General features: G+C 46.1%; 1 protein-coding gene across 1 annotated transcript; it reads left to right on the plus strand.

The window, feature by feature from the left end:
• Positions 1–3,542: 3,542 nt before the first annotated feature.
• On the plus strand, positions 3,543–108,641 carry IQSEC3 (IQ motif and Sec7 domain ArfGEF 3). Its single transcript, XM_082013945.1, has 14 exons — positions 3,543–5,275; positions 54,037–54,117; positions 72,538–72,826; positions 79,844–80,937; positions 85,571–85,732; positions 96,179–96,301; positions 96,933–97,099; positions 99,184–99,323; positions 100,166–100,291; positions 101,517–101,616; positions 103,685–103,846; positions 104,642–104,734; positions 105,390–105,433; positions 107,660–108,641. The coding sequence occupies exons 1-14, from the start codon at positions 4,782–4,784 to the stop codon at positions 108,095–108,097; spliced, it is 3,513 nt and encodes a 1,170-aa protein (XP_081870071.1). The 5' UTR covers positions 3,543–4,781; the 3' UTR covers positions 108,098–108,641.
• The last annotated feature ends 13,392 nt before the right edge of the window (positions 108,642–122,033 follow it).

Raw genomic sequence — 122,033 nt, forward strand, 5'->3', positions numbered from 1 at the left:
GGCCTCAAGTGAAAGAAGCCTCAGTGAAAGAAGCATTCAGGAGATGCAGATTTTTTTCCCATCCATGAATTATGCATGAGTACATTGTGATTGTCTTGATTCTATCCTCTATTTTGAAATTATTCATCTAATTCCTGCAGAATTTTTTTGTTCTGTAGGCTGTTTGCAAGCAGTTCTGAGAATCTCTACTCAGGCAGCTGCTAACTTCCAGGTGGGGCTGAAAACACACCTTTTTCCCTCAGAAATCAGAATGGAAGGTGGCAACACAAGACCATGATTCTTGCATCTCTTCCCTCCCACCTTTTACTCTAATACTGTCTTTTTTATATGATTTGTGTTATGCTTCCTTGTGCATACTTATTAAGAACTGGATGACAATGGATTTGGTGGGAAACACCAGCTGTGGGAATTTCACTCAAGATTCTGCCATGGTTTTGAGCGAGACAGGAAGAAGAGGAGAAAACATTAGGTTAATTAAGGTGGGTTGGCCAACATTAAATCTGCCTTTCCTTGAGTACTAAGGACTTCAGCTTGAACACCAATAATCTTTGTTGTATTCAGGTGTGCTTGTACATAATTCTCCTTCTCCTAGAAGAAAGACAATAGAAGTACATATCTTACAGAAGCATAAAAACCATTGCCATAAGCTCATAAGCTTATGATAATAAGACCATAAAATCGTAGCTGGGAACCTAAGCTAATATGCCCTGCATCTCCAGGGCTGGTAGCACTTTGGATACTGAATTACCAGGAGAAAATTGTTACCTTGCAAGGCCTGGGCACGGAAAGTGGAGGAGAATGGGGTAAAATGCAAGAAATGGGGAGAAGACTGCCTGGATTTCCTGTGAGGAGCCCCTGCCCAGGATAAGGAGATGGAGTGTAGCTGAGAGGAGGGAAATGCCTTGGATAGACTTTCAAATGGAAAAACACGGGAAGACTCTACCTGTCAAAAAGGCTTGAGTGATTTGTTTGCTTCCAGTTTCAGTGAGCTGTTGCAAATTAAAGTGGGATTAGGACCTCTCAGAAAATGTTACAAGAACACTCTGCAGTGAAATTTTGCTGCAGATGAAACACCAGAAGATGTTACTACCCTCCCTATGATGTATGCTTCTTAGTATGCCCGTATGTATGGATTCACTCCCCTCCAACAGAATTAAATAGCTAAATAAATATAAAATCAAATCATGTAGTATTACACCTTTCCATTTAAATCCTGGGGCTTGACTCATTTGCATTTTGTTTTGTTTTTATAATGCATGCTTATTTTAATTACTACTGCTGCACTTTATTTGTAATTGTCTGTGCAATGCCCAAGCACCTTGCTAAGTGGATAAGGGAAGCACTTTATTCCATAATAACATAATTAATCCATTATTATTCATTATTATTTTTTTCTGGAATGGACTGAAAAGAATCAGGACTTTGAAAAATACACCACTAACAAATTATCTATGGCAAGAAAAATTTTAACAGAATACATACTCTCCTAATCTTCACCATTGTCTCCCTCATCTTCACCATTGTTTCCCTCTAGATATCTTCTCTCCTGAAGAGAGAAGCAGCAGCATTTAATGACCTGAAGATTAGGCTAAATGCCAAAGATGTTTGAAATCAGAGATCTGTCACCCCAGCTTCCTGCATGGCCTTGGACAAGTCATTTAACCTCTCTGTATCCCTATTTCCCTATTTCCAATGGCTGCAGTGCTAACATTCACCTTCTATGCAACAGTAAATCTTACTTCACCTATATGCAGAGCTTTGCAAATGATGTATGGTAGGTATTGTGGCAGCATAATCAAAGGGACACAATGATGGCTGGATAAAAGAGGAGGTGTTTCCTAGCTATGCGGGATTCTTGCTTTCTGAGCAAAAGAAGACATTCAGTTTCTTCTGATATCCTTGCAGATTCCTCCCGAATGAATACCTCTTCTTCATTGAATTTTCTTATTATGGAGGATTATGCAACTGTATTACCTCTTGAAGTTTTATAAGGAGATCCTTGCATAGTCCTTCATGCTAGGCACAAAAGCATTCTGCTGCATTTTCCTTTGGCACATGCTCTCTGTAGAGACCTGGAAGGTCAGGGCTGGTCTTACCATTTTTGTCCACCAGTCACCACACCCACGACAGAAAATGGGTTTCTTTCTGATTCTCCTAGCCTGTTTGTTTTTAGCTTACCTATCCATGGCTGTTTAATTTATGATAAACATTTACTAGCAGAAAGTAGGCTAATGAGGCTGGTCAAGCAAATTAAAGGTGCAGAAAAAGTGAATGAATACATCAGCTCCACTCCACGTGGTAAAAGGCACATCTTCTGATAGGAATTCAAGCACAAGACAGAAGACTTCCAGGTTGTTTTTCCCCACCCCCAATCACCCAAACCAGGATGATTTTTTTCTTTTTAGTTAGAATTCCCTTAAGAATACATGCCACGACCTGGCTGACTATACCTGGATAGGCCCATACAGTGTCTATGACCCTTGTTTCTTCATCGCTTTTATCCACCTGAGCTGCAAAGGAACATGATGTCCACTGCAAAGACAGAACTCTGCACAGGGTTTGCCTTAAGAGTTAAAACAGCTTCCTCTATCCTGCAAGATAAACAATCTCTGCCTCAAGTCTCTTCCAACAAGGACAAGGGAGCTCTCTGCGTGTGTGTGTAAACGTACATATGCGAGCATACCCATAGCCACCCTCCTTGTTTCCCAGAATGTATTAATGCCAAAAGCTTGTTATTTCCATTGGTGTCCCTGGATTCTGTTCCTAGGAGGCAAGACTGAAACAATGCTGCTCAGTAGTGTCTCTGAAAGGGGACAGCATACCAGCATAGTTCCCCAAATGATCACTTCCACTCTTCCCCAAATATAGCTCAGGTGTTTTCACCTCCCCTATCTTTCTATGTGTGCCTTTTTTCACATTCCCTTATAACCATCTCCTCCCTTGCTAAATAATGCCAGTTCCTGCTCAGTCAATCCCCTGTCACGAGATATTAAAGACACACTAGGCAATGAGATGGAGGAAAGCCTCCCCTAAAACTCTCCAATAAAATCCTAAGCGTTGGTTATTTGAATGCTTTTACTTGTTAGAGTTCACTCCGGGGTCTTCCCCCAACACACAGGGGACAGATGGTAATGTTTCACCATCCACAAGGCCATCTCTCAGTGCTTGTGAGAGAACTGTGAACCGCAGTTCTTTTTTAGGAGAAGTCTGTGAACAGCTTCTAATCCTGGTGATCCTGTTTGCATCAGTTTACATTCCCAGGGCTATCTGTGAACCAAAAAGACTGGAAATACACCTTTCAGCTCATCTGAAACAGAGATTCTTCTTTACATTGCTCAGTTCCTTACTTCAGGAAACCCTTGCTGTGATGCAGGTTTTGCTAATTTGAAAAGGCAAAACAAGAGTAATTGTACACTCAAAATCACCTACTTAAACACAGGGGTTTTTTTCCTGTGGTCTTGCACCTTTTGTATGTTCAGTGGAATCTACTGACATGCTTGCCTAAAACCAGGTCTGACTGCTCATTACACCTCCTAGGTCTTCAGCACCCACAGTGATTGGAAAGGATGCCACTTTTTTACCCTTTACAGAAATCATCAAAATTGTTCATAGATCTATACAGGAGTTCCTGAAAGAAAGCTTATTACCCTTAGCCAGGTTACTTATTGACGAACGTAATAGAAAGCACACAGATAGTTTCTCAGACCCAAGGCTGTTAAGTTTGCACAATCTGTGGGTGAGGAATGGCAAGGGAAGGTATTTCTTGAACAATGAAGAGAACCTGCATGGAGTCTTAACAGTAAAGGTCCTGCCTGTCACTTCTCTGGTATTACATCCACAGCCCCGAGCAAAACTCCACAGTAAGTCCTACTTTTCTTCTCGAGAACCTAAAGGACACCAAAGACTCAAAGGAGTGACGAACTTGCAGGGAAGCAGCAGATTCCTGTAACACCCATTTTCCTCAGTAACTCCTTCCCCCGTGTTCAGATTTAGCCCTGCATTCTGCGTGCTACCAAGGGAAGCAAAAAACAGGACCGTTATCAGCAGCGCAGCCAAAACCAACAACAATTATTCAAGTAATTTGAAAAAAAGAAAAAAACCCCAAAAAACCAAGAAGAAATCACCGGGAGGGGGAGAGGGGTGGGGAGAAAAAAAGAATAGTAACACCTGGAAGCGCCACTCAGGGAGGGGCTGCGAAGGGCCCCGCGGAGGCGCAAGGCCGGGCTCCACAGGCGCTGCCCCGCTGCCGCCGCGGGCTCCCTTCAGCGCCGGCCGCTCCGCCGCGGAGCCAGGCGGCTCCACCCGGAGGTGGCCGGAGCGGCGCCCGCCGCCTGGCCGCGGGCGGAAGCCGGCGGCCGGGGGCACTGCCGCGCCAGCTTTCCTCTCAGAAACACCGGCCGGGCCCCGGGCCCCGGGCCCCGGGCCAGGACGCTCCGGCCCTCCGCCGCCGGCCCCCTCCCGCGCCTGCGCGGCCCGGCGGGGCGGGGAAGAGGGCGGGGTCTCTGCGGCGGATCCCGCCCCTCTCCCTTTCCCCGGCCTCGCCGTGCGTGGCGCGCGGGGGCAGGGGCAGGCGCGCGAGCTGCCTCGCCTCCCCTTCCCGCGTGCGCGCGCGCGCGTGCCTGCGTGCGCGTGTGTCTGCGTGCGCGCGTGTGTGTGTGCGCGCGTGAGTGTGTGTGCGTGTGTGTGCGCGCGTGGGGCGGTGAGGCGCCTCCCCGCAGCCCGCGCCGCTCTCGCCGGAGCGCCGGCGGCCGGGCAGGGCGGCCCGGGCCGGCAGCCGGGGCATGGAGAGCCTGCTGGAGAACCCGGTGCGCGCCGTCCTCTACCTGAAGGAGCTCACCGCCATCGTGCAGAACCAGCAGAGCCTCATCCACACCCAGCGCCAGCGCATCGACGAGCTGGAGCGGCGGCTGGACGAGCTCAGCACCGAGAACCGCAGCCTCCGCGGGCAGCAACCGGCCCCCGCCGAGCCGCCGGCGGCCCCCGCACCCGCCCAGGGCCTCCCGCCCGAGCAGCCCCCGCCGCCGCCGGGCCAGCCCGACCCGCTCCAGCACCACCAACAGCTCCCGGCGCAGCCGCCGCCGCAGCCGCCGGCGGGCAAGCAGGCAGCGGCGGGCCCCGGCGGCAGCGGCCGGGCTCCCGGCCACCAGCACCCCCCTCTGCAGCCCCACCAGCACCCCGCGGAGAAGGACGGCAGGGAGAAGGGCTGCTGCGCCGCTCTGCTCCAGCACAAGACCCCCCAGGCCATCGGCAAAGGCGTCCTGAGCCGGAGACCGGAGTAAGTGAGAAGGGGGAAGGGGGCGGGCAGGGGTGGCGGCGGGGGAGCAAGAGCCTAACGGGCTCGTTCCGGGCCCCGATCCAGGAGGGCACTGGGTTACACCCGCTGCAGCCTTGCACAGGGAGAGGCAGCGGGTGGGTGGGTGGGTGGGGAATCCCTCCCTCAATGCCTTCCCGGGGAGGGCAGGCAGAGTGCAAAGAGGAGCCAGAGTGCTGCTTCCAGGAGGCATTTGCCTCCTAGTTTGCCGCTTTCGTTTTTATGTGCAAGTGCCCCCGGCCCATTCCAGCCCACTCGGGGCGCGCACCCGCGGTGCTCACCCGCAGCATCGTGCCCTCGTTGTCTGTCATAAATAAGTAAGTCTTTGCCCAAAGACGAGCGCGGTTTAGCCCAGGCAGGGAGAAGCTTTGCGAAGGACAGCAGCATTGTGGCAGCTTCTGTTTGCCTTAAGTCGCTGGTACCTGTCAAAAAACCCCGTCATCCCTGGAATGAGCTGGGATTTTCCTGCCCTCATGCATGTGAGGGCTCTGGGGCATGCATTATATTGCACATGATGCACACATGTTCATAGAGATACAGATGCTGTACGTACGTTTGACATTTAGGATGCTTATTGCACTTGTGTGGGGGTTGTCTTTTTGTTGTTGTTGGGTTTTTTAGGTTTTTTTTTTTTTGGTGAGTGGCATCTGAAACTGATCCAGCTCTTCAAAAGGACAAAGTATTTTTTGCTGGTCTTTCCTCTTCAGTGAAAAAAGCATGACTACTAGTACTGAATACTGATAATGGTCTATGTGCATGCATATATAGTAAACAAGGATTAGCATTCCAGCACTATAGGTGGTGGAAGAGGCTGCTATTGAAAAGTCACATTTTCTTGGGTTGTGTATCGAAGTATATGCTCTCAGTTCACCAGCTGACAATTACAACTGCAGTCAGTATTGTAATTTCCTTTGTTTAGGCACTTTGAAAGCAGGGGAATGTTTTCTGGTTGACAGCCAGAGTTAGTGAAGTTAGGAAGAGAAGGAGCATAGTTTCAGATTTGACTTCTTTTATGTAAGAAAGAAGCTAATCTAAGTAGTAAAACTAGATCAGAATTTCTTTCCTAGAATGAACTCTATTGTTTTGGTTATAGTAATGTCAAAACAAATGAAGTACACAGCACACTGTATAGTCCAAAACCTCTTCCTTGTCTCTTTTGACACTTTAAATCAAAGGGACCGTTCTCCCTGTTTGTTTTGAATACACAAGCATAGCTACAACATGGAGCTGGATTTTCAGCTGGTGCAAGTAGAGTTACACCACTTCATAACAGCTAAGCATCTATCACGTGATTCTGTGAAAATCAGTGGAGAAATTACTATTGAAAGAAGCACTATTAAAGGGATACATACGGGCAAGTCACGCTTGAATCCCAAAAGGCAGATCCATACTTCTAAAATACTGCACTGTAAGACTCAGTTTTGCAATCACAACTTAAAGGAAGTGAGTGGGCTACTCAGAGTATGAATACAGGTAGTAAGCATTTGCAGGATCTGGCCCTTATTCATCATGCAATAGATGGAGTTTTAAAAAGACGTAGGGCCAGATGCTGAGCTCATGCCAATTAGTGTAAATCCAGAATAGCATAATTTAAGTCACTGAAGTCAAAACAGTCAGAAACCCATATAAAAATGCATAATCAACCTCATTATTTTTTCAATAGTGAATCCCTGCAGTGAAGGCACTGTTAGAAACATCGTATCGGCAAGGGCTTTCCTTTCTTCTGAACAGAGTTTCTAACATACGTCATTACACAGACTGAAGAATCGATTTCTATGCATAAGTCCAAATACCTCCTCCTTATCTGAGCTTTTTTTGCAGTGGGTTTTGACTGGTAGATTTTTTTCTTCATACCAAAATGCACAAAGAGAAGTGCATTAAGAACACAGCTGATTGCTGGTATATGATACGATAATCTTTATATTTCAGATGGATAGATAGATGGATGGATGGTTGTAGCCCTTTTGTGGGAAGTCAGGGCTGCTGCTGGGGATAACAGAGCAATCCCTGCAGCGCTCTTCACTCAGGAAGATTAAAATAGACTGCTTCTGTTTCCTTCTATAGCTTCAGCAAACCAAAATCTTTGTATAGAAAAGGAAATATGAGAGATGCAAAACAGTCTACATTTTTCACTCCTGCAGGTTCTTTCCCCCCCCCCCCCCCATTGATTGTATATAATGAGTTTCATCTGCTCCCATCTCTGACTGTTACAAGGAAGTCAAAGAGACTGCAAAATCTAACTTAAAGACAACTTGGATGGAGAGTGGGGGGAGAATCTTTCACCACCTATTCACAGCATTCCCGATATCCCTTCTGATCCAGCTGGACAATCTGAGAGTTGTATTTTTGCTTTTGTGTGACAGAAGGGGACATATACTTTAATACCTACACAGACTAGGTATCTGCACTCTCTTCCTTCCTCCCCACATATGAACATGTTTTTCCCTGTATTATAAACTCTGAAATTAAATGTTATATAATTTTTTTTCTCTTAGTCAAGAGCATAGAAACTGAGTGTTCACTACAGAAAATGGCCACTCTAAACAGAACAGAAGTGATCTTTCAGCATGTCAGGATGCGGTGGCTGAAAGCAAGGGTTAAAGCAGCACCCAGGCAGTGCCCGGCTGTCACTGCCCAGTGGTGGAATTTCTTTCCACTTCTCACGAAACAGGAGGTTCTGTCAGCATGTTTAAGTGCACTTGTGCTGGCCCTTCTCACCTCAGACACAGCCCAGGGATTTTGCTCATTGTGAGTCAGAATTGAGGTTTTTTGCAGCCTAACTCACCTCAAGCCCTGGATAGACAAGAAGACCTGAGCTTTTAGATATGTGTGACTATTTATGTCAACTGGGGCAGTCTTCTGTAAGGGGTTTGGAAGAAAAAACAACTGAAGCTTATCTATTACTTTAAGAAAAAAGTTCCGTCTTATTTTCGTTGTTTGCTTTTATCAGAAAACTGATAAGTTTTCTTTTTTAAAAATTGATAAGTTTTCCTTTTTTAAAGCCCCCTCTTTTTTTTTTAAACAAACAAAAAAAAAGTCTACATTTTAAAAGAGAACAAAAAACAAGGCCATCTCTAGAAAGGGAAGAATTTCTGAGTTATGCAGAGGCCCACTAATTGTTGCTGCATGTCATTGTGTAAGAAAGGTAGCACTGAGCTTACCTGTGAAAGACGAGGCAAGAAGAAAGATTTTCGCAGAGATTCTCGGCAAGAATTAGGCTGATTATTATTCCGCGGCATCTGTCTCTTTCTACCTTAGGAGTCTATTGCATAAGCACCTCACAGCTTTAAAAACAAAAAAATAAGGTCATTCGTCATGGAATGTTTTGCTTCAAAAATACAGGTTGCCAAATTAGCATAGCTTAGATCACCCTTACTAGGCAGCCTCTTGTCTTAAGGGACCATCCCAAGTATCGTCAAATCCTGCAAGTATAATTTTTCCTTCCATTCTTTATCAGAATACTACCTTCTTTGCCAATCCCCAGTACCCTTCACTTAGTATCGGGGAAATGCCACAGGGTTGAATCTAGAAGATTAAGTCTAAATGGCCCAAGTCCTGCTGTTTTTTATCAGTGAAACTCTCAGTAGGAGCTCTGCCTATGGAAGGGCTTCAGATTTTGAGCCCATGCATTAGCTGGAAAACTCACTTTGCGAAATGCAATTAGAATAACAGCTAATAATCTGTTATAGTTCCTTCCATCAAAAGACATAGGTGCGATTTACAAACATTCTGCATTAAAGTCTCCTTTTAACCGTGTCACCAACAGTGAAAACAAGGCATAGGACCAGTGTTTGTCTAGCATGACACAAAGAATCCAAGTACTGCCTTTAAATTACTAGCCTGTGTTTGCTCTACAAGATGTCTCCTCATGCAAAACAAACTCTTAGAACTCTTGGAAGAAATTTTCTAAAATCACATTTTCGCAGCGGTCTTAAAGCTCATTTGGATTTGCATTGGGCTGAAAACTATTTTATCTTATTTTATTTTGTATTGGTTTAGGATAGTAGTTTTTATCTTAGCAGAGAGGCAAGTTTTAAAAGACAATGTTAGAGTCACTTGTTTGCTGTTGTTGTCCAAGGCTGTTTGCTATATTTTTGTTTAATTTCAAAAGCTCAATTATGTAACTTTAAAATGAAGATATTGCATATGCAGAGGTGCTGTTTTCCATAATTTTTTTCTTTTTAACTATGCATTAATGTTCTATTCTATGGATTCTCTCCAGGGTAAAGGCATTAGACAAAATCCCACTGATTTCAATGGATACTAACAATAACTGTAAATATTATGGCTTACTATTAACATATTTTGCTATATTTGCGCATTGCACCAGCACAAAAAAAAAGGAAAAAAAAAAAAAAAAAAGATGACCAGAACAACTCTGAATGGCTTGTGTACCCCAGATACCCATTCCTTTCTCTTTGGGCGCACAAAGAATGCTACATTTCCCCTCTGCTTTCATTCTTTCAGATTCAGATTTCCTCCAGCCTATTTCAGGGTTTAACTCCCTTGAGCTTTCACACACCAGAAATAGTTGCATTGGTGCTGCCCTGGGTTCTGCAAATCCCTGCTAGCAATGTACCATTTCAGCATCAAAAGTTATTTGGAGTAGAGTGCTGTAAGCTGGTTTCAAATGATGGAGGTCTGCATTGGCATAGCTACACAGATGCTAAAGCCCTGCTTAGATGGTTTTGAAATAAAGACCATAATGAGAGGAAAAAAGAAAGTAGACTCTCTGTGACTACGTCCCATCTAAAGGTATATCCATGCTCGTCCCACTCACATTGGAGTCAGCCAAAGATGTTCTTTATGACATGAACACACCTGCCTTGTATCCACATCAGGGCAAGGGCATGTAAAATTCCAGGCAGAGGAATATGGGATTAATGATTCACAACAATATTTAAGAAATAACAGATAAGTGAAAGAAGGAAAAAGTCTCAGCTCAGGAATGGTTCAGCAGGAAGTTCTAGGTATAAAATTGCTGAGTAAATATGGCATGAGGAATTCCTCCCACAGGGACAGCACCTCAATATGATTTTGTATAACGTCCCGGCCAGAGCAACACAGTGTCAAGGCTGAAAATACTGTTGTGGGAAATCTCACTTGTGGGATGGGAGCCTCAGGAAGTAATAGCAAGGAAGGAATCTGTGTGAAATACTGCCTAGTGGTGCTTTGGACAGATACTACCTGTGTATCTGGAGTAACAAAGGCTCACACTGATCTTTCAACAAGAGAAGCCAAGGGCTGAAAGCAACAGCAAAAAAGGTGAATTTTTTAATGCTTAAATGAGGAGGGATGCATTATTTTGTTTTTGTGATAAGACGGTGGTATTTTTATGTCACTCAGCTATATGTTCTGTTGCAGCCAGGCTGCTCTTCTCTCGTGGCAAGGGTACCTTTCTTCCGTATGCTTTGTATTGACTCATTTGGTGTATACTTACCAGCCAGATCTTCTGCATTCCTCCTATTTTCCCTATAAATGAGTTGTTAGGTTGCTTGTTTTCTCCTTTCTTTCCTAGTTCAGCAGTGGTTTATTTCTCTTTTTCCGTTCTCAGTTATGAAACCTTTTGTTGTTTGTCCCTTAGGAAAACATTACAGAAAGCCAGAAATATTCCTTGGTTTAACAGATGGAAAATATTTCATTTGTTATAAAATTACCTGTAGCCTGTGATTGTTACTTGGTCCATGTTCCATGGAACCGTATAAGAAAAAATAAGGAAAAAAAGAGTCATTTATGAAGACAGAGCCTGAAATGTGACCATTTTCCCTTTCTTTTTCATACTTAAAAAAAACCCCTAGGTATACATTTTTTTTCCTCGAAGAGGTGTATCTTGAAACAAAGTAGTAATATTCTTGTATTCATCTATTCTGGAGTTTTTCATTTCATTTAGCTAAGGCTTAGATGAGAAAATGAGCGTCTGACTATTGGATTTGTTTTGCCCAATGCCTCTGTTTAAGATCTCTTAGTTAGAGCATTGGACTAACATTCTTAAGATCAAAGTTTAATTCCTCCTGGATGTATTTTTAACAGACTTGTGGTGCTGGACAGTCCCTTTCATCTCTGTGTATTTTAAGATCTGTAGCAAAGCTGTTGGAGATCTATTGTTACAGATAAAGGTGGGCAGATAGATCAGGAACAATCCTTTTTATAAATTTCATCATAGGAAGCAGCATAAAGCTCCTGTCATTACTTGCAATGTGCACTGCAAGGCAATACGTATATTTGCGCATAGAAGAGAGAATGTATTTGCATGAGCATTTGTCTACAGTAAGTGTCTAAGAGCAAAGTTGAAACAGCACCTAGTTTCTGTGCTTTTTGCATCCAGAAAAGCAAATCATCTGCTTGAGGAAATCAGTGTATCTTTACTGACGTCAATACAGCCATGACAATTTACATCACCTGAGGATCTGTAGCAGATTTTGCATATCTGTCCTCACACGCATATACACATATATCCATTAGCGTAAATGAGCGTTGACAATAGCAATGGATAGCAACTCATCACAGAAATAACAGTGAGCGATGAGAAAACCATTAAGCAACATTCTGATTCTTCGTATAACAGGTTTGTAATTTTTTCTTATGGTATTTTAATATAAGGTGGTAGGAGTTTTGTTGCTGCAGGGCTGTAAAGACGTATTTGCTCTGTTTGATAATGTTTTTTTTTTTTCTCTACCCTGTGCCTGTACCCTCAGTCTGCTTCTCACACAGGTATTATTTTTATTGCTTTTGCTAAGATTGTGCTCATTGATCAGCTGTTATTTTCATATGCTCTGAAGTTGCACTTTCTGAGGAGATAGAAGGGGATCAATATTTTCCATGACTAGTCACATCTAAGAGGGGACATTTTGGTGAAATTGAAGTGATTTTGAATAAGAAATTAAAAATGGCAAACTTTAACCTTCCTGCCTTCTTCTAGCAGAAAACAAGGGGGTCTGTGAGCTGCAGAGCTAATGAAGCTTGGCTTCCAGAAGATTTGTGTCACAGTTACGTTTTGTGATGTCTAACAAGGTGCCAGTTCCAATCTAACCTTCTCCTGGTGTTGAGGCTTTTATAACATCTCTCTCCAACATGGAGACTTCTGTGTGGACTAATGGCTTCAGTTCACTCGGCAGCCTTTCCCTCAGTGGAGAACTGAGAAAGTTCTCTCTGTTACACCCCGCCAGCTATTTTAATGGAACTCGTAAGAGGTTAGTGTCTCTGAGATCACTGTTACTCACTCATACTTGGTTGAAACTCACAGTGGGATCTGTAGTTACAAAGTAAGAACCAACACAGACACCCACACAGAGACACACAAGTATAGGAGGAAAAAGGAAAAGATTATACAAGAAATCATAGGTCACAGAAAACATATTTTGCTTAGGAACCCAGGCAATAAAGACCAAGTCCTAGATAATTTTTTTATTTAGCTCACCAGTACATCAAAATGGCTGAACAATCCACTCCAGATCTATGACCCTTTCTTAGAGCTGGTATTCTGTGTGTAATAGCCTCTTAAAAGTCTTGGGATATTAAAGTTATAAAGAATTGGGAAATTACTGTAGGAATTCTGGGGACACCTAGGTGGAGGTTTACCATTGGCAAATGGAGTCTGTTGCTCCTCCTGGCTTTGCATATGAAGTTGGTGGATCATCTTAATCCACCTGCCAACATTTGTGTGGGCATGGGCTGCTGCTGAGATGGTTACTACAAGAGAGGTTAATGTATATTTGCTGAAACACACTAAAGCATCTATGCCATTCTCAAAAGCAGTAGAAAATTGACACTTAAATAATTATAGATCTTAAGGACGCTTGGGATTTCCTTTAAGTTTTGTTGTACTTTGGATGTTTGTTCAAATTCTGACCTTTCTATTAAAATTCAGGACCTTGCTGTCAATCTGTTTGTGATGTCAATTTCCAGGCAGTCCTCCAAAGTAGTTCACACTATCCTGCTCCAGTGGGAAAATTGCTCTGACAGCACCTCCTTCAGTCTCAGCATCCAACATCTTGGTGTTGCTGTGCCTGGGTGGGCACTGCCTCCATGGAACATCCTTGGATCTGCCTCCCGGAGCAGTGTGGTTTTGGCCCTGAGGTTCTTAATGGACTTTATGTATGATAGCATTTTCCAGAAGAGAGGGTGACTCTCCATATTTATGATGATTACTGCCTTTCTACTTCAGTTATGGAACCAAGCTCAGACCTGTCTTCCCTTGCTTTTGCCCCTCTGTGAGGAATACTGTTTCTGCCTCCGTTGGGCTGTTACAGGAAAAGTTTCAGCTCTGCAGTCAGTTCAGAATTCTCACAAATGTCCTTGTCTTTCATTTGCTGGTTTTTAATTTGCAAATCCATTCCCAGTAGTACACCAGTAAATTGCCTGTGTCTGCCTAGGTACTTACATGGCCCCTTTCACCATAGTAACTGAGTATCTGGATTTGTCCTGCGGGCCCATGCTGATATCCATGCATACTGGACGACTAACTTTCATCTGAACTAGCAAGGAATCTGAGGAATCTCCTCCCTTTTCTCTGAGCATTCCCTGGTTCTCATGCCAAAGACCTCTCTTCAACCAGTTTTCTTCTATAATGTTTTGTGCCAATAAATCCATATCCAGTCAAGCTCCTGATGTAGATAAACTGCACGGCTCTGATCAGTAATTTGCACTATTTTACTGTCTAGGTAAGTCTAAGAGCCAGATTACATAATCACAGAATCACAGAATCATTAAGGTTGGAAAAGACCTTTAAGATCATCAAGTCCAACCATCAACCCAGCATCACCATGCCCACTAAACCACACCGACATGTTTTTTGAACACTTCCACTGATGGTGACTCCCACTTCCCTGGGCAGCCTGTTCCGATGTTTGACCACTCCCTCAGTAAAGAATTTTTTCCTAATACCCAATCTAAACCTCCCCTGGCGCAACTTGAGGCCATTTCCTCTTGTCCTATCACTAGTTACTTGGGAGAAGAGACCAACACCCGCCTCGCCACAACCCCCTTTCAGGTAATTGTAGAGAGCGATAAGGTCTCCCCTCAGCCTCCTCTTCTCCAGACTGAACAACCCCAGTTCCCTCAGCTGCTCCTCATAAGATTTGTGCTCCAGACTCCTCACCAGCTTCGCTGCCCTTCTCTGGACACACTTGAGCACCTCAACATCCTTCTTGTAGTGAGGAGCCCCAAACTGAACACAGTATTCGAGGTGCGGCCTCACCAGTGCTGAGTACAGGGGCACAATCACTTCCCTCCTCCTGCTGGCCACATTATTGCTGATACAGGCCAGGATTCTGTTGGCCTTCTTGGCCACCTGGGCACAGTGCTGGCTCATGTTCAGCCGGCTGTCAACCAGCACCCCCAGGTCCTTTTCTGCCAGGCAGCTCTCCAGCCACTCCTCCCCAAGCCTGTAGTGTTGCATGGGGTTGTTGTGACCCAAGTGCAGGTCCTGGCACTTGGCCTTGTTGCACCTCATACAATTGACCTTGGCCCATCAATCCATCCTGTCCAGATCCCTCCGCAGAGCCTTCCTGCTCTCGAGCAGATCAACACTCCTGCTCAACTTGGTGTCATCTGCAAACTTACTGAGGGAGCACTCAATGCTCTCATCCAGGTCATCATTACTTAACTAAGTAGCTTTAATTTTGAAGACATGTGAGATAACACTCATATATAACTTCTGATGTTATGGATCTTCTTGAACTGACTTCTGTCCCACCACTGGACCTAGTTAGCTATTAGCCTATTAGATTCTGTGCATACTTGCCATAGCAATTGTTTGGGATGGCACAGCCAACTGCTGTAATGTTTCCCCCAAGAATTCTTTATTACTCATTTGGGAAAATACTGATCTCCATGTTAGCTGCAGCAACATCCACTGCTGGTCCCTTGTTTCTGCTAAGAAAGGACTGTGTTTCTCATCTTTGTCAAGCTGAATACATAAATATTGTCTTCACTAGACATGCTCTGACTGGAACTATTATACCACCTTTATCACCTCATTTACTGCAGCTCTTACACAGCCAAGCAGATAGGGAATACCAGATTGTATCCTTGATGGATGAAAAGCATTGGCAATGAGTTTCAGTCTCAGACATTTAAAGGTATTTAGCCTCCCAAAGGTGGAAAAAAGAATCTACTCATTTTTAAGGGAGGGATCAGACTTCTGCCAAATTCCATTTGCTTTCAGCAAGTTATTTTACAGGTAAACAGAAGAAAGGAAATACTGGTGACAGGGGAAGAAGGGAAGAATAGGATGAGAGGCATCTACAGTGAGTTTCTACTCTCTGCTAAGGGCAACCTGCAGGCTGGTTTTAAGTCTGTATTAACCGACTCTTCAAATCCCAAGCCTGAAAGCGTGGTTAGAGCGTTGCCTCAGGACTACATCCCAGCGGTGTGCACATCTGCATGCTCTCCAAAGCCTCTGCAGCAGTCATAACATAGGGTGTACCATACTTCTGGATTCTGCAGAGGTTGTCTGTGCAGGGAGATACAAGCTAGTGGAAGAGTGGACAGCAGTGGGGAGGAGTTACAAGGGGAAGGAGAAAGGCTCCAGTGGAAACTTTAGAATGCAGGAGGGCCAGGAGCCCCATAACCTTATCCTGCAGAGCCTGTCAAGTTTTTGAATGCTTGGTTCATTTATGTATCTGACTGTAATGATGCTTCACTGTACCTGGGGGGAGGGAAGGAATGACAGGGGTTTATGTTCTATTTTTATGAATCTCCTTACTCAGGAGAAATTAATAATAAACAGTACACACTGAACATTATCCTTAACAGATACGACTGGTTAAAGCCACCTCCCAAGTAGGCAGCTCCTGGGCTTAAGGGGGGAGCCCACTGCTGTATGCCCGGAGTGTATGTGACTAGTTCTCATCGCTGTGGGATGGGAGGATTGCTAGATCTCATAAAGCAATGCAGTTCAACCTGGCTGGGCAATGTCTGTGAGTTCTCCAAGAAATACTCAGAGTGCTAGAAGAGGACAGTGGAGTATGTCCACAGATAGCAACCTTTTCAGGATGTCTCTGCCTGGCATTAGCACCTCTTTTTTCAGATTAGGTGTTGAGGACCTTGACCACCTGTGTCCCTTCACAGGATATATAGACACAGAGAGCAAAGGTGTTATTCCTGTTCACATGCTGGTGTAAATTTGTCATCATGTTCCACTCACTGTTTTGCTTAACTGACAATAGGCCCCAGTCTTCATTGTCTTCCTTCTTGTGAAGTTATTATCTTTTGTGTGACATGGGTTTGAGATACTAGCAAATCCTCACTGACCAATTTACATCCCACGACCTCAAGCACAAATGGTAATAGGACTTATGAAGCATAAGGAATCAGGGCCATTCTTCTGCTGCAGTTTTTTACAAGGTTTCATTGCAGGCTGCTATGGCCAACTCTCATATCTAACACCAGAAACAGCTGCATTTCGGAGATGAGCACATATACTCAGTAATGTTACGTTTTCTGAAGTGCTTTGAGAAGTAATGCACTTATTCACCGGTGGAATATTGCTAAGTGTATGTCCCTACCAATATTGAAACTGCAGCAGGTAACAAGTATTTAAGCTTTTCCTCTAGTACACCCCTAACCATGGCAGGATCTTGCTGCAGGTTGAATTATAGAAATACCATGCAAAAATAGGTGGTAATAACAACAACAACAATGATAACAATAACAACAATAATAATAATAATAATGTTTGTTCTGCATTACTCTTTAGCAATAGACCCTTCAGTGCTTACAAAGGTAGTCCTCATTTTACAGAAGGGGATGAAGACATGATAAATATTTTGCTTGAGTTCACCCAGCTAGTCAAAGCTGAAAGTAGAACCTGTGTCCCAGGGCTCTGATCTGTCAAGTAGGATACAGTGCCTCGGCAGAAGGAGACAAACAGGACAAGAAGTGTTAAATGTTACAAGGTCACTTCTATGGCATAAATAACATTGCTCTAAACCTTGAAATCTGATTCACTCCCTGGGCAGCTTGATATCAGGAAGAGTTTTGGCCAATTAATGTTCTATAAAATGACCAAAAATCCTTAACAGTCATTCATGATTGGTGTCAGTTATGTACACTAGAAAGAATGAGCAATGGAGGCTGGAGATAAAATTGAATATTGAATTTGAGGAGAAATTGAGAAATGGGGTTTCAGGTTGGCAGGGCTGTGAATGTGTATTGCATGCAACTCCAGCAAGGCTTACAAAAGCAGGTAGTCCAGCAAGAAAATGTGTCAGAGTAAAAAAGTGGTGTAAATGTGCCGGAGCAAAAAAGTGCAAGAAACCACACATGTATGCTGGAGCATGTTTTGTTTCTTGCAGCAATGAACCAGTTATGAGTTGCACAGAATGATGAAGGGAGAGGGTAGCAAGAGAAGGTAGGTTAAGAGTCTATAGTCTCTGCTGTTTCAGTCTGGTTTGATGGGGGAAAGCTCAGCAAGCACATGGAAGACACCAAAAATATTCCTCTTGTGGGAGCAAAAGGAAAAGCCTCCCACAGAGGTAGGCATTACACGTGAGCTAGGGAAGTGGAAAGTAATTATCACATTTGTGCATGTGAATAAGTTGACAGGGTACCTTCTCCAAAAGCCGCTGCCTAGCAAGACGCAGTTCCGTCTCCCCACAGCTATACTTTCCCTCCCCCTGTTCTCCTGTTAAACACAGAGCTGTACTGGGGTCTGCTGCCTCCATCCCCTCCTCCCCGACACAATCAAAGCAGTAACATGCAATCACCAAGTCATGCAGACAGTCTCAGTGTCTTGCTCAGTCAGATTTTTCCTGCCTCGCCCAAGGAGAACTCTTGCATGACTGATATGTGTGGCTTAATGGATTCTGGGCTGAGGTTTTCATTTCCAGTAATAAGAAGAGCGCTTGCATTCGCCCATTCCTCTTGTTTGTGGTGCAGGGCTTGATGGTAACAGGGTTTCATTATCTCAGCCTCATTAGCTCTTACCCAGGGACAGACATCACTTTGACAGGGATCCTCCATCCTGCCTGGTTTTTCATTCAGTATTGGGGCAGGCCCCAGTGTTTCACAAACCCGAAGGGTGCTCTCTGGCACACGCTCGTGCATGTATGAGAGGGGCCACACTCTGGGAATTCTTATTCAACTTAAATACATTTCCCACAGCCAAGGGGTGCATTCAGTATAGACCCAGCCTGCATTTGGTAATGACAGAGATGGCAAGGGAGATCTGGAGCAAGGGCAAGAATGCCTTCAGGATGTGAATGTGCCTTGGATGTTTCTGGAATTCCTTTTTCTCACCAGCGAGGAGCTATTTATGTTGGTTACTTTTTCCTCTCAGCTTGTACTGTAGGAGTGTACTGATTTCCTCAATTTGAAAGGACCTCACGCTCCTTTATCTTTCAGCTCTATTTTTTTATTTCTCCATTCTGATTTTATTTGCTGCTGTTTTGAATTCCCTGAGGTGAACGCTAACCACAGGCACAATTAGTAACTGTTCCCTTGGGATCCAGTATAGCACTAGTTGGAAGTATGTCACAAAAAATAGCTAAAATATGACTGATATCATGACATTTCTCTATTATTACTCCTTTTATTAAAGTAAGAAAAGTTAGGACCTGAGTGTCTCCTGATAGTACAGCAGCATTTGCAAAGATACCAGCAAGAATGAAACTACCTTCAGGAAAAGAGCTTGGAGCCCCTCTCCAAACTTCACTGGCTCCAGCACAGAAACTACAGCACCTCCTGTTCATCCTTACTTAGCTTGCCCTTGTTCCTCTTTCTCACTGGCAGTTACACCCTCTCTTTCCCCCAAACCCTCCGTTCTACAGCTCTGCTGCTGAGAGTGGTGTAGCTGGCAGCTGCACCACAATGGCAGCATATGAATACAGCACAAGGCTGTGACGAAGGTTTCTGTTGCTGGATTCCCAGATAGCTGTTGGGAGGATGAGGAGCATGGCATGTCGGCATGTACCGAACAGCGAACGGGTAGGATTAACAACAAAAAGAGAGGCAAGGAGAATCTCCATCCCTTACTGGATATGGCGGGGAACATTGTGTCCAAGGACGAGGACAAGGTTGAGGTACTTAATGCCTTCTTTGCCTCAGTCTTTAATAGCCAGTCCAGGTATCCACAGGGTATTCAGCCCCCTGAGCTGGAAGATGGGGATGGAGAGCACAATAACCCACCCATAATCCAGGAGGAAGCAGTTAAGGACCTGTTAAGCCACCTGGACACCCACAAGTCTATGGGGCCTGATGGCATCCACCCGAGAGTACTGAGAGAGCTGGCGGAGGAGCTTGCCAAGACACTCTCCATCATTTATCAACAGTCCTGGTTAACAGGGGAGGTCCCAGACGACTGGAGGCTTGCCAATGTGACACCCATCTACAAGAAATGCTGGAAGGAGGATCCTGGGAATTACAGGCCTGTCAGCCTGACCTCCGTGCCAGGGAAGATCATGGAGCAGTTCGTCTTGAGGGTGCTCACAGGGCATGTGCAGGACAGCCAAGGGATCAGGCCCAGCCAGCACGGGTTCATGAAAGGCAAGTCCTGCTTGACCAACCTGATCTCCTTCTATGACCAGGTGACCCACCTAGTGGATGAGGGAAAGACTGTGGACGTTGTCTACCTGGACTTTAGTAAAGCCTTTGACAGCATCTCCTACAGCATTCTCCTGGAGAAACTGGTGTCTCATGGCTTAGACAGGTTTACTCTTCACTGGGTAAAGAACTGGCTGGACGGCCGAGCCCAGAGAGTTGTGGTGAATGGCGTTAAATCCGACTGGCGGCCAGTCACAAGCGGTGTTCCCCAGGGTGAGGGGATCGAGTGCTCCCTCAGTAAGTTTGCAGATGACACCAAGCTGAGTGGGAGTGTTGATCTGCTGGAGGGTAGGAGGGCTCTGCAGAGGGATCTGGACAGGCTGGATCGATGGGCAGAGGCCAGCTGTATGAGGTTTAATAAGGCCAAGTGCCAGGTCCTGCACTTTGGCCACAACAACCCCATGCAATGCTGCAGGCTTGGGGAAGAGTGGCTTGGCGAGCTGCCCGGCGGAAAGGGACCTGGGGGTGCTGGTTGACAGCCGGCTGAATATGAGCCAGCACTGTGCCCAGGTGGCCAAGAAGGCCAACAGCGTCCTGGCCTGTATCAGCAATAGTGTGGCCAGCGCAAGTAAGGCAGTGATCGTGCCCCTGTACTCGGCCCTGGTGAGGCCGCACCTTGAATCAGTTTTGGGCCCCTCACTACAAGAAGGATGTTGAGGTGCTGGAGCGTGTCCAGAGAAGGGCAACGAAGCTGGTGAGGGGTCTGGAGCACAAGTCTTATGAGGAGCGGCTGAGGGAACTGGGGTTGTTCAGTCTGGAGAAGAGGAGGCTGAGGGAAGACCTTATCGCTCTCTACAACTACCTGAAAGGGGGTTGTGGCGAGGCGGGTGTTGATCTCTTCTCCCAAGTAACTAGTGATAGGACAAGAGGAAGTGGCCTCAAGTTGCGCCAGGGGAGGTTTAGATTGGATATTAGGAAAAATTTCTTTACTGAAAGGGTGGTCAAGCATTGGGACAGGTTACCCAGGGAGGTGGTGGAGTCACCATCTCTGGAAGTGTTCAAAAAACGTGTGGATGTGGCGCTTCAGGACATGATTTAAGGGACACGGTGGCGCTGGATTAATGGTTGGACTTAATGATCTTGAAGGTCCTTTCCAACCTTAGTGATTCTGTGATTCTGTGATACTCCATTTCTGAGCTGTTGTAGCAGACAGTGTGGCAGATGCTGTAAGATCATCAGCAGTCACAGCTTGCTTTTGAAATAAACTTGATAGAAGTGTTTATTAATACTAACACTGTAACAGGGGGTGCTCCTATTTAAACTGAAACGGTACAGAGCTCTGATGGAAAGAAGTCCATACAGTGGTTATCATGCCAGTAGGCTACCATGGGCCTGCCTTAGGTTAAAATCGAGCAAGCTTAGTGTCATTTGTCTACCCTTTATGTACGTATTTTCCTAGGTGGCAAACCCAAGTTTGCTCGGCAGAGCCGCTGTGCAAGTCCAGAACTGCATTTGTGAGGGAGGAATTGCTGGGCAGAATTGAGATGAATGCAAGAGGTCTGCATTTTGAGGAACAGACATGGAGAACTGGAGGAGGTGATCCTGCAGGACTCAGACGAAGACTGAGTGTTGTGCAAAGGATTAGCAGATGCTGCATTTGGTGGAGGCAGGTGAAAGAGCAAGACTAGAATAACATGGGAAAGAGTAAGACAGAATTCTAATGCATAGGCAGAGCTGCATGGACAATCCACACTGGAATAACAAGCGATAACATAGCTTTCTGCATCAGCAGCAGAGCTGTGTGGATAAATAGGTCTGGGCTAGCAGGGTTTGAGTGTAGTGGCAGCTGCATGGGTGCTCAGGACTAAGCTAATGGAGGTGCAGCAGGTGAGGAGAAACTGCAGAGCTGCCCAAAGGAAGCCTGCGCTCTGCTTGGCACCAAGCAGTTGCTATTAATCTTTCACTTCCCCAAGCACTGATATTCATATAAATTGTGAAGGAAAAAAAAGTTCCTCAAATGCAGCAGAAAAGGCTCTTTAGCTTCATATTTATGAACTTAGATAAAAGAGAACTTGATAGGAATCTGGAAAAGTGACATCTCAATTTTATCCTGCCCATCATGATGATGAGTGCAAGTGTGGGTTGATTACTTGCTACTGACCCCTCCCTTTCCCTCGTCCTTTGTAAAGTTCTGTTTCTCAGGGATCTCCTTTTCACTGAACAGTTCAGGCTGTTCTTTGTCCTTACAGCCTTGTGATTTCTAGCACCAAGCCAGAAATCGCCTCATTTGCTAATAGGTATTCTAGTTAATAATGGCAAATCCATCCACGGAGGATATTTCTGGCCTGTTTTGCAAGACAGGAATGCTATTTTAATGGCACAGTGCTGGCACACAAGTGGGAATGCTTGCACCCATTGGTGTAGCTGCATGTTGCACACAGCCTGTGCAACCCTGAGAACTTGTGATGCTTCACGTCACTCACCAGACCATAATTACATTGTCGGAGAGAGCATAACAATTCCATAGATAGCTGAAAATCTCCTGGGAAGAAAGACTTGCTGAATTTCCGTTGCACAGGATTTCTGGGTATGCCTTCATTGGCTGTTTGGGGATTTGACTATGAAGAATTCAAACCAATTTTCTCAATCAGGCTTTTGATGTTGTTGTTTTAATTATTAATTACATAAGAATAGGTTTTCAAGAAAAGATAGATCAAGCCATTTCCCAAACAGCATTCAAATCAGTCTTCAAAACAGATTTTTTACAGAGTGAACTATAGATCTAAACAAGAAAATTACTCACATATTTTGTCTGTTCTCACTGTCTTCTAGGTGCTTAGTGTATAGTTCCTGGGTTTTTTTAACCTTGGTACAAATGGAGAGTAACCATCGAAGGCAACTATGTGGAAGCCCACAGCCGTGAACAGATAGAAGTGAGGAGAGAGCAGAGGCCCTTGGAGTTCTAATAGGCCCACAGGCAACAGATTTAATTAAACTTTTAGTAGCTGGATTGAGCAGTTAATAGCAAAGGCTATTTCAGCTGCAGCCTAACACAGGCTGCATTGCTAACTAAAAAAAATATCTTGACTAAACAAACAAGAAGGGTAGCTCTGTAGTCAACGGTGGCTGTTGTCTGTAAGAGAACAATTGGCTGTAGTAATGGATGTGGCATGGGTCCCAATGCCACAGCAGCTGTTCTGTGCACTGCTGCATATCTCAAAGTTCATGCCCATCCTGGTTCTATCACGTGAGACAAAGATGCATCGAGAAACACTTTTTTCTTTTAACTTGTCTTTTTTAGCCCCAACAGATTTTTGTTTTGCAAACACTCAAAGTATGACGTCTTCGTTCCCCCATTTCCTCTTTTTTGTTGAATTCAGTCAAGGATACTGGAGAATCACAAATAGGAATGTCAGTACTTCTTTCCTTCCACACTCCAGAACTGAAATACAAAAAAACTCAAAGAAAATCATCATCATCATCAAAACCCTCCCAAAATGGAGTAAAAGTTACCTCACCTGTATCCCTCATCCTCTACTTCTTCCCTGACATGCACTGTCAAGACCAAAACCCCCATATTCCTTTCAGTAAGGATCTGACACAAAAGAAAAAGTAAAGTTGAATAAAAACTGAGAGAGGAAAGGAGGTATGAAATTAAATATACAATGTCATATGAAGGCAGCCTGTATAAATGCTAAAGAAACAAAAAGCAAAACACTTTATTTTGCCTTGCATTTCCCCAGAAAGCATTTTAGGGTCACACGAGTGCAACAGTCAGTTTGTTGTGATACATGCATAGTTTTTAGTGTACTGCCTCAGTTGCCTTCAGTTTGCCTCCTGCTTTAACAGACTGGGGGTCTTGAGACAGTTTGCAAGCCTTCCCAAAGAGAGATAATAAAGAGAACAATGATACAAGAACTGGTTAAGACAAATGAGTTTCAGGAAAGTGATTTATGTAAAGGATCTTGTAATCACTCCAACCCCAACACTGCCTGACAGCAGTTGTTTTTATGAAGGAAATTAAACACAAGAGTGACTGCTGCATAGCCCTCTCCTTCAGAAGGCTGGGTTAATTAAACAAAACAAAGCAAAACAACGAGCAGCTGGAAGGAGAAGATGAGGTAGTAGGTAATGCTATGAACTTGTAAGACCTACTACATTTCAGAGGCGCATGCCATCCAGGAGTCACAAAGCACATTCTGCAAGATGGCATTTGGTCATCAAAAGTTTCTGCTCCTGGGCCAGATGCCCTTATTGCTGTTGCATGTTGAGCAGTCTATTCTCAGATGCCAGCATTGTTGTTTTGTAGAGACCTAAAGGTGATGTGGCAAGTTTTCCATTCTCAAATGCGCTACTATTGCTTGATCCCAGAGGTTCACGGTTACCTCACAGCTTATTGTATGTCATATGGAGCCCATCAGTGGAGGAGCCTGCAGATTCATCTTTGAGGACCAACCTCCAGGTGTGTTTGAATTTCAATTCTATAAGGTTGTACAGTTCCCTTTTTTCTTTCTTCCTAACTGTATCCTCCATTTTCTTCCATTATTAATGATTCCTCATCTTATCTTTCATTGGAGCACTCCTTGGATTGATGCAAAAGCCCTAACTTAATTAGTTGCCAAGGCAGAATTAGGATGCTCAAACCCCATGATAACACTCCGCATCCACCTCTTGTTGTTCCACCATGCTCTGTTCCTTTCCATTTTTTGTCTTGCTCCTTGAAGTTGTTTCTTCCTATGAATCTTTCACTGGTCGAAAACATCACATAACCAGAAAGACAGAAGAATTTTACTTTTCCTGAGGTCAAACAATAAATGTAAGTGCCATCCCCTTGATCTTTTTGGAATGCTGAGGCTGCTACAATCTTGCTGAGCCATACAAGTAAGAGAAAGGCTGAGGAAGGGGAATGAAGAGCAGGCATCTCCTAATTTCATCCTGACACTTGGAGGTCTCAGTACCAGCTACTACAAAGTTACTGATTCTAGTTCCTTGCAAGGAAAAGCATCCATACAGTAGATATCTAGTAAAAATCCACAGCACTTTTATTCTATGTGCACTGCAAGCAGCAAAACACTTTCCAACAAACTTGCAGCCTCTAGCAAAAGAGCAAAAGCACAAAAGCTAGAACTAGAAAATGTCGCAGAAAGAGAACAAAGGAAACCAAGAATGTTGCACAAGTCTTAATTACTGTAGAAGTCAGGTGTAGTAAGTCAAACTCAGTGACCCTAGAAAGCAAGCCATGCTGTCTGCTGGAGAGAGGGATGATTAGAAAATAATGATAGGCTGAGGAATGGCATGAAAGAATATGACAAATGGTTTGGGTTTAGAATCTCCCCCCCAAAATGAAAGAGTGGTAAAGACTTACATACGCGTAATCGAACTCCTCCCTCCCCAACTATAACTCAGGAGCTTATGATTAAGGAACCTAAGTCTCTTTCTAGGCATTCACAGAGTTTTGTTCAGAGCACTTAGCAGATAAAAAGACCAACCTGTTGAGCTGGATTAAGATGGCCTGCATCTTTCATATCTGCATAGAGACTACAAAACTTTGGATAATATATAAAGGAGAAAAACCTCCAACTATGCAGAGATTCAAAACACCATCACTCCTTCTCTGCTTTCTAGCATTTCATTAGCACCTCCTGCCCTCAGCTGTGATTTAGGTTCTAAAAGTTGAGGAGTCAGTCTAGTTACAGACATACTTTCAGAGGTTTAAGGGTTCAGCTCTGGGTTATGCAGAAGAGGCTGATAGGGAAGGACCCAAATAATTGTCTTTCCCATTTTAAAGATCATGAAGGAAAATCTAAGGCTATGACACTGAACTGCTGAGTAAAGAATATTGAGGAATATCCTGCCAACCTCTATCCATTCCAGCTAGCCAGCGTTAGATTTCCAGTCAGATTTCCAGAATCGGTGTAATGTGGAACTGAACATATGCTTGAAAGTTCATCTCAGCCCTTAGTCTCTTTGCTAGTTAATTTTCCTAAGGAAAGTCTGGCATGCACTTCCCTTCTGTCATGGCCCTCAGCAGTTCCCAGCCCAACAGGTCATCCACAGAGCATTCCTTCGACACAACCATGCTACACCTTCTGTTGCAAGCATGGTTTCAAGGTGCCCATGACCATTTCTATGGATTTCACTTCTCCTGCTCTACAATCTCAATTCTATGGTCTGCTAGAGGCTTTGGTGTGCACTTCACAAAGGCTCTTACACAGCAGTGCAATTACATTTCTATTAGTTTCTGATAGTTGCATGAACCTTAGAGGGGTTCTTGGTATTCATACCCTGCACTGAAGCACTAGCTGAAGCAGTTAAGAAATTCTCTCCCTCCATACACAGCCTTAACAAGGCTTTTCCGAAGCATTATTCCCCTTAGAAAAAAAAAATTGTGAATTAAGGAGTTCAGAGTACATGTAATTGGAAACAGTTCCATCAAATAACGGCTGTAGACTGGAATTCCCTTCTTGCCCTGAGGGACATTGTACTTTGTTTCCAAGCCAGAAGAATATTAACTTCCATTTACAAAACCCTCCTTTCTGAGCACTCAGACTGACCATTACCTGCCACTGAGATACAGCTGCCTCTGGGACAGAAGGCAGCAATCCCCTGTGATCAGAATTGCCATTTCTTCCACAAAATCTGTTGTGCAGGTGTTAGACTAACCATCTGAGACCAGGCCATTAACTGGTGCATATGACTATAGCCCCAGTGATTTCCGTTAAGCAAATGGAGTTTGACAGAAGACTCCAAGTTTAGACATGCAAGCGTGGGACAGCAACAACAATAAAATCCATTTAGTCTTACTAGGAGTTTAAGTGACTTCAGCATTACATCTTGCTAGGGACCCTGAACCTTATAGCACCGTGCCATGGCACTGGTGCAATGATGACTCAGAAGGAAGACTACTACTTCCTGCAGCACCCCCTTCAGTTTTTATTGGAAGTCTTCAGTCAACTGCACGCCTGGACTGACTCACTTAGCTTCTAATAGCTGACATGAGTGCCGCCTGAGGAAGTGTAACTGTAGGCCACTGAGCATTGTTAAAGAAAGTTTTTCAACTCGGCGAAGGAGATCTAGCAACTGCAGCTAAAACTTGTTGCAGTCTGCCTGCTTTGGACTCACCCTGACTCTGACTTTGCTATGAATTTTGTCATCCTAAATGCAAGGATCCCGCTCCAATTCTTTTTAAAGGAGAGAAATATTGCAGGTGGCAAGAATATGACACAAGCAATGTCCAGTCTTATTCCTAAAACATTTCTAACTGCCAGTCTTGAACTAGATGAGCCTCAATTTATGCCTGTTCTCAGTATTTTCACATTTTTTCTTATATAAAGGCTCCTCATGCTGCAGTTTTGACTGGTGAGAGGAAACTAAGCTATCAAACACAAGTGAAAGGGTAAAAATTTCCCTTTTTACAATCCGATCAACTGCAACAATTTAGTCAGAAGTGCAGAAAGACTACTGCAAAGTGATAAAGAATCACATAGAAACTTACGGAGGGTCTAAAAGCATAGAATGACATAGTCTTGTGGGAACTTATATAATCCAGCCTGTACACTTGCTCTAGGACAGCAGAATAAGCTTAAGGAAACCAGCCATCTTTCAAGGAATGTTGGTTTCTGAGGACATGCTGGAGTCATATGGGAGATCTTCAGCTTACCTTCAATCTATAGTCAAGCAGGACAGCTGTTAATTCCTATCCAAAACAGCTTAGTTATCTGAGCATTTATTTTCAAAAGGGATTCAGTTCAAAGGCAAAGCAACTGGCTTCTCAGGAGCTTATGGTGGAGCAGCAAATCTCAGATTTGAAATCTGAATGGTAGCATTCCCATCTGCTCTGAATGAGTTAAAAAAGGCTGAGTCTTCTAAAGCCACCAAGAGATTTCAGGTGCTTAATTTCCATTAACACTCATGGAAAAAGGAGCAGTTATATCCTCCTAGGCAGATTTGAATACCTGAATGATCTTCCAGTATATTTTGCAAGAGAAAGGGTTTGTATAGATATCCCTGTCTCAAAGCTCCTCCCTTACACAGCTGTGCAGCATACTGACTGCCAAATCCCACCTAAGAGATGGCTAGACATCAATGGCACTCTCTCCTTCCTACCCCCCTTACGAAGCATTTGGGGGATTAATGGAAGTATTAAAAAAGTTGCTTGTTGATCTTATTCCAAACAGCTTCTCTACCTTAATTTTACAAAAGACATTAGTAGTGCCACAGAGGCCAAGGTATCTTCCCTGTTGTCTTTGCCCAGCTATGCCCCTCACACAGGTTGGGGACTCAAGACACTTACGTTTATCATCAAGACATTAATTTTTCTCTCTTTCACATCTTCTCCAGCAATCGGGTTTCTAACATTTTCCCCTCCTCGATCCTAATGCAACCACTTATGTATCCATGGTCACCACTACTGCATGAGAAAGAGCACCTGGTATGTCCAAGATCAATGAATAGCATTGCAATGTCTTTCTCACAGCTATGGCATGCAAGCAGACATCATAATGCCAGTAGATAGGGTGGGTGCAGAAAAGGAGGTGGGCATGTCTTCACAGGTAGTTTTGAACTGTACTAACACCATTTTACAGTGTTAATTCTTAGGTGAAGTTCAACCACCCGAAACCAAGATGGATCATGCTCCCAAATGAGGGAGAAAACATTACATTTAGTCCATGATGATGAATTGTGCTACCAGAATAACAGCATCTAGTGGCTAGTCTCCAAGAGGATATGTTCTCCATGTTAAGAAGTAACACAGATTAGTGAGAATTCAGAAGTCCTTTCCATTGAGCACAAGCGTAAGGAGTTCTTGTAATCTCTTTCTGGCACCATTTGAGAATATTTATGAACACTAAAACTGGCTGAGAAACCACCCACACATTTTCAATGTGTGATAAGGTCTCATGAGATCCTGTGTCTTTCAATAAAATGTGATGCTTAAGAATCAGCAAACTGGTTTTTTTTTCCTAGATTTTCCATTGGAACATCATTAAAAATAGTTCCCAACATTTAAAAACCTTTAAATCTTCCTTCTGGGACAAAAAAAGCACTTCTTGTCAGGGGAATGTTTGGACTTTAGCAATTTTGACCAGTTGTTGTTTAATGAATAGTCAGACAAAAACTTGAATGCTTCGACTTCTTTTGCTTCAATCAGAAGTGATATGGGTCATGGCATCTTTGGAGCAAGCTGTCAGAAAACAACTCAACAATTTTGCCTCTGATTGTACCTATTAACAGAGCAAGGAAACTTCCTGCTCATTGTTCCAAGGATAGCAACAATGCTTTTCGAAAGAGGATTAGCTGAAATTTCAAGTGTGCCAGTACTCCTCAACTCTGAAAGCTCTGCCATTGATGCCAAGCAGCAAGATTAGTCTGCACAAGGAGGGAGCCTGCACAGCAGTGATGTGATATTCAGGATTGATGACTGTCCTGGTTTCATCTGGGATAGAGTTAATTTTCTTCCTGATAGATGGTATAGTGCTGTGTTTCGATTTGGGATGAAAATATTGTTGATAACATACTGATGACTAAGCAGTCAAGGACTGTTCAGCTTCTCATACTGCCCTGCCAGCAAGAAGGCTGGGGGTGCACAGGAAGCTGGGAGGGGGCACAGCCAGGGCAGCTGACCCAGGCTGGCCAAAGGGATATTCCATACCATACGATGTCATGCTCAGTATATAAATTGGGGGAGTTGGCCGGCAAGGTGCTGGTGCTCAGGAACTGGCTGGGCATCAGTTGGCAGGTGGTGAGCATTGTGCATCACTTGTTTTGTATATTATTATTATTGTTGCTGTTGTTGTTGTTTTCCTTTTCTGTCCTGTTCTCACGATGGCCCTGCTTCGTAGTAGTCTTTCTCATCCACTTCTTCCTCCTGCTCCCTCTTAGAAGAAGCTTCTTCATCCCTTACTAAACAAGCTGACTTCTGCTTCCAATATTTCTTGTTGTGTACAGGGGTGACTGATACCAGCACAGGCTGGTTTTCTGGTTCAGCTGCAGTGCCTGTTGTCGGAGCTGGAGTAGCCACAGTGCCTATTGTGGGGCTTGGAGTAGCTGCGGTGCCTGTTGCGAGTGCTGGAGTAGCCATGGTGCCTGTTGTTTTGTCATCAGATCCAGAAACCTCTTCCCCTTGCGGGTACTGAATAGTGTTGAAGAGGGCTTGGTGGGGATGGGCTGGGCCCAGCACGCTGCAGTGATTTGTGTCTCTCTGGAATTGCCAGGGTGACAGCATACCTTTTCCAAATACTTTACTAGTTTTTCAGGATTCTGCACTTGTTCAGGGGTGAATTTCCAGAACACCAGAGGTGCTCACTGTCCTAGGTACTTGCCCATACTATCTCACATGCCCTGCCACTCGTAACTATCCAGCCTTGGGGTAGATCTCTGGGTCGTATTCTTAAATAGTTGTTTACCTTTAAACAAGACCTGAAACATGTTCGGGAGTAGGAGCAACAGGAACATGCCAGTTTGGACATCCCAAGGATATTCAAAATTCTCAAGAGCTGTTGTGACTAGCCTGGAGGAGAAGGGGAACATGAAGGAAGGTGTCTCCCCCATAAATTGGCTCTCCTAAGAGAAAAGTTAAACAGTGTAATTATTAATAGTTTCTGAGAGATGGCTCCCAAAGTACGGCGATGACAGCAACACCAAGTATAAATACCAGATTAGTCTCACGACCAGCCATTTTATCATATCATAAGCCAATGTTACAAAGTACAACAAAACGATAACCTTGACCCAGGCCTCACAGGTGATAAACAGCACAACAGAGAACATATACAGCAAGTAAGGTGCTACATAACACAACCCCGAGAACAAGCACAACAACTCTGAGAGCAAATAAATCAACATTGAGACCAGTGACTGTCAAACTAATATAATGAATGCTTATAACAAACTTGTTCTAATGTGCTCTGGTCAGATCTGTCATTATCTCAACCCATTGGGCCCCACACTGGGCACCAAAAAGGACTGTTGCAGGCAGATAAACATCACACAGCCATTTGCTCAGTCCATCCTCCTGCAGTGGGACAGGGGAGAGAATTGCAGAAAAAAAAGTAAAATTCATGGGTTGAGATAAAGGCAGTTTAATAAGACAGAAAAGAAAGGGATAATAATAATAATATACAAAATAAGTGATGCAGAATGCAATTGCTCACCACCCAGTGACCAATGCTCAGCCACTCCCCCACTTTATATACTGAGCATGATGTCATATGGTATGGAATATCCCTTTGGCCAGCCTGGGTCAGCTGTCCTGGCTGTGCCCCCTCCCCTCCCAGCTTCCCCGTGCACCCCCAGCCTTCTTGCTGGCAGGGCAGTATGAGAAGCTGAATAGTCCCTGACGGCTTAGTAACAACTAAAAACATCAGTATGCTATCAACAATATTTTAATCCCAAATCCAAACACAGCACTATACCATCTATCAGGAAGAAAATTAACTCTATCCCAGACAAAACCAGAGCAATCATGTAAGTTGCAGTTTGATGAGAACTCCTAGCTATTCCATATGAGTAAGCACAGTTACAGCAAGATGGCATTCCTACTGGCAGGCTCAGCAGAAGAACTTACGCCTGTGGGAATCTGCAAAAGGCTAGCAACCTTCTCGAACCTAAAACCAATGGCAAGGCACAATGCTGGAAAAACATGGAGCGGGGAAAAAGGCAGCTTTCCATTCTGTGCACGTTGTATGGCCTGTTGCTTTCATATTCTTTCCTCACACTGGAAATTCCACATATAGGAGTTTGTGTTGGGATCAATCACAGAAGGGGATAAACCTCATTATGTGGGGGCTGCATTTTGTTTGTCTGTGTTTTTTGATAAAGACAGAATGTCTCAAATGCTCCTATGAAAGTTTGTTGGTATTTGTTCCTGTTGCCTGGCTGAAGCTTCTATTTTTGCTGGCTTTCCATTTTATTTCTTCCTTTGCTTGCAGTACCTATTAGTGACAATGAGTTCGTAAAAGAGATTTATTGTTGCCTGTTAGGGCATGTTGCAACTTTTCAGCATGGTTATTTTATTATATCAACCCAAATTAAGTATCTTGCTTATGCTGCACTTCCCACCTCCTGCTGTACCTTCTGCCTGAAGCAGGCAAGGTGTGAGGACTCAAGTTGTTTGTTAATGTGTGCCTTGGGGAAAGTTAACATTTTTAATGATCCCATGAAATAGACCCAAGTTCTAGACGTATTCTGTATCTCTAGTTTTCTTTGTGCATATGTGCCATCTGCTTCTTGTAGTGTAGTAGGAGAGATGGAGAATGTTTGGTTTAAGTAAGCCTGGAGACTGGAGGAAATAATCCCAATGACACCTACGCATTCCTACAGAGATCCTCTTTTAGCTCAAGCAGGAGAGGGTTCTTACTCTGTAAGAAGACATCAGGGGCTCCACTTCTCTGCTCTCAACATACAAGCAGATGTTTATCCAGGTGCTGCTGTGCCCATTGTACACTGCTGCAAGTCTTTTATGAGCTTTAGTGGTGATTTCAACAGAAAGGTGTTGCTTATTTGGCATGCTGACAAGTAACTGGAGGTTCTCACTGTGTTATTGAGGCTATATGCTCTCTTCTGCAGAGGAGGAGACTGGTTAAAATACCTGTAAAACTAACCTATTAGTAACAACTGAGCAGTACAGGTCAGCTTTATTCCTGTTTCTGTAGTTTATTAGTGATGTGAACCATTTCATTCCAGTTCATTTTGTGTTGCCTTTGCTACTTGTAATGAATGGATTGGTTTGCTCAGCCTGGAAGGGCCAGGTTTATACTGCTCAGGTTCAAGGCCTTTTCCTGGTTATGTGAGCTCATTTGTTATTCCAGTGACAGGTTATGTAGCATCTGCAGCCCTGTCAGAGCAAGAATAATACTTAATTCATTCAGATAGGCACAGCAGTGCTTCTGAGGCACACATACTCTTCTGGGGCCACAGCTTAGGCTATGTAGAAGAGCACCAGGATTCAGATGCCACTCTTTTCAAGAAGCAGTGCCCAGTTCTGTTCCTTGGGGCTGCTGTCCAGTAAAGGAACTTACAGTGACCTTTAGGGGAGCACCTGGACAGGTGAGCTACTGGGCAGAAGTGACTTGCACTCTGTTCTCTAGAAAGTTTCTCCCTCGTGTAAAGAGGCCTTTTGCTCTGCAGATTATGACAAATCAGGGCAGGGGGAAGCAGGATGGTAGGGCTAGATTTGACAACTACAAGCTTTAGCAGTTATGCGTAGGTTCTTTCTGCCTCTGAATCAGTACACACGTTCTGCACCCCCCAACTTGTGAATTCTTTGTGCTGGTTTCTTCCTCTCCTGTGAAATTAATTCTTTCAGCTCATGTTCAATATGGTGTTAAGCACCTACTTAATCCTTTGCAGTAGTTTGAGGTGCTGAACAGAGAGGAAGCTTGGGCTATTTGCTTAGAAACCAGGACTGAGGTGTTAGAAAGGTAGGAGCCTCATGCTACAGACAAGCTTGCTGTGTGACAGTGGGCAAATTGTATTGCCTCGCTTTACTTCAGCATCACCCTGCATGACTAGAGAGGAGTGTTACTCATTTCCCTTGCAGGGGGTAGCACGAGGTGTCTGCCAGTGGGGTTTGTAAAGAGCTTTGAGAATGCTGCCTTTGAAGGATGAACAGTTTTGCTGCAGTGAGTGCTGGATGACTGGACATGTTTGACAGCACTTGTGGAGCAAAGAAATGAGTGGTACCGTGCATTATTGTCACAAAGGGGAGACAGTGTCTGAGACAGCTTTTGAAGTTGAATTCTATATATCCTTTTAATGCAAAAATATATTTTCATTTAGACACAATACAAGACGCTACAGCTTCGAGAATTAGAGTAGAGGCTGAATCAGGCAGCCATACTGGAATATTCCTAGTGCTGCCCCAGAGCCAGCACTGAGCTTTGGGTCTTGAGAGCCTCTGATGGAGAGTCACATACTATGCTTAACAATCCCATTTTCTTTTTGAGTCAGGTTAAGTGGAGCAGTTTGAGGTACAAACACTGTTTGGTGAGAGAACTCTCAGGATGGCAGTTTTAAATTTCTTACCCACATTCCTATTTTTCCAACACCTCAAAGCACGCATAGTGATTAAGACGTATGGGTTACAACACAACTTCCTATCCCAGCAGGTTGAAGTTGGACCCTGAAAAGAGGCAAGAGTTTCCTGGGAAAGGAAAACAAAAACAGTGAGAATGTTCTGCTAGTCTCTGACAGAGATTAATACAATTTTTGGTTTTTAAATATATTTTGATGATTAAATCTGTAGATGTGTATGGCATTCCAAATGCAATGGTACAATTTGCCAGAGAGAAGACTAAGAAAAAAATGTGGAAGCTGAAATTCAGATCCAGCTTAGCATTTTTGCAGGTAAGTTTTTTGGATTTGGAGCTCGTTTGGGAAGGGAGAGAGGCGTAGGTTCAAGTCCCTGCAGATTCAGAGCAAAGGTTTTCCTCTCCAGTCACTCGGGATTAGGTAGAAGAGAAACACAGCTGACTCAGTCTTCAACATGTAACATCAACAACAGGAAAATCTTGTTATGCAGGTCACACAGGACAATCAGAGGTCTCCTTTTGGCCTTCTGGCACACTCATGAGAGGACAATGTAAGACAAGATATGAGATAACTAAACATACAGATCGTTCCTGCTGTTCTTTTCCCTTCAATTTAGCCCCGGTGAGAAGTTCAGAATTGAGGTTACTAAGATTTGAGATTTCCTGTTTACCTCAGAAAACAAGTACAGCACAGGCTGTGGTATCTCCGGCTTCCACGGAGTGCCTCAACAAATCATTGTCACGCCTCACCCAAAGGGATGCACTGCAGGAGCACAGGACTACAGTATCCTTGCAGCCACCACCACTTCGCTCTTTCAAAGTGTCTTCAGCCCAAGGATCAAAGGTCTTTCCAGACATTCCTAAATGACGTGCCAAGCACCCACAAGAGGTTCACTGATCTCAGTGAGGAGATGGGGCAAGTAAGAACTACTGCTTTTTTTCCTAGAAGTGAAGCACGCACAACCTTCTATTACAAGCTGTGCCTGCTCTCAGCAGCAACTTAGTGGGACAGAGTAAGTCATGTAGAACTTTGTAATACTGGCATGCAGACTTTGTACAGATAAGTGGGACAGTTCACCCCTCTTATGCTGTTGCTTCAGTCTTTTTGTGGCTCATGCTGGATCATGTGTTGTGAATTATATGTGAGACACAGATTTTTCAGAACTGCATGCCTGCATACATAATCTCTCTCTAAACCCATGTTCAAGAAGTATTCACTGTGGAATCATTAGAGGCTCTTAAGATCAGGCTGTTGATTCTGCTACCTGTAGAAAAATATTCCCATTTGAAAGGGTCTAGTTACAAATGTAAAAAGATTGAAGACAGAGAGGACAACATAGGCATTGCTAGGGGAGGCTGCTGTTTGAGAAGCCATATTGTTTACTGATTTTCCCACTTGAAATGGCAATAAATGACATTTCTCATGCAACAGACAGAAGAATAAGATCTGTTCATAAGTAGGAAGAGCCTTCATTTGAATGCAGATAGTTAGCATTTGAGTAAGGACAACCCTTAAGAGCTGATTTGGCTAGGATTCACTGCGTGGAACTTGAAATCAGATCATACACGAACTCAGTGGAAATACTCTTTTAATGGGAGTTGGAGGAGATCCCAGATGAATAACAATCAGATTCCATTTCAACCCTTACTCTTGGCCAGCTGCTTCTTTTGTATGTGCTGGGAAAGATTAAAAAGTTTGGAAACAGTATTCATGTGGCGCCTTATCGCAGTTCTGGGGCATTCTCTGTCTCTCTCACTGTACCAGAAGTGCTAACAGTTTAATAAGACCAGGGTTTTTAGTTTAAGAATGTGATGTTAAAGGATTGCATATAGCCAGCCAGAGTACATTCTGTTTCAATCAAACACATTCTGCCTTGAGAAAACTTCAAGGACAAAGGATGATTAGATGTAGAATTGATGCCTACACAAGCAAGTAGGTGGCCAAAGACATTACAAGCTTTGTTTACCCTCTTCTGGCTAGCATATTAATAGCAGTTATTATACGTTTTGTCTGAAAAGAGTAAGAATTGCATAGATGCCCCCAAACTCCTCCCTTATGTTCTGTACTTCGGACTCTATACAGAGGTCTCCCTGTGCGTAATTGGAAACCTTTTGGTCTTCTGGAATCCTTCCAGACTTTTTGCTTGTGGGGAATCTCCTAGTACATTTATGTTTTGCTTATGTTTTATTTATGGAGTATCTTCTAATATGGTTATCCTTTGCCAGAATCTCTGATCCTGTCTCAGAACTGTTGAAAAGTGCATTGCATAGGAACATTACCATGGCACCGATGAAGTTCTCCAACAGAGCTGGACAAAATTATTCTAGAGTAAGAAATACCACAGAGTTCATTGAATATATTATTCATTGATTTTCACTTTATTCACACAACTGCGGAGTGAATAAAAACAAATCATAAAATGACTCAATGTCATTTACCTAGCTACTGTATAAGAACGGAATCCTGCTTCTCCTGATATCAAGGGCTGACATTCCCATTAAACTTGTTGATGAGTTAGGAGCTACAAGTCTCCAAACGAGCTCCACCTGTGCATAGGCTATGTAAATGCCATTGATGCCAATAAATTTACAGTAGGGTTGTATTTTGCCTTAAGTGTCCTTTTAGATGATTCTTCTCCACAAAATCCTGTCTTCCATTGGTACTTTAATTTCACTGTAAGCCAGATTCACCCTGGGTTTGACTACTCATTTTTTTAAAATAGCCTCATATCTTGAAAACACACAACTAGCTAGGCATTTTCAGCTATGGAAGCAGTGAAAGCTGACTACTCCAGACAACATCTTAACAATGGTACCTTAAACATGCAATTGAATCATGACATATAGTTACATCCCGTGTCTGAAGCAGAAAAAAACCCTTATTTTTTTCTCTACTGATTCCTTTTATACAATTCAGCACTGTTTTGCAAAGAGACTTGAGCTGTTCTATGACAGTAATCACTATGAAATCTCAATAAATGCTAGAAAAGAGTGGTCCATTCCAAGTGCAGCCTAACCATGAGACTCCAATCTGAAATACAACCTGTTTTTCAAGATGGGAAATTCTGTCTCTGTCCGATTAAGAATGGGTCACTGTTTGGAAGCGAATGTGGGAATAGAATCCAAGTCCTGCTATCATAAGACCTGAAGAGAAGGACAGTCTCTTCCACTTAAGTTATTTGAAGAGCATTACTTTGGCAAGAAAAGAAAAATTATTGCTATTCTAAGACCTTGCAGTTTCCAAAATAACATCCCTCTGGAACATCCCAACATACTCTTCCAGTGAGCCTTGTCTGCGCTGGGTCAAAACTCTGGCAATATGATCTTCATTGTCTCAGTACTGTATAGGGCAGAGACAAGTGGTACACAAGAAGAAAACCGTTAAGGCAGTGATTGTTCCTAGAGATAGAGGAATTATAGTGCCTAGTAACTGAGGACATGGAAACATGGTCTGAAATAATCTTATGTATTCCAATTATTCCATTCATCTCCTTTGGAAAAAGGAGATGGTGATCTTTAACATGCCTAAAAGGGTGGAAGAATTTAATTGTTCTCCACAAAGGTGCAAAACCCAAGCAACTGCCCTCAAATTAATAGTGGCATCAATTACCCTGAGCTTGGGAATTTGGAAGATATGCGTCAAATAATGGAGTAAAGCAGAAACAGAATAAATAAAACACAGCCAAGTATGACATTGCCCTTTACAGGCAGAGAGTCATGGAGTGAAGTAGCAAAGCAGTCAATACCACAGTGAACCAGAGGATAATTTTGCAAGGGGAAGAAAAAAGGCTTTAGAATCTGCCCTTTCCTTAAAGAGGCAACCCTGAAGATTTTCATGCACCTGCTGCACCCAGCCTCCACATTCTGCTGTGCTTCCTTAAAGGAGGGAGCCTGGCACCAGCAGAGGGAATTCCACAGCAGCACAATTAAAAAATGCCATTGATGAGAGAAACTTCTGACTTGCAAGAATCAATTTAACTGTTTTGTGGTTTTTTCAGTATTCAGATTTATACAAAATGCCTGTATCTCAGGACTGTAATATACTTCTGCTTTCTACCAGACACACACCAGTACTTTTAATGACATCTCTTTGGTCATTTTGTAAATGTCACATAATGCATCCTTGCTTGCAAAAGAGCAGTGTTCCTCCTGATAGAAACTGCCTATCAGAGTACCCCACCACATAATTTGTAGTGACTACTGTTACTGTTCTCTTGCCAAAGTCTCTCTTACTTATGATGATTCAGATCCCAGCAAGGACCACTGTGCTGAGCCCCATCTTGCTTGTATCGTGGGCCTAACTCCTGCCACACAGACCAGAGAGATTAATCTGTCAGCATCAAGCTTAATTTGAAAATATGGTAGGTAGAAGGAGAAACAAACACATCGATGAACTATGAGTTTATATGGCTTAAGTAAGCACTGACTAGAGTGGTGGTGAAAGCAATCAACATTCAGCTGAGAAACAACTGTTAGGAGAATTACAATGAGAAGAGGAATAAAATGCAATTAGAGTTAAGTTTAGACTGAGCTGGGAGATCTGCTGTTTGATGGAGATGTCAGCCATCTGAGAAACATAGAGCTAGTAATACAACTATTTCTCATCTAGTCTGGATATGATGTTGGTCATTGTCAAGTAATCATGACCAGGGAGGAGGCGGGATAAGAGAAGTCCTGATGAGATGCCTTCCTAGTAAAATAGAAGGCAAGTGTATAAAAGGTAGATTTGCCTCTCAGTGTTATTTACTTGTTGATTTTACAAGCAAGGCAGAACAACTTTTATCCCTCAAAAATAAAGAGGATGCCCCTTTCTCACCCCGTTTAGGTGTTTTTGTCAGTTTGCTGCAAGGATGGATACTATTCAGTATTACTTTCCCTCCACTATGAATCACTTTTGATTTTTTCTTAAATCAGGTGACTGCTGACTGTCTAGCAAGAATTTAACTTTACAGATTGTTCCCAGATCATTGTCCAAAATGACCTCGGAGGCCTCAACCTGTAGAGACTAAATTGTCTGCAGCTGCAACTCACATTCTACCTTTCTCAAGGGCACACAGGCAGGAGCCCAGGACAACATTCCTGCTTCTTCATACATGTCAAGAGTATTTCTACTGTGTGAACATGCTGGTCTCTGCTAACTGTGTAGGGAATCGGGTAGTAATCCTTTAGAAGAGGAAGTAGCAGCCGTGGGAAGACAAGAATTCTGGCAATCCAGAATCAAGACACAAGGCACGAAGAATCATATCTCCCTGTAGGGTAGGACCGGGGTGGAGCAGCAGAGCCACATGCAAGCAGCATAGAACTAGACAACCCTGGAGACAGAGCACCCCTCCTAGCACAGGGAGGGTATTTAGTCTCCATGGCACATTGAGTGAGCTCTTATTTCATTGCCATGAAAGAAATCCAGTGACTAATGAATCCCTGTCACAATTTATTTGCTCTGGAGTCACCCTGAGAACAACTATTATGTGTAGCTACTCCCTGGATGCAGAGGGCTGTGTTTCAGCTAAAAGCAAGGCTGACCCTCCTAGCCTAGGAGTGTGATAATTGCTCTCGCCTATTCATACCTGTCCTTAGAGAATAGGAAGGAAGATGGCTGTCCTTTCTAATCCAGAGTTCTACCTCCGTGCTTCTCACTGTTTGACACTTGTTTGATTAAAATCTTATTTTTACTAGGTTGTTTTTCTTGTGAGAGGCTTCATTGTCTCTTCCCAACACCTTTTCTACAGCTCTGGAATCTCTTAATGCACTAGACACTTTTTATACAGAACAGCAGCTGCCAAAAGTGGAATTTCCCCCACCACACAGCTTCCTAGGGTCTAGGCAGAACCTGTTCATCACAGAACCTGTTCATCACAAGAATCAAGATTTCAACAGCTCATAGTGCTAAAGTGACCACAGATGCAGATACTGCCACTGCTGTCTCTTCTTCCCAAGGTGGGAAGTATTGTCACATCCCAACATCTAGGGTCTGGAACCATCACTGATGCAGCTTCATAGCTGAAGTGTGAAAGCACAAATACCACTTCCAGCTTATGCTGAGCCACATGGTGTCAGCTTATGCTACAGCCCTGTTGGCACCAGGGTACTGGAGCAAACTTGGTCAAATCTCAGTTGTTCGAGGAGATTGCCCAGCTGTAAGTACCACAAGGTTCAGAAGGTCTGCATCAGCCATCTTGTTTCAGGAGCAGGAACATAATCAATCCCACAGCTCCTCACTCTGATCTCTCGTAATTGTTTTTGCAACTTTCCTGAAATATCTCTGCAGAAATCAGGCTCCTGTAGTATAGGAAAATATCCTGTGTTTGCAGAACCACACCTTATATATATTTTTTTCCAAATAAAGGAAAGAAAACAAAGGACTCCAGCACATGGTAGGAAGCTCAGCGCTTTATTAAGTAGAGAACAGTAATGGATTTGTAAGTCAGATGCTTTAGCACGTTAAGACTCTCCACAAGGCACAAGCTAGCTGCAATAAGGCACTATGGAGGGACATAAGCAGCTCATTTAATTCAAGATGAGCTGTACATTTGGTCAGAGACGAAGGCTGTATAGGTTCCTATAGTCACCACTGACTGAAGCACTGCTCTTTTGGCCAGGTATATGAGTGTAAGCTGACATTTCTGTCTTAGTCCTGAGATAGGGCATGGATGAAAAATTAGTGTATGCAAGGCATCAGGTTAAGAAGTGATGCTTTCTCCATTTTTGTGATGATTTTTTCCCATTGCTGCCGCATCAGACAGGGAGCATAAAAGAATCCAGCTCCTGGGACTAAGACTAACCTAAACTGTCATCATCTTGTTAAATTGACTTGACAATACATTGTATGTCCCACTGGTTTTAAATCCCAGGAATTACTGAGCAGTTAAGATAGGGAAAGGGAAAAACTTTCAAAGCTTTTCCAAAGCTTAGGATACCTCATTAATTCCACCTGCTCTTCTGCTAGCAGGGTCAGGTTGTTTATGAAGCCTCAAGAAACTGTGAAATCTCCTCCTAACCGAAAACCAAGTGCTGAGCATACAGGTTTTATCCTCATCCTCTCCCCACCTGCATTAGTGCCAAATGATACTTTCCTTCTGGGGCAATTACTTATGCAAATTCAGCTGCAAGTCTGGCCATGCATTTCCATGCAGGAGCAAGTCTACAGAAGACAGTGTTGCTAAGGTGCATGAAGAGCTCAGTGGTGAGCCATTTCTGTGTATGCAGCTAATTTGCATGTTTATGGGATTCTGCACTACTGAACAGCATTCCTTCATATAGCTTGACAATGACAATTCCCCAGTGCTGAGGGACAGTTTGATTGTAGCCTCTGGAAAATTCCAGGACTTTCTTCCTGTACTAAAGGGGTTAAACATGAGCCACATGAGTAAGAAGCCAGTAAGAAGTCTAAGCCTGCTTAAAAACAGATCTAATACTCAGTTGTAACAAAAATCCTTTTACTGAGTCCAATTCTGACACTTATTCAAAAAGTAAAAATAATTTATTCTTACTGAGGAGGAGACCTAAATTCCATTTATATCTCACAGTCCCAGTAATTACAAAAAGGTTTGCCAATTCCACTAACACAAGCCTTGGCTTTTTTATCGTGTTCATACATATTAGCCCAAAATAGGAGAGAAGAAAAAAGGTGTTTACTCTGCTAGCAGAGCATTCGGGCAGAGTGCTAGTTCTGGATCTCTTTAGGAGAACCATGTACTCATTGGTATTAGGCTGACAAACTATAATTATTATATGAAGAAATGGAGAGGATTTGGAGAATGCTCATCAGTATAATTAAAAGTGAGCTTTTGCCAGCTATTTCCATTTTATGTAGTTATAAATCTATTATTTGAACAAAGAAGAAAGGGCCTTTGTATAGTACAAAACAGAAGAGGTATGAAAAGATGTTTCAAGCTACAGAAGGTCGCTATCAACATGCATTTGCAGACATGTAATTATTCCATTACATATATAACCTTTAAAAGAAATGATGATATTGAAGATAGTTGGAAGTGAGGGATGCTGTCTTGGAAAAGGTCACATGTTGTCTTGGAAAAGTAGTTTTGTACTAATATACCATCTTTCCATTAAGAAATTAATTGGTACAACTTCTGTTTATGGTAATTATTTAATTAAAATTATTTCAGGAACTTACAGAAACTCCCCCTCACACATGCTTCAGATTTACGTAGCAGCTTCCTAGTTGTGTTATCTGAAGTATAGGTTTGGCTACAAGTTATTAAACCTCTGCTCACTCCCAGTGAGTGTTGCATGTGTCACTAGAGGAACCCCTCCACATGATTAGCTGTGAACGTACACTTAGAATATCAGATTGCTCTTTTATACAGTAGCTGTTCTTCCTGAGTACCACTATTCACCCTGTTAGCAAGTCAGAGCAAATGATGTTGTGACTTGTCTGTTACAATAAGTCATCAACTGTCTCCACCATTGACAGAGGATCTAAACAAGACTGGTGGTGCACATTGGGCTATTGCGTAGTCCAACATACAGCATTTCCTCCCAGCATGTCCGCTTTGCCTTCTTCCTCTTAGCGCTTACAAAGCACCAATCCAATTAGCAGACAGTCATGCTCTATGTGGCTGATGTTCCTCTGGAAGAGAGAAATCCAATTTAAATGGAGTGAGTGAACTCCCTATTGACATGTGATTCAAAGGTGTTTGAGGAGAGGCAGCCCCCCAACCCCTCTAGCAGCTGATGACAAACTCTCTTCCACCCAGGAAGTTTCTTCCTGGGATTACTTAGCAAGTACAATCATTTCCCTCATCCCTGTTCCTAGTGTGCCTTAGGAAATAAATTAATAGCAAGAAGAGAAACTTCTGAGTGAATCACTTCCACTGGGCAAATATGAGAGCATGAGAAGCCTCCCCCATAAACTCAGAGTATTTCCTCAACTAGTAATTCTGTAAGTGACATCAACATAGCTACATCAGGGATACAAGTACCCCTCTACAGAGAGCTTGCAGCAATGCTACCTTCTCCTAGGCCATCCACATGTCCCAGATATGAATGTTTTGTTCCATCCAAGTTGTATAGTATTTCCAAATCTCTTCAAGCTGCTGCATTTTTTAAGGCCCTGCATGTAGTGTATGCAATACATTACATTTACTGCTTTAAGGATCAGACTTTCTTTGTACAGTAGATACTTGATCTTAAAGTTTCCTCCTGTGGACAATTTCTGTCACGTAGACTGACTCAGGTTATAATGAAGTTAGTCCACAGATAATTGAGAGTGAGTGTATCATCCTTAGTTCACCTTAAGTAATGTAGTTCATCCCACTGTAGCTGAAGCACCAAGAGCCACAAAACTGCACAGAGAGTAACACACCACCTAGCATGGGAAGTGCTGGAAGTGGGTCCAAAAGCTGGCCCCAGGCTTTGCTTCTGGCTGTCAAAAGGAGGTTATCCAGCAGACTGGACCCAGAAGCCAGTCTGGACTCTCCCCCCTCCAGCTGATTCCTGGGGCATGTATGTACACCAGCTGCTCCTTCCATTCCTTTTTCCGCTCTTGCCTATCTCCAGCATGTAGGAGAAATCTGGCAGTTAGCCCAACCACTCCTTGTAATCTTAACAAGTGGATTAGATTTCCTTCAAGTGTTTCTGGGTAACAAAATGGACTTGTCAGCAGCAATTTTCATTGAATATGATGAATCCAACAGGTAACATCTTTCCAATCTTCCTCACTCTTGCTAGTGATGCCTAGAGCCTAGATCATCGGGTAAGGAAATTTTTGTCAAGTAGCCTGTCTCCAAGAAGAGAAAAGAGAATGTCTAGGTCTATGGCAGAGGAGCAGACCCCACTGAGCCAGAAAACAAGAGGCCACAGCTCATTTTCACCATCTCCCAGACACATTGCTGACTCTAACCCTAAGCCCACATGCCAGCTCACATTATCCCTTCATGCTCAGACCCTCTTTAGTACACATCTACACACATTTGCCCACTGGTCATGTTCTTCACACTGAAGTTGGTGCAAAACACCCCAAATTCTTTCTGAAATCCATGGACTCATCTGCCAGTCGTGCCCACACTTTTCCCCAAGAATTTCTTCAAGGTAGGACTGAGGCTGTACAGGAGAATGCCTGCAACATATATGGACTAAAGTAAGCCAAGACACCAACTGTGCAGGAAGATATGGCATTAATATCTCCATCCCTAGAAGCAGATGGTGATAAATGAATGGCATATTTGACATATCTGTTATAGTCACCCAACTAGTTAACCAAAAAAAGATCAGATCACAACAGCATTGGCTCAGAACTTCTTCCTCCAACACAGGAAATTCCATTTCCTCAGCATGGTGCCTGGTGCTTATCCTTCCAAGCTGTGCTGTTCTGAAGAACCCACGATAACTCAAAGACACACATTTGCGTCAGCATGTCACACTGAATTTTCACTTTCCAAACAGTAGTGTATGCATATGGTATTTTATACTATCAAGGTGAATTTGTTTTAAGATATTTTATAGGGTCTCTAAAACCAACATATTCTGGTGAGAAACTGGAAATAACCTGTCAGTGGGAATCCCGTCTTCATTCCATCCCCTAGCACTAGTAAAACAAATTTATAGTAATGCTATATAAAGGATGTATGACTTAAAATGAATTTGTATCAAGAAACAGTATGATGATTAAGCAGGTGCTAAGTAGGTTTTAGAGGATAAGCTCTGATCTTTCGATCATCAAAGTGCTAGAGAAACATCATGGAAACAGACATTGTCTCCAACACTCATGAGGTATTCAAGGCAGGCCAAATTCCAGACTACAAAACATTTGATTTTTCACTTTTGGCAGATAAGCAGAGAGAATAGATGCTCCTGTTAAGTTCTCCCCTCTTCACCCCTCCCAGCACGACTTTGGAGGGTGGAGGAGGGAAGAAAGAAGAACAGCTTTGAGAATGCTAAAGAAAGAGCTGTGGAATGATAGGCACTCAAGTGGAATGAAAGAAGAGCTACCATGCATCCCGGCAAGGCTGGGCACATATGTGTATGTTATACATTCATCCATCATGGTGACACTGCCAGGGGGTTTCTTCAGCAATTTGTTTTTGTAGGCATGATGTGGGTTGACCTTGGCTGGACACAAGGTGCCCACCAAAGCTGCTCTATCACTCCCCCTTCTCAGCTGGACAGGGGAGAGAAAATTTACCAAAAGGCTCGTGGGTTGATATAAGGACAGGGAGAAATCAGTCAGCAATTACTGTCACAGGTAAAACAGACTCAGCTTGGGGAACTTAGATTAATTTATTGCCAGTCAGAATCAGAGCAGGATAATAAGAAATAAAACCCAATCTTAAAACACTTTCCCCACACCTCTCCCTTCTTCCTGGGCTTAACTTTACTCCTGATTTTCTCTACCTCCTCCCCCCACCAGCAGCACAGGGGGACGGGAATGGGGGTTGCAGTCAGTTCATCACATGTTGTTTCTGCTGCTCCTTCCTCCTCACACTCTTCCCCTGCTCCAGCATGGGGTCCCTCCCATGGGAGACAGTTCTCCACAAACTTCTCCAACATGAGTCCTTCCCACAGGCTGCAGTTGTTCACAAACTGCTCCAGCCTGAGTCCCTGCCATGGGGTGTCACCCTTCAGGAACAGACTGCTCCAGCATGGGTCCCCCATGGGGTCACAAGTCCTGCCAGAAAACCTGCCTCAAAGTGAGCTCCTCTCTCCACAGGTTCACAGGTCCTGCCAGGAGCCTGCTCCAGCATGGGCCTCCCACAGGGTCACAGCCTCCTTCGGGCATCCACCTGCTCTGGTGTGGGGTCCTTCATGGGCTGCAGGTGGGTAGCTGCTCCACCGTGGAGCTCCATGGGCTGCAGGGGGACAGCCTGCCTCACCATGGTCTTCACCATGGGCTGCAGGGGAATCTTTGCTCTGGCACCTGGAACACCTCCTCTCCCTCCTTCTGTACTCACTCTGTCTGCAAATGCTGTGTGACATTTTTTTTCCCCTTCTTAAATACGTTACCCCAGAGGCGCTACCACCATTGCTGATTGGTTCGGCCTTGGCCAGCGGCAGGTCTGTCTTGGAGTCAGCTTGGCACTGGCTCTATTGGACACAGGGGAGGTTTCTAACAACTTCTCACAGAAGCCACCCCTGCACCCCCCACCACTACCAAAATCTTGCCACGCAAACGCAATACAAGGTGGTAGTTACGTGCTAGCATCTAGACATCATCTAGACACATTTTTGTTTTTTGCATACAATTAATTAGATATTTAAGGTTGTGAAGGGTTGCAGGCAGAGCTAGACAATCCTTGGTCTGAAATTTTGGATGATGTAACTGGCACTTTGCACACAGAAACATTATGAACATCTATACCTGTAGGCAACAGACCAGAGAGTCAATGACGAGTATGTGGAACAGATATAAAGTGGTTCTGCATAGACTACCATGGCATATGCAAGCCCTTTACAAATACGACACTGACTTCCAGCTAGCTAAAGGACTAAGGACAGTCACTGCCACTTGAGAGGGTGTTTCTGATGAGGGAGTCGAGGCAGTGATGACTTGTAGAGCAAAGTAAATCTATAGCCATAAACCCAACAGATGTGGAGTGTAGGAAGAGGCAGAGGCTAAGAAGTTAGGGAAGGGGAAATAAAACCAAAGTAGCCTAAAGATGTCCTGAAGAGCTTGCTGGGTCAACACACACAAATTCCAAGTCATCTTCTTATCATCTTTTGTTCAGTTCTTCCCCCTGCTGCATTTGTTTTAATTTCATCCTCAGCAATCTACCATGCAAATCTGACCCCAGACTGCTTCACTCTTCTCGTCTTTGGGGATTAATACTGGGACATTTTTTGACTGAATCCAGAAGTCTTCGACAATTTAGAGATTAAAAAATCAGTCCACTCCTAAGATGCATCCCAGGGACACTCTGGTTGGGATTGTTGTAGTTACTGGGAATGTAAAATAAAATTACAGTTTCAGTCTTGTTGCACTCCTACACTTCACTATCTCGGCCACTAAGCCCTTTGCCCTTTAACACAGGATTTCTCAGACAATCAGATTTGTGAATCTAGTTTGTGTAGCTGTTTTTCAGACATAGCCAACATCAGATGTTCAAGAGTGAAGAGCAAGAAGAGTCACAGTAGATAGCCATAGGACACCCATAAAAGCCGCCTTCTAATGCTGAAAAGTTTGAGTCCTATCCATTGGCTTTGGGAAGGAGCTGCATTAAGTATTCTCATAGGATACTCTTTAAAATGTCCAGTTCCTCTCCGAATCTTGTCAAATTCTTGCCATCAACAGTATCACATAACAATGAGGAGACCATCAGGCTTACAAGTAGTTAAAGAAGTAGTTAAATTCCAGAAATTACCTCAAATTTATTTTTAATCATGTATGGTTTCCTTACAACATAAACTCTGCCCATACTTAGCTCCCTCCAAAACACCAGTCTAATGACCTACAATTGAGATGAGTAACTAAGACAGCTCGACAGTTTTAATGAGGGTGTTTTGGAGTGAAGAGTGAAGAACCAGGGAAGAAACAGCTAGCTGCTAGAAGGTACTTTTGGAAAAACTGCCTCTTTCAGATCTCACTTCAACTCTCAGTTCCAGGTTGACTGGAGTCAGAAATAGATCTAGCACAAGAGGGAGATGATAGAAGGAGTAAGGCCTGCAGCTAATCCTGGCTAGATTTTATAACAGCTCCATTGGTAGGTAGGGGTAGCATTGAGCTATACGTTTTGAGGGAAACTGTGCAACCAGCCTTTCATAAACTTAACATTGCTAAATAGTTCCTGTTTGTGGTTCTCCAGTCCTCGTAACAGACAGTAAAACTTCATCTGAGATTAGTTCAGCTCTCCTTTGACTCTTTCTGCCTTTAATCTACCCCTTCTAGGCCATGATTTTCTGTGACTCCATCTGTTCTCTTGGCAGCTGTCTGAGAAAATGCAAGATAGAGACAAGTAGCAAAAGACTCCAGGGAAGCTGAGATATCACAAACAATGACTTCTGGTCAAAGGCTCTAGCATTTATTCAAAATGTGGAGTTTTAAAGAGAAACCAGAAAGGCTACATGAGTTGGACTAGTTATTTACTGATAGAACTAACTACTGATAGATTGAGGGAACACCATTTGCCTTGCAGCATTGTCAGGTTTCTAAGAACTGATGTTGCCAAGGGCAAGGCTATTGAATATGCAGGCCAGTAGGGCCCAAGTCCCAGGCTACAGACGTTAGGCAAGTACTGGCACTTGGGGAACCCAGTGATCTTCATTGTTCTTGCAGTAGGGGCCATGCCAGCTCTCCTACATAGCTGACCAGGGCTGCAATCGCAGTGGAATGCAAGGCTGATGTAGCACGTTAGAGAAGAGCACACTCTGTGTAATCATAGTGAGAGCAATTTTCATTCTATCTTGTTTTGGCGTTTCTTGTAGTCTAAAATCATTCATGCATTACAACACAGAGCTGCTCTTTATCTATGGGAACAGGCCACACTTGGTTTTTGTTTAATTAAAGCTGACTGGAGAGCAAGGAGCACTACCGTTTTCCATACGCTGTCTGGGTTGGGGGCTTGCTTTTCCGGGGGGGCAAGAGAAGAAGAAAAAGGGGTTGGACTTATTGACCATAATACAGCTCTCAGCAGACAGGCATCTCTGTTTCAGGACAGCTATCGTCAGTGCCAAACGAGCGGGCACTGATGCTTAGGGTGGGCAACAACACTGAATGAACATAAAGCCCCAGGCACTTTTCTTGAGGGAAGATACAGCATTTTGGCAATTTTGGGAAAGTCTGCACTCCTTCAGCCCTGTGATGTGCAGTCTAGGTAACTACAGAGACTTTCACTTTTTGGAGCTCAACTCTTGTACCCTCTACAATACCCGTTTTTAAAAGAAAAGAGGCTTGGCTCTTCGGGGTCCATTCCTGTAAAGACCAGGGCAGCATGAGTCAGGGGGCCCCTTTGCAGCACGGTCCAACTTTCTAGGAAGCCAGAAAGGCAGAGCTAACTCCTGAGCTGACTAGACAGCTTGTGCTAGCCAGGAGGTTTGGCACATGCCTCTTCTAAAGTTCATCACAGAGCAGGAATTGCTGTGGCCGGACAGTTCGTTCACAGATACCCCCACTGAGGCTGCAGGCAGCTGGCTGGAGGATACCTCTTGTCAGGAGCAATGCTGAAGACAACTGAATAAAATTCAGTCAGTTGTTTTCTCTTAGAGGAGAGGGGGCTAATGTTTCAATTGGCAGCACGGGTTACCACTGGGCCAAGCACAGCTTTCTCTGCCTTTAAGATAGGTCTGGACTGTCAAATCCTTGCCTCCAGAGCATGTGTCCCAGCTAGACGGAGCAAGGCACTGACAGGCTCAGGCTGTTCCCAGTCTTCCTTTTGCATCTATGCTTGCCCTTGTCCTCTGCTGCTCCTCCGCACACGACTCACATACTGCTGGCAACACTTACTTCAACAGGCCCTTCAGCATGCCTCCCCTCTCTGTTAGCCTCTTCCTCTTTTGTACTGCTCAACTCCTCTTCAGTCACCCAGAGCACCTTTTCTTCTTGTTGTTTTTTCCCTTCCAAGCCTTCCTCGGGGTGCAGCCCAAGGGATAATAATTTATTTGTTTTTAAATCAATAAACTGGAAACAGAACAGTTCAACAGTATCGTGACAGATGGGAGAAATCATCTCTCTTCCCAATCACCTGCCTGATCTGCCCGTAGCACTGTTTGTTTAGCTGCAGTCTCTGCCATGATTTGCAAGTCTGAGGAAGGCAAGGTAGAGGACCTAGAGAAAGGCAAAAAAAAGCAAGTCCTGGACCTACGCTTTTAACTGGTAGACCATTGCAACCTACCTGAAGTATTTGAAAAGAAAAAAAATTACAAATCAGCACCCCAAAGTAATGAGCCTGAATCAACTGTCACTGGATTAAAGACATGATGCATTCTTCCCTGTTTTTCAAAGGCAAAATAAGCCTTATGCTTTCTGGTGTTTAACTCCTCAGAGGCTGCACATTCAAGTTTTACGTAGCCTTCTGACTTATGAAGTAAGATTTGTTTAAAAACAAAATAAAAAAAGCACAGAAAGGAAAAAAACCACCATCAAAAGTCTTAACACTGACTTCAGACAGATACTAAATATCTCAAGACTCACTTTAAAAGTTGCAAAGGTTGACAACACCACAAGGGAATGAAATCCATGTAGCCACCAGCCATTACAAGCCTGCCAGGCCCTCTTGAATCACAGCAACAAAAAATAACATCTTACCTGAAGACTTCATGCGGTTAAGAAGACAGCTGCTTTCCTAGAGCACTTACTTTAGGCTTAGAAGTGATAGTAAGTCCCTAGGACACTTGCACCCAGATGAGAGCTGCTTTGTCCCGATAGCAGTTAATACAGCCTCTTCAGGATGGGAACAGGTCCACTTCTTCCATAATAAGTTAACCCTTCCTCTCCCAGCTCCTGTCTGCGCTATGCATGCTATCATGCAAAGGTGAGGGCATGGATTTTCAAAATATCAGATATATGAAGGATCAAGAGATGGAAAGAAAGAGGAAAATGAACAGGGAAAGCCTCCAAGGTGGAACCCAATCCCTGGGATGTTTGCCTGGCTAGCACAAAAGAGAAGGAGAAGCAAGCTGTAAAAGAAGAATGTAAATAGACCCAGAGCTCCACATGCTCTTGGGCATTTGGGGAACTCAGATTTAATAGGAGTAATAAGATATCCTTCCCTGTCCCCATTCAGGGGAAAAGCTTTCAGCAAAGTCCTGGAATACCCACTTCCACCTCATATTTTTACCTGACAGGCAGTGCCTGCTCTTCACCACCTCCCTGGTGGCTTTTCCATGGGAGTCATGGCCCCTGGAGGGGGACTCAAGGATCCCAAATGGCCTGGAGGCAGATTTCTGCCATGTTCAACATGTGATAGTGGTATGTAAGGTGCAGAACTCCAGAGTTGTGCTCCAGAGATCTTGGGATCTCAGAGGTTCAAGAGGACTCTGGTTTGGGCAGAAAATACCCAAGGTTAGTGTTAAACACACATGAGAAATCATGAGAACCGGAGTCAACAGCTGACTGTGCAGCTGCAGTGCTCAGAGCATACTGATTCTCTGAAGAGTATCTGTGAGGCGTTTTTTCTTAAAACACCCACAGGAGACTGAGCCTAAAGTCCTGTAGCTTCACACCACTGTTCCTTTCCCTGTTTTCCCTTTACCTTTCTCTGTGTTTCTATCCTGATAATTAACTAGCAAGGCATTTCATCTATATACAGGCTTCTATTTCTCATTTTTTTTGTCTGTCCTTGTTCCTTCCTCTTTTTCCCTATGTTTTTCCTCCCTGTTGTTTGCTTTCTTCATGTGTAATTAGGAATCGGAGTGGTGCGTCTGCTGTTTGAATAAAAACAGACAACAGTGTAATTCATTCAGGGAAGTGTTGAGATTAGAAATGGCTGAAATTTGGGGGGTCCGTTTTTTGGAAGATTCCATGTGGAAGCTGGTGAAGGATCTAGAGAACAAGTCTTCTGAGGAGCAGATGAGGGAACTGGGAGAAAAAGAGGCTGAGGGGGGACCTTATTGCTCTCCTGAAACAAGACAACTATGAAAGGAGGCTGTAGTGAGGCGGGTGTCGGTTTCTTCTCCCAAGTAACAAGTGATAGGACGAGAGGAAATGGATTCAAGTTGCACCAGGGGAGGTTTAGATGGGTTGTTAGGAAAAATTTCTTTGCCGAAAGGGTTGTCAAGCACTGGAACTGGCTGCCTGGGGAAGTGGTTGAGTCACCAGCCCTGGAGGTATTTAAAAGACTTGTATATGTGGTGCTTAGGGACATGGTTTAGTGGTGGACTTGGCAGCATTAGGTTTATATTTGGACTCGAACTTCAGGATCTTTTCCAACCTAAATGATTCTATGATTCTACAGTTTCAAAATATGTTGTTACTTTTATCTGGAAATAGGCCCTTTTTTTCCCAGCGGTTCCTGTAGAGACGAAATTCAATAGGAAATGCCAATATATATACTTACGAAACCAAGCATGCTCCTCAGAATGAACGCCAGTGTTGCTGAATCAGCTGAGAGCCTTGTGCATTTCCACACTGCAGCTGATGATGTCTATGACCCCAGGTCTGCCCTGCAGAGCCGACTGCCTTGCCTCCACACCACTTGGGCTAGCCAGCTCCCAGCGTTGCTGCTTTGGGAGTTGGGCAGCACGAAGAACTGGGTGGAAAACCTCATGGCCCCTCTCTGATGCGCTACTTGTACGGCACGGCTGCACTAGAGGTGTGGAATATGGAGGCATGGCCCTCCAGCAGCCTGCCAGGAAATCCAGGTAAAGCCCTGTAATTCGAAGAATCTCTGCCAAACCCAAGATGTTTTCACCAGATAGATAGTTTAAATTTGATAAATTACGCAAAACCAAAATTTTATCAGAAAATTCCTGATGGATTTTAGCTGGAAACAAAGTGACAGGATGTAGGAGCTGGAGTATTTGTGTGAGCCTGCTTGAACATACACTCAAATGTGATCCCACCACTTGCTGCAGTGAAAAGACAACACAAGTAATTTATGGACACACCAGTCAGATAGGTGCTTGCCACCTGAGAAGTTTAAATTAGAAATAACATAGAGAGAACCAGCAATAACCAGGCTGGCAGGAGACAAGGGATCTGAGCTGGCTAGTTACAGATGTGGAAGACCAGGAGATGAATTTGATATGTCAGACAAGCATGTCCTCTCTTTTCCAGCAGGTTGCACGTCACAGGCAGGGACCGAGGGCGTGAGCAGAGGTCAGTGAGGTAAAACTAACGCTTTCGTCTTCCCCCTGCTGTGTTGTTCCTGCCAATCCTGTTGTTTCTAAGGCAAGGTTCATTTTGAGAATGCATTGGAAGCCAAAGAGTGGAAAACCTAAGCCGTTTGTTACATTAAGCTAGCTGGGAGGCCTGAAGGAGTATCATCACTGTCTGTAATTCAGCTATCTTTGTGGCCATGTCTGTCAGGTTTTGAGAAAGACAAAGGTGATAAGCTTCACATTTCAGAGTGACGGAAAGCGTGGCAGGGGCTTTGGAAGAATCTGAGACCCCATGACAAGCCAGGATACTTAGCTTTACTGCTTATGACTGGGTTAGAAGCTGTAAAAATATTTGTAAAAGATGACCTCATTTGAACCCTGGGTCTCCGCAGTAGCACTGAGAACAGAGCTCTAAGTGCTCTTCCACTGACTTGGAGACAGGGTGATTTTATGCCATCTGAGGATTCAGCCTGCTTTATCTCCCCTGCTTCTCTTCTCCCCTTTCCATTTTCTTTTCCATTCCCTTAGTACTTGCCCCCCTTGACACTGTGTCTCTTTTTAGTGACTCCTTTTCATTGATGAAGGTCAGTGTGTTCAAAATTGGCTGTTGATTTGTGCTGCCTATGCCACCTTAAGGGCCTCCCTGGCGGTATCTTAAAAGGATCTCTTTTTCAGAAGTGCTGAGCAGCTCTTACTGGGTTCCAGTGCTATGATAAGTGCCCAACACCCTGAAAACCAAGCTCCTTACAAATGTTTCCAGGCAAGAGACCCAAGAACAAGTCACTCAAGATTAGTGAGCAGTTTTGGAAGTTTGGTCCAGGATTTCTTCCTTTGGATGAATTCTTTTGCCTTTCTTATCTAATAAACACATTTTCAGCCTTTTTTTTTCCTGTTTTGTTCAGGTTTGTTACTTCTTATGGTTTTGTCTTTCTTTGCTGTGATCGCTTCCTCTCGTCATGATCTCAGCCCCCCTGCTTGTGCTTGTCTTGTCAGTTTTCCACTGCTATTTCTGGTAGTGCCCAGTGTTGATGAGCTGAGGCCATTTCTGTGGAGACGCTTCAGGAGAAATGTCTGCAGAGTTAGTTTAGCCACAGTCAACAAAAAATCAACTCCTTTGCATCACAATGTATAGGAAACATATTTAAGGAAACACATCTAAGGAGATGTTTCTGTTCCAAAAGAAATAAAAGTTAGACAGGCAAACCTGTTTTTCATGTGATGTATAGGATCATGAGACAGATACTGATAGAAGGAAAACTTTTTTATTTGGGTGCTTTTGCCCCATTCTCTACAGGCTTGACACCAGCAGCAGGACAGGTAAGGAAGGGGAATAGAATTTTCCCCACCACCTTGGAGTGCAAAACTTTCATATAATAATCAGATTTCTCTTTCAGCATCACTGGGAGTCACTGTCCCCTTGGAGCAACCCTGGGAAAGGCATTCTCCCTTGAGTTTTCTGCTGAGTGAGCTGAACACTGACCTGCTATGGTTTGTTTTTTCTTACAGGAATGAAACTGTTTTACACCAGTTCTGTTGCCCAGCAGCTGATGCAGAGCAGAAGCCTTCATCTCCAGACTCCTCACCAAGGTGGGAAATTGCTGCCAGCAAGACCTTTTTTTCCATCCCTTATTTCCTTATCATGCATCACTGATCTTCCTGCCCCAGACAGAATTCTCATATTATACATGCCCATCCTCCCTTATGTCCCATGTCCCCAGCACTGTTGTCCCTCTCTTTTCCCTCCCAGAGACTGCTGTTCATACTGTTGTGTAATTGCTCACAAACCTGTTCCGGCCTCCACTCACACATACCCATGCACCTCCAAAAAGTACTTTCAGCCTCTATTCAGACATCTACTTCCATCAACCCAAATCCATGCTTGTACCTTTTCTTACCCTTCTGCATCACTTTGACGCCAACATACACATGCTCCACTCTTCTCCTTCAAATTAGTTATCCCACATTATAAGGTGCCTGGACATACCTTGAAGGTACAGAAAAAGTCACCAAACAAACTCAGGGTTCTGTCTCACATCCTGAGGGTGGGAGGGCAGAGTTTAAATGTGTTGAAATGGTCTGAGCTTGCCTGTGAAGGACAGTTATAGACAGGTACTATTAACTGTTGTCAACTTGTATCCAGTGCAGCCAGGTGTGGGTACACCAGCAATTGTCGTAGCTCTCCCTCATCAATGAATGACATCAGTGCCAAGACCAAGGGGTCCAAGGAGCTTCAAAAATACTTGAGATGCACCTACTGCATATAATTTCCATGCTCAGCCTTATCATTCTGTTCTTGTCATCTCCTTCTCCTCTCACAAATTCTTACACCTCTGTCTCACAGACCTACTCCTTTTTCTCATGCCTCATCACCCTTCTGTCAACAGCAAACAGGTTTCTCTTTAAAGATTTTGCTCATCACACTGCTAAACTTTTACATCTGACCTTTGGCATCTGTATCAGAAGCCTGAGTTACTAGGGAGGGCTCTGGACAGAATTGGGCAGCCGGATTGCAGTAATGAGGCTACAGCATTTTAAAAATTTTATTTCTTCTGTTTGTTCTGCCCACTGGAGCAGACTGCGGTTTCTGATTTCCTTCCAAGGAAAGGTGTGAGTGCTGGACAACTGTGAAGAGAACAGGGGTGTGTATATGTATGTATGTGTGTGCGTGTTCAAAAGTAGGAGAGAGACACGGTAAAGAAGCAGCACCCTTCCTGCCCATTTGTGTATGAAGATGGAAGTGTTCACTCCCGTGATGTCTGTGCTGAGGGCTTTCAAGCATTGGTGAAGTCTGCATGGTCCCTGTGGGACATCTGTAGCTGCAACCTCCATGGCAGATGGGGAGATGCTGGCAAGGAGGAGGAGGAGACAGTAGAGGTTTCTGTGGTAGGGACAACCACCTCACCCTTGCATTTCTGGAGAGAGAGAGTTTGCTTATGTATGTGCTCTATTTTGTCTGAACCGAGGCTCAATTTTGCCATAGTGTTCTATCTTCATACCCTGATCCTTGACCCTGCTCCATTCTTGTCCCACCCTCCATCTTATTTCTGGTCAGTTCCCTTACTTTCTGGCATTTTCTTATCCTACAAGGCTGTCAATCCTACAGTGTCTTAAGCTCTAGGGTCTTTCTCTAGGGTCTTTTTTTCATGCTCATGCTTCAGGTCTTCCTTTTGTCTCAGTGACTCCCAAAGACCCTACCCGCCCCTTGAGCCTGAGTTAACCTGCCCTCCTTGTGCTGGGAACCACCAAATTTTTCACTTGGGGTTTAGCAGGTAAATTGAAGGGGAAGCAATCACTTCTTTCAGTAATTTAGCAACTTTGGCAACTTGCACCCAAAGATAAGTCTGAGCCAGGAAAGACAGAAGGGGGGATGAATGACAATGGCCCCTACACCATGTTGCATCTGGGCTTCGAGTTAAGGGGCTTCTTATACAGAGCTACGCCTGTCCGTTTTATGTCTTTTGTAGCTTGTCCCACTCTGCAGGCCTCCTGCTTTCCTTACTTTTTTCCCAAGGCTTTCTCTTGTCCTCTCCATTTCTAATGCTCCCAGACCCCAATAGCAGTCCTGACTCTGTGTGTGACACAATATTCTATGTAGAGATAGAGATGGTTGAAGTCACCATGGCTGTTTGAATGTGAGAAATAGGCACACAGAATTTTTGGTTCTTCAAACACAGCAGCTTTTAAACGTGATCCCTCTATGTGACTATCTCAGGTGAGAAGAGCATCCCTACTCCCCACACTGTGCCAGAAGAAAGGCAGAGAACATGCAGGACTATTAAACTCACTGGTCAGCTTTATGCTGGCCCAAAAACACCTCCTAGCCTCTGCCAGGTCCTGCAGTCAGCCATTGGCTTCCTTCATGTCTGACATTACATATACAGTGCAGTGAGGAGGGCAAAAAAAACGGCAGAGAGGGAAAAACACAGGGTCCTCATGGAGCTGATGTCTGTAGCTGGTAGCTATGCTGTTCTGGAATGGCTCAATACACCGCTGGGACAAGCTCATCAGATCATTTACAGACCCTGTCAACCTGCTCAAATCATGAACAGGCTCCCCATTGAACCAAGGCAGAACAAAAGTCAATCAAGACTGAAATATGTGGGTCAGACAGCCTGAATAGGGAATCAGTTCGTGGGTGAGCCAGGCTTATCCCAAAATAAGCTCATCAGGGCTCCTGATAGGAGAGCCTGGGACACAGGCCTCCCTGTGCAGCTCTCCTGAGCCCCGCTGAACGGACAGCCAGTCACAAGTGCTGCTATGGTGAATTTGATAAACCAGCTCGGGTTTATTCTTTCTTTTTCCCCTCCATGATCAGGCATTTCCCTAAACGAGATAAATCCTGTCAGAAATGATGCCACTAATAACCATCAGCCGTCTAGTTTTAATTAGAGTTTGCTTCATTAATGCCCCAACTCCTCTCTGTGCAGCAGATTAAATAATGTACTTGCAGCTCATTTACACAAACCCCCAAACTGCAGGGCTGAGCTACAATCCTTTAATTAAACAGCCCGGCTGATCCCTACCACTGCCTCGGCTCATCAGTCTAAGCCGATTAAAGAGAATAGGGACTAATAAAGAGCATAAACAGGGAAGTGACTCTCGTCTCTTCAAGGGACTTGGAGACTCCAGTAGTGATTGGCTGCTTTGTCCTGTACCAGGAACCTTACCTCAGCCCACATCTATTCCTTCTGGGACCTGCAAGAATGGTCCTGGTTTCAGCAGGATCCCAGCCTTGTCCTGTGAGGCAGAAATCCTTTGGGAGACTGAGGGAACATGGGTAGCAGGAGGGTAACGCAGAAGGAAAGGTGAAGACAAAGAAAGGGGCATCAAGGCAGTAAAAAGAGTGACTGCCTGATCACAGGAGAGACCATCAAGAGCAGCCATACAGGTCAAGTGTGGGGCAGAAGGACAAGGAAACACAGGGCCTAACAGTAGGAACTGTCTGGGACCAAAGTTTGTCTCTGCTTGTGGTCTGTGATGGTCATTGTTGTTCTTATGTGGTCTCCCGTAATGTTTGTCCTGCAAGATTTCTGACTCTTTCTTTGCTAGCCATCCAGCTAAAAATGCCTTGGCTTCACCTAGGTGGGAATGATGAGGAACATGTCAGTGTCTAACCACTCAATAGAAACCAACTCAATGAGGCAGTTGTGATTATTCCCACTTGTATTCTGCTTTGCTTCCTTGGCTGCCACAAGCAGTGCTAGCCCCCTTCTCTCCTCCAGCATGTGAATTCCTTGTGGAGCAGTTACAGCTCCGTGAGTTTAGCAATACAAATTTCCTACCTGGCTGCTTACCAGCAATCAGCAAGACCGTAGACCATGAATATTAGGAGACAGATTTGATCCTCAAATATGCCCCCAAAAAGCTCAGAGCCAAAGTACAGCATGAAGTGATGGCAGCAGCAGGCAGATTCCTATTGCTGAACTCTTAGGGCTTTCCCACTTCAAAGTACACTGTAAATCCTGTACATGGACCACCATTGTCTCCATTGGACTTGTACACCACTGGCTTCATGACCATAACTCATCTTGTATGTTGGGCTTCCACTGGGGATGCCAAAGATCAGTTTGAGAGAAATGAGGAGACTCCATGGATAGCAGTAGGAGCTAATCCTGCTCCTTTTCTGAGGTGCTGATTAGACTCTGATTTACCCAAACCCTATAATTTCATAAAGCAACTGCTCTTTTTCTTGCTGGCTTCTGCCAGTTAATGGCAGGGCTTCATTCTAGGGATTTGAATAGCCTAGTAATTGCATTTCCCACTTCTCCCAGTCTCACACAATGGAGACTGGCATCCCAGAACAATGACCTTAAAATGTGTCCAGCAGCAGCCCAGCTCTAACAGGATTACATACCATTTTCCTTTGTGTGAGGTAATAGGGCTGAGATGAGAAAGATTTGTTTCTATTAGAGTAATGAGAGGAAATGATGGAGTCACAATTGGAGGGAACAGTATATTCATTCAGTTGCCTTTCATAGGCTTTTCAGAGCCTGCCTCTGGCTCGCCTGCGGTGCTGAATAGGAAATCAGCAGAAAATCACCTCTGCTCCAGTGATGGGAAAAGTTCTACATAAAAGTTCAAGCACCTGGGGCAGGTCCACTTTGGCAATGGACATGGGGATAGCAATGGAGGGCTGAGGTATCATGTCACAAGGAGACTGGATGGGATCTGTGTACATTTGTGTGAAGGTGAAGATGTATGAAGATGCCAGATAGCTCTTTGGGAAGGGGGGATGTTCCACCTGCATTTGTGAGAGAGAGAAGGTCCTTCCTATCTGGAAGAGGTACAGATGAGACCTGACCTGCTTTTAAGTCAAAAAAGACAGAGTCCTCTCAGGAAGAGGAGACGTCAGGGATCTGACCAGAGTCTTCTGGAAGGGCTTGGATGTGTATTGAGCAGAAGAGTTAGGGTCTGAAACATCTATGGAAACATCTATGGCAAAACTGGGCAAGTTCTGCTTGTATTATCCCATACTATTTTCTCACTTTCCGGTGGGGAGACTGCTGCTTAGATCAGGATTGAAACATGATTACTGCAACTGGCAAGTGCTTACTTCATGATTATGGACCAATTAAATTGTAACTCAATATAGTTTAGACTTCAAATAGCTGTCTACTCATTTCTAAAGTGCCTGCTGGATTAGTCACCATTACAGATTGGTTACTGCCTGGCATCACAGCACCAATTAGTGGTAAGGAGACATGTAAGCCATTGGCTACATCCCCAAGCCAGCCTTCCTTGCAGTTCCGGTGATATTCTCTCTTCCCTCACTTCTACTTACCAAAGTACTCAAATGGAAATATGTGTTCTTGCTGGAAGAGGTCCTTTGTGCTTGTGGCTCCATTTTTGTATGTGGGAGGGTGAAAAGTGGATGGACAGATTTTGGACAGTTCTTTGAAATCAAACCTTCAAACATCTTTCTTCTTGGCTCTCTGAGCTGCATAAGAGTATGCTACACCCTAAGCAGTACATGGTTAAAAAACAAAACCTGATTTAATTTACTTCTGGTGGTCTGCTGTCTCTGACTCTTCATGTCTCTTTACCCGAACTCTCTGTTTCCATTGAACATGCGTTTGTTCTTTGTCCTATGAAGTCATGCTGGAAGGCATCGGCACAAAAGAACCATGAATATTATCTACTGCACAGTAAAAACGTCATGTCCCTCTTTGGCTCCCTACTGCTGTAGCCCCCAAGCATTTCTCCTCCCAATACAGCTCTCACTTTGCCCTTGGGTGACTCTAGGTCCTCTCTCCAAGTCAATTCTCCTTTCAGATGCCACTGAAGCACCTTGATAAAAACAGGTGGGGAATGATAATTTTCCATCAGTATCCATCACACTTTAAGCATTACAGAAAAAACAACTGAGCTACCCAACATTTTGTCTGAACTTAAAAGATTGACCTTGCCTGACAGAAAGAAGGCAAATCCAATTAATGGAATGGGAAATTAGCCCTTCTGGTTTAGGATTTCTGGCAGGATATTGGATATATGAACTGGAGGTCAGTGCTTCCTCTCAGCTCCGAGGTACTCAGTGGCTCTGGCCCAGGTGTGAAACATGTTAATGATTCTAGTCTGTATGAAATCAGATCTATAACCTACCACACAAAACAGCATAACAACTCTGACTAATTGGCCCCCAGCTGGCAGTGTCAAGTGCAGGCTCCTACAATTAGTGGACCATGGAGGCTGAATTCTCCTCTGATTCTCCAGGTCAGGCTCACAGCACCTTTGCCAGTGCAAAGCAAGCCTCTACGCCCATGGTCTGTGCCTTGTGTGGTCTGAGGACAAATTACTTTATATACAAAGCTCTTCAATCTGATTTCTTTCATCCGTGCTAAAGTCCTCCACAGCACTGTTTTTGAAAACACACAGGAGAAGTTTGAGCAACATTTCTGCTTTGTTAGCACATCCTGTTTGTGCTTCTTTTCTCATTTCTTTTCCTTATTGAGGTCACAGGCACGAAGAGAGGATTTTTTCTGCTTCTTAACAGCTCATCTACGTCTTATCCTTTCCTCCCTGTAGATTTAATAATCCTGTTCAAGATATTATGATTGGAGGTTGTGGGGATGCTGCAAACAGGCAGGGATGGGTCAGCAAAGTTCGCATAAGCATTCCCCAGGCTCACAGTTGTCAGAGGTTTGATTTTAGTCTGACACAGTGATGTGGGTGAGGAGTAATGTCTAGACCCAGATTTGAACTCTTCCTAACCTTGAGAGTGAGTAGATGCCTCACTTTTTATGGGTGTTTTGTACAGTCAGGACTAGCAGCTTTAATGGCTTTGCAGGAGCCTAAGTCCAGAACTACAAAGGTATTTAGTAGGTTTGGGGGGAAATAGGGAAACACAATTATAAGCAAAAAATGTTTTAGAGAACATCCTTAACATCATAGTTACCAGGAATCTCTTACAGGGAGGTATAGTTGGCAATTATTCTGGTATTATGACCTGGGGGGAATGGCTCTTTCTGGAAGCATCCAAAGAAACAGGAGGTGAGTTTCAGATGCAGTGTCTCAGTCCTGTAAATGAGATCCACCAGGACATTTTGACACTATCTCCCACACAGGCATTTCTCTGGTCCTTCTCTCCAATAGCTGGTGCAGTCACTTTCAGGCAAGTTTGGAGAATATGAGTGTGGGGAAGTGAAGAATAGATGGGGTCTTCAACAGGGAAAAAAAAAATCTCTGGCAGAAACTGGAGTCTCCCTGTCATATTAGTTGCTTTGTTTGCCTCTGTCAACACCTTTCTTCAGGAAGGAGGAAGATGGCAGGAGAGAGAGGCCAAAGAAAACCCATCTGAAGTATCCTCTTTCGAAACTGCAAAGATACGTATCAGACGCATGTTTTCTGAGAGCCTGAAGCTGTATCTAGCCATTGACTGGCCACATGTTCTTCCAGTCCTTCCTTTTCCCGTGTTACTTCTGTTGCTTACATGGGTCCTGCCCTAGAGGAATTTGGACTTGGATTCAGATACTCTTCTCCCACATGTGACAGTGCATGTCATTTCTTGGGCTGCAGCAGCAGTAACATCAGTGAAAGAGAATCGATCATAGCCAACCTTAGAGTTGTGGGAGCCACTTTCAACAGCTATTGAGATCAGTTAGTTGCTTTAGTACTAGGTGGTTCACTCATGGCTTGCAGATGATCCTCATATTCTCTCTCCCGTATTGCAAAGAATTCCCTTCCCATAACATGGCAATTTCTGGGTACCAGTGGAATGCAACATAAACACCTGCTGCATCCTGTGTTTTCTGTATGATAACACCAGAGAGATGCACGAGCATTGGCTATGACAGCTTTGGAAAGAGTCCTGTATCTAGCACTGGAAAACAGGCACAGACGGTTGATGAACTAATAGCAGATGGACTGTGGTGGAGCTCACACCATTCATTCTAATCCTCTACTGATATCATCTGACCCGATCTGCATCAGTCAAGATGCACTGACCCACAAAATTGGGCTATTCCAGATCTTTTGTACACTAAGGTGTGTTCTGTTGAACTTGATAGGTGGTTTCTGTGGACCCTCTGTCCACACACTTGTTCATGGCTTACAAGGCAGAGAGAGATAAGGCAAAGAGATGGAAAAAAGAGCCAATGAGAAAGAAAGGAAGACAGAGTCACCCCAACAAAGATAACAGTACTACTGCAACAAAATGCATGGCAAATATGCTATACAGAGAAGGAGAATGACGGGAGAGAAAAGGCAGGAAAAGCAGGAAGCTAAAAAATAGTGTAAATGAAAGAAGAAACTGGAGGGAACAAGAACATATGAACAGAGATAAATGAGCAGGTCCCTTGGCTGGAATATTCCTGTTCATGCCAGCATTCTTTGGCAGTGACAGCAATGAGGCTGTGGCCTTTTATTACACATTTTCTTGCAGTGTGATGTCAATCCAAAGCCTTTGTCTTTTCTGTGCTCTGCAGTACTAACTTACTCCTATGCAGGTTCATCTTCTGACCACCCCCATGAGGCAGGCTCTGTGCTCAAATACAATAAGCTCTGCTTTTGTGCTCCAGAGTTCATTCTTATGCATGTGGCCCTGACAGGCTGTCATATGCTTCAGGAAGAACTGAAGAGTCTGAGATGCTGGAGAACACTGTACAGCTGTTCAGGCCACTCTGTTAGGGCTCTGCAAACAGCTAGATAGCTGAGGAATAGGTTGTAAAAAAATTGGGAGATTTTTGGGACTGCCACCTGGCCTGTTCAAAAACTGCAAAAGAGCTGGAGATCACTCCATCTTCCGTGAGGAAACATCATCCTGAAGAAAAGCATCGAGACATAAACAGCAGCTGAGTTCAGCGAGATTTTTCTTCTGAGACTGAGGAACCTAGCTCTGGCCATACCATTTGGAAGTGTGTTCTAGTAACTTTTAACCATCTCTGGTTGGCACCTTGGTTCTTTCCACACACAGATAGTATCATCATCCCATCGGGATGGTGGTATTTGCCTAGTGACTAGAGCCATGCGTCACCTTTGTCATGTCCCACACTGGTATGTCGCTGCTTTCCTGTAAACAGGTTATGATGCTGTTATTATTGCCTGTGTGTCTGGCTTGGCTGCAATCCTTCTCATTCCATCTTTTGGGGAAAGAGGGAAGATGGGAATAGACTACCCTATGTACACGTTGCAGATACTCTTTTGCACATGTCTTCCAGGGTGACTGGCAAAATATAACATATGCCTGTAATTTCCCAGAGTACACTAATGTGAGAGTGGTAGGTCAAGATGCACAAAAACGCATGGTGCAGAATTGCCTTGTGAGAAGTATTGCCATGCTGTTACAGCACAATTGGTTCTGATAAGCGTGATACAGATTGTCTTAAAATATAGCATATTGGGCTAGATCCTCCACTGACTTTGGTTCAGTCCGCTGGCATAATGCCATTTAGCATCAGCCATAGTTCTGCTCAACAACACAGTAGGATTGGCAAACTCCTATTTTTCTTAATGATCTTGCCCCAAAAGGTCCGTGTCTGAGTACGAAGTATATGGATGGGAATGATTTTCATTCCTTAAAGGGAAGAAAAGTTTAACTGGCCCTAGGGGAGTCTAGGCTTGTATGACCGTATGTGTAAGCTGCTAAGTCATCCTGTTTTCCAAATGGGAATGAAGAAAGATAGAAGAAGGAATAAGGTCGCAGGGAAGAGAAGTAACACAAAGTGGATGAGACTGTGAGTGAAGCAGCAGTGACAAAATAGGTTAGAACTTGGAAAAATAGAGCTTTATGCGTGCTGCACAAAGCTGCGGGGGTGGTCGCTAGATTGGGGAAAAGAGGAAGAAATGCTAACCATGCTGTTTCTGTCTTGGTCTTCAGCCATAGGCCAACACAAAACCCTAGATCTGAACACACTGACAAAGTTAAAATCTGGATCATACCTGATTTCCTAAAAGCTGGTGAGTTGTGTTTGGATTGTCTGTATTGAGGATGGTGATTTGAGGCTCTATTACTCTTTATGTTGAGGAGGACCAGGCTTTCTTCTCCTGGGTTTAGCATAAGCAGTGTCCTTCTACCGGGCTGCAGCGATCACAAGAGAGGAAATAGCTGAGAGACTTGAGAACATAAACAAAATTTATCTGAGTTACACAAAGATCTTTCTGTGAAGTGGCTCACTCACTGCCTTCAGTAATCAATTATCCTGATCCTTTAGGAAGGAACCCAGAAGTGCAGTCCAACCCAGGGTCTGTTACAACAGGTGGAAAAAGAAGACCACAAAAACCCTTGCTTATGTCTATAAATGCCAAGAGTTGTGTCCCTCACCCAGCTCACAGGTAGCTGGAGTAGGAGAGCAATGGGCTGAGGAGATATGCAAGGTTTCCTTGCCTTGTAGAGGCTTTGCTGCCTCCCAGCCCCGAATTCATCTCATTTTAGCAGTGAAATTCTATCTTCTGCATGATTGCACCGGCAGGCTTTTGTCAGCAAATTCAGTGATGTTCAAACCTGCCTCAGGGATGAGGAGCCAGGAGATCTGAGTTCAAGTGGCAGAAAGACTGCTGCTGAGAAGCCAAGTTTCTCTTTCCCGGGGTGCTGCGCGGGCAGTTACACTAATGCAGGATGCCATCTGTTTTTTCCTTCTCTAAAAGGTCGTGTTTACTAAATATTGCAGAGGCAAGAGAGGTCTGGGGTTAAAGTAAAAGTAATTAAACCCTGCAGAGCAGGGCCCCCCTGTGCCTTCACTGTCCACTTGGTGCTTTTCACACCTCGGTGATAAACACAGGTGCCCTGTTTGGCACAGCCACAAGTAACCCCCTCTGCAGAGACAGGCTGTGGGACCTCCTCCTAGTCTCACCTGCAGAGACAGCACAGCAACCAGCCTGGGGCATCAAGCACCGAGGTGTGATGGGCAGCTGAGAAAGGGTCTGTACTTCCTAAGCTGAGCCCTGTGCTCCTGCAGCTGGTGAAACAGGAGGCACGGCTGGGAAGAGAGGAGGAAAGAGGGGTACGCCAGAGAGGTGGCCCAAGTGGGCCTTTGCACCACGAGGGCACGGGGTGCATCAGAAAAGTTTAGCTCCTGTAGTGCTGTTCTGTAGTGCTGTTCTGTAGCAAAAGGCACAACAACACAACAATGTGGGAATTACACAGCACGTGGGGATCATGTTTAAATATGAGATCCGAAATGGAGGCCTTAACTCTGGCTTGTTGTACCCTGTGGGACGTGAGGCATTTGCTAGTATTATTACATTTTCTGTCTGCTTAATATACATCTCACTGAAAACACTTTAAGTAATGTTGAAAAGATGTTGCCTGGTTCAGTCTGTGCTAAAGGATGTTAAATTTAATTGATTTCCAATATATTTACTGTACTGTACTGTCAAATCTATTTTATAGGTGTGTGTGCCAGCCTTTTTATGAAACAAGTAATACATTCTGGGATGGGTAATGAGCTTGGCTAATTATCATTAATTCCTCTTGGGTAAAACTAGTGTGAGAAGATGGCTTGATGCCACTGCTTTGCAAGGTGTTACGTGAATGTTGACAAAATCAGAATCTTGTTCCTATATTTGTCTGTGTTGGGGGAGACTGTCTGAGAAAGCTGCAGCTTGGCTGGCAGGGGATGATTTGCCAAGATCAAGTTCCAAGTTCCCTGCCTCTCTGGCAGGAGAGACTTTTGCCTTCCATCATTTTCAGCATGCTCCCAGAGAGCATCGCCTCCAAGTCACCCTAAAACATGAACTTAAAAGCAAATCAGAAGCAATCCTTTTGCACTCAGACCCCCAGCATGTCAGAAATCTCTGAACCTTGAAAAGATCCCGTAATATATTACTGAGCCTGTCTCAGCTTTTTTTTCCATTGAATTCTGATCAACCCATTCACCATATGTTTATGGGTGTCCTCGGGGAACACTGAAATGGAATAAACTGAAAAGGCACTTTGGACCCTGCTAACTCAGCAATTGTGGATTTCTTTTTTTAATGATCAGGGAGAGGAGAGAGGACAGCGGAAGTGCTGACACACCTTAAGACAGAGGGAGCACACGTTCGTGCAGACTTGGGGTCTGGAGTCCATTCTCTTGGCATTAGCTAGTGACCTCTTTTTCTAATTCTCCATATGGCACTTTCTAAGGGTTTTTTATTTTGACATCTCTGAAGCTTTGAAGTCTCTTATGACTCTCAGGCCACAGTAATACTAACTGCTTACAGCACTTTAGAGCAGCATATCTACAATAACCAACTGATCCTCATAAGGAGCTCTGTGAAACGGATTCATAAATTTTTGTGTTCCTTCACAACTAGTCCATGTAGTCTTTGCCTCAGTTACAGGTCACAATCCTGCACGCTGACCTTGAATACCACGAAGAAGGCATTTGGTAAGTTATACATGGGAAACAGCAATGTGGTCATCTCTTGCAGCGACACAGGGACATAAAGAGAAGGCGAGGTCAGTCTCCGTAGTACCTTTGTAACACCTCACACCCATAGCTTCCTCCTATCCAATTAGCTGATCTTTTTGCATAACCACCGTACCGGCCAACAGGGCATCTGAGCGTCCTCTTCTTGAGTGACTGGTTTCTTACACTGATGTCCAAGTCCAGAAGACCCATTGCTATTTTTTTTGCTCTGTTATTGCTCTTATTTATCTGCAATAATTTTTCTTCTTGTAGGAGAGAAAGAGCAAAGGCATGAGTTTTGTGTCTTGACCACATGGAGCTGTGTAGCTATGGCGTGATCAGTGAGAAAGCTCAGTTTTAATTCCTTACAGGACTAACATTACTGTCCTTGAGATGAGTAGCTCTCCTGGCCCTAGAGCCCTGTTTAGTCCCTCAGCTACCCTATAAACACCTTTCTGAGAGCTCTGAAAATTACTCTTAGACCGTGAATTGATTCTGCTATTTGACAGCAGGGCAAGGGAATATAATGTCTGGAAGCATCCAATTTCTGTCTTCCTGCCTACAGGTCTAGCTTGAAATATCTGAGGTGAAGGGGCTGCATGTTCTTTCTCAAGTCATCAGGTATGGCAATGTTTAAGCCTGACAGTCAGGATCCAACAAATAACCATGGTTCAGCTCCACAGCTCACATTTAGAAGCATAGACCCTTGCCAAGCTGAAAACATGCGTTTCCAGCAGCAAGGAGGTGGTGAGAAGTATGCAAGGAAGTGCACCATCCTGATGCTGTAGGAACTGAAAAGCAGTCAAATCTCTCCCAGGACAGAGTATGATACAACAGCTCTGTACAGACATGGGGACTTGATGCTACTAGAAATGGGCGGATGGGCTTCTCTGGTTTGATAAGTTAGTATCACTGATTTGGGCTTTAGATTTCCAAAATACCAGGAAGGGAGAAAAAAAGGAAGCAATAAAAAAAAATTCTACAGAATACCATTTTTCCTCTATCATCTCCCCACATCCTTCCCTTGGTGTACTCCTTATAGAATATCTTCCTGAGAAATCTGCATGTGGAAGCTAAATATCAGAAATCTAACCCAATGCTAACCCAAAAATATTTATGGGTGCCCAGCTGAATTGTCTCAGTGAGAACTTTTTCACTATCCTGCTTTCTTGAAACAAACACTAGGATTCAGCCTGGAACCCCAATATCCCTGTTTTGAAATGCTAGATTAGCTATAGTATTTCATGAGACCTGAGTCGGATTGTCTGTAGTCACCATCTTTGTTAACAAAACTAGTTTCTGTCTGCAGCAGACATATACAAGTCATCAGTGCAGAAGTAGCAGGAGATACCTGAAACATGAGAGATTTTTTCTACAACAGATGAAATCTCTTTGTAATAATGACTAAGCTAGTTGCTATGGGTCATAAAAGTTGTGTAGGAACATCTAGGAAGAACAGAACAGATGAATTTGTAGTCTTCCTTTTTTATCTGATTGCAAGTGGTTTACATTAATATTGCAACTTTCAATCAAACAGAATTCAAAGACATTACAAACCTTCCCTACCTGATTGCATGACTAGCAGTAAATTGCTTCATTTATCATGCAAGTGTAGCTGTAAAAACTGTGAAAGATGGTGGTATAAGATACTTTAGGACAGCAAGTAAAGAACTCTGATTACAGTTGAAACTGCAGGGGTGAAGCTGGGATACAGAACTAAATTAACCTAGTTGGAGTTTGGCCAGGACATGGGGATTCACACCTTAGACTCTGCATGGGACTTTTAATTATTACAAGTGGTTAGAAAAATTTGCTCATCCAAGAAACAGAATGTGCAATAGCTCCATTCCCTTCCTTCATCCCACAGCCAGGGAGGTTGATTGCTCTCTGGCCAAGGGAAAGCAAGTGGATCCCCATAATTTACTTAATAACATTTTCTTCCCAGAGCTCTTTCATATCGTAGTGTCCATCCTGGCCCTACTTATTTTCTTACTGTTGTTTTTTTGCGGGGTTTTGTTACAATGATTACAATAGCTCCTGAGCCTTCACTTAATAATAAAAACTACTCTACCAATGCAACACTCAGGACAGAGGGAAAAAGTCAGGGTCGTTAAGGTTTTAGCCTATATTTCACTGCAGCATCAGTTTTGATCTTTAGCAGTGTGTGTTGTCTCTCATATGGGGGCTTCATCCACTGCTGCTGCTGGACAACAGAGAGTCGGCCTCCCAATACTTCCTCAGAAACAGGGTCAAGATAGGAGTAAACCTGGGAGGAAGACAGGGTGCTGAGTGGAACCTTAGGGCTGTAATCTAACATTCAGGCTGATTAGCAAACCCTGTCTTTACCCCTTTTTTCCATTTCTTATAAGTCACTGAAGTTTACCAGCTGAAGCTGAAATTTCTCAGGTTTGGTCTCTGTTTGGTCTCTTGCCCAAAGGTGAAGTAGGTTTGTCCTTTTTTGGGGGAAATTTTTTTTTTCCAACTAAGTAAAAGTTGTTCAGCCATTTATTTTTATTTTTTCCACAAAAGTACATGTAGAAACTATTCCCACTTCAGCAAGAGTATTTGCTATTGCTTTCTGAACAGCACAAGAGCCAAACCAGCAGGGGGTTAAAAAGTGTATATTTAGCATAAAAGCATCTAGCTGAAAAATGCCTTTGAGTGCTTCAGTGGAATCTGATTTTGATTTGACCGAGTTTTGACCCTCAGAAAATTCCACACATAAGCACAATACATTCTGTTTGGGTGTATTCACTGGGCTGAGAACATGCATGAAGGAGGAAGGCAAGGTTATACGGGTACATGTGGTTAGCTCATGTTCTTGCCCTCGCACAGTGTCTTTAGGGACTTCAGTTAGGCACTGTGAGCGGGGAGCACTGAGCTTCGTGGTGCTTCTCACACATCTCTGACTGAACATGTGCACTTAGTGCTTGCAGTCTTAGAGCCCTCCTGTCTCTTGAGGAATATCCTAAATACCTAATGAAGTTAAAGGGAGCTTCTGAGCATTTTGGGTTGGTCCAATGCCCTCTGACTCCTTAGCCAGGGTAAGAATCAGGTCCAGTGAGGGTACCTAGGGTCAGACACAGCCCAGTCATCAGTGGGTAGCTCCATGGTGATGAGGCAGGTCCAGGGTCAAGCTGGAGACTCAGTCTGCAGGTGAGAGTCCAGAACAAGTGGGTCTATGGCCACGGAAAGGGCAAGGCTGTGTCAGAGCTGGCGACCAGCACTCATTACAGTGTTGCTGGGGCAGGGACTGACTGCTCCGAGCTGGGCTGAAAAGGGGGAACTCTGCAGGGGATATTTGTGAGGGCCCCAGGTGAGGCTGGTCAGGCTGTTAAGGTCTATTAGTGCATTAAGGGCCCTGACAAGGCTTTCCAGAGATCCTGGGGAATCTTAATGTCTGCAGATATTCAAGAGTTGACTGGAGAAGGTCAAGAAGATCAACCTTATCTCTCTTTGGAAATGGCCCTGCTTTGAGCAGGGATTTGGAATAGAGAGCTCCAGCCTTCCTTCCCAGCCTAGGTTATTCTGTGAGTCTACAAAGCCTGCTGTTTTTTCTTCTATATTAGCAGTGCATGCAGGGTATCCAGTCGCTATGAATGTTACTCAGGCTCTAAACTGTATGCGACAGAAAACCAAAGAGGTAGCATACACTAGAGGTGATTTACAGCCTTACAGAGCAACAGGACTGAATGTTGCAAACTCTTGTGCACACGCTTCACATTCTACCACGAGCAGACAATGGAAGTCCTCAGAAAAATAGAGTTAAGCAGATGTGTGAGTGTTGAGAGGACCATAACATCAGGGAATATATGCTGGCATTTAGAGTCCATTCATGCTGCATGGAAGAGGACTAGCTCTCTAGTGTACTGCCTCGAGCCCTGATCTGCCCTAAAGAAAGTCTGCATAGCACACTGTGCTCTGTGGCCTTGAGTCAGCAGAGCGATTTGGGATGTGTGGCTTGCTGAATCAGAGCTTATGCGTCTAGCTGAAATTGCTTTGTAGGGCACAGTCCAGTTCCCACTGAAATACTTGTGAGGCTTTTGGCACACACTTCAATGAAAACATGATCAAATCTATGTTCACCTGGTCATCGCTGGAGCTGAGGATAAAAATCACTGCTCTGCTGGTTAAAATTAGAATGGATAGAACAGAGACTGCCAATAAAAACATTACAGTGAGAGCTGTAAGGGAAAAGTCTTTTATTAATGTTTCCTGCAATGTGGATGGACATAGAACAGAAGGTGTTGAAAATGGGTACACACTTTATGTGTACATCTTTAGGTGTAGAAAAAAGAGTGTTCAATTATATAGTAACAGGAATAGAACAAGGAAAGATTTTATAAGGTGTACAACTTAAAAGGACAGTTTTATGCCTCATTTTAATGGTGGTGTTTCCTGATTGATGACTGTGCAGATATGTCATTTTATTATGCTTTGATAACATTGGTTATATAGCATTTATGTAAGAGACTGGTTTCTTCTGTGAATTTATTTTTTAAGTCTAACTGGTGACTACATGCATGTGTGTAAAAGAAGAAACTTTCTACTTTTAAATCCTTCTTTGTTAGTTCTGAAGTTGTGGTACTGTTTTTGGTTCATCAGATTTGGAGCCCTTTTAGAAACTGTGGGAATATTTCTAAATTTGATTGTTAAATCTACTGAACAGAAGAGCTGCCATTGGAGCGAATAAACTTCCTTTTAAAGTACTAGTAAGATTGCAAAAGTGTTCCGAGGCTTAGGAGGCAAAGTCTGTTTACAGTTAGAAGACTTGAGCTCTTAAAGGCTTACAGTACTTTTGAAAATGAGACTTAAATGATTCTAATTTGGGCACTACAGAAAATCATATCTAATTTCCCTGATTTTGCTCTGACATCAACACCAATCATAAAATGATTTGTCACCTAGATGACAGCAGAACTGGTCGTATGTGAAGCAAATCCAAGAGAAAGAAATATGATTCAGAAGTAAATTAAATAATTTAATGGTGTTTAAATATGGGCGGCAGTACACAGCCTTGGTTTCAATGGAATTAAATGCATTGGTTCTGTAGTCATTATTTCCAAACTAGATGTTGCTCTCAGCTAAATACTCATCCCCTGGAAACCAGTGGAGCTGTATCTGATGTACATGGTGCAGCAGAACCCAGAGTCCATGCGGACTGGCCTGCACACTCTTGGAAATCGTAAATTATTCCTCTGTAGCTACTGGAAGGAGACTAATGTAACAACAAACAAACACTCTCGTGGTTCAAACAGTCCCCCAGAACACCAAAAATCTTGTTTGAAATTGGATGATTTTTGAAAATATTTGGCAAGAGAGGTTAACAACAGTCTTCCTCAGCACTTCAACGGACCAGACATGCGCTAATCCCACCCTGTCTGGAGCAACATGTCAGCTCTCAGAGCGCACTGCTCTCAGGCCCTGGTTTCACACAATTGCTGCTGTGGCTGACAGGAGAAAAGGGTGTTTTCCTTTCTCCACAAGATCTCAGTGGCACGGCAGTCTGTGGGTCAGAAAGAAACGGCTTCTTTCATGGAAGCTCTGCGGTTTTCTATGGCTGTATTGCAGACGTGCTTTAAAGAGTCGGGATCTCGGGGCTGGCTGGCTCTGCTGCACCTTTACGCTCTCAGCTCTCCACGAGTTCCTCTGGAAACTCTACCACATTCAGCTGCCCCTGCACCATTTCCCACGCGCCCTTAGAAACTCCAGGAAACAGGGGAAAACTGGATCCTTGGGATCCAGGCTCTGTGCCAGACGGGGCTCTGGGGTGCACAGGGAGACACTGAGCAGTAGGCAGCAAGGGCACGGGGGTGGCTGCCAGCTGCTAGCTGCTCCAGGGAAGCAGAAGAGGTGTCTGTAGGCCATGACACCCTCCTTGGCCGCTCGCTTCTGATGGCAGCACCTCGAGCAGAGGCAGCCGGGCAGCTCCAGGAGTCACAGGGCTGGTTCATGCAGTGTGTGCAGCACAGGTGCCTGCTCTCAGGGAGGGAGGGATCGGGGCTTTGGCTGCATCATCCTAAAGTCCTGATCCATCATGGAGGGAGACCCCTCACAGCCCAGGCTCTCTACACATTTAAAATGCAGCTCAGTGAATGAGTATAGAGAACAACGATAAACATAATCGTAAATCAAATATAATAAAAACAAATAAAAAAAGCGAAACGTTGCGTTTTGTTCACAGTGATGATCCCAGCGGTTCCACAAGCAAGAAAGCCGGGTGTGAAACGGAGGATCCGAAGGAGGCCGGCAGACAGAGTGGCCAGGAAGGCAGGTCCGACACCCTGACGCTAAAAGCCCAGCCTGCGGAGCTCCAAGAAGAGCAGGCAGCGGGGTGTTCCCCTCTGGTGCAGAAGGCGAGCCTCCACCACACGGGCTCCCCAGTGAGAGTGCAGCGCAGCAAAGGGACGGCCTCGTGTTCCCATGCAGCTGCCTCCGATTATGAGCTCTCCCTTGACCTAAAGAATAAACAGGTACAGAGGCTTCCTCCTCAGGCTGTGGGAGAAGGGGACGGGAGGGGTGGGACTGCATTCACACTGTGGTGGGACGTCTTTCAGCAAATACTTTAGCCTGTTGTTCACCTTGAGCTTCTGCCCTGCCTGAGCAGACCTGGCCCTTTGGTTATTTGGGGCTGATGGAGGAAATAGCTTCCCCACCTCTGACTGCAACACCCTTTCACCCAAACCTGCTGGGCTCTGCTCCTTGTTGCCTGGCTTCTGTGGTCCAAAACGGACCCAGATACTCAGGTGTGACTGTAGGCTTAGAGACAGGTTGCGGGCAGCCAAGAGCTGCATCATCCAGAGATACTGCCTTGATCACAAGCATACAGTGCTTGTAGCACTCCCAGCAACCGATTGTCCCAAAATACCTCCCTCATGGGAGAGGCCTCCAAGAGCCATCTTGCCCTCTTGGATCACACTGGGCAGGTCCCCACTGCACTTCCTCATTAGCTTCTTCAAAGCATGAGCTTTCAGGGGAAGTGGGGTTTATTCAATGAGTGTCCTGCACAGTGCCTACCATGATATTCGTGTGTTGCTACCATCACTGCCTTCAGTCCCGTGATGGATGCTGAAGAGACAGGCAGGTTTACCAGGCTGAGAGAAAATGATTCAGTTCTTGAAGTTGCAAGCCTTGCCTCCTGTGCCCGAGGCTACGGCCTAGCTCCAGAGCACAAGTCTACCCATCTCTAGCTGCATCTCCCGATGGGCTCCCAGCAGGGGATAGAGGGACAGGGGCTAATAGCAGCTGGCCTCCTCACTCAAAGGCAATGAGGTGGAACATGCCTGCCCCTACCCTGCGTCTCTGCAGATTACAGCCCAGGAGTGCTGTTGTGCAAAACAAAATCAAAGAATTGTTTCTGACTTTTCCCTGGAATGGCAGCTCAACCAGAGGCTGTTTCATATGCAGATCCTGCAGTATGTGAGATGAGGAGGAAAAGCAAGTGCTAGTGACAGTGTCCAGATTACGTTCAGTGGGAGAATTCAGTGGGAGCTGTGCTATTGCAGATGAAGGTCTCAGCTAATGAGGTTCCTACAGAAGAAGCTGCTGCTTCTGGGTCATGTCTCTGCTACTTCCCTCAAGGCATTGCTGCTGTCCTTAAACATACATGTCAGATCAATGGCCAAATAAATTCCTGAGCAGAAAAGAGACCTTGGCTCTTTAGCTCTGTCTTTCTCAAAATACTGAATACTCAACTGGAACAGAATTCTTCCTTCACACCAGGAAAAGAAACAAGAGAAACTAATTAACTGTCTTCACAAACTAATGTGACGTAGCCTCAGTGTGGGCCAGATCTTGGCTACTATATATGGGCTTAGCCTCCTCAATGTCCTAGAGTTGCTCTGATTTGTCCTAGGGAATGTGTCTTGTGTTATTTTATCTTTAAGGTCATGTTGTCCTATCACTGTTCTTGCAGCAGAGGCCAGACTTGCCCTGGATGCTTGTGAGACAGAGAGACATGTTAGATGCTCGTTCATTAAATTCTGGTGCCTTGCAGTACTGACGTTGCAGGACCTATCCTATCTCATAGGTGAAACCACTTTTCTCACAGCAAAGGGGTCTTTATAGTATGTGTGCTCCTCCAGCCTCATGGATGTTCTCAGTGGATTACCTCCAGCTCTGGAAGGGGAGATTTTCAGGGAGTGAAGAGTATTAATTCTTCCAGTCTTGCACTCTAGTATGTGTTTTCATAGGTATCAATTTACTTGTCAGGTAGTTCTTCTGAATGGGAATAAGGGTCATAAGACACTCAAAGCACTGTCCCAGTAGTCCCCTAGTCATAGCACAAATTGTAATACATTAATAGAACTTACAGTAAGAAAAACAAGTGGAAGGAGACATTTTTAGCCTCACAGTGAAGCTGAAATCACATTTAGCTTTTGGGAGAGGACTGAGTGCTGGTAAGGAAGGAGGGTAGCGTATAGCCTTCTCTGCAGGGCTTGGAGGTGCATGTCATCTACCAGTCATTGCCCCTGGCAATCATACTAGAGGGTTGGTGAGTGGGGTCATGGCTCTCCTTGCTCCCCATAAAATAGAGTGTGCTGACAGTGCGCAGAACAGAAGTACACTATGCTGGGAGGCTGGAAAGGGAACTCAAGTGCTAAAGTTCCCCTTTTTGGCTCTATGGTGATGTTGGGAAAATGGAGGGGATCACAGAAGAGAGGGGCATGCTTTCAGTCATACATACTTTTCTGCTGTGCTGAAGGGCATCCCATCTCCCATGTGTGAAGATAAATGTCCTATTAACACATGGTCCTGATAGCAATTTCCTTCCATTGTGAAAGGTTGGGGGGAGGGAGAAGTGTTAAGAATGGGTAATAGAGAGCATGTATGCTCTGTATGTCTTATTTTTATTTTTTACCAAAAAAATGCATTGACTTGAGTGACTCAGATTCTGTTGCTGAGCCTGATTCTCTCCTTGCTAATGTGGTGGCATGTCGCCATGCTCAGTGGCAACTTGGGTAGAAAACCAGTGCTAACTGAGAATAAGATCAGGCCCAATCGCTCCTGGCAGATTTATAAATTTATGCCTATGGGCAAAAATCCATGGTGTGTGCACCTCAAATGTTTGGCCATATCCAGGCCTGGCACTTTAGCTTGCCTTAGGCTGACTTTGTTAAAGCTCCATTCTTATGCAATCCCTCATGGCAATGGATATTTCCCAGCCATTTCTAATTCAGCCACAAGGCCGGAATTGCTCAGACTGAGTGTTCATATTGAGGCCCAGAAATGCATTAAGCTAATTATTCTTTGAAATCCCCCTGCTGCCCCTCCTGCTCTTCCTTTCCTTTGGCGCCGGCTGTTGGATCATTCCCCAGAGAAGAGTAGCTTTAAGTAGGCAATTACTTGTGATTCATAAGGTTTATTAGGAGTGAGAGAAGGCCAATCATGTCTGGCCTTCCTCGCCTCTCAAATGGGAAGAGAAGGTTCCTCTAGCAAGCCAGACATACATCTCCATTACCTGTGACTGCTGTGGTGCTAATGGATGCCCTTTCTTCCTCTTGAGAGGAAGAAAACAGGCCAACAGCTGTGTGAAATCCTTAATTCCTCTGGAGTGTCAGTTAGCTCGACCTGATAGCAAATGTGAATGTCTCAGACATCAGTAAACAGTAAATGGCTGGGCTATATCAAGGGGGGAGAGAGAGAGAGAGAGACCCACTCCTACCAAGTAAGGGTGGGGAGGGCACTTCTCTATGGGGGTGCTGCTTCTGGTTTTGCCATTCTTCTCAAGCATCCTTTGGACCAGTCCCCATTCCTTGTTATCCCAGCCACAAGACACTGTAGGACTCCCCTTGCTTTGGACAGGGCCGGATGGCGGTGGACCATATGCAGAACCCAGCCTTGCACACCTGGTACAAACTGGAGAACAGACTAGATTGAGAGTCCTCTCACTTTACATCTTGTTCTGCTCCTTAAAACCTTAGCCCTTTGGGAGGACTGAGATAATGGACTGCAAAAAGCTGATGATGTTTTATAAAGGTACTGACAGCTTGCACCGTTCATTTAGACTTTTAGAAAGATCTCTCTTCTTAGTAGTTATTAAAGTCTGCCTTTTCGGGAACTGTCCTTCCATGAGATAAACTGGCCTTTTACTTCAGATCCGCAATGACATCTTGTCTTGGCCTCTAATAAGATCAGAGCATATGAATTTCATGTTTTCAGAATGGCTGTCACCTCCTTGGAAACCTCAGATAATTATAAGGCTCTTGCTTCTGCCTTATTTTGCATTTTACTATTATTCTGTCCCTCAGATAGCTGTGTCTGTCCCTCCCATTTGTTCCTCTTTCCCTCCCAACACAATTAGCTCTACATTTTGATTAACCAGACCATTATATTAAGTGCTCACGGTCAGTTGTCAGTAATAACTCTCTGGGTTGGGCCTGTGCAGGTTATTGGTTTAATTTGCATTTATCTGCATGAGCCTTCCTCCTGAAGGGAAGGACTAAAGAATAGCTCAGTGTCTTTCCAGGGAGGCCAACTTTGAAGAGATGTAGCAGGAGTGATGTTTTATGGTGGGATTTAAGATGGTAATTTTGGAAAGAAGGACAAATAACCCTAGAAAAACTCTTCTGCTTGCTAGCCAGAATCTCTTCTTGTCCCTGTATTCCTCTTTCCTGCCACATCCCTGGTATCAGTACAGGCTGGGGGATGAAGGGATTGAGAGCAGCCCTGACGAGAAGGACTTGAGGGATACTGGTGGATGGAAAGTTGGACATGAGCTGGCAATGTGCGTTTGCAGCCCAGAAGGCCAACCGTATCCTGTGCTGCATCCAAAGCAGCATGGCCAGCAGGTTGAGGGAGGTGTTTCTGCCCCTCTACTCTGCCCTGGTGAGACCCCACCTGCAGTACTGCGTCCAGCTCTGGAGCCCTCAGCATAGGAAAGACATGGACCTGTTGGAGTGGGTCCAGAGGAAGGTCACAAAAATGATCAGAGGATTGAACACCTCTCCTATGAGGACAAGCTGAGAGAATTGGGATTGTTCAGCCTGGAGAAGACTCCTGGGAGACCTTATTGCAGCCTTCCAGTACTCAAAGGGGGCCTATAAGAAAGATGGGGACAGACTTTTTAGCAGGGCATGTAGCAATAGGACAAGGCGTAATGGTTTTGAACTAAAAGAGGGTAGGTTTAGACTAGATATAAGGAAGAAATTTTTCATAATGAGGGTGGTGAAACACTGGAACAGGTTGCCCAGGGAGGTGGTAGATGCCTCATCCCTGGAAACATTCCAGGTCAGGTTGGACGGGGCTCTGAGCAAGCTGATCTAGTTGAAGATGTCCCTGCTTATTGCAGGGGGGGTTGGACTAGATGACCTTTAAAGGTCGCTTCCAACCCAAACTGTTCTATGATTCTATGATCAAACTCTGAGGATAAGCAGAGACCTTGTTTATCCAAAAAGCCTACTGACAGGTCTTGTGGTAAATGAACCTGAATCCATGATCATTGTGTGGGTGATTTTTAGCATCAGTTCTCCAGACCCTTTCTGGGAGGGCAGCAGGGTAAGTATTAGGCCACTGTTTTTTAAATTAGGGGTAAGCAGAAGTCTGAGGCAGCTGCTTCTACAACTGCAGTGGCCAACCCCATTGCTAAGAAAATTGCTAGTATTTCTCAATGCTGGGCGGTCATGTTGTTCTTCTCTTCCTGTCATCTCCCAAGGTCATATCATCCTCCCCTACTTCCAGAGGAGTTAGTATTGGAAAGATGCCGGAGGTGATTTACACTTCTCACAGCTGTCATTCTAGGCCTTCACTTGTGCCTAGATTACTCATTGGTGGTTTTATCTGCAACTTACATAGTGTTACAAAGAAGGAAGCAGATGACATGACGTGACTCTGGGAGCTGAGGCTCATGCCTCAGTCTCTCTTTGACTACAAAAAAAGTTTGCACGTAAACTCAGATCTTCTGCAAGCTCAATCCTTCATCCTGTGAGTACTGGGCCAGCAAGGCATGGTGAGGGGCAAGTGGTATCTGACTGGGGATAAGGATGCAATCAGTAAAACTCATCTTTTGGATCTGCTGATGAGCTGATACTGACCATATGAATGATGTAGTGAATCCTCTGTTGATTCAGGACTGATTTTACCAGCACTCCCAGTCCTGCACTTGACCTTTCTTTGGCTTTTCCACATGTACACACACACATTTAAACACTACAGTCTGCACCTGCCCACTGTCCTATGAAGTGACGACAATGTAGAATTTAGCTCATAGTTCAGCCAAAACCTCAGTGAATGTAATTCAAGTTCATTCTTCTTTTTCCTTTAATCCCATCACCTGCCATCATCTTCACACTGTCTCCCATGTCCTCCATCAGTCCCTGGAACCAAGCCATCTAACATTCTTCTGTAGTGAAGGCCCAGCTGCAGAGGACGAGTGAGGGAATTACCAGGAAGAATAAATACTAGACTACAGAAGAGAAATTACCATACATACTTGCTTTGTTGAAGCCTGTTGAGATGCCACTTAGCTGTGTGTATATGTATTTACATGTGTGTTCGTTGTTACCAGCTCGGAAAGGAGTAATCCTCCTTCTACTTGTTCTTAATATCTTGTCTCAACATCTAAAACCAGAATTTTTTACCTTTCAAAACTGAGTCTTTCTTTTCTTAGGTAGTTTTCATTTCACTGCTGGCTGACACCTGAAAACTTCAGATGTCAGAAAGTAAGACACTTTGGGATTCAGAGTGCTTTTTAAAAGACACTGAACAAACCCAGCCTCCACTAACTTCTATGGAAGCTGACGTTTCTCAGTAGCTCCTATGATCAAGCCAGCATTTTCTGCATTTAAAAATTAACTTTTCTTTCATTTTCTGAATGGTTTCTCCTTTCTGTGAGAGTATTTCCTAAGGTGACTAAGGATGGGAGGAGTGTTAGTAACACTCTGAGACAAGGAATGATGCTTGACATTACCAGAGCACTGCTCAGCAGGAAGACACATTGCTGGAACACTGTATTTGCAGTAATGAGCTTGCCCTAAAGGCCATTAGAAGTGGGTCTGCAAGGGAATGGCACCACCAGGGTCCAGCTTGTATGGCTGACTAGATCTAAGGAAGAAATTTTTCACAATGAGAGTGGTGAAACACTGGCACCGGTTGCCCAGGGAGGTGGTAGATGCCCCATCCCTGGAAACATTCAAGGTCAGGTTGGATGGGGCTCTGAGCAACCTGATCAAGTTGAAGATGTCCCTGCTCATTGCAGGGGGGTTGGCCTAGATGACTTTTAAAGGTCCCTTCCAACCCAACTATTCTAGGATTCTATGATTCTATGATCATGTTACAGCTGTGAGGAAGCTCACAGTACTGATGCTTTACCCAGGCATGCCAAACGGCTTCTATTGAAATCAGGGGCACGGCACTGCAGGAAAAAGTTAATTCAGTGTTAGAAGTTCCTCTGACGGTCATTACAGTCATAATCAGTGTAGGAACTGGGGTAACAGAAAGCCATCAGAAGTCAATTAGTAAAAAATAACCTCTCCTGTCTGTATGTCTTTCAGATCGAAATGTTAGAGCACAAATACGGAGGTCACCTGGTATCTCGCAGGGCAGCCTGCACCATCCAGACTGCTTTCCGGCAGTACCAGCTCAGCAAGAACTTTGAGAAGATCCGCAACTCACTGCTGGAGAGCCGCATGCCACGCCGCATCTCTCTGAGGAAAGTCCGGGTCCAGAACTCAGAGAGCTTCTCTGCTGAGAAAGCCTTGGTGGAGGGGTACAACTTTGTAGGCATCCCATTGGTGAGATCCCCATCTTTGCCAGCCACCATCAGTGGGGCACTGACTGAGCTGGAGGACTCCTTCACAGAACAAGTTCAGTCCCTCGCCAAATCTATTGATGATGCCCTCAGCACTTGGAGCCTGAAGACTATGTGCTCACTGCAAGATGGAGGCTCTTACCAGATAAGGGAGACCTTCAGTGCCAGCTCAATGCAGCCAAACCAAGACTTAGAAGCTGAGCTGCAGGACAAGGAGAAGGAGGAAGGGCTCCTGCCAGATACCCTACCCAAGAGCAGCAGCACTCTCATGATGGCTTTTCGAGATGTCACAGTCCAAATTGACAACCAGAATATCTCTGTCTCATCGTCTACCTCGGTGTCCATGGCAAACTGCCTCAGCAGCAATGCCCAAGCTGAGCTCTCTCAAGCTACCAAGGCTGAAGAAAGCCCAGTAGAAGGGGAGGGAGAAGCCAGTGAACCACCGGCTGTCCCAGAGAGCTTACCTGAGTCTGGAGCTCTCCAGAACAACCACACTTTTACCGAGGCAAATGTCAGTACTAATGGCACAGGAGACAGCAGTGCTGAGCCTGGGCAGATGGCAGTGCAGAAGCTCCAGTTTGATGCTAGCAATGAGACAGGGCAAAGCAAAGGCTCTGAGTCTGAGAATGCAGACAACTCAGAGCAGCTGAGCAGCAGCAGCACCTCCACTTCAGCCAAGTCAGCCTCTGAGGTGTCCTCGAAGGAAGCACTGCAGGCCATGATCCTCAGCCTCCCAAGATACCACTGCGAGAACCCAGCTAGCTGCAAGTCCCCCACACTTTCCACAGACACCATGAGGAAGCGCCTCTACCGCATTGGGCTGAACCTCTTTAATATGTAAGTGACTCTTCCTCTTCTGTGTTTCCCAACCTATTTCACCCCTCACAGGAATAGGTGATGGCAGGCTTTTGGTCTAGATGCATCTCCAGGGAAGTTCTTTCATAGTCAAGGGCATGACCATCTGGGTATGCAATACAGACCACAGATTGGCTGCCCAGAAGCTTTTTTCCTAAAGTCCCCCAAGTGCTGTCCTGATCTTCTGCCCAGCAGAGGCAGGACCCCAGGAGTAGAGCCCATGCTGTCCTGAATTCTGAACCTGCACTGCCAGTTGCTGTCCATTTGGAATCTGCCAGCTGAGCCTGGGATCTAGGCTCCTGCTCCACTCTTTTGCAAAGGAACAAGCGTAGCTGGGGATGTAAACCCAGCCTTGGCTGCTTAACATGGGGCATTTTCAAGTAAAGAGAGAGAGACAGAGGTAGAACTGAGCTTGGCTAGCCCAGTGTGAGTGCTCTGGCTGTCATTTTCCTTCTGGTATTTGGGTAGTTTTTCACCTGACAGACCAGGTTTAGTCATCTCAGTCTCTCACACATCAGAGTCTGATATCCTATGAAAAGGCTGTAGGTGTGAAAGCAAAAGCAGAGCAACCCAGAGATTACTGTCAGAAGAGGTTAACTCGAGGGGTCAGACTTATTCAATTTGGGTTGGCAGAAAGCAGCTGAGCTCCTATAAGGAGCTTTAGATTTGCTCGTTGCCTTTTGATGAGACTCTTCTCATCAAAGCAAGCCATGAGAAATACTGGGTTTTGCTCCATCATCACACTCTCATATTATGTTGTCTTGGTTTCCATTTGAGTCCCCTGATGAAGATGCTGGGGATGTAAAGCACACATACTAGAAGAATGTTTTGCCACACATTAGCATGGGCCTTTTGGTCAGACCAAGGACTAAAGATCACTCAATCTTAGGCAGACGTTGCAGAGACAAGGGGGCAATGCACAGGATTTATGTATGAGTAGTATGGAGGCTGTGGACTCCAGGAGGCAGGAATCTGGAAGGGAGGTTTTTAGGGCTGAGCTCAGAGCACATCCAGAACTGAAGTGATGTTAGAGCAGACAGATTTGTGACTCTTACAGAACTGAGGACGACATTTTGCTATCTCTGAGATCAGGTTGCGAACAGGTCGGTCCATGTGTATATATCAAAGTCAGGCTCTAGGCGTACACAGATTTGCCTGATGAACACAAGCAGGCTGGAAGGAGAGAAGGTAGGCACCAGACACAGGTGGGGGTTGATTATGATAGAGATCATTCCAGGTCCACACAGATGTTCTGGTGTCTGTGCTGGGAGAGGTATACTTCTGGAGGGGGACGTGGGGCTCACATCTCTGCTACTAAGTGTTTCGGTATTCTCAGCTGTGCTTGGCAGGAGTCCCTCCACCCAATGTGTTTCCTTTGGTTGCTGCACAGTTGACATGAACACTAATGTGAAAATGCTTTTTCCCAGCCTCTCCTCCTCCCCCAATCTGCCTGGCACACATTCATGTGACAGATTAGCAGCACCAGGTCTGTTCTGGGGAAGCAGCTCTGCCATCCTGCTTCATTCAGTGACCTGGGTTCACTGCATCTTGGTCCCTGTGGGATAGAAGACTTACTGTGGACCTCCGAAACACAACTTCCTAGCCAGGCCTCCTCTCCTCCCTTGAAACTAGCTGCTGAAATAATGCGTCGTAACCTGTAAGGCTCAGTTTTCTTGACAAAACGTTGGAGGAGGGAGGGAACTGACGTCTTAGCTCTGGGGAATGAAGCCTTTTTTTCATTCTCTGAGCAGGATCTAAGGGACACGTGGCTCCCTTTCTGACACCGTAGTGCACCTCCATCCAAGGGGCTGGGAAGGCCATTCAGTTTTCTGCAGTTATTTGGTTGTCGGTTTCCCTGTCGATATCTAGCAAGGAGCCAGTTTACCATTGCAGGGTTCACGATGTGGGCACCAACCCACAGGGCATGGAGCTGAGGCCGTGCGTGCGTCTGTGCACATCCCTTTTGCTGGCCGCTCCCCCGGACCATGAGCTGAAAGCCTCCAGTTGCTAGCACCATCTGCCATAGCCTATCCGGCCCTGCGTTGCATTTTCAGCAAGCAGCGCTCTGGCTCAGAGCAGGCCCCTGGGAGCACATCGATGCTGCGCTGCTGTGGCACTTTCCCCATACTCACTCCACAGCGAGGGGGTGGAATCCCTGGAGCGGAGAGTGCTTCATTATGCAGTGCTGCTGTAATAACTCAGTGTGCGTGGGCAGCTGGCTGCGTGGGCGGAGGGAAAGCCAGCAGGACGTGAGGAATCCCGCAGCATTTGCTGGCTGTGCTTAACACCGCTGCAGCATTGAAGAAAATAGCAGGGACCAGGCTCCGGAGAGATGGAAGTGGAGGTGTCTGCTGCACATCTGGGTAAAAACCACGTGCTGCAGTCCATGGGGTACACCTGCAGGTGTTCAGTGGCAGAGGTGCTGTATTGCTATCTGGATTTTGTGGGGAACACATTGAATCCAGGGAAAAACTGATGAAAGGCTGCTGTTAATGGAAGATTAGTGTGTGCATGTATATTTGAGTTATAGTCTAGGCAGTGCGGGAGAGCTGTCACAGCTGGACTGTTTTATCCTACATCCTCTTGCATTATGTGTGCCACCTCTGCTGAAATCTGCACATCCATGCAAGTGTGTGAGCTGCATTTTTCTGGCCACATTCAGCTCCCAGCTCCTCTGGAGTAAATCCAAATTAAATCCAGTGGCTTTGGAGTCACACCAGTGTAGCTGAGATCACCCTCGTGCTGTGAACACCATACTGTCCCTTGCCAAATACCTACGTGTGCAGGTGGAGGTGAATTTTGTGAATCTCTGCTGCTTAACTTGACTTTAGGCCTGCCCATATGACCTTTGCACTTAGCAGAGAACTCTGCCTGTGCTCTTCAAAGGTGAACCAGGAGATCTGTGTGATAATACAGAAGGCTTATTGTTGCTTTTCCCTGAAGAAGGCCTGGGTTTTTCAATATCAGATCTTGCAGGTCTCCTGTTCATAAATTTAATGGTCTGACTTGTTCTCCCAGCCACTCTTCCTGGGGATGCCACACTGCCTGGGGTATTTTCTTTGTGACATTACAGAGTAAGCAGAACTATTTCAGGCCCATCTATTTTTCGTATACCCATGAGGCCCCTGTAAGGACCCGGCCATTCTCCTGAATGCTGATCCCTTTAAAGCTAGACATATGTTGCTCACCCACATCCTTCACCACCTGACAGAGTCACAGTCTGTGCCTGTGCATATCATGCATTCACGTGCTCTGAGATCTCGTGCTATCCTTTCCTCACCCCAGGAAACTGCCTGAGCAAACTCGCTCCTTGAGCCTTGACAAAGATCCCTGAATTTGGGTTAATGATGGAAGTGTGGCATCCTTTCATGGAGAAGCTGCCCTCTCGCCTCTCCACATTCACGAGCCCAGAGAGTCAAAGGAATGTGGAAGTCTGCCTGGCATTGCACTAATTCCTCTCAGCAGGAGTGCATCATGGCAGACACCCTTCAGTGGGGCAGACTGAAATGCAGGAAGAAAACCTGCACAATACACACATACACACTCATTCCTGTCTGTACTGTGGGACAGGCACCACACCGGCTCACAGCCACTCCCAGGTTACATAGAATCACCTATGCTTATAGGAGACATGAGGAGAAAACCAAAATGTCCAGGCACACAGGCTCTGATGAGAGAAATCTGCATGTACGGGACATAGACACACACAGACGTCTGCTTGTTGGGGCACACGCTACCCCCCAAGAGCTGTGTATGCGGGCGCAGACACTGGCACACTAACAAGCAGAAAATCACTCCCACAACCGGGCAGTGAGGCCCACTCAGCACCGGGCCTGTTCTCAGAGAGGCACCCGCAGCCACAGAGGGAGAAAACCCCTCTGCCTGGGAGCTGCAGGCAGCTCTCTCCTGGCTCTGACACGGCATTCTCCAGGTGCGTGCTCTCATCCACCCACACACAGAGAGTTCTGCCTGAGGGGGTAAATCAATAGAGAAGAGAGGAACAACACGGGTGGGGGAAGTGGAGGAAGAGACAGGCAAATCTGAGCATGGGTGGGATTTCTGTTTGGGCAGCCAGCACCAGGCTCAGGGAGGAAGGTAGGAAGCATCAGGTGCCCAGCTCTCCCCCTGGTTCCTGGGGACAGCTCTCTCTGGGTTGCATTTGGAGCAGGTGAACGCACTGATATTTCTTGTGCTGTCTGTGTGGGGGACACAGTCTAATCATGTCCTCACAGGGACCCTGAACAGGACAAGCTGGGGCAGGGAGGATGCAGGAGGCTTTGCCTCTGGAGCAGAGGGATGGCAGAAGAGTCACTGATGAGGCTGGTAGTGTGCAGCAGGATCCTTTGTAGCAGTGGGATCTCCAGGTGACAGCAGGTGCTACAGGTGACACGGCAGGTCTCATGGCATCTGTTTGTCCTCAGCGGCAACTGAGGGTGACTCCCCCAAGTCACTTTTCCCAGCCCCCGCTGGTCCCATCCCTCCCACAGACATGAACTCCTAGGTGCCCATGCACATAACTGAGGGCTGCATTGCTGCAAGCCGTGAGGTGAGACAGAGGCAATAATGCCTCAGAAAGGTCATGGAAAATCACCATGTCTCTGTCCTTCCCTTTCAGAAACCCAGACAAAGGGATCCAGTTCCTGATCTCCCGAGGCTTCATCCCGGACACCCCCATTGGGGTGGCACACTTCCTGCTCCAGCGGAAGGGCCTCAGCCGCCAGATGATCGGGGAGTTCCTGGGCAACAGCAAGAAGCAGTTCAACAGGGACGTCCTGGAGTAAGTGTGGAAACTTCTTCCCCACCTCCCTGCACTGTAAAGGAGTTGCCAGCCCACTCTGCCCCAGCAAGCACCCTGTCCTCCATGCCCCTCCATGCCCCTCTGCAGGAACTTCACCATTCCCAGTCCCCATCTAGCACCTCTCAATGCATTTCCCAGCAATCTGTTTCCCCCTTTAATATCAGCAGCCCTTTCATTTCAGTCTCTCCTCAAAGGGCCTGTGATCATCTAGCAGGAGCTCAGCACTGTCTAGGTTGGTAGGACTAGTGATGCTGGGAGGTCTTGTGGCTGGGAAATTCTGTGACTGGGGTCTCACCCCATCCAGATAAAGCACCTCTGATGCTTTCTAGCAAGTACTAAGAGAGGCAGAGGAAGAAAAATATCCACTCCTTGCTGTGAGACCAGCAGGGAGCTGTGAATGCTGGATCTACACCTGATTCTCTTTATGTCCAGTTTTGAGGTGGGTGGCCTTTTTGGTTTGTCCAAGTGCACTATGGGGATAATAAGAGGGGAATTGGTCCTGTTTGTGGTAATGAAGAGGCCTGCATGAGGAAGCATGCTACTAATGGTTTATCATTACCACCGCAGTCACGCAGCACAGACGAATATCGCCACTCCAAGAACTCTGATGGGCTGAGCTGTCCCTTTTCTGAACAAGATCTCAGGCTTCCTCCCTGCTTCTCTTCAGTGGCTTCCTTTGCTGGATGGTTCCCTTCAGTTCTCTCATCGTGACCCTCTCCTGGTCACACAAGCCATGCATCTCTCAGTCTACACCTCTCTCCTCTTTCAAGTCTTGCAATTTGGTCTGCAAAATCCTGTGAATACCTGAGACCTATACTATCTCAGTGCCTGCCTGTGCCTCTGCCTCCCATGTTGTAACCATTGCTAACTTGTCAGCCGCAATGTTGCAGGAGCAGGGTCTGAAGTGTCAGGAAGAAAAGCAGCTTACCTGTTGTTCTGAGTGTTGTCCAAGATGTCAAGCTTTCTTGCAAAGATAGGCCTGGGGAACTGAGATGAGCCTTTGTTTCCTGCTTGGTTCTGATCTACTTCAGATGAGGAAAAAGGAGAAAGCACAGCTCTCCGTATGATGAAAGGGGGACATCAGAATCAGGGGACACCACCTCTCTGACCCTGAGAACTGCTACAGTGAAAGCTGGGCAAGTTTGCACCAGAGTGTGAATGTGAGGGCTGCCATGCAAGGGTGATGTGATGTGTGTAGTCAGGGGGCAACAAGCTCATTGAGAGACCCATTTCAAGGGATGACCAGCACTCAACTGGGTCTTTCTTTTATTAGGCAGAAGCATGCTTCTTAGTAAGAGCTGTGTTTCCATTAGGCAGGAAGTCCTTTGCACTGGATCCTTTATAATATTCTCCCATTCTCCATAAAGTTCTCTATCTGCCTTGAATTTTGCAGTGGTTTCTCTTGAACCAAGCCAAACAGAACCCGTAAATCCAATACACACACCACTTCTACTCCAGGGAAAGACTGGAGGATGCCAGTTCAAGAGCCAAATTTGATCCCAAATTTCAAAATTCATTCCTGCTGCGATTGCTGCTTATTGCTGCAGGTACCTAACCTTTGGTCCAGCTCTTTTTTTAATATACTGTATGGGTATTGATTTGGCCAGCAACGAGACATATGTTGTCTCCAGTTTCTTCATGCTGAGAGCTACAATTAAAAGTAATTGCCTCTTTTTCTCCAGCAAGCAATGTGCGGGCTACTTCCCCTGACAGATACTCTGCTGAAGTCCAAACCTAGCCTCTGCATAGAGAAATATTGCAATAGCAACAGGCTGGCACTTCCTTGTAGTCCCAAATTTGGCATCATCCTTGCAAATGACTATGTTCTTCTGCCTCACGTTTGACTACAAACTCTGTGTCAGCAGCTCTTGGGAACAGTCCCTATTGCAAAGCTTGGTGTCTGCCTCCCAGCCTCAATGCCCAGGAGCTGCTATGTTGTGGTTGCTGGTCTTGTCTCTGCATGTTGCAGGAAGGCCATTAAAGCAGGTGGCCCTACTCCGTCATGCTCATTACTCTCAGTTTCCACTGCACCTCTCAATGTAACACTCCAAATGTTCAATGGAAGAGTGACCCTGCCATCCTATTTACAGATGTAGAAAGCAAGGCTTAGACTGAGCTGTTGAGGCTGTGTGTACATAGACATAACTTGGACATGGTCTGCATGTACATGAACATATATCAAGCAACTGAGTCAGAATTTGGGGTTCAAACCTGTGTCTGATCTCTCCAGGCAACAGATGATGTTCTTGCACTATCAATCTATGCTGCCATCCCCTCTTCACAATAATTCCTGATTTGTCTTCCTTAAAGGCAAAACCAAAAGTAAACATGGAAACAAGGCATTGGCAGGAGAAATTCTGGCCCAGGATTATCATCTTGGATATTTTTCCTGTCCATGCTGCAGGAAGAAGAGGGCTGGCAGTGTAGTATACTGTGCTGGCATTTCCAGTGCACTATAGCTCAAGGGCTAGTCACAACTTCTGAGCTGTTTCTGTGGGAGCAAGAAGCATTTGGCATCTTTTGGCATTCTAGAACCGTCTAAGACCTAGTCTGGTTCTCATTCCCCATCCAGCTCCAATCAAATTAGATAAGGAACACTGGCACAGGTTGTGAGAATGGACTCTGCAAGGGCTCTCTCACAGTCCCCATATCTACCCACACTTAGCAAGCCAATGTTAGGGTACGTGGTATTCACTGGAGAGCATGTGGCAGACAGGATAGCTCCTGCAGTAGGTTCTGCACAATTTGCCCAATGTCTCAGTCATTTTTATGGCTCAAGTGAGCCGGAAAAGAACAGGCACTGCTGCTCCTGGCAAGCTCAAATGCCTAGGCAGGGTGGCCATGAGCAGGCAGTAGTTGTTGGACAGGCACTGACTACCTGCAGTGAGCAAGCCTGTATGCAGGGGGAGTTGCCTCTGCTCTTGCACATCCCAGACCTGGCCCTGGAGCTGGCCCATCCTTGCCCTCCCAAAAGCAGTTTGAATTATTGATGCCACTTGCCGTATTAGTTTAGCTTTTGCTCAGTATGAAAACTTGTGTTAGAATTGTGTATTGTAAGCATTGTTTCTGCTGCAGCCAGGTCGAATTAACCCAACTGCATGAATAAATAATAGGACAGCTTTTAAAACATTTGCAAAAGTGTCAGCCTCCCTTGTGCATTTGGAGGGAGGGCAGAGCTACCCAGGTTACAAACTCCAGACTCAGCTGTAAGTCTAGCCAGAAGTCTATACTCTGCAAACTTCTCTTGGCTTCCATTGGTGTTGAAGCTGTGCTGGCTGACAAGCAAGACAACCATTGCCTGTTCCTGGAGTCAGGCAACAGAGCTCAGGAGTGCACAGTGGCATTTGGCACTGTGAAGATCATCCCTCTTTACAGCCCACCTAGTAAATGTAAAACTCCAGAGAAGTGCCATGCTGGTTGCAAAGAGGCTTGAGCACTCTGGTATGCTATTTTGCCTTCCCACACCTGCATGCCCAGCACCTAAAAGCCCTGAAATTATATTCTCCCTTTCATCCTCCTACTCTGTCTTTCAACCTTTAACTTATTTTCTTGGAACCTAGAAAAGGTGTCTGGATAACTCACAAGTAATCATACACACTAGGCAGAGGAACAAGGGAGAGAGGAGGGGATTTTCAACAGCATCTGACTATAATTGGCACACATCCTTTGATAACACTGAACTGCTCAGGCCTGTCTGTTTAGAGAGATGCAGTATGTCATTTTCTCTTGCAGAAAAGGCTTCAATCTTTAAAAGTAGGATTTATCTCACCTATTGTTAGCCACCACCAAGTTTAGTGTCTTCTATTAATTTATGAATTCCTTTAGTCAATGGAGAGACACAGGTCCCTCAAGAGTGTTGTTTTTCTCAACATACTAGTTTAGGCTGGACATCTAGCTTTTAGGTATTTTATGTTACAGGGGATAAATCCCATCTGTAACTAATTTTGAGCATCCCACAGTAACAATCACTCACTGTGATCCAGTATCCCACAGTAAGATCCAGCCTCTTCTCCTGAGAATGTGTTTCCACCATCTGGGAGGAGGCACAGGGCACCTACCCCAGGGTTTCAGTGTCTACTGGTCCAGGGAATACAGATGTAGAGAGGTAGCCTGTGCCATTAAAGCACTGATCTGGTACTGAGCAGTCTTTGTCAAACCTACTTGGCAAGTACTGCAGAAAAATAATCTTGTTACTTTGAAAAAGTCAGGCCCAAGGCTTTAACACATATTTTAATATCAGACACATCATCATTCTTGCATTCTTTCTTCATTCCTTTCTTTTGTATTACATGCTCAGATGTATCGTTTATTTCTTTTTGTGCACTCTTCATTCTGAGTTTATTTGTTGCTTTTCTTCATTCATACTTCCCTTCACTTTAGTTCATTCTTCCTCTCCACCTGTTTCTGACTCAGGAATTGCTTCCATTTATAGTTCATTCATGAACAAGATAATGTGAGTGATGCCATGAATGGAGTCAGCTGTGCTGCTGGTACTGGATGGTTTGTGTTTAGGTCGTGGGACTTAGAAGTGCAGAAGTGGCTGTCCTGGTGCATTTTCTGTCAGAGGAGAAAGGGGCAGGGATTCAAGCAGAAGAGACATTGTGCTGAGTTGGGGGCTGGTTGGTGTTAGACTCTAAGTTGCTGTTAGACACACTCTCCCTGTGGGTGAGCAGCTCTCCTGTCTGTCAAGCATGTATTGTCTTCTTTTTCTCTCATGGGAAGTCAGGGGGAGAAAAGCTGCCTGTAGGAGTGTAAGTGCAGAGCTGGGAGCCCAGCAAAGAGGCTGACTCTCAAAGAAGTGTTAGATTCCTCTTAGACTGGCAGGGTGAACTTGACAGGTTAGCCCAAACTAGCCTCCTTTCCCCTTCTCACGAGGACATTACAGACGACCAATAGGGTACTGGCATCACAGAAGGGTTTGAGTAGCACAGTGCTGAAGCTTGTGCTGTGGAGCATAGCACATCATGATAATGATGTGATGGAAACAGGACAGAGGGAAGAACGTGTTAGGCAGTTCAGACCTCCTGCTGCAAGCAGAGCTGTGGCACAAATCAAACTTGTGAACAACAGCAGCTTTCCAATGCCAGGCTTGCAAAGGCTTGAACCTGCCTAGATGCCCAGGGAAACAGTGGTTTCCCTGGTCCCTTGAGGGACAAAGGTTCCCAGTGTCCCTTGGAGGGGAAAGTGAAGTTTGGGCAGAACCCTCCCCTGCATGGCCTACGTGCCTGGAGTGGGAACAGCTCTCCTCCTTGCGGGGCAGCTCTGGTGCAAGGCATGGTACACTAGGCAATTTCTTGTGTAGGAAGGAGTGGGTTCCCAGGTGAGTAACCATGTGAGCTACCAACAACCCTGGAAGGGCAAGTAGGTGTGACTCAAACCCAGAAAAAAACAGGCAATACATGTAGTGCAGTATCACCCAGAAAGGGAAGATGGGTGTGGGAGATGGTCCTCATTATAGAGGCTACTCTCACACAAGCAAGGCATGGGGGTTAGGATTGGGACACATGCACGTGCCCACTGGTACAAGGAATCAATGAGTCCTGCTCACTCTTCTTTCTGTGAGCCTCAGTTGACATGTGCAGGGCAGCCTGCTCCCAGGGAGCTGTGCTCTTCCTCTGCAGTCTACCCTAAGCCTCGTTCGTCTTCAGAAAGCTCATAGGGTTCGGGAAGCTGAGAAGAGGGATATTTTTGTTAATATCTTTGTGCCTTGTGGTTTTAAACTTTCCACCTGGCTGCCTCCCGCCTTGCTCCCTCCCTGAGCGTGGGCTGCAGGTTCATTACAGACACTTTTAGTTGCAGCCTGCTGCATTGTCACCTGAGTGGAAAAGCTGGAAAATAGGTCATTACACTTGGGCGAGCAGATCCCAGCCCCACATGATACAGCTGCTTCCTGCCTTCACTGAACCCTTTCACCACAAGGCTTTTTTTCTGTGCTTAGCCCTGTGCTAAATCCTCCCAGCTCTGATGCCACTGCATCCAGCCCCTTTTCCAGGGATCTATGCCCTGCAGCCTAGGGAGGCAGTATGGCCACCACAGAGGTAACAGCTGAGCAAAATGATCCAACTAGGAGCCCACCCTTTGGTTCTGTCACCCGGCGTGCAATTCTCTGCAGTTGTGAGGTGCCTGTCTGCTGAGTGCCTCAGGACAGACGAAGTTCTCCATGTATACAGGTGGAACAAGAGCCCTCAAACTCCACCACCTTGTTTATGAGGTAGAGTGTCAGCACTTCAGCAACATGATCCGAACATCCAAAGTCCTATCCCTGAAGGTACTGGGCTAAATGCACCTCCGGATACACTGTGAGCTCAATTCCTGTGGCTTGTTGCAAGTCTGTGGGGAGGAAGGAGTTGAAACAGGAGGAGATTTAATAAGGTGATTACTCTGCCCCTGCTTTGTTATCCTTCAGGCCTCCTGGTGGTCCTGGAATAGGCATCTCATAGGCATTCTGCTGTTTGTGGAAAATGAACTCAGCACTGGTTTTGGCACATGCACATAAGCTGCTGGTTTATTCCTTGGACGCATCTGCTCTCAGCTCAACCTTTGTCTCTCACATTGGCAAATCCAGTTCTGGGGAGAGACACCTCCCTCATGCATGCGATTACACTGCCTTTTACATTGCAGCTCTGGAGGCTGAGGAGATCAATGTACTTTTTGCACTATACTTGCCAAGATATCCTATGTCAGCTTCCAGGGTCTCTACCTTGGAAAGAAAAGACGTCCTTGCTCTGGTTTCACATAGAAAAGTTGCACTGCCTTTCAGGGGAGCTCTGACATAGGCACTACAGTGCATTTGGAAAGTTAACAGGAGTCTGTACAGGAATCTGAGGCCAGGCACAGCAGCAAAACCAGTAGCCACCTAGAAGAGGAGCAGGAACATGGCAGCCTGTGGCACAGGGCTCTCTGAATGGACTTTGCTGTGTCAAATTTGCTCACAAAATATATCAGACAACTATGATCCACCATTCTTTCTGTCTATCTAGCAGCAGAAAATAGCAGCATACCTGATGGCTCCTCTCGGATCTATTCCTCAGGTCTTTGGCACAAGCTGTGTCAGATAAATCAAATGCAAGCTCAGGCTGACTTTTCTTGAGCCAAACTTTCTTCCTAACCTGTCGTTTCTGCCTGGTTCTGAAAGTTCTGTCAACTTTTCTAGGAAGGAGGATGGGGGCACCCTTCTTTGGGCTGAGAGACAAAAGGAAAGGACTCCCAGGAGTTCATCTTAGAATTTACAGAGTAAACCTGCATCTGTCAGTCCATGAAAGAAACTCTCAAAGCAGAAACTAAGCATAACTCATGTAGCAATGCCTATTTGAGTTTGAAAAGAGCTATAAACTGGCTTGCCTTACTTGTCCTAGTAAAGGCTTGATGCTTTCGGTATCAAGGGCATTGACTTTATTATTTGAGATTTGTGCACAAAGGGTTAAACATCTGTGTTAGAGCAGCCTGTGTGGAGGGGAAGGATTGATCAATGAGGGAGGGACTGAAAGATACATGATTTAATGCTGGTGGATTGGGATTACTAGGGTGACCTCAGCAGGTCTCACTGGTGTGTGCAAGGACTCTGCTTTCACATGTCTGGAAGCAGACAATAACAGCAAAATCATTGGGGTCAATGCTGAGAAATATCACGCATTGGAAAGGATTAAAAAATAATAACGAAAGTCCAGCTGCAGAGGTGGTTGCAGCTGTGAACACAATAACGACTAACCAGAGAAAAACTTTTCTTACTATCAAAGATAAATTCCAAGAAGCAGAATGCCTTGATGTCAGCCCAAGGGACATGTGAGTATAAGTATGAGAAAAATAAAAACAACAAAGGAAAGAGGCAGTGGAAGAAGTTTTTGCTGTTGCCAGAAACCATTTGTGAGTGTTTCTGCAGTCCACCTCTTGGAGAGGAAAAAAAAGATTTTGTGTAAGTTTTCCTGTGAGAGCAGCCCCATTAATTCTCTGCCCTTGCTCCTCATCAGTTGTTCCTACATTTTGATTATATGGAGTTTGTGCAGGGAAAGAGCCCACGTTTCCCAGCTGAGGTTGTAACAACTCCAACCTTAGAAGATACTGAACACTCCATGTTCAGCCAGAGCTCTTGGTAAGTTATTCTGTGCGTGTCACTCCAGTTAAGCAACGATATCTCAACTCTTGAATCAATAGGGGAATGGAGAGACATCTGTGAGCATTTGAACCCTGTCCATTTGGGACATCATGTGATAGATTGTTATCTTAGCAAGGCATTCAACAGCCTAGCTCACAAAACAGTTCCCAACAGCCTACAGCAAACTGCAGCACTATAGAAAGACCAACAGACACATCTCCAGTTTATCACAGAAAGGAAGAAGGAGAAACTGATGACAGCACACCCCTTTATTAGCAGAGGTTTGTTTGGTAAAATTTCCTGATAATCCTAGGAGATGAAAGGATCCAGAAGAGAGCTAATACCCTTCCCCTCTATTCTCCCTCTACTACTCCTCATACAGTTCCAGATAACCTGTCCTGGCGAAAATTTCCTCCTAACCTTAAATTTGGGGTCAGTTTGTCCTTTACAACATGAGAAAACAAACCAAACAACCAAACACAATACAAAGGATTAAATAAAGCGGAGGGTGGTGGGGGTGGTGGATAGAATTAGCATCCAAGGTATATAGAAGCAGAAAATACAAAGTCCTTGAATTTTTAATACACTTGTAATGTCAAGGTGGTGCCATGTGACTGAAGATCAGCAAATTAGTAACTTTCTATTTAAGTAAGGCTTAAAGAAAATGGGATTTTTGGCAGCTGTGGATTTCGTGGTCTGTCAGATAGAATGTCAGCTTTGAGAATTTATTTATGCGAAAGAATAATGGCAGACAGGAAGACATACCAAAGCCAGTGGAGAGTAGATTAATTCAATGTCTTTGTTTGTTAAAATAACTGGTTTTCTAGACAAAGGACATGCAGAAGGTAATTCTAGACTTCAGCAAAGCATTTGACATAAGAAATTATTAGTTGAGAGTGGAAGAGAGAGAAATTAGCAGCGGAATCATAAACGGGGAAGAGAATTGGCTGATGCAGACATTAGTGCTTACATACTCTGCTGAAATGGGAAGTTGGGCCTAAGGGAGGTTATGAGCAGAGTTTTCCTGAGTCTAGTCTTTTGATTAATGCTTGCAGTAATGACCTGGACAGAAAAGGTAGGAATATGCTAACAAAATGTGCTGAAGCCACATGGAGAAGGTGGTGTCATTACAAATGACAAAAATATCATGCAGTAAGAATAAGAACAACTAGATGATTTGACTAATACCGACAGCAAGAACTGTAGCAGTATGTTTTGGAGACAACAGCAGGACTTTTATAAGATGAGAATGCTTTAGTGGGAAACAAGAGAGGTGGCATCCCCTTCTTTGGATATCTAAACTGGCTATGAATTACCAGTGTGTGATGCATCACTGTGAAAGGAAAAGTGATACCAGGTGTATGAGGTGAAGGATTTATAGCAGATAACAGGGAAGCATGACACTGAAGTGCAGTGGAAATGGAAAAGATTGTGTGGAATGGGTAGAAGTGTATAAAATGAATAGGGGTTTGGACAGAATGAATTGTTGGGGCCTCCTGGTGTTTGACTACATGGGTAGAGTTTTACCCAGCCATGATGTTACAAGCCAGCTGATGTTGCAATGTTATTTCCGTACAACAGCTTCCATTTCCGATTTTCTCTCAGCTGGCTCTGGTGTTTAAAGATGTAGTGTACATTGTTGCTGCAGTGGTTGAGTGGGAGTGAAGAGTGGTGAAGAAGGTATGGGTTGCAGATGGGGATGTACACTGGACAGAACAGAAGGTGAGGAGAGGACAAGTGCAGGAACAGCTCAGTGAATAAATATAAGAGAAGGATGGATGAGCAGGTAGCGAACAAGTGCATGTGCTGAGAGGGAGGGAGGAATGGACAATGTGTGAAGGATTACCAGATCATAGGAAAGGCAGAAATAGATTGATCTATATCGGTATTGATATTGATATTGATGTAAGTGTCTAAATATCTATGTCAGTATAGATGTCTAGATATCTGTATCTATATAGAAACAGATAAGTATCAATACATATATACTTTCTCTGTGTATGTCTATGTAAATATATGCTGTATATGGTATGATATATGATATGATATGATATATATATAATGGTGTATATACACACATGCACATATATATACACACACATCTCTATATATATAGTTAGGCACAAGAATTGCTCACCTGCTGTAGAATGCAGGAATCACTTGTCAGAAATTACTGCCCATTTTAAGTATGATCTGGGCAGCTGCAATGATGTCTCAGGGTCTCTCCCATGGTATTTCCCTTGGGGACTGAGCCTTGGCACCACAGTGAAGGAGCCTGCCTGGTGTCCTCCACGGGAGGAAGTGCTGATGAAGGCTGTGTCCCCTTCCCACAGCTGTGTGGTGGACGAGATGGACTTCTCAGGCATGGAACTGGATGAAGCCCTGCGGAAATTCCAGGCCCACATCCGCGTGCAGGGGGAGGCACAGAAGGTGGAGCGGCTAATTGAGGCTTTCAGGTAAGAGAATGAGCCCTGCGGCCCCACTGCTGTAATCAGGTGGAAGCAGAGGACACACCCAAGGCAGAAAACATGCAGTAGCCATAGAGTGAATGGCCAGGGACCTCCCTTCCAAAGAAGGTGATCATGGGGGGGCTTCTGAAGCACGGAGTCCTCTGTGCCACTGCTGTGGCAGAGCCATGTCCTTGTCAGATATTCAGTGGCATCAAGGGCACAAAGGGCCAGAGTGAGGCCAGTTCTGACATGTCTGCCATCAAGGGACTCCCTGTTCGCTGGGGCTTGCAGGCGTGCTGGGTTGCTCCCTTGGTGCATCCAGAGGAGTGCTTTGCCCTTAGCAAGGCAGGGTGGAGTAGATGTCTCCTATATTACCCTTACATAGTGACACCAGCCTGAGTAGTCCTCTTTAGTGTCACTTGCTCTTTTGGTTCCTGAGGACAAGGCAGCTGAAGTTTCAGTGGCCTGCATCAGCCATTGGTGGGTAAATTTGCCTTCAGAGCAGTCAGTTCCTTCTCATTTGTGTGAGAGGTGGAGTGAAAGGATGAATTTGACCCACTTGTGATGAAGCCATTGCCACCCTGGAGCAGATGACTCCCATGTTCCATGTTAAGTGTGTGCATCCCTTCTGCTGCAGCCAGAGGTACTGCATGTGTAACCCAGATGTGGTCCAGCAGTTTCACAACCCGGACACCATCTTCATCTTGGCCTTTGCAATCATCCTCCTCAATACGGACATGTACAGCCCCAACATCAAGCCTGACAGGAAGATGATGCTGGAGGACTTCATTCGGAATCTGAGAGGTGAGGATCCTGCTTTGATTTTTTTGCTCTCTTGCTGCTCTAGATTCTGCCTAGGTGAAGGCAGGAAAAACATAGTGGAGCTGCCTTTCGCCAGGGCTGCTGCTGCTCCCTGTGAGACAGACATGGAGGGCCCTTTGAGGTACCTTCTAGGATGCTGGGGAAGGGGAAAATCTAAGCTTTGTCTTCTGCAGAAAGCTGTCCAGCCTTCTCAGAAACCAACCAGTTTCCTTGAGAGATGGTTTCATCTTTTAATAGATCTCACTGCTTGGAAGCAGTCCATTGTATTACATTTTCCTATTGTTCAGCTCCATCATTCTTAAACCCTGCTGGATTGTGCTCAACAAGCCCTTCCCCTCTTTGCTGCTTTGAATATATGAACACATTTTCCTTCTATTCAGGCTAAATCTTCCCCTTCTTAATTGCTTGCAATTACTTATTGTAACTGTAGGTGTGACAGAGTTCATGCATATATTACCTTTTCACAATTTCTGATACATCAGTTCCCCAAATCAATTTTCCTCTGTTTTTCAAGGTCAGTCCTTCCCATCTTGTTAATAGGTTGCTAAAAGCACTTTTTCAGATGTGGTCACAACATGCTCATATACAGAGCCACTGCCTCCTCCTTATTTTCTGATCTACTAATGCAGCTTAGTATTGTGTGGCCTTTTTGACATCATGTCTAGACAAATTCTTGTCTAATTTCCTAGCCATATTCACTCCTAGATCATCCTAGGTCAGCCATCTTCCAAGTGTCTCTTACTGCACATCTGCAATTCAGATGAAGCTCCTTCAGAGTTTTTCCACTGTAAATCCCTGTCTAGATGTTGAACTTCTGTGGGTTCCTTTGACTTGTTTCTTTGTCCTGACTGCTGTTCAGAAACTGTTGTCTCAGACTCCCACACCTTCCCCAATTTGTCATCCACTTCAGGCTGGTATAATGTGACACTGAGGCCCTCTTTCAAGTTATTTCCTGAGATACTGAATGGGGCTGATATCTGCCATCATCCCCTTTGGTATTACAGCTGATAGCACTAACTCAGAAGGGTTTTTTGTATTAACTTACACTTAGAGTTGCTTGAAAATCCACCAGTTCGCATCACAATGAATTCAGGCAACATGAGGATCACTCACCTCCCGTGTGTAACACACAACTCACTAGAGTGAGTGAATGTCATCTCACTACAGACAAGGGGAGACAGTTCATTCCAGACTCACCTGCAGGCCAATGCCCAGGTCAGTAGCTTTACCAGCCTGTGTTTGAAAAAAGACAGAGTATTCAGGCTACATTGGCAAGGATGTGGATGACGGAGCCAGGAGATGACAATGCCTCTACATTCCTCAGCAGTTCCTCACCTGCAGCACTCAGGGTAGTACATCTCAGACCAAGGCGCTGAAGGGAAAGCAGAGAAAATCAGTATAAAATGACTGAAGGAATTCAGTTCAGAGGAAAGACTGGCAGTTTAATTTGTGGTGTTTGGCTCAGGGAAGAAAACTTTTCTGACGGGCTCTGCAAGGGTCAGACAGCAAAATTTGGTGAGTTATCTAAGGAGATGTAAAAGAATAAAGGGACGGGGCCAAGACAGAGATATCACAGACAGGGTAACAGGAAAGTATTACTCCTAGGAGACATCACAGAAGGAAAATGGTGGAGGCCGCCAAGCAAACAGGAGAGCTGATGCTTGCATTGGCAGGAGTTGCAGCTGGATCCCATCATAGATCTTCTCCACATCTAGCACTTCTGATGATATGAAATCAATGCAGGGATTGCTGCTGAGTGGCCCAAGATATATGAATGTGAAATTGTGTCTATAAAACCTTAGGGAATACATGGAAAGGAGCCACCATGCAGAGCAATGGAATAATGAAATCTTCTGCATTGGCCTTAGAGATGTCAGTCTCTCTTGCTGGTGCATTAGGTGTGTTAGAGGACGAAAAAAGGCAGCCTAAAGCAAAGTATTGCTCTTTCCCTTCAGCCTTCCTGGCACTGCGCAGTGCAGAGGCAGTAGTAGCCTGGCAGGGATGACCAGTTCTTCCCTTTCCTTTTCTCCCTGCCTAGCCTGTCTAATGTTTTCTGTGTTTGGCAGGGGTGGACGACGGTGCTGACATCCCACGGGAGCTGGTGGTGGGGATCTATGAGAGGATCCAGCAGAAAGAGCTAAAATCCAATGAGGACCATGTGACTTATGTCACCAAAGTGGAGAAGTCCATAGTTGGAATGAAAACGGTGAGCACCCATAACCCTGCTGGCACCCAGTCACCCCTCTCACCTCCACCTCCCACACTGGCCCTCTTTTCTGCCTTTTTCCTCTATGCCCCTACTCCTCTCCTGTAATACTTTCCTTGCTTGTCTTTATGAATTCACTCTTTTTTCTCCAAACACCTTCTTCCTTGCTATCCCATTCTTTCCTAAATTGGAGGGATCTCCTTGGCCAGAGTTTACAGTATCTGGTGCGGTAATTGTTTGCCGAAGAATCTCATTGCAGGTCTTGCCTGCCAACACAGTTCCGGCCTGTCAGTGCTCCAGTGATAGTTCTGCAGTGTTTCAAACTTTCAGACCTTGTAAATGTGTAGGAATTGGAAGGCAAAGTGATAGAAAACCATTCACCCATCTGTGTCTAATGAGTGCCCTAAGGATTGCTGGGGTTAAGAGACCCCCCAAATGCAGAGATGCCTTCTTTAGCAATAACCGATCTGTAATGCAAAAACATACATACTGTTTCCCCAAAATGAGCAGCATACAGGAAACCTGCAGATGTCTAGTAGGGTGAGAGAGGATGAGCAGTCACCCAGTGATTGGAAGATGGAGGTATATGATGATAGGATGTGTGACCAAGAGGGTTGCCTGTCCCACTCCTCTGATTTTATCCAGATCACAAAGGCATAGCTCTCTGCTATTGCACCAGCAGGAAAAGTGATGGTGAGGAGCTGTGGTGAGGAGATGATCTGAGTGGGCAGAGTGGGCAGAATTGGCTTGTGCTACTGTCACTGGGCAAGGTTGTGCAGGCTGGGGGAGACACGCAGTGGCACATCCCTCAGCCGCTCCATGCTTTTGTGGGTCTTCTGCAGGTTCTGTCTGTGCCCCATCGCCGGCTGGTCTGCTGCAGCCGCTTGTATGAAGTGACGGATGTGAACAAAGTGCAGAAGCAGGCAGCTCACCAGAGGGAAGTTTTTCTCTTCAATGACCTGCTGGTGGTAAGTGTGCTCTGGCAATTAAGCACTGCAGTGATAAAACTCACCTTGATTTCTATAAAGAAATCTAAAACAAGTCCACAACATCCATTTCGCCCCTGTTCTAAGGACAGACCATCTCCTGGTCCATCAACATTGTAAGACACATCTCTGGATCCTTCACTGTTAAAAACCTACTAAATATAAAACTCCTCTAACCCTTGGAAAAAACAAACTATCACATCCCACAGCCATCCAAGCAATGTCATTGCTTTCTCTCATGCCTTTTGCCAGCAGGGAGGTTCATTTCATGAAAGGGAGGTTTGTTTCTCTGTCTGTACTATAGTATAGCAGCATAGAATCATTTAGGTTGGAAAAGACCTTTAAGATCATCAAGTCCAACCATTAGTAGACAGACGCCTCCCAATGCACTTTAAATCTTTCCTTCCAGACACTTTAAAATCACTGCATTCTGACATTGCAAAGGCTATATGAGAGTAGACATTACTTACTGGAGCCCCAAATGTGTATAGGACTTTTAAAAGTGTCCTGCCCTAGCAACCTTGCCACTGAGTTCAGACTGGTACGAGGAATGGCAGGGGTATGCTGAGATGGGCAGGAAGCCAAACAAGATGGAAGTTCTGCTGAATTTAATAGCAAAATGAAACTGTGGATGTTGCAAATGTAAAGCTAAAACGAAACCCTTTTGTAGAAGCAGAGGACAAGAGAGCTTTCCCCACCTATTCCTCTGCACCCGTTTGTACAGTTGTGACAGGGTCTGAGGAGAGTTGGGGAGAGGGTCTGCTTCTTGCTATCCATCTGCTTCATGGGATAAATCAGATCCATAAGAACTAGTGCTGAGAGAACGAGGGCAGCGCAGCATTCATGTATGCTCTTGTTCCCAGCTCTGAGGTATTTCCGGCAGGCTTCCCTTCACCTTTAGATCTGGCCTTCAGTGAAGAGAATTACCCTTGCAAAGTCAGAAATGTGGCCATCAAAAAGCCAGCACCCCTGGGAGACAGAGAGCTGAGCGGGCCCGAGAGCTATGCATACAGGATTTCAGAGGTGGTGTTACAAGTGTAGCATGCCAGGCAGCTTTCTGGGGAAACAGCCTGTCAGTCACTAAGTGTTACTCCCATGTACAATTAACAAAGCTTGCAAAAAGATTTTTTCCTTTGAGCAGTTTACATTGTTCTTGCCTTACTGTTCCCCAGCACCTTGCCCAATGATGCATCTCTCCCTCCAACAGATCCTCAAGCTTTGCCCCAAGAAGAAAAGCTCCTCAACATACACATTTTGCAAGTTGGTCGGCCTGCTAGGGATGCAGTTTCATCTCTTTGAGAATGAATGTAAGTCCATTTCTCTTTGGTTGCCTGGAGGGATTTAGCAACGAAAAGAAGGAGGGAGGGGGCTGTGTCACCCAGTGTGCGCTTGCATCATAAGAGAGATTCCATCAGGGTTAAAAGTGGAGGGGAGAAAACTTGAGACTTGGTGCTGAGGAGATCACTGTGCAGGTACAGTATGATGAGAAGAGGCTCCTGGTACCTCTCGCTAGGTCTGAGCACCTGCAGAAGGGCTGAACTTAAGCTCATTGTAGGATCTGGTTTATCATGGTGGCAGGGAGAGCACTAGTGGGGAGGAATGAGGGAATCAATCCCCAGATACGTTTCCCTGAGCTCTCAAGACCCAACTGTAGGTGGAGAACCTCATTGACAAAACTGCTGCTGCCAGCTTTAGCCCCTCTCCCCTCATGCCCAAAGTCATAACTCCCACCTCTACCTTTTACATTGAAAAAGGCTCAGGTGCTGCTGCTGCCTCCCTGCGCTGTGCCATGCTGTGTCGTGTTGAAAGCTTCCCAAGACAGAGGCAGAGCCCTTGGAACAGCACCCACCAAAGCATGGCGAGAGGCCAGCCCTAGTCAGCCTGACCTTGATGGTCTGGGAATAGAGCCATGATGTGTCATGACTGAGGCTGGTTGTGCAGTGGAGGAGTTCCAGAAACAGGCAGGCTTCCTGCTGGCACAGGCAGAGGGGCTGCACAGCAGTTCCAGGCAAGCATGGCTGATGCCCACTGGGGTTTTTGTGAGCACCTGCAGAATATGCTGCAAGAAAGGAAGACTATAACAGCACTGTGGCTATACTAAGTTTTTCACATCCTTTCTCTACCCTATTGGCAGCGTGAGTCACTCTCTCAACACCCTACCTTCTGCAGCATGCAGAAGCTTTCACGTCCCTGTATGTACAATAGAGCACTGAGCATCCCCAGGAGGCACCATCAGAGCTGAGATCAGCTTTCAGGGGTATCGTGACTATTCTGGGAGTGCCCAAGGATCTTCTGGCAAAGGCATCCTGTTGTGTATCCCCTACAGGGACAGAAAAGCAGATGTCCTAAAGAGCTTGTGATCTGATGAGACAGACATAGGGTGGGAAAAAGGGGCCTGGGACACAAATGGAGGCAGCTGAGGGCTGGCAGCAAATAGCAGATTGGTCCCGTGACTTGTTTCGTAAAGACTGATAAAGGAAGAGGGTGGGGAAGGCAGGCAGATGCAGGAGCAGTGGAAGAGAAGAGAAAACAGGACAGAGGAGGAGAGAAATTAAATGTAGAGAAAGGTGAGAGGGAAGGAGAAAAGGGATTGAAACCACTGGCCATTGAGCAAAAGGTAGAGAAAGTCCAGTCACAAGCATAGAAAGTTCTCTGCACACTCTCGTTCTCCTGCTCCTGTTGGCTGAATCTCCAGCCACCACCTCCCTGCACCCAACCTGATCTTTAAAACACAAGGCCTTTTGTTGTGATATTTTCATTTTCTGGGCATGTCCTTTCATTTACATTCCCATGTATTTTTCCTGTTGGGGTACTAAACGGAGACCTACAAACACACATTTTTACCATTCTCTCTGCATGGCACAATGAGCTGCCCACCCATGCTGTGCTAACACCCCTGCCATGTTCTCTGCTGATGGAAGTAGGAACTGGGGAGAAGTCCTGCCCACTGTGGATGTTAATGGCTGTTCTGGCTTTGATTCCAGGAGACAACCTCTCCTGCTGCATCTCCTACAGGAGAAAAAGTGTTGTTGACCTCTTGCATATACTGTTTACTCCTTTACAGATTCAGAAGTCCTAGCTCTGTGCTCAGGTTCCCAGAGCCACTGTTGCACTATGTGTAACTAAGAGCTAGATTTTTCTGGTTTTGGCAGTGCTGGAGTGCTGGTTGCACTTGCCTTGTTGCTGCAGCTTGGCCATTCTGTCCCCTTGGAGGGCTGCAATGCTTCAGGTTCCCACAGTTTGCAGTGTGACAAACTCTAGGTGTGCCATTCCTTTGGACTCATACTCTCTGTCCTGCAGAGGTGCCAAAGCAGCCAACTATTTCAGCAAGAATGCCTAACACCTCTTTATTTTGTTGACACATCTTCTTTACAGATTACCCCCATGGCATCACACTGGTGACTCCAGTTTCGGGCTCAGAGAAGAAACAGGTACTACACTTCTGTGCTCTGGGTGCTGAGGAAATGCAGAAATTTGTGGAAGATCTGAAAGAGTCGATAGCAGAAGTGACAGAGCTGGAGCAGATAAGAATTGAATGTAAGGGACTCTAATACAATTCACACTCCAATGCCATCACATTACATGTGTCTACAAGGGAGAAAGGGTAAAAGAAATAGGTTCTTCAGGAACAGGGGGAAAGAGGATGACTAGCACAAGTGTGCACAGGATTGTTCTTGTGTTCACCAATAGGGTGAAGAAGCAGTCAGGCTTTGTGACCATGCGCCAGCAGGAGAAATGGAAGAACTTAACTACTTATAATGCTTATGAAACAGGGTGTATGATATGGTGGCCTTGAATAGTGAAGTTTAGACTGTCAGACCCAGAAGACTCTTCTCCATCCAATACTCCTTTGACTATGCAAATATGAACTGCAGATGGCTGGGAAGTACAAGATAGGTCTGTTAGCCTTAGCAGGGTTGTCCTTCACTCCAGGAATGTCTAGGGAAAAAGCAGTCTGTACTGTGGCCCCCTGTGGCCTGTCTTACACAAATCAGATGTCCGTGTAGCCTTTGATGGTCTTTCCATGTATAAACTGATGAGCTAAAGTAGCTCAGCATCAGTGGTCCCCTCCTGTGCAGCAATAACCTATTCTGTATAAATGCACATCAGATGTAGAAAGTTGTGTGGGGATATGTAAGTTCCTCCACATGTCAATTCCTCCCCAGTTTCTGGTTTTTTTCTTGGCTGTTCCTCTCTCCCTCCCTTCTTGACATTCTCTTGTCATTTTCTTGCATTAATTCTCCTTGCTGACTTCCCGTATTGCTCCTTCAGTATGCTGGTGTCCTTCCTTCCATCCCTCTCCTCATTCACTTCTGTATGTCTGTCTCACAGGGGAGCTGGAGAAACAGCAAGGGGCAAAGACTCTCTCATTAAGGACCAACGGAGCCCAGATGGAACTGCAGTCTAAGCAAGGCTCTCCAACAGGTAAGAGGACACCCAATTTCTCTTGGTCAAGCAGTGCTGCCTTTTCAAATGTGTTCTTATTAATTCCTGTGAGAATAACGGCAAAAGAAATGTTCAGTTTTGTGTCCTTTAGCCTTGGGCAAATAGTGGAAATATGAGAACATATGCATTCTTCAGATACCCTAGAAATGCCATTACAATCTCATTAGCCAGCCTGTAGCTCTAACATCTAGCAAAGAGTTACTGATGGAGCATAGGTAACTGCTGGAGAACCTGGCCCACTTTTTCTTCCCTGAACTGATACAACACAGTAACTGCACTATCAGCTTCCTCCACCCTCTTCCCCAACACTTTGGAGTGGCCTCTTTGTAACAAAGGCTTTATGTCCATTCATGCCTTGGCTTATACATCAGCAAAAATCAAGTGCAGAGGAGAGTGGCTACCAACTCACTAGAATGGCACTGAGATCAGGACCTAAGGATAGGACCCCAAGGGTCTTCCCCCTACCTCACTAAGCAGCTATCAGGTTGCAAGAGGGTCTGGATTTGTAACTGCAGTCAAGAGTCTTTTTTGAGCCTGCACCTCTCCCTTTAGCTTCCTAGTCTGCAGTATGAGGGCCAACTCTTGACTAGTGGTACAGACCTCATTGAGTGAGATTTTTTGTTTTATTTCAAAGGCAAGAAGGATTTGGGAGAGAAGGTCTCGGACAGCACAGTGGAGGTAAGTAGAGTGCAGAGCAGCTGAGGTAAGTAATTCTCTCTCACTTCAGCTCTTCTCACATTCTCTGTTGTTTCTTTTCTCAGGTTTTAATCAATGCCTCCCCAGCCAGACTGACAATTTTACCAATTTCCAGAGATACAATTAAAAGTTACTGCTAGGACGGGTAATACAACTTTCAAATCCAAACTAAACTTCAAAGCATTTTCAATCCGTTTTTATAACTGTAACATCCCTCATGGACCAAGCTCCCAAACGCTGTAGACTAACCCACCCCACTGCTTATGGGGAGACTGAGAACCCCACTAAAGACTTCCCTGACATGCTAACTCCATGCAGCATCACATGCAAATTCCCCGCAGCCCAGCTTTCCTGCACAATCTCTGCAGCTGTCTCTCCATCCCCCCTTGAAGGGGACTAAGCATGGCCTTTGTACACCAGAGACTTTCCCTAGAGCTTCACCTTCCTAGGTAGGGAGCTTGGCTGTCCTGTGTACATTTATCTTTACAGGGATGTCTAGGATCCAGTGGGTTGACTGTTTCTTCACAGACACCCATACTCCCACTGCCTGTGAGGAAACAGGAAAATGCAATCTTCACACTGAAAATCTTTCTTATCTGCTACTTCCTACTCTACTAAGTATCTCCATTGTCCTGAATTTGCCCTTTTCCAGGGTAGTTCTTTCCCCTCTTGTCATAGTATATTTACTTGAGTTCAGCTTCTCTGTGGGGAGTGAGTGCTGCTTCTTTTTCCTGAAGAGCATCCCATTTGCCTGCAGACACCCCCTTCCTGGGGAAGGTGCCTCTCTCAGCCAATTTCCTGTTCCTGTTGGGAGGAGTGTTTCCTTGTGCAGAATGTCTTCCATGTACCCTAATGTTATTAGCACTTCATGGCCCAGTAACCAGTTTTTCCTATGGGATGTTCCAAAAAAAGTATTGACACAATATTATGTCCTGCTCTGCAGTGAGTCTGAGCAACCTCCATGCCTGAGTAGGGACAGACAGGTCATCCTTGTTCCAGCATGGTGGAAGCTTGGCCACTCCACTCCAGCAGCTTCTCCTGCCCAATTGCTGATGCTGCTGCCCAACATGCCAGACCATCAGGGCACTCCCACCATCCCATCTGCCCATCTGTGCCCCTGCCTAGCTGGAAGTGCCATGCCAACCAGCAAGCACTTTTCTCCTACCCAGGGTTTGTCACTTGACTAACATTCTGTTTTGAGCTGGCAACTTTGCTCTGCTTTGGGGTCTCCATCAGCCCATGTCCTTCCCAGGAGGGACTATAACTTCATCCACCATTCGGGAAGCACCATTTTCCTGCTGTGCTTCCTTTCCTAGGGACCTCCACTCCAGGCCAGCTCCTCCTTTTCAAACTGGACTCAGTGAGCTCCCTTATTTGGCTTCATCATCAGCATCTCCCTGTGGAGACCCTGATGACCTCCTGCTTCCCTTCCCCCTTTCAGCTGCCTAAGTAATACTCTGCCAGCAGAGGAGCATTTCCATTTCTTTGAGATTATCTAATCTGCTGCCATTTCATCATGAATTTCTTTTATCATTTTATGAGCTAGATGGGCATTTTTTCTTTCTTTTTTCTTTTTTTGAAAATCATTTCCTTTCACTGACAAACCATCAAATGGATCAGAGGGAGCTGCCTTTTGCTAGAGTATGTCAGATTTCTGCTTTTTCCTTTGTAAACAGATTAGCCAGTCACATGGTGTACCTTCCTACTCAGAAAGGCAGGGAGCTGGGAAAGGCTTGAGTCTCTCTGTCTCTCTCTATCTCAGATTCAGCCGCCTTCATTTTGCTGAAGCATACAACCTCGATTATCTGAAACCTTGCTGTCTGGTTCCCCTCTCCTTTTTGCTGGTGGGGACAAGGGCATGACCTCCCAGGTCTGTTCATTACCATGAGAATTCACGGACGCCTCCACTCGTAGAGTTGACTTGCGTTCCCTGTGCTGTTTGGATAATCAAAGTTGCACTGCATTTGGGAACGCCAGCCCTGCCACCTTTGACAGGGAAAGGACAGGGGCACCTAGGTCTAGATGGGGACGACGGGGCTATTCAGGGGGGGCTGTGCAGCTGGGGGTTGTGCCTGTTCTGTTTTTTATTGAGGGGAGAGGATTTAATGCATGTGAGGCTGGCTGGTGGCGGGGATTCAGGGCAGCCAGTAGCAGCAGATGGGAAAAGTCTTGTAACATTTAATGCTTCTTTGGCTGTTTCTAAACTAGGTGTCAATTCACAACAGGCTTCAAACGTACCAGCACAACTCCGCCCTGGGGCCCGAGAGTGGAATGCAGCCCAGCATGCGTCTTAACATGCCACGGGAGCGGCTGGAGACAGCACTGGTGCCCTCACACCCCGCCTCGGCGGGGACACTTGTACAGTGCCAGCAGATTGTCAAAGTCATTGTCTTGGACAAGCCGTGCCTCGCTCGAATGGAGCCGGCCCTCAACCAGACTCTGACACGCTATGTCACCTCCGATTCCTGCACCTCCACCCCCTGGCGCGGTGTGGGCTGTGGGCTCCCTGGGACCCCCATGAAGCTGGTCCATCAGCCTCCCCTCCCACCTCCACCACCTCCTTACAACCACCCCCACCAGTATTGCCCCCCCAGCTCCCTGCTTCAGAGGCGCAGGTACTCCAGTGGCTCACGCAGCCTTGTGTAGCCGCACCACCAGCACCAAAACAGCACAGACTTCCCCCCTGTCCTTCCCCACCACCTCCCGGAGACCCTTTCTGCCTACAGAGATCTAGTTTGTGATTTATTTTTTAGTAAAAGAAGAAGAAAAGGAAAAAAAAAAAAAGCTGACTGACCTAACTCTTACCCTGTCTCCCCTCAAGGTGATGCTAATTGTGAGGAGCCGTCTATAGAAACTGCCAACCTTCATGCTCACACATCCTCACACCCTGCCAGCCCAGCTGGCCTCCCGTGCCCGTGCCGTCCCCATGTAGCACTTTGCTGCCCTGTTCCTGAGAGGCTTGATGACCTGCTGCTTTCTAGGCACTGTGTCTTCCGTTTGCTACTCCTCAACCTCCTTCCCTGCCTTGCATTTACCTGGCCATAGGTTTGTACCCATCCCAAAACTTTGCCAGCCTCAGAGAGAAATGGACTCACTTGTGCCAAGGACCGACCTTGGGGCACTCCTGGGAGTGGAGTTCCCCCCGCCAGCACCGCTGCCACCTGCTAAGCTGGAGCTGAGAACTTGTACCACTTGCCATGCTTTCTCCTCACTGCTCTTCAAATATTATCTCCTTGCAGCAGCCAGTTCCAAGCGAGGGTGTCCACGAGTGAAAGAAAGCTCGAGAGGAGGAGAGTCTGTCCTGAGCTGCAGTACAACATAAAGATGGCCTCACTCTGAACACCAAAACTCTTTCTGTTGTTAGATTGGAGCATTGTACCAGAGACCTCTGCTGAGACCTAGCAGACCTCATCACATGTAAATACACCTGTATGGTAGCATATGTATGGCGCATGCTTACTAAAGGAAACACCAAGCAGTTCTGAGGGAGCAGATGGGTTCTTCCCGGAATGGATAAGTACTTTTCCAAAGAGATGGCACCAAGAGGTGCCCTCCCACCTCAACAAACACACACAGAGATTGCCTTCTCTAGCATAAAACAGACCCATCTCTGCTTCCCTCCTCCTAGCTGGTTTTGTGTTTCCTGCCCACATGCTTTTTTATATTCTGAAAGCAAAGCCAAGTGTTATGTTCACCTTCTGAGGTGGATGATCCCTTCTCTTGGGCTCTTCCTCCTGTGTTAGAGGGAAGGGCCTTTTTGGAGACCGACCACGTAAGGTCCCATTTGTATCTCTTGCCTGGCTATACTCTTGCCTCCATCAGCCCTTCCTATAGGAAAGCTGCCCAGATACCAGACTCCAAGGCCTCTTCTCCTCTCTCCCTCCCTATCCCAGCTTCAAAGTGAGGGGAGGGGAAGATCCTGAGATAGAGATGATGGCTCAGCTCCTCTGCTTTATTGGGGACATTGATGTGCGGGAAGACGGCATTAAAAATGGGCTAGGGATGTATTTTTAGAAAAAAAGTCTCTTTGAGCAGGAGGGAGGGGAAGGTATTAATTAACTTAAAGGCTTTGGTCTCGCTCACTCTATCTCCCTTTGAGGCTTAAGAAGATCAACTTTAGGATTTTAAAATAGGACAGAATGCCTTTTATGGCCTTTATTTTATTTTAAGAGGGAAAAAAAGAAATACTCTTTCTTCCCATAAGAGGCTGAGACATGAGCATAGCTGTTGGGTGAGGAGTGGCAGGAGTTGTTGGCAGTGGTGGCGTTGTGCAAAACATTGGGGAAAGGGGGACAATGAAGACAGATGCAGGAAACCCTTTTTTACCTTGGGTAAGAGCCACACAGCAATTTCCTTAGGGATTGTGCCAGTATGCTCATCTCTGGGGCTGTTGCCAGTGACAAAAACCACAGTGCATCAGGGACTGCCTCCCCTCGATGCTCTTCAGATGGCTGCTGGCTCTGCTGAAATGTTCAGATGAAAGAGTTCACATATTTGACCTGGGCATAAGCCCATCTTGGGTTAGGGAAGCGGACAGGGGCTGAGGTGAAGGGTGTCCTGTGCCTGGCCAGCCCTCCAGGGCAGGAGCCTGCTCACTTCCAGGTCTGAGCCTGACCCATGCACCCAAACGTGCCAACAGGTCTACCTAAATTGTTGGCTTAGCTGTCTGGAGCAGGGCACTAGGCTGACGCTTTTACACGCAATAGCAAATGTGCTGGAGCAAACCAAGAGCCAACAGGCGCAGCCTCAGGGAGGACTGCAGAAGCAGAAGACAGAAAAGATTGTAAGAAAACCCTGAACAGAAGCCCAGTCTCCCTCCAGACCAGAGCAGCTTCCTTCTAGCCAGCGCACCAGGGCAGTGAGGATGCTTCACATCTCAAAGCTGGGCCCAGGGAGAGGTCCTCACCCCCCATCAGAGCTCAGCCCCTCACCCTCCATCCAGCTGTGAGGCACATCTGACCTGATCTGCTGCTGGCTCCCTCCAGGGTGACAGCCCGCTGCCTCACGGCAGCTGGGATCTCATCTGACCTGCCCGTAGCTTCCCAGGAAAGCATATGCGTGGCATCTGCCATTGTCTGGTCAATGTAGTGCATGGCTGCCATTTTACTTTTATTCTCTGCTGCCAGGAAAGTGGTGGCATCCGGGAGGCACTGGCACTGCCCTCCCTTCTCAGTGGTTGCTTCGCTGCCTGAGAGGAATGGCAGTACTTGTTTGTTTGTTTGTTTTCTCCCAAAGTGCAGTGAGCCACTGAAGGTCTGTATATGTGTTAAAATAAATAAATTAGATTTTACTTGACATTTAACATGAAGTGACAACAACAAAAACCTTAAGGTACTTGATGAAATAATTTTTTTAGATAAAATATTTATAACAATGTCTGTGAGCTTCCTACAAGAGAGGTTTGCTGCTTTAATAATTGATTGGGAGAGCTACAAGAATTTAAGGAAGAAATTTAAAGAAGAAATTAAAGAAGAATCTTCTCATGGAAGGTTCTTTGTGCTGGATGAAGGGCGGAAGCAAGTTAACTGAAGTGCCAAGATACCTGAGGCACAGCAGTCTCTCAGGGCAAGTTGGCTCCATTTCCCTGACCTTGCAAAGGCTAATGCTGGCCTTGAGCTTTGGACAGAGAAGCAAACGTAGACAACCCTTTGCTGTCTTATAGCCTGCTGGCTACAACATCTTCTGTTGGGTTTATCTCTAAACTCTATTCCATGTTGCCAGAGAACAGGTTGCTCTAAATTCTACTGTGTAGCTGAGCCCTTCGGACTTCACTTCAAAGTACAGATTTTTTTTTCCTTTGAAGGTTGGTCTCGAAGGATGACAAGCACTTTAAAGCATGTCTACACCTCATCTGATCTATTGTATTGTCTGCTCCAAAAGCCCTCCCACACACAAGCAAGACACACAGACTCAGTGTAGCTGTAGTACTGTGAATAGACACCCTTGCACGCAGGCTGATCGTTGACAAGGTGCAGGCTAGAAGGAGCGTCTTGGTGACAACATAATGAAGGACAAAATGGATACCACAGCTCACCTGGAGGGACCAGCCCAAACAAAAAGTCACCAGCTCTTGACAGCAGTGATTCTGATCGTGAACCTAGCACAATCTTTCAGGTGGAGAGATCAGGCAGGAAGCTGCTGCAGAGATTAGATCGACACGAATGAACCAGTGACTTTTTGTTGCCAAATTCATATCCTTCTATATTAAAAATGGAGGCGGAGGGTGGGGAGAATAGGAAAGAGAAACCCAGTAAAAGGTTTTCTGCAGTGAGTGTCGGGTCCTCACAAGAAGGTGGCTCTGCTGGATGCTGGAAGAGAACAAGGTGTTACTGAGGTCCAGAGAGCTGCCTTAGAGAAACAGTCAGGCTCTGTCCTGATTCTCTCTTGCTCGTGCTAGTGCAGTTCCAGTGAAATTAATCTCTTTACACCAGTAGCAAAGGAATGGAAAAATGTGAGAGGAGAATCAAGCTTAGCACAAACAATCTGGGTTTAATGCAGTGTTTGTCCACTGCTGTAGTACTTTTAATGCCATAGTCTGAGCCACTGTGGTAGCAACACCTAGTGCTTTCTGCAAGACCTTCAAAGCATCCCACTCTTCATGTTTTCTCTCCTCCCTGTAGATGAAAGGTGTGGGTATGGCCCACAACCAGAATTTCATCAATACTCAGACTTCTTCACAAAAAGGTACCACCAGATTTGGAAGCATTTGAGGGCCTCTGAGCTGTAAGGGTTTGAGTTTTGTTACATGTTTTTCAGAAGGCTCAACCTGCAACTATCTGCACGTGTTTATGAGGTTTCCAAAACAAAGCTGAGCCCTAAACCAAGGAAACTGCTGCTTGGCAGAGCCTCTGCTTTGAAATGCAAGTTGCTGAGCAAGCTCCCCTGTCCCCCACTCCACCAGCCACCTCACTGTGCTAGTGTAGGCTCCAGGGACTGCCGGCAGTGTTTCGTGAGCTAAAGCTGTCCTTGTCCTGCCCGCTCTTTCACAGCCATGCCTGGGACAGCAGCTTTGAAGTCACCCAGCTCTTCAACACTAGTCACAAACCCATCTGAATGTGTCTTTTTAAAAAAACTAACAACAGAAGTGTTACCTGTGTGTAGGCTTTTGAAAGCACCTGTCTGTCTCTACCTGTTTCCTGCTGTAAATATCACCAAGAAAAGCTTCCTTTGGGAAAAGTGGTGTGGTCACACCTAGCAAAGAGTCCAAATGGCGAATATTTTGTAACAAAATAACAAAAATAGATCAGAGGTATTTTATCTGTTCAATTCATAGAGTTTTAGAAATTATATTGAGATATGTCACTTGTGCGCTAATGTCTTCTTTGCCTCAGCACCCCCCCCCGTGTCCCTGGGCTCCAGCGGCGTGCGCAGGCGCGCGGGCGACGCACCAAGGGCGTGCTCCCAAGGAGCGCTGAGCATCGGGGCTTCCTGCTGGCCTCGGGGGCAGCCCGCTGCGGCTACTGCTGCTTTTTCGTCGAAGGCAGCAGGAGCTGCTCAGTGCTCGGGCTCTCTGAGGATCAGATCCAGAGGAAGCCGGGAAGAAATAACCTTGTCTAAGAGACGGCAACTCAATGTGAAATGTGCCCCTGCAGTGAGGCAGAGAGGAAAACGGGGCAGGGGGAAAGCAAAGCCCTTCCGTGCTGCAGCTCCTTCCTTCCCATCTTGCTGGCACGCAGCAGAGACAGCCCTGAACCCTCTGCTCACGTCTGTGTGGCTCGGCACCTCTGGGGAAGGAGGCCCGCGTGAGCGCACGCCGCTGCGTGCGCACGCTGCGGCAAGGAGGGCAACTGCGCAAGCCGCGCGTGCCAATGCATGTGTTGGACGCCAGCTGGCCGCAGAGCAACTCGGGCACCCAGAGACATCAGCACATACCGTGTGTTAACGCACACGCCATCTGCCAACATATAGGCACCTCTACTATCCACATGGCTGACCGTGCTGTACAAAAATGTCAGGCCTGTGCAGCCATGCGCTGCCTGGGCAGGCCAGCTGTGCTGGCTGCAGTTACCGTCGCAGCATGTCTCACAAAGCTATGGAGGCTCAGGCTTGGTTCACATTTGGATGGGAGTCACATAAGGCAAATGACATTTCCCATGCAAATCAGCTGTACATGCATATTTACACAAAGCATAACCCCCAGGTTAATGAAGCTGACCTTTGTGAAGCTCTGCGCAGGGATGAGAGAGATGATCCGACACAAACACGTGCGCACAAAGCAGGTTCTCCTCCGCGATGGTTGGGGGAAGGCAACCTGCACCTTTGCAGCTGAGTCAAGTAGATGGTGGGGTCAGATTGCACCTGCTAAAAAACACCTGTCTATAGGTTGCAAATTCTTTGCTGGCTTCAGAGAATCCCCCAGGCCCACGGTGAAACCCTTGGGAGGACAGAAATCCCCCTGAGACAGACACAGAAAATTTCCCAGCGATTCACAGGCTTCCATTTATGGTTTTGTGTGCCACAGGTATATTATAAATGAGCCCATCCCAAACAATCATCTTCTAAAATGTTTTGAAACAGGAGATTATTGGAGAAGTTTCTGCCTGATGTTTAGATCACACACATGGCTGTAAAGTTGAAAGCAATAAAAACATATTGTCTATATGTGAAATACTCCTAACTTGCTCCAGTGTGCAGATACTATTATTAATCAGAAGTTGGCAGGTCCCTTTGAGACGGATAATATGTAGATACATATAGGTAGTGCTGGTACAAAGAGATTAGAATCCAAAAAGCGTATACCACAACTGTCACATTGCATCTGTACACTGTCATACCTATACAGGATACATCACATGCAGTAACACATGTACAGTGCGTTCAGAGTTGATCAAAATATGCCGCTCTTCTCCACAGAGAATTCTGAGATGCAATTTTTCTCTGAAACTTTTAAGACGGACTTTAAATTAAGCACCTCCCTCAGGTGCTTTGCTGTGAGCGGGTTCCACCCACCCCCTGCCAGGATGCAGAAGACTTGCCACTGAACTTGACACTACACAGTCCGCCGCCTCCTGCTTTGCAGGTGTTCTCCGCGGGGTCAGATACCCATCCCAAGGCCAACGCAAAATGTGGAGCCCTCGGGGAGCGGAGTGATGGCAGGAAGGTTACTGCAGACCCAAAGCTGCCGAGTCACGGACCCTTAGCAGGGACAGCGAGGGGACAGCGCCTGCAACGTCCCTCTCCGCCTCTTCTGGGGGACTCCGGAATGATTGTGCCGGTGCCTCAGGCGTGCCTGGGGGACAGCTGAGCATGGAGTCGGGCTCCACTGTTCCCCACAGGTTCAGGTTTCCTGTCATCGCCAGCTGCTGGCAGAGAGGTGCCCCTCTAAAGTCACTGCCCAGACCCTGAGTCTTGCAACCCAGAGTCATGTACGTTCTCCTACCTGACCTAAGAAAGGTGGCTGAAAAGAAAATAAGCATGTGTCTCAAGGATGAGGACAACGGGTGAGTAGGGATGTGGGATTTAACCAGTTTAGGAGCTCTGTCCCACTTGGCTGGTCTTGGAGCATCTTTCTTGCAGCTAATGAGTGCAACTGCGGTTAAAAGCTGGCTGAGGAGCTGTGTTTTCTGCCTTAATCCATACAACCCACAAGCTGGGATTGTTCTCAAGTACGTGGGGTAGGATCTTATTTTATGCAACACCCATGCTCTAGCCTTGGGGCCTGTCAATATGGCATAGTCATCAGTGACTTCTTGAAAACAAGAGTCCTATCTTCCTAAGCCTTCCTCCTCATGGAGGGTAGAGTCCCCCAAATTATATCAAGTTCATTTAAAAAAAATGGGAGTGGAAGGGGAGAAGGAAGGCTCTTCCTCCACAGGACTGTAGGGCCAAGGCTACAGACAGTGCCTGACGGAGAAATGTGCCTATCCTGATACTCTATATACGCCTTCCTATCCCCTCCCATTATGGAAGGCTTGATTTTTTTCAGTATGTTTCAGCTCTCCATCTCAAATGTGCAGAAAGCACTTGTGCTGACTACTTATAGACTTGCTGATCAAACAGGACTCAGTGACAGCAACAGGAGCAATTGCCCCTCTCCTCCACTCACCCAGATGCACACTCAGCATTTCCCTGAGCTGGTGGCCCCTCTTTGCTACTCCCATGAATTTCCTCATGCTGCATCAGAGACAACAGGGCAGCCTCCTCCCACACCCCGCCGAAAACTGGTGTCCACCCACAGGGTGCTAAAGCCGCCCATGTCCTCTCATTGCCGCCCGTGCCGCTTGCTCAGCTGGCTGGGAAAGAGCTGGGTCAGTCCAGGGCGATGTGTGCTGAAGAGGTGACGGCTTTGCAGGGCTCCACGCTGGCGGCAGCCACCCGCGCCCTCGTGTTCCTCTCCACCATGCGCAGCCCGACGGTACAGGGGTGCTCGCTGCTCCGATGGCCACCATCTCACTGCTGGTACGCCCTCGCCGCAGCTGCCTCCGCACCCTCCTGCCTGCCACTGCTGCCTGCGAGAGGTGACGTGCTTCCCTCACTGACTTTTTGAAACAAGCCAAGCGTGTTGAGGCTTTGAAAAGACCTTAGGAAAACCAAGTACAGAGAAAGACCAGTAAAAACAGGAGAAACAGTCACTGAAGTGAGCCTGGCCATACCAGGGCCTGGTGCCTGGTGCCGGTGTCTCCACTGAGGCATTGCCACAGGGCGGCTGGTGCCCAGAGCCTCCCCCTGTTTCCCTGGTCTTTGCTCTCACGCAAAGGGAAGCTTTCCCCTTGCTCCTGGAGCAGGTCCAGAAGGGTTTTGGTTGTTGTACAGCTTCTTCCAAGCCCAGGAGACAATAACAGCAGGAGGAAATCCCAGCTTGACCTTTCTGAAACAAAACCTGGTGCATCCATGGGGCACACCAGGGCAGGAGAGTGCAGCAAGCCTGCTTCTGCCCAGTAAGGACAAGATCCCAGCCGATGTGGCCTGCTGAGATTTCATCTCGGACATCATCCTTGTGGCTTTCAAGTACAATGGCCCAGGCAGACCAGCAATCCTCAGTCAGCATCAGCAAATGTCACACGCGGCTCCGGGGCACTTTCAAGGCAGCCCCACTTACTGGCCAGCCGATCCCTGCCACCATTAGCTGTCCCCGTCTTCCCAGTCACAGCCTGTGACTCTGTGCCTACAGGAGGAATTACCTCCTTTGCCCCCAGCGAGCCACAGAAGCTGCGCAGCCGGCGGCAGCGTGAGCCAGAGCACAGGTCGGTCCCTGCGAGCCGGACTTCAGCTGGCATGAGCGGGCAGCGTGCTGGTTTCGGCGCTCACGTCGGCTTTCTGCGCACTTAGGATCTGCCCCGTAGGACCCAGCTTTTGACACAGCCCTTCTCGGCTCCCTGTGGGGACTGGTTCCCCATTGCATTTTTTTGTCGGGAGTGATTGCGTCGCCCAGTAACTAATCTGGGAAGAATTATCTTCCCTTCCAAAATGGAAAGAAAAAACCCCATCCCCTGGGATCTGACCTCGGCCTTCAGACTAAGCTCACATCTTCTGGCATCCCTAGTGAAAAGGACAACCCATCCAGCAGTTCAGGACAAGTGGACAGGAAAGAAATGCGCAGGGAAAAAGCAGGAGCCCTTATTAAATAGCTTGTTCAAAGATAAAACCCTGGCCATCTGTCAACTTGCCCTAGAAAAGGCACTGCTATAATAATTAGCGGAGGGAAAGGCAGCAGAGATGCCAGTGAAAAGAACAGCAGTTGGCTAACGTTGCGCACGGGTCTGCCATGAACGCAGTGGGAGGAAGGAGCAGGGGGAAAAAGTGTGAAGGAAGAAAGTGCCTCGGTGCCTCGCTGGGGAAGACGCTGCTGGCCGTGAGGGCCAGAAGCCTCCCAGGGGTCACAGGACACTTTGGGCTGGTGCAATTTGTCACTCGGCATCCCAGGACCAGGTGCTGCTGCGGGGGACCAGCAGCACTGGAACTCTCTCAGGTGCTGGGGCTCTGCCCTGCAGGGGAGACCCCACAGCTGGGAGGGTGTCCTGGGGACTGTGGTGCCGCCGGGGACCGGGGCAGCCCCTGTGGGGCTGGGTGCATGTGGCACCCCACCGGGGATGCTGCCGCACACTCCTCACCATGGCTGTGGGGCCCACCCGGCATGCTCCCATTTAAACGGTGACGGCTGATACAGACTGACCCTCCATCCCCAAAGAAAGATCCCCCTCTTTCTTTTCAAAGCTCAAAGCATCCAGGAACCCCCGAAAATCTATCAGCACAGCCCAACAGCAGCACCTGCCCAGCACTCAGACACGCTCCGCGGTGCACAGCCGTGGGACACTCCTGTGCCCTGGGGTGCAGTGCCCCTCACGCTCCCCCACACCCTCCTCCCTGCCGAAGCATCACCCCACGCAGCCGCTCCCAGAGCCCACCGAGGACCTGCGGTGGCTGGGGCTGTGACAGCTGCTCTGTCACCCAGCTGCCCTGCGAGCATCACGCTGAAGTTCCCCTCACAGAGCTGAAAAGCCGCTTTAAAATAAGAATCTTGGATTATAATTCCTAATCCCTTCATTTGCAGTAAGTGCAGAGAGGGGACAGAGATGCCGGCTCTCTTTCTCTCCTTCCTGCAGGACCAAACATGCTTCAAATATGCATCGAAGCACTTGTGCTGCGGGCCGGGCAGGCAGTGCCCCGGAGCGGCTGCTCGGCCGGGATGTTGTGGCACCATCGGGAGGGCAGGGAGAGGCAGAGGGAGATGTTGTCCCCCTCCCACCAAGAGCACTTGTCCCTCTCTGTCTCTTGTCCTCGCAGACAAGGGTGAGCTGCAGCCCAAAGGCACACGGGCCCCTCGGGCGTGGGCAGGGAGTGGGGCAGGCGGCCAGCACTGCCTGCGTGGTGCGGCCCGGGTGCCCCCGTGTCCTGGCCCTCACCGCCCAGGGCCAGCCCGGGGGCTGACGTACTTCCAAGACTGTGCAGGCAGCTTTGGAGCAGAGGGCAGGCAGCGTGCCTCAGGCTGACGGCAGGGCCTGAGTTTACATTTGAAGAACCCCGTACCTGGACAAATACGGGGCAGGTTTTGCCTGGAGCCAGGTCAGCAGCATCAGCACAAAACTCACGGGTGCTTTTCTTTACAGGGTCCTTGCTGGGGGTAGTTGTGGTTTCCCAAACAGCACGATGCAATACAAACCAGCCAAGAGCCTTCTCCGAGCCACGCAGCCTTCAAAGGGAGAAAATCATCCAGCCGGGCAGCCGTGCCCTGCTTTTCCGGTGGCCCTGGGCTCACCGGAGATGTGGTATCTGGGCAGTCCAAGTTACCTGCCCCACGATGAGGCTATGGGGCCCTCTGAGGGCAGTGTGCCCCCCGCTATCATTACACCAGTGACTCAGACACCTTCTGCTGGGTTGGGTTTTCTCATCTGGAAGCAGAAACATCCGGACACCCCCGGAGGCCCTGGAGAGAGCGGCTGTGGAGCAGGAATACAGCCAGGACGGTTGGTCCACGGCTGGTCTGCACAGGCCTGCAGCGGGTGTCTGTGGGGATGAGGACTGCTGGTCCCCAGGGGCCTTGGCGGGGACATGTGCCACTCCACGAGGGGCCGTGACTTTGCCCCCGTGGCCAGGCTGCCATGAGCTGAGGGGCCGGGACTGCTCCCCAGGGCCCCAGCGGTGGCTGGTGCTGTTTCCCTGGCAGCGCAGTGGCATCATGCTGGGCTGCTGGGAGGCTCCTCCACCAGCGTCATGGCCGTAGGTATTGGCGCGGGGAGCGCCAATCTCTCCTGAGCATCTCCAGACATGGAGAGAAAGCTGACAGCATCGCGGGGACGATGGACGAGCGCTTGGCAGGAGCCTCGCGCTGCCCTCAGCGGTGCTGCCTCCGCCAGCACTGCGGTGGGGACACCGGGATGCCACCCCTGCTCCCCGCTACCCTCCGGGCCTCCGCCCAGTGGCCACCACCTGGGGTCCCCAATGGGCACAGCCCCGGGGCTCAAAAACCTTTATCCAGCGGTTAACAGCTGCATGTGGGTCCCAGCCCCCTTGGGATGTGCCGGGGCAAGTGCTAAAGCTGGGGGAAACTCTGCACTGCCCCACAGGTGGCCCTCCCAGTGCTCGCCATTGGGGCACAGGAGGGGACACGTGGGGACCTCCACTGGAGAAGGCTCTCGATGTGCTGACAGGAGGGACACCAGCCCCGGGGGCTGCTCCTGGTGGAGTGAAGAAACCCTGAGGGCCAGGGTGGTAATGCCACTGCTGCCATGCAGCTCTGAGCAGGTCTGACACCCACCTGGACCTCTGACCACCAGCACCACCTTAACATACTATTAAAGGTGCATAAAGTGGAAGAAAGCTGTTAAAGTGTGTGGAGCATATGGTTGTATGGTGTATGCCAGCCTGACCACCTCAGCCACCCCCTGGCCCAGCAACAGGCACGCCTGTCCACCGATTCGGGACTCGTGTTGCTGGCACCAAGCAGGGCTGAGGAGGAGAGGCAGGCAAGCCTCTCCGCAAAGAGAGAAGGTGAGACAGATGAGCAAGAGGATGCAGAGTGAAGAAAGGAGGAAGAAGTGACAGGTACCTGACCCAAGGGCTGCTGCAGTGGCCAAGATGGTAGAGGGGGAGATGGTAGCCAGTCCCCATGAAAGCACCCATCTTTCAACCCTTTCTTGACATCCCTTCTCTCCCCTTTCCAAGGGCTTTGAAAGGGTGCAATGATCAGAATGGTCTTTCCACTCATTTTCAAGAGCTAGTTCCCAGGTGTCATCCGTAGGTTTCAGAGTTTTCACAGTTTCCAGGCTTTTTCTTCCTACCCCTGAGCTGCTTAGGCGGACTCTGATCAACATCTGGAGTTCTACAGAGACAGGATCAGACATCAAGAGAGGAAAACCATGCTGTATGGGCACACCACACGGCCTCCAGTGCCAGCATCCAATGCTGAGCACTGTGTTTCATGCGCTCAGCTCCTGAGGAAAGCAGGCAACGTGCTTGGTGCACGCTCCATCACCATGGGCACGCTGGTAGCCCTCAATACAAGCCCACAGTGGCCATGCCCCTTAGTGGCACAGGCTAAAGCCATCACCACCAAATGCAATCCAGAGAGAATACCCCCAGGACAGGAGAGGTATAAGGACAGGTTGCTCATCCAGAATGATGCTGGCTTTAAGCGTATCCCCCCAACGCACAGCACAACTGCGCCCAACACATCGTTTAATAGAGTTGCGGAGAGACTACAAGCTACGCGGCGGTCGGCTAGCCGAAACCTTACAGTGCATTGCGGCATCGGTATCGTGTTGCGGACATGGCACACGTTGGTACGACCAGCTGCCAGCTGTTGGAGCACATCTGGGAGAATGGCAGCAGGAAGAGCTCCCCTCTCCCGCAGGAGAGGATCGCATCCACACCTCCAGGGGAAGTGGCACTCGAGCAGCAACTAAGCAACCCTGCCTCCCTCATCGCCCCCCTCAGCCCCTGCTGCTGCAGCAGAGGGTGGGGGCAACGGCATTTATTTTATTTTATTTTTCGCAGCCCTCAGGAAAAAGAGGATTTCAGAGGGATTTGAGCACAGCTCCCTAAATAGCTCCTTAGAATTAAGAGGTTTCACAGGGGATTATTTCGAGCGGCTGCCCATGGCAGGAGGGAGAGGCCGGCAGGTGCTGAGGAGGCAAGGGGGCAGAGAAAAGGCAGGAGCGAGGTAGGTGCCAGGGGAGTGGGATCCACTTCTGAACTGCAGCATGGGGGAGAGGGGAGCATCCCACCCCCCACCCACACACATATCCTCTCTGCTGCGTGTCCCAAAAGGAGCGGGGAGCTGAGGGGTGGTCACCATAAGCTACGCACCATGGGAGCAGCACGAAAGTGGCTCTTACAAAGGAGTCACTGGCACCGAGCATGGCACGTGCCTTTCAGCTGGTATCCGAAGCCCGTAGTCACAAAGTCAACAGGCAGATTATGGCTGCTTCGCTGGACCTGCACGTAGTGGCGTTTCTGAGGCGTGGGGTGAGCTCAAGGGACCATCTCCATCCCTGCCTTCTCACTAGATGAGAAACCTGTGTGCGATGGAGGTGGGAAGGCTCTTCTAGCACTCAGGATGGGATGAGTTTGAAATGCTGGAGAAGGGGATCAATCAATCAGACAGAGCTTGACTAAGGGCAAATTCCTCCCTGCAAAGGCTATGAATGTCAGACTTCGCAGATCAAAACATTCATGATGGAAATAAAATAGTGCAAATACGGGGAAGACCCCAAAATCTTTCAGAACAGGCATAGCTCTGCAGAGATTGGTGGAATATGGGTTGAAATGCCTCTTCTAGTAATACCAAGAGATATCATTGCTTGGCATAGCACTTTCTGGTGCAAAGAGGAAGAGAAGATAGCTGGAACTTTGTTATAATTTTGATATTGGGATGGAAATTGGTTCTTAGGGACCAGATCCTGCAAAAAGCTGAGTTCCTCCATGGGGTCCTGAGCTCCAGCTTTCAGCAGGCAGAAGGGTTGAGCAGGCACACAGCGAGCGGCTGAGCCACAGGCACACAGGAATAAGTAATAAGGCTGGAAGGAGAGGGCATGAGAGAAGCAGGGAAGTGAGGCTGGTAATAATATAGAGAGATAGAAATGAGGAAAGAATAGAAAGGAGAAGAGAAGGGAGGGAGAGCTGTAACTTGACGGTAGTGGAAGCA

This window comes from Phaethon aethereus (assembly GCF_964289735.1).
Source record: "Phaethon aethereus genome assembly, chromosome: 1".
Lineage (NCBI taxonomy): Eukaryota > Metazoa > Chordata > Aves > Phaethontiformes > Phaethontidae > Phaethon > Phaethon aethereus.

Coding starts and splice junctions, on each gene's coding strand:
- IQSEC3 (XM_082013945.1), top strand. CDS start 4,782: ATGGAGAGCCTGCTGGAGAACCCGGTGCGCGCCGTCCTCTACCTGAAG. Junction 97,100..99,183: donor CTTCATTCGGAATCTGAGAG/GTGAGGATCCTG, acceptor TGTGTTTGGCAG/GGGTGGACGACGGTGCTGAC. Junction 104,735..105,389: donor TAAGCAAGGCTCTCCAACAG/GTAAGAGGACAC, acceptor TTTATTTCAAAG/GCAAGAAGGATTTGGGAGAG.